The sequence below is a fragment of the Pezoporus flaviventris genome, unplaced genomic scaffold (assembly GCF_033815535.1).
Source record: "Pezoporus flaviventris isolate CSIRO_AGI_PZ_B2104156 unplaced genomic scaffold, CSIRO_AGI_Pfla_v1 ptg000001l, whole genome shotgun sequence".
NCBI lineage: Eukaryota > Metazoa > Chordata > Aves > Psittaciformes > Psittacidae > Pezoporus > Pezoporus flaviventris.
In genome coordinates this window covers 53,226-194,203 of record NW_026892549.1, presented here as the reverse complement: position 1 = coordinate 194,203, position 140,978 = coordinate 53,226, and the positions used below count along the sequence as shown (strand labels likewise).

The following is a 140,978-nucleotide window of genomic DNA, read 5'->3' as shown; positions in this document are numbered from 1 at the left end:
TGCTAATGTGAAGCTTCAGGGGATTATTGTGTGAAGGAGAGAGGCAACAGCTTACTTCAGCTCTGCGTCTGAGTCATTTCCAGTTGTCTGTGCCCTCACATGTATCAAAGGATAAATCTGGAAAAATCTGGGCAGGATACAGGACACTCAAGGAGATATTTCCAGGGTAAGATCTAATAGATATCATCTCTAAGACCAATTGTTCCAGGATACCACAGCACAGAGATTATTAAGTGAGTCCAGGAGAGTCCGAGATTGCTTTAAGTCCTGTGCACTCATAGCCAAGTTGACCATGAGACAGCACATCTTCCTCTCCCTTTTGCTTCTCCTTCCAGATTGGAGAATGAACTAAGCTCCCACAATAACCTGTGTTCCAAGAGATCCCACACGTTTTGAATAGCAACCCTCTCCTCCCTGCTGGGTAGCAGCTATCTCGAGGTTGTGAAATATGGTGGCTATTTAAACAGTCTCAAGCTTATACAGCAGATTAACCGAAGTGGTCAGAAGTACTTCCTCCAGCTGAACAAGCAGAACGTCTTTGGGAAGAGCAGCATGTAGTTATCCAGGTAGGCGAAGGCAACAGAATCCTTTCCTGCAACATTTTTCCACAATGTTCTTAGTGACTGAAAGGAGCTTGTTCCTTTGCTATGCATTGGTAGGTGCCTCTAAGGCAAAGATCCACCTCTGTTTCTCATCCACTGCATGAACAGCTGAGTCTGCACTAGGACTAGGAGCCCATATCAACCCAAACTGCAGAGCTAACAGTGCTGCAGTGAGATGCTGGGCACTCATCTGGATGAACTAGATACAGAAAAACAATAAACTAAGCTCAGAGTTCCTGGAGATACTCCCTCTTCAGTATCCAGCTGAAGACTTCACTGCTTTCCTTGCAGTCTACACTGCAAACATTTGCTCAGGCCATTTGTATTGCCATACAGATACTACACTACAAGACTTTTTGGAGACAGCATCTTCGCTTTTCCAAGCCACTGAACTAGTGATGTATGGATCGACAGGATAGTCCAGCCAGCCAGATTTAGCACTCTTGCCTCTAGTAGATTTTAGAGAAGTAATGGAAAAATGCCATCAAATATCCAGGGTCTAAATGAGCTGTGCACTGCATAGACCCCACTGAGAGGCTATCTTTGTACTGAAGATATTATAATAATGCCAAGAGGATAATGCTATGAAAAGGTGGTGATATTTCCCAAAGGAAAATATCCTGCCATAGAAACAATGGTAAAGACAAGTTCTGGAAGTGCCTGTCTCTCTCCATTAACTTGAACTTCAGATGTCCCTTCCAACATCAGCCATCCTACAATTCTATAAGGAGTCCACACTACTGGCTTAGGTTAGGTACTTAGTCCATAGATAGCAAGTCCAATGGCTAAGTTACTTTTCTAGGTTCAAATGAGGTCCCTAGCCAAATCAGGAAGTGGACCACTCTTTTCAACTCTTTCCAAGTCCATCCATTCCTCCTATCACTTGAATTTGCCAGTTTGTCAAAGCTTCTTGTAAATTAACAAAACTTCAGCATTCAAAGCCCTGTTTCTTTAAACATCACAGTGTCCTGAAGGGTGAAAGTCAGTCCCACACAAATGGGTAGTACCAGGACTTAAATGGCTTTCTGAACGTCTACTAGTTCTGTCTTCATGGCTGACTTCCACCCTCCAAAAGCTGAGCTCACATAGGTCTGTGTTTCTGTTCACAACGCCAACACTTTGCCCTTCCCCTTTTGTTCAAAACTGCTGGAAAAGGAGAACTGTTTCTTCATCAGTTATTTGAAACCTTGGTGATTGTATTTTTCATTTCACAAGAGGGTTGAGGGGGTGGAGATTAGGCATTGCCTATAGCAAACCAGCAGCATTTCACTACCTCTGCAATGACAGAGTTTCCAAAACCTTTGTAATCTGCTCATGAAAGAACACACTGACCATGAACTTATTCCTTCCAACCTCATTTGCTAGCTTGGACCCTAGACCTTCCTTCTGGTTTAGGATATTGGCTGAAATCTTTATTTTGGGATTAATCTTTCTCTCTCTAACTGACCTCTGGAAGGTAAAACAAGGTTTACCTTACAGGGAATTAAGAAGAGGTTTGCAAAGCACCCGGAAGATAATTAGTGAGCCTTTTCTTTATGCAGAGCAGTGTCACTGAAATTGAGATCACAGAGGGACTTGGACCCAAAAGGAGCAGGAAGCATGAAGCAGTTTTCCTGTCGGAATCAGTTTTTCCTTCTGTATGTTTTATTGGTTTGGCTGGGAGCCACAAGTGATGTGTCTGTAGCCATGGAGCAACTCACTTCCTGATCTGAGACTACAAATACCCCTTCCTCTCTCAGCTTCTTGTTTTACTCAGTTAAGACCACACAATGTCCTTAGGCTGCGACAGCTCCTCAGAAACTGCGTTCCAGTTTATTCCTATAGACTTTTATGGCTACATATATAATCCTAAAACAATTTAATCTCAAAGTATCATCAAGTTTATTCTCTTTGATCTAACAAATCCAGACTCTCTTTTAGTTTTTTTTCAACAGTCTTTGTGGTTTATATTTTGCCTGGTGCAATGTTGTTATTCTGCAACTGTAGCAGGTCAGGCAACTTAGCTACTGACTCTGCAACTATTGTTCTTAATCATGATTTGATGCCTTTTTATCCATAATGACAGCCAAACAAGGGAGCAGGGAACGTGTTCCATCACATGAGTTACCTGAGTTTGGAAACTTGGACTGAAAAATAAAAATGCACGCACACAAGAACCCTACAGCAAGCACCTAAGTGGCTGTAAGAGAAAGTCACTTTCTTCACAGCAGCATCCAACCAGGAACATTATGGTCAGCTGGTCAGCTGAATTCCCTTCTTTTCAATGTCCCAATTCACTGCTATCACTTGTGAATCAGAGGCATCCTTCAGGATTTGGCAAGAGGAGTGGTGCAAGATTCTTGGTCCAATCCTATCTGATGGACCCATAGTCCGTTCTTCCCTCTGCAGGCCCCAACCCAGTAAAGCCCTTAAGCACATGCAAAACCCCCCTTGACTTCAGTGGAATTTCTCACTGGCTTAACACTACGCATATGGTTGTGTTCATGCCACCGCCTCAGCGTGCTTCTCCAATGGCTATGTAACATGCCCGTGACCTGGTAAGCAGCTGACACATTCCACCCGGCAGCAGTTCTCCACTCTGCAAAGCAATTACTGCATCCAGAGAGTGGGAGATCCTTCAGCATGAGAAATGGTTAATTGCTAAATATCCTTTTATTTATTTCTTATCTTTGTGCCCAGCCATCAGCAATATATTAAACTGTCAGAAGGACAGGGAGATGGGAAAAGTCTCTGCTTAGTTTGCTTCTTATCAACCACTGAAACAGATAGCTAAGAAGAGAGGGAGCGTGAGGACCTGAATAAAGGAGACCCAAATAGGTCCATGACATGCAAGGCTCATAAGGGTATTACATGAGGGAGAGAGAGACTTAACACCTTGAGGAAAAAATTATGAGTTTAAACAGAGGTGAGAGCAGGCAGGAATCCTCTGTGAGACTTTCCTGAGAGGTGAGAAACTTCTTGCAACAGATGACAAACCCATGTCCAAAATTTTACGACCCCTTGCTTCTTTCTTTTAAGAACAACCGTGCTTTCTCCAGCTGCTTTTCTTCATCCTTTTTCCTTAGGGTCATCTTCTTGGCCCAAAAAAGGCTTGGGCAGAAATTTTCTCACCTGCAGGGCGTGTTTTTCTCTCCTCTTCCATGAGTGTGGTGGACATAGAAACACCACAGTTTGGAGGCCAGCTATAGAGATGCCTGATGAAGCATTGCATGGAAATTGCAGTTGGGATAGGACAGGTGGGGCAGGATTCAGAACTTGCTACAGAATAAAAAAATGAAAAGTTATTCTAGGAACATTTTATTTTAAAAGTTGATCCACTTACAATTTAAGCCCATGTCTGTTCTGTCACATTTCCAGCTCCATCTCACCAGTGCAAACACACTGAGGAGAATCTTTAGCAACCCAGGCTAACAAGATTTTTTCAAGTGTTTCCCATGGGAGAGAGCTGAACCTGGCCAACTTCTATTGATCTTTCACCTGTCCCTGTGCCAGATGACTTAGTAGAAGACACTGACTTTGTGTTGCATTTGTTTGTTGACCTCACTGGATTTTACTGCTACAGTTCTGCTGCCCCAGCTATGTGTGTGCTTTGGCAGAGGGTGAATAACTTCAGAAATGTTGACATCTGCCCCATGTTTCCTTAGCAGGGTTTGGAGTTCATGGGGGATCTTTACTTTTGGAAAGCTGTGAGGAGAAAGTTGTTGACTGAGACACAAGTGACTCAACAAACAAAAAGCTTGAGATAGAAATGTGAGGTATATCAGTTCTTCCCCTTGCTAGAAGTGCTACAGTAACGTTGAAGAGATAAGAAAGCAGGTAAACTTGTACAGCCCATCCCCACCTTCCTTCTATTTGCTCTGCAATACTCAAGTTTAAAGTACTTAAAGTACTTTGTGTTGCAAGAGCAGTCACTAGGCCTCAATTCTTCAAAGCCTTTCTGACTTCCCACTGATCAGTTCATCTGGAAATTATTTTGCCTTGAGAAGTGTCATGGTTTGACATCTGTCATTGGCCAGAATTGGCAAAGTAGTGACATGAATGTGGGGGGAAGACCCCATTTTGGTATGGTGCTTCTACAGACCCAGGGAGCAGAAGTCTTGAAGGAAAAGATCAAGAGTAGGATAGGAAATATTCCATTAATCTTCTTCTTCCTACAGTCTCCAAAATCTGTGGGATGCCTTTTATTATATGAAACCTCTTGACTGAGATCAAAGCTAGGACAGGTTTATAAAAAATCTGATCTTGGCCAGGACCAGATTCCAAACATGTTGTTCTGATGCTTCTTCCACCTTTTCCCCAATATCCAAACTACAAAGGATAAAGCCTGTGTTGACTCTCCAGATGTGACTCTCCCACACCCAACTCTACTAGACAAATAGAGAAAACAAAGGCATGACATCCTTAAGCACTTAGCATCCTCCTAGAATGTGGGAACTGATCCATTGATCAATCGATCGATCCATCCATTGAAAATGCCAAGCTATTTTTTTTCTCAGGTCTCTGCATAAGTAGACTGAAGATCCACTTGTCATTAAAAGGGACACTGAAGAGGACTGAGCTACTGCTTGAGTAGATAACCATGGAAAATCTGTATTTCAGAGCCTATCTGAGGGTGTGAAATTAAGACTTTCCAGCTGAAGACTTTGTTATATAATATCTGACAATACAAAGGAGGTGTTTGCCCTGTGTAGGTTACCGGCTACAGCTCACATGATGGACTGAAAGTGCTGACAGAAGGTAGGTGTGACAGTTTCTGCTTAAATGCGTGTCTGACTTGGCAAGAAAATAACTTTTTTTCTGCAGTATGAAAGGATATGAAAGAATATTTTGCCATAATCTCTGCACCAGGATGGAAATACATAGAAATAAATCCAAGTGGAAATTGCCAGCTGGTCACAGCTGACAAGGAAAATTTTGGAGAAGAAAAATGATTTTGTTGGGTTTTCAATCCCTTTTTTCTTCAAATGAAACCAAGTTGAGAGCATTCAATGGACTAGTGGAAGATTCAGAAGTGTGATGTTGCTCTTCATAAGAATCCACCTCTCTGCAAGGAATATTTTCATCTGTCCCACTTACAAAATGGATTAACCAGAAGTAGCATAGTGTGCCTCCTGTTAAAATATCTAAGACAAACATCCTTAAACTTAATGACTTGGCCTTAGATTAATCTCCCAGGAGGGAAAAACAACATTGGTCCCATTTTCTAAAACATTCCAAACTAAACTAATCATATAGCTGTGATAATTAATGATTTATCCTTTTAGTGGACAGAAAGAACAGATGAGAAGATTAATAGCTTTATTACGTCTCTACTTTGATATCTGTTATTTTATAAACACGGGACTCATGTTGAGTGCTCATCAAAGTAAATAATAATGCATTTTGAAATTGTGTAGAAAAATGGATAAATGTTCCATGACCACAGGTCTTCAGGGGATGGTAGAAAGCAGCTTGCTTTCAAGGGCTAGCTCCATATAGTAGAAGTTCAAATGATGCACAAGAGGTTTACTTGGTGACTATGGCTTTTTTTCATAGCAAATGATCACGACCAAGACTTCAATATTCTCAGAACTGTTCAGTATGGGGCATTTATTTGTGAATTTCTTAAGCAAGCAAATTCTGTTTCACAAATTATTAATATCTCCAACTGGTTTAGACTACTGATTGGTTTTGACTGTTTGGCTAGCCTGGCATTAGTGTATGGGAAGCCTTGTGTATTTTGCAAGTCTGTATTGTAAAACAAAAGGAAATAGATGGAAAGTGATTTCATTTTGCTCCCATTACCATCTAACATTCACTTTGAAGGGAGAAGCAGATCCTCTAGAGGCACCAGTCCTTCACCTCTGACTATAGCATGAGCTAGAAAATGTGAAAAAATTATATTTTTTTTTTTTTAAACCTTAGGATAAAGTATTGTGAAGCAAATTCCACCTCTAATTTCATCCTATGCAGCATTTTCTCACTCCTATCCATAAGCAGATTTCCATTAAAGGAAAGTTTTATTTTGCAGCTGTCATCATCATATGATTGCCTCTTCACTGATTAGAGATCTTTGTGCAGCACTTTTCCAAGAAAGGCTGGGCCTCCTCATCTCTCAGGGAGATCCTCAGCACCTGGACACATTGGCCTCTTTGCTAGCTGGGGTCTTCACTCCCAGCAACATTGCATTGCAGTGGTATGTCCATTTCCACATGGAGAAACACAAACACCTGGTGCACACAAAACATATTAACTATAGTGTTGTAGAATGGTTTGGGTTGGAAAGGACCTTAAAGATCGCCTAGTTCCAACCCCCCTGACATGGACAGGGACACATTCCACTAGACCAGGTTGCTTAAAGCCCCATCCAACCCAGCCTTGAACACTTCCAGGGATGGGGCAGCCACAGCTTCTCTGGGCAACCTGTGCTAGTACCTCACCACTCTCACAGGGAAGAATTTCTTTCTATTATGTAATCTAAAACTTCCATCTTCCAGTTTAAAGCCGTTAACCCTTGTCCTATCATTACAGGCCTTTGTAAAAAGTCCCTCTACAGATTACCTGTATGAAAGGTGGCAAGGGCTCACTTCTGGCCCACTTCTCAGGTCTGTCAAGGTCCCTCTGGATGGCATCCCTTCCCTGCAGCATGTCAACTGCACCACACAGCTTGGTGTCATTGGCAAACTTGCTGAGGCCACACTCAATCCCACTGTCCATGTCTCTAAATCAGCATAGAGATGCAAAACACAACACTGATTTATTATTTACTAATTATTGCAGATTCACATAATGGAGGAGACAAAATCCTCTCTATCTTTGATGACTGATTAGCCAAGACTCACGATGAATGAGAAATGTAATCCAGATACTACCACAAAAGCAAGAAGAGTGGAATTCTGTAACAGGTAGCCTGGAAAGTTTGTGAAATCTCAATCACTAAGGGATTTTAGCAGCAGTCCAGGCAAAGACTGCTTTCAGTTGGGTTGCCATTGTCTTGGGGAAGGCCAGTGTAGTGAAGTGCCTCAGCATCCTTCCCTTCTGTTTTCTTTGGCTCTAAAAATTTCCTTTGCTCTGAAATATTCAAGGTGCATTTGCATGCAAGAGCTGCCATGCACCACTGTGCTCCAGAGGTGAGAAGCACACAGAGTAAAAGCTCTCTTGACAGACTGCCTTGCCTGACTAGAAAGCTGAATAGTTTACTGGTGACTGAAACACGGACTTCATAATCAGGGGAACAGCAAAATTCACCACAGGTAAGGGTTTTGGGTTTTGGCTACTGCAGCACTCCTTGGAGTGAATACCTATGGAACAGCTGTAATGTACTACAAGAATTCTGATGCAGATGAATCCCTGGAATCCTTGTACGTGTCTCTGTACTTCCTTCTCTTGAGGAGACAAGAGCCCAGTGCCTCCAATGACACCAGTCCCAACCCCAGCCTGGGGAAGAGACAGCAGCTCTGCCAGCAGGCACACGGCAACAGGATGCATGCCAGCTCTGTGCCCAGCAGCTGGAAATGCTGAAGCACCCCAAGATGGCCTAAGTCTGGCTAAGAAACAGTCTATTTCTCCTGTAGAACAGCACACTTGGACCTCCCCAGGGTACAGCAGCGATACTATGACAGCACAACCAGAGGACATGCTTGGTCCCAAGTCTGAGCTGCCAGCTCAACGTCTCCCAGCACACCACTTCTGTCCCAGGCCAGAAGTGAGGGAACGGCAGCTCTCCTTTTGTCCGCCACTGCTGCTTACAGCTTTTCTCTTCAATGCAGATTACAACAAGCAGCCTCTTGCCCTCCCTGCCTGGCCCTCATCCACGCAGCCCCTCAAAGTTCAGCCGTCAAGCCCAGTCTCCCCCAGGAGAGGGGGATGTTTTGAAACCGCTCTTCATCGTTGACTCCTTGGTTCCAATGCAGAGTTCAGGTCGCAGCAGAATCGCTTGTTTGCTTATATTTAAAAGGAAGAGGTGGAAGGAGGAAAGAAGGCGGAGGTGGGACAGGAGATGAGCAAACTTTCTGTTTTCAGGCAGAGTAAGAGCACCCTCTACAGCTTACTGCTCAGAGTACAGACCGGCTGGGAAAAGGATGGATTGCCTCTGTCCCTGTCTGCCGCAGAGAGAAGAGGGGATAGAAAGAGGGAAAGCACCAACTGACCCTCAGGTCACAGGTGTTTCCTGGCTCCTCATGGCCTTCAGGTCCTTGCGACACTCTCAGATCTGTTAAGCAGACCAGGTTAGCCTGCCCAAGGCACATGTAGCCTTGCACGTGTCTCCACAGCGAGGACATAGAGTTCAGGGGAGGGTGAAAGTCACTTTGCTTCATTGCAGTTCTGATCTGGAAAGGCATTTGTAGCAGCTCCAAGGGCTGAGATCAGACCAAAGCTGGTCTGACACTTTGATTGTTGCAGTGTTTCCAGACATGAGGTGGGCTCTCCTCCAAGACGATCAGAAAATCCGAGGGTTGTCTTGGATGTCATGAGGAGACTTCACAGGAATGTGAGATTTCATTTGTTTATTGGAATCTGGGTGCTTTTTGTCATTACTTCAAGGTTTTCTTCCTTATTGTAGAAGTTAGAAGTTTGTTCTCTTTCTTAGAAAGTGAAACCAAAGAACCCTGTCTTATGAAGATCACATGAATCTCAAAGCTGCAGGTTCGTGGCAACAACCATGAAGAACAAGGAACATCACTATTAGTCCGCCCCCCCCCCCCCCCCCCCCATCTTCACTTATAAATACAGTTTGTTATCCTCCTTGTATTAAAGAGTAAATGATTTTGTGTTTAGAACAGAAAGAAAAGCCCTTCCTCCATCTTCTATCGAACGTTGGAGACAGGGAGGAACTTCTCTCCCTACAGGTCCACAGAGCCTCTGTTGACTGTCACAAGAAAATATTGCGAATTTCTCAGCCCAGGCCATCCTGGACACCTGCAATAGCACAAGGATGTGAAGGGACCTACTGTGTTGCAGAATCCAGATCTCTGCTATGGCAAGCCACCAAGTGGTACCCTCTCCATAAACTTATCAGCATACATCATACAAGAATATCCTAGCTGTGATGAGAGATCTAAAACTTTTTATTACTCTAGGGCAACCCCTTCTACAGCTTTTCCTGATGTCAGATGAGCACAGGGCAGTTAATAAAAGAGACTAGGGTGAAGTGTAGCCAATATGGGCTAAGGATGCTAGAACAGCATATTTATTTGAAAGTTGGGGGCAAGGGAGAGAGCTACATCATTTAATATTTTAATTAAATGGCACTGTAGATGTCTGTGATATCTACAGGAGGAAAGCTGCAGAAGACCTCCTTATTTGAATTTAAAACACTTCACAGGACTGGTCTTCAAGAAGCTGATGTTCAACCTCTTCATTCAAGTCTTGCTACTAGAGAAGGTTGAAAAGAAAAGCTCCTACAAAAATCTGGAGACCTTAAACAATGTCTTCCTGGCATCTATATTCATGGAAATGGCTTGGCTTTTCCTGTTGAATTCCAGGAATTAGAGATGGGGTGGGTGAGGAAAGAAGAATGGACAACCAGTAGCTTTTGGCTTAGAACAGAATTGGTATGGTTTTCAATTTTCCAACAACAAAAATGGCACTTTCCAAAACTCTACCTCCTCACTAGGAAAGGACCAAAGTCATTTTGCCATTGTTTTCAAGGATACTCATTCAGTCGTACAACATCTCTGTGATCATCAGTTACACTCAATCAGCAAAAAAAAGCCGTGTTCCTTGTCAGCAAACACCATCATCTTGTTGCACCTGGTTACTTGTGCAAAAGTCCCATAGAAATCAATGAGCTATTTCTTGTGAAATGCTGTACCATTTCAGGTCTATTTCTGAGGCACAGGCAGGCTAATGAAAGAATAACCAAGAAACTTATTCTGTGGCTTTCCAAAGCTAGGATTTGATCCAGTTTTTCTCTCTCATCGTAATAGACCTTTGCAGACGAACTGATTGTTACTGAACTCTTCTGCAGCAGAAATATAAGCTGAATTTTGCTGAGATCTGGGGCCCATTTGGCTTCTCTGCAGATCTGAACCATATTATAATAACTAGAAATGACACAGCTGCACCCAGGGACTCCAAAGCTTCTAAATTCTGGAATTAGACCTGACTCATGAGTTGGCTGGTTTCATGTCCAAAACTACGAACAACCCTTGCTTCCTCCCAGCTGAAAGGATAGGTTGACTTGAAAATGGACCAGATTCATTAGGTCCCATTGTTTTTCCTCCTGCATATCAGCAAGCTCAGACTGCTGGCGTCTGTCTTCTCTCCCAGCTGCAGAACCTCTGGATCTCAGCATGTGCTTAAAGGCCCATGTGACTCCTTTTGCACCTCACCTCTACACACACATTTTGCCTTGTGAGAGGTCTTAAAAAGATGGACCATGCTCCCTACATCACAGCTGGACTTAGACTACCATGGTAGCGCTGTGATACAGGGGTACATCTGCAGAACATGGCAACATCTCTACATCTTCTTGAGGACAGAAACTTCACCCACACAAGACCCGGGTCTCTTGCTCCTCTCCCACAGGAGTTCCCAGAAATGCAGAAGTCAATCCAGGAGGAACAGGGAAGATAACCTGGAAGCAGTCTTCTACTTGCTCAGGCAAAAGCACCAGGTTTTCTGAAGGGTGCTACTTGGAAAGTCAGGATGCTGCTACTGTTTGGTTGTTACAGAAAAAGCATCCTAAGATTTTTTCAGTGCTGCAGAGAGTGTGGAGCTGTTTCATTCAAAGCAGGTTCAAAAGTGCCCTGCTCATCTCTTGCATGCACAGCTAGCTGCTCACCCCTAGTCGGTTTTCTGTGCAACCTATCCCTTCAAGCAGGTGCTCTGGTCACAGCCCCAGCTAGACAAAACCTCTCATCCCAACAGGAAGCAGCCCAGGCAATCCAAGCAGGGAAAAGTGCTCCTCAAACCACAGGGATCTGACTTTTCTTTTGATTAAATTCTGTGCTCTTTTTGCATAATGCCTCATTTTGCATTTCAAAAGCCAGGCCCTAGGCTTTTCTCTTGCAGGTAATTAGGTGAATAAATGCCAATACATCCCAGTGTCTTTTTCAAGGCCCATAAGGAGTTACAATATTCCTGATCCCACTCTGTACCTCCTCATTAAAGTCAAAGGCATCCTCAGCAGTTGACCTTGAACACTTCATAGGGCAAGTTCTTCTTGATGTATGCTTTAAATTCTTAAATTGGGTCTCATGCATTGGTGATGCTCACCGACAATTAAGCTGAGGAGCACTTTCAAGAAGGCCATGGAATCCCAAAGCCATAATCCCCTGGTCAAGGTGAGACAGCAGTCCTGAATCCTCATCTACAAAACATCATCCACAAACAGCAAGCATCCTCCATATGAGTTTCAGTACATGCCTTCAAATAGGCCTGACATCAGGGTGATGCCTCTGTGGCCTCAGAGGGTGGCTGCTGGGGTCACACAGAGATGCTTAAAATCATGGGTAGCTATAGCTAAACAGTGGTCACATAAGCCTCAGTTGAAACAAGAGAGGATTGCAAATTAAAGAGGAATAAAATACTTAAAAAGGGAAAATGAGATTCCATCCATGTTTAAGCTATGCCTAATTGAAGAGGATAGTTAGATGTAATTTCCAAAAGAAGGAAGGAAAACATGGAGGTTAAGTTTTTTGCCCTAGGGCACTTCATGTTACATAGCATTTCAAAGACCATCTTTTTGAGTTTGGATGCTGCAGCACTGGTTTCGAACCCAGATTTGAAAGGGCTTCCAGGCAAGTGTCTTTGGCAAATCAAAGAACATCATAGCTCAGAAACTCAGCTCAGCCCTTCTTACTCCCAGCCAACAGTACAATGCTTTGGGCCAACCAGATCTTGTCTGAGATGTCTATTGTTGTGGAAATTGACCATCTAGCATGTTTGAGCCACTACTGCAAATGCAGTGACAAAAAAAAAGTCTCTGTTTGTTCCCCATTTATGCAATTTTGATAGCTTCACAGCAATTAGTTGAGCAATTAGACATGCACTTTGCATGCACAATTACACATCTATACTGTCTGAGAATCTGGTTCCAGGCTAATGCTTGCCAACAGTATCAGGCCATCAGTGTTTGAGAAGGATGCACTGTGGTCTATACTTAAGTGGTATGTCCCACTTCTATGTAGATGGTTTCTTTTAAACGTCCCCATTCAAACCGCAACATTATCAGCTCCCTGCAGCCCCACTGTCCTAGAGCTAATGTGTCTCTTGGTCACCCAAGGCAAGAAATCTCACTCCAAAGCCAACTTACGTGCTTCAAAATGTTGCCCTCATTTCCTCAATCAAACTGGTGATGGGTTTGGATATGATTTCTTCAGTCTGAAGAGCGTCCTGTCATGGCCACATGCTCCTCATTTTGTATGACATTTTTGCTTGCACAAACAATCCTTTGTACGTGCAAAAGCTCACATTTGTGCTTGCCAGTCAAGCAAGCCATTGTCTGCTTGGCCTGCCTTTGAGCCTGCAAAAATTCTATGGCAAATGCAAAGGCTGGACAAAAGAGCCTTTGGGACTCCGGATTTTCTTAGCAGCCAAAGTCAAACACATTTCTAAGTCTCAACAACCTCATCACAGTGAATGCAAGCACGCATGTATCCATCCCAGCACAAAGGCTGAAGTCCTGGTCCTGTCTGAGCTGACGGAAGCCCTGTCTCTGATTTCTGAGAGGTGCCCAAATTTCCCTCCTGTTGTGTTTTTTTCCCAAGTCTCCCCTCAGCAGAAATGATGCTCCTCAGCTGTGTGTGCTCTGCCACTTGCAGCAGTGGAGGCAGCCACATGACCTAAAGTAATTAAGGCCCCGAGCGCTTCGGCCGGCTTGCTCTCGCATTCTGTTTGGTCACAAAAGAGCAGTCATGGACCGTTTCGACCGAAAACAGACCTGAACACAGACACTTCATTGTCCCAAGGCCAGAAGAGATGGCTGCTGGGAAGAATTTGAAAGGCCTAGGTTTCGGTATATATGTTGCTTTTCCATGAAACTATATACACTTTTGCAAATTATAAGCCATTTCCTGTCCACGTTCCAGCACTTTGGGCTCAAATTAAAATCTCCTTAAAATCGGACCAGCAGGAGGGGGAAGGAGGAGGAGGTGTTTGCTGGAGTTCTTGAGCAAATGGGAGGAATTTAAGGTCTTGTCCTCTCTAATTCCTCCCCTATAAAGGAATGTACTTCACCAGGTTGCAGCACACTGAAATAAACTTGGCAGTGGTGAGAGAAGCAATGTTTTCCTTCACGTTTTTAACGCTTTTGGCTTGGGCTGCATTCTCCTTGCTTCTTCCTATTGCATTCTCCTGCCTTTCCATCCAGGTGCCACTTAGCACACTGGCCATTTTGCCCAGGGACACAGCAATGAAAGAAACCCTTCCACCAGGCTGTGATGTTTCCTTCCCCTTTGCCACTGGCAACCAAGTCTCCAGGCAGGAGACATTGCCCGAGGGATAGGCAATGTTTTGTACACTTCTTGCATGGGCCTTGCTTGCATACAAGTTATAGCCTGGCGTGCCTCTGTCCCCGTGAGGGCTGAGAACACCTGGAAGAATTCATAGTCCAAGCACAATCTAGACAAAGTCCAAAATTGAAGGGAAAACAAACCAGGGAGCCCAGGAAGTCAGCAGAGTGAGGTTCACTGAGGCACACCAGGGACTTGCCTCTGATATCTCTGCTCCAATCTCTGCTGTGTGATGGGAGTACTTTGGGGTGAAGATACCCACCTGTCTGCTGACCCTACACTGTACTTATTTGCCATCTCCAGGGATTCTCTCATCAGTGCAAAGGATCTATCTCACGGGCTGCTTTCCTTCTGTCCTCAAGCAGGACTCAGTGTACCAGTCTCAAACTCAATATTCACACATTTCAAGACTTGATCTTTTCCAAGCTGTTGAAACTGGTGTCCTCTTTCCCTGGATCAGGTTTTCCAGTGCACCCTGGGTGCCTTGAGAAAGCATACAGCCCCACTGAGACACAGACAGGTGCTTCAGCTCCCAGGAGAGAACTGTTCTCTCTAACACCAGTGCTCAGCCATGGTGGTGCCATCTTCAACAAGTGGAAAGAGCTCACCACCTGCCAGAGGTCAATTTGGGCCATGCATTTCACCCACTGGCTGGTAGTATGCCCTGAGGGGCCAGTCTGTCTTTGTTGACATGGTTCTGGAGGGATGGACACCATCTTCCTAAATTGACCCTGCTGTCGTGACTGAAGTGTTGCACAGACGCAGTGTTCAGTGCCAGCTGGCTGTGACAGTGCTGAACTCAGCATAAGGTAATGAGGTGGGTTATGTGGGCCATGTTCAGCTCTATGTCAGCCTGACTGGATCAATGCTGTGCTCTAGACATCTGTTTTAAAAGCTGAAACTCAAACAAGTGAGGAAATCAAAGAGAATGGTTTGGTGTAGAAGAAAGTATGGATTTCATGTTTTTTCCTGATAGTTGTGTTCAGAATGAAAGATAATGCCATACCAGAGGCAGCTATGGGCCAAATACATGCATGATTTACAACCTGAGTTCTCAGTCCAGATTTCTACCCAATATTACAGAAACCAGGAACAGTCTTTCTAGGCGTATCCTTGGTAGAGAAAGATAGTGGGGGAAAAAATGTGGAGAAAACTTTTGGATTATTTTCTTTGTTTTCTGTTCCATGCCACACAAAGACAAAGACAGGAGGTAGGCAGTTAGTATATTGGTTTGCTACTCAAATTGGAGTTTGAGTGTCCTACAAGGCAGGCAGCACAACTGTGATCTTATCCCACCTCAGCTGTCTTAAGTTCAAATGCAACAGACCATTTTTTAATTTGCAGATGGTTCAAACTACACTTCAGAGGACAGGCAGCTGAACCTATGTCCTTCCCCCTGGAGGAGGGAGAGGAAACTGATTTTGCATTGCCTGATGCCTACAGGCATTTAAATTATCTCTACCAGCTACTCTTGGGCCACCTGGTTGCTCTGCTCATCCTGTCCACAATCAGCAACTTGGGATACAGCATGCAGTTTCCCTTGTTTTGCACCTCACTGCAACCTGATGCATTACTCAATCCCAAGGAAGTTAATAGTTCTGCTGTGGTGTTGTGAGTATTTTCCCCCTAAAAGCAAAACACAAAAGCCTATGTTGAGAGGCCTGTCACAGACAGGTATATTTTGTCTCTCTTAGGGTACTTGAAAAAAGTCCTGAAGAGGCAGATTTTTGCCTAAGCAGGGGAAGAAAGAGAAGGATGCAAAAAAAACCCTGGGAATGCCCTTTTGTTATAGTTGCTTTATAATTCCTACTTGAGTGGACAAAATAAGGTAAGTTTTGGTACAGCATTTAGGGGTTTTCTAGTCAAGAAGGTTAAGTGTTGTCTGAAACCAGTGCAAACAGGGTTTCCCTTTGGTCTTTTGGCAACACTCCAATTGTCAACCTCAAATCCTAAAAGCAACAGTGGATTTTAAGTGTGCAGTTGAATTTGGCCATGCAATTCTCCCCATTTGCCAGTGTAAAGCCTGGTCTGTGAACACCCTGTACGTGCTATAGAAGGAACTTCTAGATGTTCCAGTAGAAGTTGGAGACGAGAGAGATTTAAGCTGATTAGATCTGTTCTAGGGCTCTGGAGACCTACTATCAGTCAGGGCAAAACCTGCTGCCCAAGCTCTGTTTGTAAACAGGGAAGTCAGCATCTACAGAGGTTTATGCAAGCTTTCTTCCTTCATTCCTGAAAGGTGATGAATCCTTCCAGTCTCAACAATCTATTCTCTATTCATTGACCCCAAGCTTTCCTTTACTAAACGTCAAATGTCCCTATATTCCTCTATATGCTCTTAATTTTGGGTAACAAACAAACAAGCAAAACACTAGTGGATACAAATATTGACATTACCTTACTCCTGATTCTCCAGAGTGGTGAAATTCCCTTACTACAGCTCCCTTTCCTCTTGGAAGAGGAGCACAACTTGAACATATCAAGTTCCAGCCGACAGGGAGAGTTTTATGAGCTGGCCGCAAGAGCCTGAAAAGCGACTCCAAGATGTGCCTTTGTGAGTATTGCCACTGAAAGCCCCTCAGCTGAAAACCCTTCATATAAAAACCTTCATTGGAGCAGCCAGAGGAGAATGCTGGTGTCTGAGTACAGACTGAGGAATCAGCAAATTCATTTGAAATTCAGATGCCAGTACTAAGACACACATGGAAACAGGCCTAACCCTCTCTAATCTAGATGATCATGGGGATCAGGTTCCTTGCAGGACCCAGGCCTCAGACAGACGGGGGATTTAGGCAATGGATGACCTTGAAAATGCTGCAGCATAAATCACCATGCAAACCCGGGAGGGTGGGTCTGTTTTCCCCATATAAATATTTAAAGAACACTCATTTTTTCTAAGTGATAGATGACAAGCAGGTGGCCTGAAAACTGAAAATATTCCTGCCATTTGTTCAGGGAGCTTTCTACACAGGTTTTGCATTTACTTCTTTATCTATTTATTTATTTATTGGTGGTTTGCCATGTTATTCTCCAAGGCCAAGAGTTGGTTTTGGAATCTTTCCTGGAGAACAGCACTCCTGCTCTGGGATTGCTTCCTAAGCCTGGTTTTGATTTTAAGCAAGCAAGATCTGATTTCCCTGCTTTGCTCCAAGCTACCTTGCAGACCACCTTTTGGGCCAGACCCTCAGTGCTTGCTCCATGGTCAGGACTGTGCTGATTTCATTAGTGCATGAGTACAGCCAGATACAATCAGCCCAAAAGGCCCAATATCTTTTCTTTGACATTATGGAGTAACAGGTGCCCAGTAAAGAATATAAAGGCCAGGCAACTGCATGCTAATGCTTCTTTGGAGCTCTCTCCCATGCTCTGGTGATCAAAGATAATAGCTTTGTGCTCAAAAGCCCTTTATTTACCCAGTTAGCTTTTGAACCCATGCCAACCTTTAGCATTCTGGGGCAAGGAGCACATTTGGTTAACTTTTGGGAGTTTGGTGGTTTTATATTTGTTTCCTTGCTCATTTACATCCTTCATACTTTATCTGTCTTTATAGTTATCTATTAAATCCTCCCTTGGCCACGTGGTTTCCCAGCTGAAGGGTTCTAGTCTGCTTATGAAAGTTCTTCCCTGCTTCTGACCACCCCTGTCAAAGGACCACAAGACATAAGTATGAAATCCAGCACTAAGTCCTATCACCAGATGAGTCTGAGAAGTGAGGGAAGGCTGTTCATACTTCCACTGTGGAAAACCTTGTACTGCACATACCCAACACATCTCTATCTAGCACAAATGTATCTATAAACGGGATCTTGGTGGTTTTATAATATAGATAGGAACTGGAGGGAACAAGGCAAGATACAAATCAGAAGGCAGAGGGCAAGATAGTTTCTCAGATAATCTGGTGACTTCAAGGTCCATTTGCAGGGTAGATTAATGAGACAAATACTAAAGATATATTATCTGAGCATTAATGGAGCCATCCACCAAGGCCATTTCCCAGACCTAAGCACGTTTTTAAGAGTGGGTAGGTGAACAGTACTGTAAAAGCACTCTCCATGGCATAAAGTAGTGCTGGGACAGGGCCTGGAGAGAGACTGGTGGGGAGCAAGCGGTTCATGAGCCTCAGTCTGCCCTAGTTGAACTGTTCCCCCTCCATGTTAGCATGAATAATAACAAGATAACATGGCGGGGGGGGGGGGGTGTGTGTTACTGGCAAAGCTGGTGGCAGGCTCCCTAAGGATAGTGTATGCAATTATCTGAATGAGTTAAGACTGAAGCCAGAGATAATGAGTACAACTAAATGAGCAGAGATGAGATCAGGCTGATGTCATTCACCCCAGGCAAATTTTGGATGTCTCTCCAGGCGGAAGTTTCACTAACCAGCACAGTGGAAATAGGAAATTAAAAACAAGCCTCTGAACCATGAATTTCACCACTGAGTGTTAACACAGCTCTCTCCCCAAAGCCAAGAAGGAGGCCAAGTGGGGGAGAAAAGATCGGATTCCCATTTATCTCGGATCTATCTCCGGGTCCCCAGCAGTGCTTTGACATGGTTGAGTGACTTCTGATGAGTCACTTCCCGTCAGCCACCCCTCCCAGCTTTCTTCCACCTTGTGTAGTTAGATGCTGGGCTCACAGAAGTAAGACTCTCCGGTGGTCAGACCTAACAGCCCTCACATTTGCCAGGGCTCCAGCAATTGTGCTAACAATTTTTCTGAAGTGTTAAGCACCACTTGACAGCAACAGGAGTCAGAGAGACTCAACAAGCTTTCAAAACAAAGCCAGAGGAGAAAACTGAGCTACTACTGTCTTTTTCTTTTTTGCCTTTTTCAGTGGAAGCATGTGTATTGAGAGTGGAGCTGCTGACTGGTCTCCCAGTGACTGACATGCAACCACTGTGAAGCCATTGGCCACTGGTGCACAAAGATTGTTTCCTTCTTTTATCTCACTAGCCATGTTTATAGATTTGAAAAATGCTCTCTACAGACTGCAAATGACTGCCTCATGCAGCTTTCTCAATCTGTAAGATTTTTATAATGTGAAGCCAATCCAGTGTCTAGACCAATAATGATAGTCCCCATCTCAGCCAAGCCTTTTCCTAATTGTCCACAGGGCTGGCGAGGAAATATAAACATTCATCCAAACAGCAACATTACTAAAAAGGCTTTGACCAGCTGGCATCTTTCCCTGCCAGTCCTGGGGCAGTTTCTTACTGTATATTTCCTAGAGCTCAATCCAGACTGGTCTTAAAATAGCTCAGATTATGGTGGTTCCTTGAAAAAGAGAGAGTTTCAGCAGAAAATGTAAGACTTGCCTTCTGATTCTGTCCATCCGGTTAAAGCGCTGTTACCCCCTTTACTCACCTGTAGACCTCTCAGCTTCTTTTTGACATGGTGTAGCAGGGTCAGGTTTTTGGGGTGTCTGTTGTGAAGGCATAGCCTCCCCATCCCCCATCCTCTTCCCACATTAATGAGGCCACATCGCACAGGTTGGAGCACCAAAACTATGGGGCGTCCCAGTGTCAGCTGCAAAGTGCCTCTGGTCCCATTTAGGGTCTACAGGTGTTGACATAGTGGACAAATATTGTCTCAACAGAGGGTAGTTAGTGTTGGAGGAAGCTCGGCTGTGCCACCAAGGCATGTGTCTATGTGATCTGTTTCTTACACTGTATTCTGGACCAACAGCACCTCCTGAGAAGGTTCTATCATTTGTTTACAGCACAGCTTTCTTCCACTTCTCTACCCAGAGAACTGTCCTGCAATTTGGTGGTTTTCTTTCTCATCCTTATTTCACAGTTTCCCTGGCTCACTTCCAGATTTTTTGATTGTCTGTTTTCCCAGGCACAGCTACAGGTTGGGCAAAGAAGAGATTCAAAGCAGCCCTGTGGAGAAGGACTTGGGGGTGTTGGTTGATGAGAAAATGAACATGGGCCGGCAGTGTGCGCTTGCAGCCCAGAAAGCCAACCGTATCCTGGGCTGCATCGAAAGGAGCGTGACCAGCAGGTCGAAGGAGGTGATCCTGCCCCTCTACTCTGCTCTTGTGAGACCTCACCTGGAGTATTGTGTGCAGTTCTGGTGTCCTCAACATAAAAAGGGCATGGAACTGTCGGAACAAGTCCAGAGAAGGGCCACAAGGATGATCAGGGGACTGGAGCACCTCCCATATGAAGACAGGCTGAGAAAGTTGGGGCTGTTCAGCCTGGAGAAGAGAAGGCTGCGTGGAGACCTCATAGCAGCCTTGCAGTATCTGAAGGGGGCCTATAGGGATGCTGGAGAGGGACTCTTCATTAGAGACTGTAGTGATAGGACAAGGGGTAACGGGTTAAAACTTAAACGGGAAGTTTAGGTTGGATATAAGAAGGAAATTCTTTCCTGTGAGGATGGTGAGGCACTGGAATAGGTTGCCCAGGGAGGTTGTGAATGCTCCATCCCTGGCAGTGTTCAAGACCAGGTTGGACGAGGCCTTGGGTGATATGATTTAGCGTAAGGTGTCCCTGCCCACGGCAGGGGGGTTGGAACTAGATGATCTTAAGGTCCTTTCCAACCCTAACGATTCTATGATTCTATTCTATGATTCCCACTTTGGCTACGTGCCTTTGTCAAAAGCATGCTCAAGGCCACGTGCTGTGATCCAGGTATGGCCAGTATCAGCAGCCCTCACAAATCCTTCCCTGGATGCCTCCAACACTGAGATGCTTACAAAATTTTTCAAGAAATCTTGAGACCTCACGGTCTGTGCCTTTGTGTTTATCTCTCTACATACACCTATTTTGTCTTACTTGAGACTATAAACTTGTTGGTATGGGATCATACTCTTAATTTTGTGGTTCAAATAGTACCAGGCAAAAGGAGAAAGGAGTGGCACAGGAGATGACTCAGGTTCCTCAATGTTCCCTCCAGATCAATGAAATTAAGAACCCCCAATCTGCCCATATCTTGCACTTACTGGGAGTACCCCACCTCACCAGCCTAGACCTTGTGTACCCCATCCCAGCAGGGCCTAAGCTTCATTTGAAGTCCAATTCAAGCTATACTTTGTGTCATTAAATGGGAGTTAAGTACTAAGCAGGCTTTATGCAAACTCTGGGCAAAGAGAGAGGTTTTACCACAAAGGCATTATCAGAGATTGCTGACTCAACCACTGCAGCACCTCATTTTCAATTGCGTGAAAGCTGCAGGATCCAGACTCCAGTGTCAGGGGGCCAGGGGCTTCAGGGTTTTGGTTGGGGCTTATGTCCCCTTGCAAATTACCCACTGAAGACACAAGCAAAGCTGTGGGCTGTCATGTAATATGAGGCATTTTACTGAAGCCAGGTTGGGGTTTTAAAATAACATGGTACCATGCAATGAGCAGCTGGGGAGCAGAGCTAGAGACAGTGCCACTCCAAGCCTTGCCCACTGGGAGCCAGCAGCAGAGACAGGAAATAAACCCACCCTTCCAAAGACCCAGCCTAGCGGCTGAGCCGCAGGATTGTTCCTCTCCCCCTCTTGTAATCACAACAATCGCCCCACCCAAGGGCCTGCAAGCTCCCTGGCATAGCAGGACCCTGCAGGCAGAGCAGGCTTCCAAAACACCCCTGCCAGAAAGACTGAAGTGGTGCTAGGACTTATCCCCGTGGCATAGAAAGGGCTCTTGCTGCTACTCAAGACAAAATTCTCCTGCACCTCTGTGCCGTGCTTGCTGGCAGACCTCAAAGAAGCTGCAGTTGCTTCCACCTTCCAAGTATTCAGCTTCCTTTCTCAGATACCAGAAACTCAGGGAGTCTGGGTTCCTCCACCCCGTACAAAGATTCTTTCCACACCACTAAAAAAAACCAAAATGCGACCATCCCATTTCATCTGCACATCCAGAGAAGGAATGCATCAGTCCTGCATGCCATCACATTGTCAAGGTCATGAAGAAGCACAATTGGAAGTTGAAATGAATGGTACCCTGGAGAGGAAAGAATCAAGCTGTGTGAGTCCATTGGAAAGAGCTTCTGTCAGCAGTCACCATGTGTTCTCTCTGGTTCCTGACAATCCCTTGGAAACACCCAGGTGCTGGGTCAGTGCAATGCCAATCATTCACTTTGCAGCTGAACTTAAGCGGAAGTGGGCACCAAGTATACACCAGCGAGCAATGTCCACTGTGTGCGGTTCTTTAGGGACCTCACACAAAGCAAATAAAAAAATATGCCACCATATCCAAATGAAAGAATGTTGCAGAGTAAGCCTATTTCCAGGTATTTCTGATCTCCAGACCTTGATTTTGTGAGCAGAGCACTCTCTTCTCTTCATTTTTATTTGGTGTAATATCAGCAGAATTCCTTCATGCCTCTGTTGCTCAGAGGATCGTATCAGCTCTTCTAACCACATCATTGCACTAGGAATGTGTATTCAGCTGGATAGTCACTGTAAACCCCATGTCATTTGCAGTCACCATCTTTGAGAGAACGTATTTTTTCCAATCTGCCTTTCCTTTTTGTTCATAGATAATATGTGCATAGATATATGCATGTGTCTCTGTTAAAACCCACTTCCAAGTGCAACCAACTACCACTGTTCAGCTGGTTATTAGCAGCCAATGGGATGCAAACCTGTGATAAGGACAACATTGCCCTGGCACACAAATGAAAGGGTTTCTCATCTCTGCCGCATTGTTTCCTAGAAGTTGACGTCTTTCAGATTGCAACCTGGTGCTCTAGGCTACTAGGGGCACTGGTACAATAGAAACAAAATAGATGGGTGGCTAGATGTTTGGCAGCTTGCCAAACCAACAAAATTAGCTGAGTCATGCCACAGTTTAAGCCAAGAACGGATGACTTCTAAATTCTTGAGAAACTCTTGTATTCCCAGCCAGGTCTTCAGGGACCAGGAAGATGCAACTTAACGCTGCAACTTTCCTAATAAGTCCTACCAGGCCTAACCTGGGTCTGTATTGCTCTCACAACAAACATTCCCAGGATGGTAAATCCACATGTGGACTGAATACTGGGGCCTGCATCAAGCTTTTAGGTGGACTGTCAGTCAACCTTAAGCAATCTAAAATGGAAAAGTGAACATGAGATACACCCCCCTCTCTTGTGTTGACAGTGCTCTTTATTTAGGATAAAAATGTCAAGGTTTCCCAGCTCCATAAATCCTTTCTGTTTGTAAGGACAAAAGGAAAATAATGCACATTAAGCAGACCATAAACTGTTCTAGGCATTGACTCCACACAAAAATTCTCACATTTGGAGCATGACATCAATTTGGTCCAAAGATCACATGAATTCCCATGTCTGCATTTCTCCTCTCCTTTTTGTGTTAGCAAAAACTCAAGAAGCAAACTCACATTGTCCCCATTCCCCGAAGACTGCAGAGGAAGCCCAAGCAAGGGCAGAGGTGTTTCTTCCCCAAGGCTAGAGGCAGCTCCAGAAGTGTGATGTAGTCATTCTTAGAGGGAGGTCAGGGCTGTGCGGGGGTGCAGAAGGAGGAGGAAGAAGACAACTGCTTTGGGACAAACTTGCCATAGCTATTCTTTGCTTGCAAACTGGTGCCCAGCCTGCCTGGCCTAGCCAGGACTTTCCTGCAGTGACATTTCATTATCTGTGCACAATGTGTTGCAACCCTGAATCATGGGTCACCTAGCTCTGGGGGCACAAGACTGAGGTTAAGCAGGTCCATTCTTCACGTGACCACAAACCATTCTGGAGAATGTAAATAAATCCAATTTCTAAACTGCAGGTAATATTTCTTTTCAGACCTTCTTTGCCTGTTAAATTTATAATCCCTTTATGGCCAGGACTATGTCCATAAAACACTCCACACGTGCATGCCAAATTTCACATAGAATCATTTAGGTTGCACCTTTAAGATCTGAGTCTAAACATTAACCTATCACTGCCAAGTCTACCACTTAGCCATATCCCTAAGAGCCGCATCTACACATCTTTTTAAATACCTCCAGAGATGGTGGCTCCACCATTTCCCTATGCAGCCTGTTCCAATGCTTGACAACCTTTTAAGTGAAGAAAGTTCTCCTAATATCCAATCTAAATCTCCCTGGCACAACTTGAGGTGATCTTGTCTTATTGTTACTTCAGAGTAACCACCTCCTTTCAGGTCTCCCCTGAACCTCCTTTTCTGCAGGCTATACAACCCTATTTCCATCAGCCACTTCTCACAAGACACTGGACACATGATCCCCACCACTTCTGGCCTGTCCAGTCAGAGCAACAGGGTACCTTTGTACTAAGAGTTTGGCAGGAAGCCTTTGCCATAAAGTGTGAAAGAAAATCTGAACTCACAGCCTAGAGGTGCAGCAAAATACTTGAATTGCTTTGCTATCTCATTCCAGCTGGAAATAGCAAGTTACAAAGTAGAAAGAAAAAAAAAAAAAAACACCAATATCTGTTCTAGTCTGTGTACATGCTTGGAAAAATGTAACCCATAGGTCTTCAGCAAGTACAACTCCACCTAAAGTAGCAGTGATGTAGGCTGTGGGTAGGTAGCTCTGAGTCCACCGGAGCTCTAAAAATAATGCTCTGGTGAGCAGCAAACTGGGACAGTCATCCCCAGAGCCAACTGCAGGAAGTTAAATCTGACACCTTTCTGGATATAAAATGTGAGTTTTTAATACTGTACCCTCACTTCTAGAATCATTTTATTAGGACTGCAGCAGATTTTCCATCCTTTGAAGTCTTCAGAGCAAGGCTGGGCCCATATTCAGATGACCTGCTCTTGATGCCTCATTTAGTCATTGAACATGCTATGCACTTAAAGAAAAACAAGAAATTTTGGTTATTTTCTCTCCAGAGCTCTAAGATCATTTGACTCCTATGCAGCCAGTGAAGGGACATAGTCATGACAAGGAAGTTAGCTTCCTAGAACTGTTGGCCTGCAGTTGCTTGTGGCCGCTTTCCTGCACAATAGGCTTTGGCTTCACCCCAAACTGGTGGAGTCAACAAACGAATCAGAGAAAATTCTCTGGGGTTTGGCTTATCTACCACATGCAGGATTCATCTTCATAATTATCCTTCCCAACCTCACTGCTCATGGACCACCACACAGAAAGCCTTTGGGAGGAACCAAGGAATGCCATGGAAAGCTTCAACAAGATAAACGACAATCAGATAAAACTTAGTCTGGGTAGTTTCTTCGGGGGCTACAGTTTTGAGTTTTTAGCCAGCTATGACAGGCAAAGGGACAAAATCAGATCAGTTGCTTCCCCCTTCTGTGGGATGAATGCATCCAACAGCAGCCCCCACTGGGGACCGCTCCTCTCCTCCAACACTTCATCATGCACAAACCATAAGAGATGGCCATTGGTCTCCAGTAAAGAAAGGGTTAAGCAGGGCCAAAAGCGCCTTGTAAACAGACTGGAAGTGTAACCTTTGCTTATAAATCATGCGTTCAGTCCCAGAACATGCCTTTAATCCTGTAATTACATTCAGGACTTGGAGTTTCAGTTAAGGAAATACGAACTCCTCTCCAAATGGCACAGGGGCTGACCTTAAATGATATGTTAGCTTCCCAAAATGGCCACAGAGCCCCATTGCTTCCAGCATCCCATTCCTGGGCAACCGGGCAGGGACAAGCACTCCTCAGGCTGTGTCACCCTGGGGTTTGCAAAACTCACCCACAGAGTCCCTGCCTCCAGCCAGCAGTTCCCCGAGAGAGATCTGCCTGCAGGCATCAAATAGGCTTTGCAGCTGCAGCTGACAGGAGTCCAGATCTCTGGTGGCTTGGGAGCAGGCAGGACCTCGGATGTTCGCAGCAGGGCAAGGGGACCACCGTTATTGATAGAACACAGCATCACCTCTTTTACAACTCTCCTACTTTTGTGGGCACAGACTGTCCCCACAACCGCCAGGGAATGAGCAGTGATCAAGAGAAGGGTGAGAGCACCAAGGCAGATCCCTTTCTGGTCCCAGCTCTGCTTCTGCACCAGCCTCTCCCTGGGAGCAGGATGATGTCTGCCTCCAGTCACTGCATGGCTGCAGCAGGCAATATAGCTCATGAGACCATGTACAGGATGGCCCTGCCTGCACGTCTCAACTCTTGTTCACAAATGAAAGACGAAGAACTTGGTTTTTGACCATGGCAGCAATGTGTGCAGGGCAAGGCAGCTGGCCAGCCCTGCAGAGGGCCAGAGGAAGGTTGCTAGGTGGTGGTGTCTGCAGTTGCCAGGCCCAGCTGGAGCAGATCAGAGACTGCACAGGTAACCCCACAGGTCATAGCTCCCAGCACTGACACCTACCCTGACAACATAAGCACAGACTAGTATTCCCAGGAGAAAGACTGAATATGGCCCCTCTTCTCTGTGTTTGCCTGCACAAACACATACTGAAACGTTTGGCTGCAGGGCTCAAGTCTATTCCTTAGCCCATTTTAGTATCCATACAGGCTCAAACGAGGACCTGCAAGATGTCTGCAGCAAAGCAAGAACCTGAAGCTAGACCCAATGACCCTGAATGGCAATTTCTCCTTCCAGTGTGCAGAGACATGTGCAAGAAGCTGCCCTGAATGGTGGGGTGGTCACCTGCATTTGCGAAGATGTAGACCAGTAACTGTGCAACCAAGGTTTGTATTTATTCCCAGGGCATCTATATTATAATGGTAGTATGAACCCTCAATCCCAGCTGGTCTGCCCTGGAATAATTACCTGAGCTAAAATTTGCTGAAAATTTAGCAGAGCTTTCAGTTTCCATTGGGAAGTGAAGCAGAATTGCTTTGTCCTAGACCAATTCAGTCTTCCTTAGGGTATATAACAATGTGTCATTTCCAAGGCATCTCAAATGGACAAATGAAGCACAGAGCTAGTATCCCCAAAGAGTGGCTGGCAAGATACTGCAAGAAGCAGATGTTCTGCCAGCCCCTCCTGAATTTCTAGAGCTCTTCAAGTAGTAAACAAGGTTATCACATTGCAATGAACATCCAAGATCTCTCTGGATTGGATCCATTTTCCATCCCCTTCATGGGAGCGATCCAGGAGCTGGATGATTCATTAGCGGCGGCTGGCCAGGGCTTGCAGCAGCAGCATACCTCCTAGGTTTTTATGGGAGCAGTTGCATTGTCCTCACTGCAGGAACACTGGTGTGGTTCAATTCACAGCTGCCTCACTGCTGTCCTCACCGAGTCTTCACTTGGAAGATCTGGCCTTCCCCTTGTATTTGCTTTGTCAAGCATCTAAAGGGCAGGGAATGCCAAAGGCAAAGCTGGAACAGCAGAGCATGGTCTGTTGTCGGTGACAAACAACAGTCTCGAATGTCACTTTGTAAAGTATGTACCCATGGTTCCCCTTTAAATCACATGTATATTCTTCACACTGAGCAAGAAATTCAAATATTTACACCCCTCTACCAAATACCTACCACATCTGCAGGGATGATCTAGTGGCCTGACCATCTATATGGGGTCAGATGAGCCCCCATGCAGAGGCTACCACTGTCTTATCCAGGGTCTGGTATTACGCATTTCATTGTTTTTACCTGTTGAGACACCACAACAGCCTGTTGGCCTAGATGGAAAACCAAGTTCCCAGGCTATTCTGCTTTGGAAATGTGATGAAATCAGTAAGGGCAGAGGGTAACACAAGCAGCTCAGAGCTTGTTGGTGCAGTTCTGTAGAACTGGCTGTTGAAGTGATATTTGGTTTTCAAACTTGCCATTGAAAGCACTACTTGCAATTGATCCAGTTTATATCAAATCATTGAGTCCTAACCTCAAACTAAGTAACTAGCAATTTACTCCCTTCCTCTTAGGAAGCCTGAGCACAGTAGTTCTGCAAGGATCCTGAATTTCTGAAGGCATGATAATCTTCCAGCTTTGCTTATGGTCAGGTAGTTTCTTGCTTGAAAAAGCCTCCTTCAGTTTTTACAACCCATCTCCCCAGATACTCTTTTATTTCCTCCCTCTTCCCATTGCAAAATGTTGTCATCTATACTAGCTCTGTGCCTTTTCAGCAACACATGGCTGACAGTCTTTGAGGCTTGGCTCCCTTTCTGGGCAAGGTTGCCTAGAACCAATTTGTCCCCCAGTGCAGCTACACAGCCTTATTCAGAGTTACATCCCATTATTTTTCAGGCCAGAAGTATGCAATCTTGCCCAAAGCACTGGATAAATCTTTTATTTTATGCACAGAATACATGCCACTAAGTTTTATCATGTCTCTAATTCCTTCTAAGCCCATATATCTGGTGACAGCAAGGCAGATCCATTCAATTTAGTACAGGAAAAGGAAAAAAGAACAGCCTTTTCTTTATTCTAGGATCTCCACCCTATAACTGCTGCTCCCACAGAATGCATTTGAACAGGTTAAACTGTCCACCATTAGTGCCCTGTGCTTCTGGGAAATAGCACACCACCATATCAATTTCAGATTGTCAAGCTTCAACTGCGGTGGTATGGCAGGACTATTGTAGAACTGATTTCTGTGACCAAATGGATGTGGTGTGATTGAATCTGGCTTCAGAAATCACAGCTTTCCCACAAACCTCCTCCTCTTCTCCCTGGGTCTGCTGTGAGATTTTAGCGCAGAGAGCTCCAAGACGAGAGGAAGCAAACCCCACATAATGGGATTTTTCTGCCATGCATTTTGGGAAAGGCTGAACCAAGAGAAAGAAGAGCTCGGACTCCACTCACTGACTCCTGGACAGGAGTGGAAAATTGGCTGCAGGGCAAGAACCATTGGATAATTCTCAATGGGATCCTTTCTAAGCGGGAAGGAAGTTGTTTGTGGAATACCACAAGGATTAGCACTGGGCCTGCACAGCTTTTAATTATTTATATTGTATAAATTAGAGCTGGGGAGTACTTGGAGGGGAAAAAACCCTTACCTGGCAAACCAAGTCTTCTTCCTCCAAACCCAGCTTGCCTTCTCTTTCATGTCTACTCTCTCCCTTCTCCCTTTCAGCCCTCTACTCACTATCATTACCCACCTCTTTGCTTTCATTTTTCTTTAAGATTGTATGATGTGATGCTATGGGCTGATACAGTCTATATGTATTGCACTCCACCAGTCTCAGAGAAAGCCACAGTCAAGGCTGTGCTGCCATTTTGACTGGTAACCTGCTTATTGACAGTCACTAGCAACATGTAACTCATTAGATGCTTGCTCCAGCAAGGCACCATGCCTTCCTGTAACAGGAGAGAGTTTCTACCCCAAAGAGCTAGGTCTAGGCAGGAACCTCACACTGCAGCAGGGACCTCACACTGCAGCTGATCTCTGTCCCAAGTATATCTCTAGTTATGTCCTCATGGTACCTTAACATGACACAGTCAAGACAGGAGTTTTACTGATTGCTGCCTGGCCAGCCAGAAAGGCAATGCGAGCCCAACCCTGCAGGCATTGAAGAAAGTGGGTCTGGAGGTCAGCTATATTTCAAGCCCAGTGTACCAGTGACTAACATTTTGGCTATGAGGGGTGCCTAGGCTGAGTGAGACCAGTCCTAGGGAGCAGGTCGTTCTCAGACTTGCTATGCCAAAACCTTTGGTGTGGTGACACCTGGGAGGCAACAGAGGACAAGCCCACTTCATGCCATCATCTCTCCCACACTGCTGATTCCGGGGAGCGCAGAATGAAATTTCCATCACTTTCAAGGTGTATTTTTTTTTCCAGTGCCATTGAAACAGAGATTTGGCCTTGTTCTTTAATTAAACTACGGGCTAGGAAACAGTCAATTCTTTTGCTTTGTAGGGATAGAACCTGAGCTTTTCTCTAATGCTGTCCCACTTCAATGGGTCAGATGTCTGCAGAGGTTGAGGGCTGAACGTGAGCCACCTACAGAGTCCGATTTCTAGCATTTGTTCTTTTCTTTCTTAACTGAAGCAATAAGCAGTGAGCAAGCCAAATCAATCTGGAACTTCACAGGGTGAACACACAACTGGGAGGAAAAGTCAAGAGCTACGAATTCTGCAGTGAAGAGGAGTCATCTGAGCACTCATCTGACTTATCTTGCATTTTCCCGGCAAAGCTTTTTATTTTTCAAAGAGCTGAACAAAAACACATGAGATAGAGGTACATGGCCTCAATTTAGGGGCACATGAACTGCTTTTTTCAGATAAGATTAAAGAAATAAACATTCAGCCTGGGAGTAACTCCACCAGCTCCTACACAGTCACACCAAGTCTGAATCTGATTCACAGAACAGAAAAAAAACAAACTAACCCCAAGAAGGTCAAACAGCCAAAGAAAGTGAGAAGAGTGGAATGGGAAACCCAGTCAGTGGTTTCACTTATGTCCTGAACTTCTCATAGGCCTGAACCCTGAGCCCACAACATAAGCACAGACATCACAATAGAGGTATTTCAAAGCATTGGGATCTTTGGCAGTCGAGCTTACCTCTGTCTATACAGCCTCCACCAGGAGCCAAAGGGGATCGCTTTCATAGCTAGGATGGCTAACTAGGATCAGATGAGGACTGAAGTTTGGGATTGCTTGTCCCTATGCTCTAAAGTCACTCATCCAGCAGCAAAGCAGGTAGAAAGTGACAGGGTAGAAACAGATGCTCCCCTCAGACAGACATTTCCTGGGAAAGGCAAATTCACTGAGGCAAAAGTTATTCTGGCCCCAGTATGTTCTTAGTCAATGAAATATTGGCACTTCCACTCACAGGAATAGAGATTTCTATCCCAAACCAGCGTGCTGGTATCTTTTCTCTAATGGCAGCCAAAACTTAATGCCTTGGAGGAAAGCAATATACTGCCACAATGCACCTGGCCAATTTTGTGTGGCTGAAAGGAGCAGGGGAAGGGACTAATTCCTTCCTGGCTCCCAAGATGATCCCTCCACTGATGCCTGAGATCTCATTACTTTCCTCTCTCCTTGCCTGGCTCCAAATGTTTCTGATCCAGTGTTTATCCTGCCACAATGCTGAACTTGCAGCAGGACTGTTGGGTTGAATGAAGCAAATGATCTCTTTTCCACCTTTGCTTCAGGCATGGAAGCCTCTCAGATGGAACAGATTCTGGCCCAGCTGCACCTTCCTCATCTAGACACTTAAGCTCCATTCAGAACTAATGCTAGCAGTCTCCAGATCCATGACAATGTTTCTTATCGATGCCCTTGTGATCTTGCAGTCAAGTCATGGACAGGATCCCAGCAAAGGCAGAGGAAACACATACAATCAGATGAGGCCCAAGAGCAGAGTCAGAGCATCTGAAGAGCAACGAGAGCCAGCCAGCTAGCCCTTGGCATGTGGAGTGTTTTGCAAGGGCTTGGGGAATGGCTTTCAGCTATGTCTGGAAAGGGTCCAGAAGTCCTTCTGAGAATAACTTGTTGCCCATTTCCATCTAAAATGTATGTTGATCTAAGGACACTGAGGCCATCTGGTTTGAATGCCACAGAGATGCCTGCCAGAACACCACCAGCTAACTTTATCATCACCACAAGTGAGGGAGGCCATCAATATGGTTGTGATTTCACTGTGAGAGAAGGCCAGGGGAAACTGAGGCAAGGCATGCTTTAAAAAGTATCTTTGATGAGACAGGAGAAGCAGCCAGACACCAAGAACACAACCCAGCTCTCCAGAGCCTCCCCAGTCCAGATCTGGAGCCAAAAGATTTTACATCTTCCTGTTTATACATGTATAGTCAAAACCTGTCTCAAGAACCTGTCAAGCTTGTCAGTACAAACTCCAGTCCTCCTTATGTACTGAATATTTGTTAGCTGCATCTCCCAAGCACTCTCCATCCCAGTGGTCACATAACACAGGCATCAGCTGATCCACAATCACAGATAGACTTGAGGTTACAAATACAGACGTGCTGCAGTGTGTTTGCAAGCCCCCTCAGGTGACATGATAAATATGCACATCTGCACTTGACCATGCTGCAAGCCATCACATTCCTGAAAGTTTCTGCTGTCTGCTCTCTATCCTGCATACAATGCAAGCACAGTCCCAGCCAGCATGACTAGCTGCACCAGCCAACTCAGTGTTGTAATCATTAGGGGAGGGTAACCAGAGCATCCCATGTGTCCCTGTGGACACAGAGTAAACAAATCTGATGATTTTGTTCTGTTTGAACACAGAGCACATCAACTGCAAGCCCACAGGAGCACTGTGTAAGCATCTCAGAGAATGACATTCACGTTGTGCCATGCAGCCACAAACCAACAGGACATGCCTGTTTTGTTTGTCTGCCACCTCCTGTTACCTTGACTTCCCAAGATACAAGACTGGTGTCATACATGCTTGCTCTGCCACATGTAATTTTTAATCCAGTTGGTTACTTTCAACCAGCTTCCATTAGGAAGCTCAGAATCAAAACCAGACACCAACATTTGGGAGTGTTCATTTTGAAATGAATCCTTCACTTATAAGGGAAGTGTGGCTGAGGAGAGTTCAACCCTATTTAACCAGAGCATCCACATGAGACACTACATGTCCTTTGAAGAACTTCAGCCATGAGACAAGTTTCAGCAGGAACCCATGCCTTCTGAGAAACCAAGTGAAGCTGATATGAGACAGAGCTCAGGTACCCATCGTCCTGCCCCATCCTGTCATGTCCCTTTCTGACACAGAATGGAGTGACCTCTTAGAAGGAAGCAGGATGAGACAGAGCATGGAAAGCAGCAGTAGCACCAGAGTATATCCAAAAAGGGGGAAAAAAAGCAAAACCAAACCAACCTGTATGGGAAGATACTCAACCTGCCTTCAAGTGGTTCAGCCCAAGGGCTACTTAGAGACAGGAAAAAGGCTCCTTCCCAGTCAAGTCAAGCTGCAGTGGAAAAGCTTTGGCTAGGAAAGGAAAAGGCTTTTGTGTGGAGGTTTAATTAAATGCATGATGCATCCTTTCTGACAAAGGCTGAAGGGGGCAAAGTGCTTCCATTGAAACAATAACAGAAAGGGAAAGTTTCCACGACCCTGTTCTCAGGATAAACAGAGGGGTGGGTGGCAAGGGCTCATAGTCCATTGTTTGCTGACAACTCTGCTTTGTATTTCTGAAACCAAGCAGTCAAGGACCCAGATGGCTGCCAGGCTGCCTACAAACCCCACCTTCCTGTCCGTCCTATTTTACAAAGTGCCTTTTATTTTTAACATGGTTCTCTAAATGAACAGGCTTATGCAATCTCACTGTCTGCATGTCACACTCTCCATTTGTGTGCCATCCCCATCCCCCACCTTGGCATCTCTGGATCCCATAGGCCCTTTCCACTGTGCTCGCTCAAAGGGTAGAGATCTCGAAGATAGGAAACTACAGCCAGTTTCATTAAAAGAAGCATCCAGAGAGAGGATACAGCCTGTATTAGGGATCCCACTACTCAGTAGGGTGAGAGATAAACTCAGCCATGCCAATCCACATACAGATCTGCCATCACTTATTACATTTAGGCTTTAAGGCCAGGCTGCTCAAGGTTCACAGCCTTGATCAAAGATTAGCAAGAGCTAATATGCAACACGTTAAAACTAAACCATGCTCCCCACAGCATCCAAGGTGCTGCACTCCTCTAACTGCAGACACTGTTGGTTTTGGAGGTGCCCCAGGGCCACCCATGGGAGCACAAGGCTTTGCTAGAGGAACACAGCTAGCAGAACCTTGCCAGCAGCCACAGGCAGACTTTGAACACAGTGCCAAAGCGGTCACAGCCTGCAAGACTTCACCTTGGGCATCCCAACTACCCTGCTGGGGTTGTCCCTTCCCACAGAGGGCAGGAAGAAACAGCTACACCTCCTTACAAAGAGCCTGCCAAAAGGCTTCATTTGGGTGGCCTCACTCTTTGAGGGGAGGTCATCTCCAGTAGAGCAGAATCAAAGGCATTACAAAGCTCAGGCTGAAGACGTGTGCTTTGCTCTGAGGCTTGCTTTTAATGCAAGTCCCCAGACAAGCAGAATAAGGACTAACTGCTGAAATTTCTAACCTGGCTCCTAGAAAACAGTTCACAGTAATGTCCATCACAGACTGTTTTAATGTGCTCATACCTCAGGGCTGTGTCTGGTGGTCTCAGCCTCTTTGATGGAAGACCGGTGCAATCATCGGTCTTGGGGAAAGGGGAAAACAAGCTGCCACACTTGGCTATAGCACCTGTGCTGTTAGCAACAATTCCTTGCCATCCCCTTCACTGCTCATTTTTCCAACAGAACCCTCCAAATCCTGTTGCTCCCACAGCTGCAATGCTCAAGTCCCAGCAACACTGGGATTGACACCACCAGACTCGTTACAGCCTCGCTCATTTTGCAAGACTGTTTCAGGCATTGCTGTTTGCCTTGGGGACATTACTGATGTGCCCAAACAGAATCACAAGCTGAGACCAAGTTTCTCAAGCTGCCACCCCCTCTTGCAGCAGCAAGAAGCTAGGCGAACAAGCCTTGGCTTCAGGGAAGGGGCTGAGCCCATGGGCTCTGTCTTACACCGCCATGCGAGTGCAAAGCTGAACAAGGCAGCCTTTTTCTTGGCACCACTGCAGGATTGGGTGCTATGGGCATGAAGCAGCACTCTGTGGTGCAGAGAAGCCAACTAACTTCCTGGCAAGGGGTACCCCAGTGGGATGGCATCCCACTGTTTTCCTAGTTCTGCCTCTTTGCCAACCAAGCTCCATCTCCCTAGCTGCTGCTTTCTCATGTGTCTGCCTCATTCCCAGCTGTGCTGAGGCTCCTCCATTCACTATCAGACAGCAGAGCTCACCACAAATTACTGACTCCTTGCATCTGCAGGAAGCATGCCCCATCACTGAAGGGTGGGTGAGGAGAAGAACAGGGGGTGTCAGCTCTGTGCTAAACACGCACATGCAGTGTTCCCTCCAGCTGCCATTGTTTTCCCTGCAAGGCTGCCATGGCTCGAAGGAAAACTCCCTGAACCCACAGAGCAACCACCATCTCAGACAACATGGCTTAGGGCCCTGAGCCCACCTGCGGCACTGTGCCCCAGCCCCTGCGCTCATACACACTTTCCACTTCACACAGACACTGCTTAGCTAACCAAAGACCAGGCTGCAGGAGTCAACAAACCTCCAAAGGGGAGGCCAGGAAGGAAAAGGGAGGCACTACTACTTGCTCTAAGGCAAGCAGCCCCTATGGGCTGAGCACACCTCTAAATGAGCAGTGCTGTACACCAACATGCCTCCACAGGAAGCATCTCTCCCCATTCTGCTGACAGTGTGATTCAAGAGCGAACCTCTGTCTGCAACCACTTCACCTCCCCATACTAGCTGCAGAACAATTTTCAATCACTGTCAGTATTGCCTTTTCCTTCTCTTTCCCCAGAACGGCTCTGCAACGTGGCGGAATCCCATCAGCCTTTACCTGGGACTGCAGGCATCTGTTGGCCTCCCCAGGATGGAGAAGACTATTTCCTGCTTCACCAAAATGCTGTGAGAAGATTCAGAGCATGGAGCTTTGCTTCTTTCCCATTTCCTCAAACAAGCATTGCTCGAAGAGGGACTGAGGCCAGAGGCTTCAGCTGAGAGCCTTAGACAACAACCATCAGCCATCAGGGACTGATCAGCTAGAAAAACTGTCTAGTCTATACTTCCAGAGGTTATCTGTGAAGATCTGGGGTGCTTATCCTATTTGCCAGGCTAAAACCGAGCAGCCTTGGGGACTCCAGACTCCCTTCTTACTGTGAGGGACGAGGTGAAATGTCTTGCTCGTAAGTTTGGCATGAGGCAGGATGCTAGGAGAGCTCTCCAGAGATATTTTTTTATCATGTTCATGGCCTTCTTCAAAATTGATACAATGCAAAAGCTGTTCTCCCCCCCAGAATCACTGAAGCTTTTCATATACACGTACTGCTGTCAAGCCCAGGGTACTCAAAGCTTGTGTCAGACCTTTATTAGTTGAATTCACACCCCAGCTCTTCCTACCTGGATTGCTGTATCTTCCATTGCTGTTCACACTCCACCGTGGCCATTGCTCAGAGCCAAATCAGCAAAGCCTAGGTTTCTCCGAGAAAGCAGGTAATAAAGGGCTCCATGCTGAGACTCAAGAAGTTAACACACAGTTTCTACCTGAGCCACACTTTTAGTGCGACCAAGGTCACATTTGGACTTAAACTCCTCAGTAATTAATCTCTTACAACCTCTTCTCTGCTCTTTTTGTTTTATGCCCTGCAGGATGGGCTTCTTGGTGCTTCCCAGTGCCTGCCCACAAGAGTTCTTAAATACAGAAAAAATGTTAAGCAAACAGGACTGAGCCTGCTGCAAGGGGAAGATTTATTTTGCTGGAGGTGACTTTGAGTGACCTACTTCAAATACAAGAAAGGCAGTGAATGCCCCCAAACTTCAGCATCATTCACGTGTGTACCACCCACTGGTGAGTGCCTGTGTTTGTGGCTGCTGGAAGGTTACTGAATAAAATGCAAAATACCCTGAAAGCAAATCCAAACAAAAAAACAAACAACATTTTGAAATATGATGATGTCATTTAACTAACACAGCCCTGATCTCAGTGTAAGCTCCTCCAAAGGGCAACCAAGACTCCAGGAAGGAAAGCAGAGCTTGATCTTGTCTGCAATTTCACAGAGCCTCTGACATCAACAGGAAAAATGAAATCCCCAGATGGGGCGAGAGGTGAAAGTCATGCATTGCTTTGTCCAATATTTGCTGATGTCTGTAAAAGTGAGACAAGCAGGAAAGACACCCAAAGATACTGCATGAGGACTGACTGGTTAAAAAAAAGTCTATTTTGAGTCCTCACAGCAGATTTTTTGCTCTGCCTGGCCGCAATCTGAGTTTTTACAGCAGGGCATTTTACGTTATTGGGCCAAGCAGCAGCAAAGGGAAATACACCAGGAGCAGCATTTATAATCAGTGCTTTTACTTTGTGAAGCAGAGCTGCACTCTGACCCCCAAGAAGGGAGAGAGAAGACATCTTCTCTCTCCTAGAAGGAGTTCTGTACTCAGTCTCAGTCTGGAGTAGCACGGATGAGTTCAGCAGGGGCAGCATCCATTGCTGGGAGGAACAGTCCCTTTGACACAGCCCACTTGAGGTTTGGGGTAAGGAACGGTGGTGGGAAGGAATTAAACACCATAAAAACATAGAAGGAGTGCTAAAGACATACACTGCCACTTAAATAGGTTGGCGTGATTAAAACCCGATGTGTTGCAAGATCTTATGGGCATCTCATTAAAAACCTATTACTTAAAAAATACAGCTTAGATGGGAATGTTGTTAAAGGGCAACTTAAAATAAAACTGACCATCTGGTCCTCATTAGGCAATTGTCTAAAACCACCATGTTATTATAAAATCCACTGCGTGCTCCACATCTGCTTATCTCCCGCCTGCCCTTAAAAGGGCAACATCAGCTGAGATTCAGAATCTGGACAGAGCATGGTGTGGGGGAAGATGTAGAGGGTCCATGCTGGTGTAGGATTTCTAGGTGACAGCGATCAGTTCTTCCCACATTGATCATCTGTCCATACACCCCCTTATTATTTTATTTATCCCCATGCCTTCTACCCACTCCTGCATGTTATTTCTGCTGCAGCACCCACTTTCTTTGTCTGTCTCCCAGTGTAAGCCACTCATCTTTCCACCTCATCCTCACTTTCAGGCTGACCCAGTGTCCACAGCATACTTAAAGCACACACAGTTACAACCCCAATTGGACCAGGAACTTCAGGCTCTTTCACCTTGACCCACAACAGTGTGATCCCAAGATTAATGCACTGTGATGCAGCCCCAGACCACCCACACTGTAAAAGCATGAAGAGCATCAGCATCACAGGAGGAACATGAAAGACAAGAAACCATCCTCAATAAACATTAGCCTGGCAAGTCCAATGTTTCCTAGACGTTTTGGAGTCGCATGTCTAGCTACCAAGTGCTAATTCTACCAGGGATTTCTTGTCCCAAGGCAGCCCCAGTGGAATAACACTGTCCATACCAAACATACATGCAGAGCTATCAAGATTTCTATCAAAAAAATTACAGAAAATCTCATCCAACAACAAATTTGGAGGAAATCCTCCAAATTTGCCCAGAAAACACTTCCTGTATAGTAAAAAAGAAGCACCAGAAAACAGATACATATGACTAGGCTTTGTGTCCGTTGATTGCAAAGTTTAGAACAAAGGAGCTTAGTAGGAACAGCTGAAAGGATTTCCAGCTAAGAAAGGTACACACTGAAAAGAGTTATCCCAGAGAAATTTGTCCTCTGGACTATGCCTGGGAGAAGGACCATGCACTGATTACAGAGTCTAATAACAGCCCAAGGTGAGGCTAGTAATGAATCAGTCCAGGGTTCATGCAAAGAGCCCAAGTAAGCATCAAAAAGGCAAAGGGCCAAAGACAGGACTGGAGACAAGCTACAACCCACACCAGAGGGACACACATAGGAGACAAGTTATCTGGAGCATAGGTTTAAGGTCTATCCAGGAGGCAGGATCACAAGTAAAGGTATAGCCAGGCAATGCCTACAACACAGCTTAGGAAAAGACTAAATACCCTGAGCTGAGATGGGGATCCTGGTAGAGGGTGTGGGTGGAGGTCCCACGTGGGGCTACGCAGAGCAATTAATGCATATTAGTACACAGAAGGACCCAGCAGAAGGGCTTCTGTTCTAAGGAAGGTACAGAGCACAAGGGTGTTGTGGAAGAAGAAGTGATTTCAGTGAAGTATTGAATCTGCACTGGAGTCATTTCCTTCATCTCAGTGTAGTTTCTAAGCACTCCAGCTAGATCTGCAAGAGGGCCCCTGCCTGTACCTTTCCTATTTATATGCTACAGGTCAAAACAGCACCAGGACACTCAGCTGCACAGTTCAAGCACATCAGAACATCGCAGACCATCTAGATACGGTAGAAGAAATTGCTTTCCCTCTATGAGTGGGGTTTTTTTTCCTGCAAGGAGAATAATTGAAAGTATGGCATAACATCTTCTGTTGTGTGTTGACATCAGTACTTCAGCTGCCACCTGGAATAGAGCTCATTATCTTTTGTTATTTATCTATCACATTATCTCATGTTCCTCATGACAGAAAAAGGGGACACAAAGTGTGCTATCTGTAGCCATGGATTTACCTGTGCCTGCTATATCAGTAAAGGCCATCTGCTTTAATTTGTGTAGTGGCTTCATTAACCTGCATCAGACCTCTGTCACACACATGCTCTTCAGAGGCAAATGGCCTTCCTCCAAGCTGGTTCCCACAGGAACGAATTAACTTGAATTCTTCCTTCCTGAAAGGGCATACAGTAGAGCTAACCTCCCCCTCCAAGTTTAGATGAAGAAAACCATGGGAAATTTGCGGTAGGAGATGCTCACCATGGCAAGACAAATGTATTTTAACTATGCTACTCTCTCCATAAAGAGCAGACACCTTTCCCCCTACCTTGAGCAAGAAGCAGCTTTCTGGACTTCAGAAAGTGATGTGTAATGTATGTATGTCTCCCTATAAGCTCCTGGGAATTCGGGTGGGATTGACACCACCTGTCAATCCCACCTGAACTCGTGGAGGAACAGGTTTCCAAGAGAGACCCAACACCAACTGGAGAACTGTTTTTTTGCTTGCTCACGGAGAAGGAAGGAAAAAGAGGTGAAGATAACAGGCTCTAGTCTACGAGGAAATTACCACTGTAGGAACAGCATCCTGACCCTGCTCTGTTTTGAGGGGTTGGATACACAAAATGGGGTTTGCAGGAGTTTTCCTCTTACCTTTCCAGAGAAGAAGACAGTGATTTGCAATTTGCTCCAAGTATTCACCCTGACACAAGTGCTCTGTGTTTATGCCCAACATACGCCTCCTGCCCCCAGGCTCTGCAGAGCAGGGTCAGATGCTGTCTCAGGAACAGGAGGGGGGTGTGCTTGTTTGTTTGTTTGTTTGTTTGTTTGTCATTGAGATGTTGTGAGGGCTGCTTGTTTTGTTTGTTTGTTTCTTAAATCTCCCAGGGGAAGTTTCTGGCAGAAAGCACCTCCTGAGCAAGCTTGGACCAGGGTGTACTTTGGCTGGGAACCGAGGCAGTTTGTGTATGTAGAAAGAAGAGATGAAGAGGAAAGAGTCAGGCCAGAGGGCTAAAGATTTGTCTTTGCTGTGTAATGCGGTCATCAGGCAGGGAGGGACAAAAACAATCAGAAAATCAGAAACCAGCTTTGCCCACCAGTCAAACCTCAGCAAAAGCCATTGGAAATATTTCCATTTTCATTTTTTGCCACCACTGGGCCTCCTGTGTGTTTCATGTGACAGGGGTTACTTTGGTTCCTATTGAGATCAGTGGAAAGCTGCCTACTTTAGTCTGGAGCCATGTAAACCCCCTGCTTGGAGAGAGATTGAGAGATGTTAATGCAGCCTAACATGTCCCAGAGACGTTAGAGATGTTTTGTCTTGGAGTTTCATCCAAGGCAGCTAAAACTCCCTCCGGGGGTCCCTGTAAGTCAGCCTTACCTTTGCCACTTGTTGAACTACTTCTGCAAGGACTTTTCCCACAAAGAAAACCACAGAGCTCCAAAATGTGCCTGATGGGGAAATCTCCAAACACAAGAGAGACAAAGGGCTGGCTTACTGGTGTCACAATAGTCAAAGAAACATGTCCTGTGGCTGCTGAGCTATCACAAACCCATAGGAGCTGTGGTGAGCTGCAGCAGTAAGCAGCAGTTTTCATGTAGGCTGGCTCTGCAAGCCGCTTTAGCTGACTATATCATTGGGTTTAAAGTAGCTGGACATGTGGAAAATTGAGCTACCTTTCCTGTTCACTGTTTCCTTTGGGATAAAAGAATACTGCACAGGTCACTACAAAGAAATCTTTTTAACGAGATGCCAGGTCCCATCTGCTCTGGGAGGAATCACAGTCCTGCATTCAGAAATTGCTGATCGAAGTAACAGATGATGTACTAATGATCCTTGGGGCTTTTAGACAGGTTTACTTAGGAAACCAGGCACGTGAGATCATAGTATCTTTTAGTCTGCCAATGTATTTGTCTGGGTCCTTCCTAATGGGTTTTTAACTTACATGTAAATTTTAAGAAAATATAACAGGATGATATAAATTTTAAGAAAATACAACAGGATGATATAAGTCTCAAAAATAGGAACTTTCTATGAGTTTCATGATAATTACTGGCCAAGTGGAAGAAAAAAAGTACAGGTTTAATAAAAACACCCACTGCTGCATGACCTCAGCCCTTTACAAGGCTTCAGAGAATCCACAGAGGTGCTCACCTCCACGTTGCGTAAGAAGCAAAGCTTCCTTGGTTTTGCTGCTCACGCAATGATTTAGGACAACTTTAGGCTTCAGGTTCTGAATAAATGAGTGCCCTTGTCCTTTTTATCATGCAATGCACCTGTCCGTTCAGATAAGGACAGAGATGGATCAAGCCAGCCCAGAAGATGTTGCAGGGCAGGACATATAAATTCAGAAGCAGATAAGGCTTGTGGAGCTCATGTTCAGAAAGCAGCAAGGGAAAAATACATATATTTTTAAACCCCAAAAGAATGATGCAGATATGGGCACACTCATCTCAGTTTTGTGTTTGAACTTTGTTTGCTTTTCATCCCACAAGCTCTAATGTAAAGGAATTTATTTGCCTAAAAACCAGGTACTTACACATTCAGTGCAATTTCCTGTGGAACAAAAAGCAGTGTTTAACAAAAAAAAAAAAAAAAGGCAATCTAAATAATGTTGAAAAGAGTTCTCAAAATGGGTGCTGCAGACCATCATTTGGTCTGAAGGAAACACAGAAAGGTGAGTGGAAGCTGCAGACTCCAGTGCACAGGGATCAGCATGGTGTCAATTATTGCAGGTAGTGCTAACATGGGACCACTAAAGCACAATTCATTTGGCACTACACGCCTGGGGAGGTACCAGGGCACTGATGCCAAATAGAACTCTTACCTGTTCTGAAAACAGCCACAATCCTGTCTCTCCCCTCCTTTGCCACCCTCTTTCCACCGATCATATCTCTGGTTTAGAGGACAGGTTTTCCCAGCTTTCCCTCTAGAGGCTGATGCAAGAAGAAACCCACCAGAGTTAGCATGTGGCCATATACAGCAGAAGACTTCATCTCCTCGTCCCACCTGCTGCTTCTCATCACACAACACTCCGTTCATATTAACGTCTGGAATGCCACCTCTGCTACTATATCCTGGGCTTCCTTGTCCAGCTACGTCAAGTGCAAAAAGCCCTTTCCTTCCCTGATCTCCTTCTGGACCTGGCACAAGTATGCAGAAAGAGAAGGGGGGTGGAGAGATATTTGTTTTCTGTTTCCTTTCCTTTGTTTTATATCATCTAAAGATTTCAATAATGAAAGAAACTCTGGCAATGAGTGCAGTGGGTGATGAACTGTAACGTAGGGTTAGCTGTGAACAGACAAGTTGTGGTTACTGTCCCTGGCCAGCTGGGAATTGCACATCTCCTATCATATTTATTGGTCACACAACCCTGTCACTCACCCATCCTATTTACCCCATCGTCCAGCTGCTGTCTCTCATCTTTTAGATCTCTGGGACACGGAGATTCAATTAGGATGGTGATAGCTATGTAGGAGCCTTCAGCTGCCTCCTAACATACATGTTTACATAATAATATTTACATAATATTTACATGCTCATTTCCACTCAAAGGCACTGTCAAACTTGACTTTGTATGCTGATATTCATAAGCGGAAAGTCAGAGATCTACCCAAGACTCAGCAGCCCAAGGAAAACGGAGTTAAGGAACTGTAAAGTACAAATTCATACCATCCCCAGTGTTGTACCCTGAGATATTTTGGGCATATCCAGAATGTCTGATGATGAATGGATCAGCCTGCATATGTTTTAGAAAACCCTTTGAACCTCCATTAAAATATTCTAACACTGTTATACATCAAAATCAGGCGTTATTCTTTTTCAGTAAGCAAATTCCTAGAGCAACTCAAGGAAAATACTCATTCAGCTCATTACAAGAACTATAAATAAGATAGAAAAGCATATTGCATATTGTTTCATTTACATCCAAACAATTAACAACATGAAGGGCATTTTATGATTGTCTCTATTAGAAAAACTGATGATACAAGAGCAGTATATTCTTGATGTCATCTTGCAAACATTTTTTTTCTGAAAATTTACTTTTTTAGAAGTTCAGTTTCCCTTAATAACTGTGGCATCCCATTTCATTGCTGGAAATGCCTTATGTAAGTTCCCTATGTTCCTGTGAATTTTGTTTCCAGAAAACCACACCACCTTTCTTCACATTCTTGCACATTCTGTCCTCACTGCACAGGTAGTTCAGAACTTGTCTCAATTTTAGCTTGTCTCTATTTCATTCCTAAAGAAAAGAGAAAGCTCTGGACTTGAGTTCAGAGATGCCTTGAACCAGGACAGGCTCAGCTGGCCTCAACTATTCATCAGAGCTCTCCCACTTTGAAGCAAAGATTCTGACAAAATCACGGGGGTGCTGATAGTCCTCCCCTCCATGTTTTCCCATAGTTGTTCCTCAAGGACAGACTAAATTCTTCTGAAATGAACACAAGAGATGTGGGGGGGGGGAACAACACAGCTGAGAAGCCGGTGGGAATTCATCCCTCAAGATAGTTATGAGGAAGTAGGGGTGACATAATCTGTGTATTTCACTGATTGACATACCACCAAAATTTGGAAGAATTTTCCGGAGGGAGCCAGCTTTCTGGCATCCCCAAATCTCCACATGATTAAGAGATGCAGGCTGAGCCCCTGAGGGCTGAGGTGCAAGACAGCTTCAGAGGAAGTACACGGGGGTACTCCACTCTATAGCTGGAAAAAGCTAACAGGGTGTGATGCTGGGTCCAGGGCAGTCCAGAGATCTCTGGGTTAAAATACTCACAAGCATTTCTCTCTGTCTGTCTTCAAGAGTTCACATCATCAATATAGCCCAAGGACAAGTGGTGGAGTTTCGTCTCTTCCACCACTTCAAATGTTGCTTCTTGCAATACGTGCAAGAAACAAAGCAGGTGACCTTTTATCAGCCACTGGAACACTTCAACCTGGATGTGTCTGAGCACTCAGGAATCACGTGGGCATTTGTGGGAAGGAGCGGGCAGCAGAGATCCTGATTTAGAAAAGATGAACTCAGGTGCACTGGAATCCAGAGAAAGGGTACATGGAGGAAGAGCCAAGCACTCTTCTACTCTGCTCAAGTGTAGAAGTCCATCAGCCTAGACCCAGCTTGTGCAACCTGTCCATGATGCACCAGAATGTCTTTGAGTCCACAGTAGTAGACCTTATTCTTCCAAGCTCCCTTCAGAGATTGTGTGGGCACAACTAGTACAGTCAGAAAATTAAGCAATACAGGAGCAGCCAGAAGTTATCTGTCTCTCTGACCACTTTTTGCTGTGCCTGGAGAACAGCCCAGGTGTTGCTGGTCCTATTCTTCTCCCATGCCATTCCTTTGTAGGAGCTACCAAGTTGATCTGTACGTTGCCTCCTATTTGCCCTCTTCCTGTCCTTTCCTCTCCCACTGGGAACCCCTTTCCATCTCTTATTGCCCACGCAGCACTTCATCTCTGAGGCAGGTGACCAAGCACAGGCTCAGTGGAACACAGATCTAATCCAAGTGCAAAAGAACCTTACTTTGGGGCAGCCTCAGTCCATGTTTGACTCTTTGGGCACAGCCTTCCCTTTCTGCTTCTGGACCAACAGTATCCCTACAGTTCCCTTTATCCATCCTGGAAGAAGTGGAGGAGAAAGGGGAGGTGTTTTCTTCTCCCAGTCATGCTTTGGAAGATGTATTGTGCCCATGCACAACATTCTCCTCCCCCTCCACCATCCCTTCTCCAGGGTTGCTCCCAGTGGCCACAATAAGAGGTTAGCCAGCCTATTTCAATTAGTGGCAAACCATGTGGCGTGACTCCAGGGCTTCCATATGTTCATAAGTATATGCAACCGCACTTTCCTTGACGCATTCCTCATTCCAGGGAAAGGCCACATCTCCACAGCTTGCTGGCACAAGTGACATAGGCAACTGCAGAAGAGATGGGATAATAAATACACACTCACATATACATACACACACACATACGTAGGAAAACTTGGCACCCTCCCACCCTCTCCCGTGTTGGCTGCCACATGGTCCCCATCAATTTTTGTCAGAGCCAGCAAGCCAGCCAACCACTCACAGATGCTGACAAGGCAATTTCAACAGCTGAAGGGACTTCTCCGCTTTCTTCATCCAACCCATAGAATTTTGGTTGGGTTTTGTTTTCTTTCTTTAAAGACATTTGCTCTTGGGAGAGATTTCCCAACCATGGCATTGCCAAATTCCCAGGTGCTCCTTGGCTAGGGTATCCCTCTCTGAAGCTGCAGGTCATCAGGTTCCACTGCATCCTGTGTGGGGATGAGATGGAATCTGCCATTTTCTACATATCACAAGGGTGCAAATGCCATCTACTCCTCCTGTTCTCTGAAGGCAATTGCTACCTTCACATTCCTCCATCACACCACCATCCTGCTCCTTACCTAAAACTCTTCCCCATCCTTCATTCTCCTTTCATCTATCCACAGCTTTCTTTGCACCCAACCCTCTGTCCTTCCTTTGGCACTAATCTTATCTTTCCATCATTCCTTGACTACCAGTTCTTTACATCATGCTGTGCCCTGAAAAGGTTGCTTTTACCCATGACCTTGTTACCTTCAAAAATCCATGTACATCTAGTGATCATTCCTTAATTTATAGTGTGGCTTCCAGCAATGCCTAAGAGAGTGATGAAGACATGACTTTCTTCACCGATTCAAGCACTCTAAGCTTCTTCCCCTTGCAGGCACTTCACACCACTTGATTCCAAAGAGCACCCTATGCTCCATCCTGCCTGGAGCCTGCTGTACTCAGGATAAATGGGTTGTGCTCAGCACTTGTCCTTTGAAGGACTCACACTTGGGCTTGGCCATACAAGATGAAGAGTCCAAGAAATTTCAATTGCTTTGGCATTAAAAGTTTGAATCCTCACCCCTCTAGGACCCTGAGGAGATTCATCCAACTCTTGTCTTTGCCACTATATTAATGCAAAGCCCAAAGACTTTGATGGGCTTTGAGGACACATCTCAGTGTTCAGGAGGTCGTCCTGTGAGGGAGGCATGACCCCAGAACCAGCTGTTTGCAATACAGCTGTGGAGCTGTATTTTGGAGGCAGGACTGTTCTGTTCACTCAGATGCCTGGAAACATCTGCACAGACAGTGCAACCAACAGGCACATGGTGGGATTGGAAGCAGGGGGAAAGCAGGACTAGGAGGGATTGGGAAAGGACTGAATGGAACTGTTTCAGATGAGCAAGCAAAGTTCAGCAAGTCTCCCAACCAGAGCGCACAAGTAGGTCAGGCAGGACCATCCAGGTAGCACAGGAGTACTCTTCTTCCTCCACCCCAGGCATCGTGTCCATAATGGACAGGACTATTGAAACGTCACCCATACAGATGAATGCCAGGCCATGTGAGCCTTTGCCATGCAGACAAAGAAACCACATCACCCAAACAGCCCCATTTCTCAAAGCTCAAGGCAGTTCTGTTGAGGAGATGCTTCAGGAAATAAGGATTTCGGTGAGTGGCTGAGGCCTATATGGGGTCATGTGTAGAGTCAAGGCAATTACAAAGAAGCGCCCTGACCACAAGCCCACATTGCCTGTCATTTCCACCAAGAGACACGTCTTCTGACAGAACAGAGATCTTGTTAGCAGATCAGACCCTGAAAGCCATCCAAAGCTGACAAACCTTTTCCAAACCACTAGCCTGCGCTCAAGATGTAGCATCATGGGATTTCCCTATACCTACATTATGGTGCTGCTCAATTATATGCATTATGGTATTTTTATCTCTCTCTCCGGAGCCATGGGTGTTGATCACAAGTGATGACAGGAGAGTGGGCAAGGATAACCATCAACTTGGAGCTTGAGACTACAAGCTTTGGGAAGTGGGCTAGGCAGCCTGGCCTCACAGAGCAAACTATCACCATTTCCAAGGATGTGCAAAGTGAAAGATGAAAGGCACTGGGATGAATCAAGAATCTTTGCAATACTGCGTTTTGCTTCACTGTTCTGTCTGTTGCTAAGGTGGGATGTAGAAACTTGGCCATGTCAGGGACAGGGTCTACAACTGTAAAAGGAGCTGGAGGATGAAAGCCACGAAGACTGCAATGCACAGGACTTGGGCAGCTTCCCCAAGCTCTCTGTTTAACCTCCCACTGCAACTGTAGCTGTCTCATCAAGCCAAAGCCAGGTGTGTCAGCTGTGATCTGAGAGGGATAAGTAAGGCAGATGAATGTGGCAGCTGTCTCAAAGAGTCCTGGTAATTCAGCATGGGAAGTACTTTCATCCTGCAGCTCATGATGAGATCCATACAAGAAGAAACTTGGTGCTCCTACCACAATTCAGGACTTCTTGTCATCTTCCTGAGCATGGATCTTAAGCTGAAAATGAAAGAGAGAGATCCAAGATTAACCCAAAGAGTCTTCCAAGGAAGATAAAATGATGCCATGATGTGGAACTAGTCCCCTGTATCCCACTCTCAAGATGCTCTTCTTCCTCATTCCTGCTCACACATCTAAGAAAATCAGGAATATATCAAGAGAAACCAGATAAAGTGGTAGAGAAAGCACAGTTGTTTTCAGACTCAACCCAAATGTGTAGGGAGCTCTGTCCCATGTTTCCAGATGACCAGTGACTTCAAGACATCACTGCCCTCTCTATGCCTGGGGAGAATGTTTTCTTCCCCATTGCTGCTCCACAGGTAACAGCAGAAACACATGGTCCAAGAAAGCATGGATGTTGGAATTTTACTTCCAAGTATTTAATCAGTCTTGAAACATCCACATCTTTCTGGATCACAGCTGACAGCAATAAATATTATCTGCAGGGAAAGAGGCAAAAGAGGAATGACTTAATTTGTCAATTTTGTGAAACTGAACAAAGGCTAATTGTCCCTAGGTGAGAGCTGAGCCTCATCACTGGTTTGAAATCTCAGTTACTGGCCACCCCTGGGTCGCTGGGGCTAGTCAGAGAACAGGAGCATGCAGACAGTTAGGAAAACCTCGAAGCAGAGCTCAAGGAAAGATGTAGAGTTTCTATATTGGTTTAATGAAATTAGCTGATTTTGCCAGTTGTCAGGCAGCAATCACAGCCCTAATGAATGACAATAAAAGAAGTCCTTCTACAGCCAAATTCCATTGACACCTCACACACTTGGCTTTCACCATCCATCATGGCATTTGCTGAGGTCCAGGGGAAGGAGAGAGGGTGTAGCTCTCCATCCCACCCTGGGTTATTTTTACAGCTGGGAAAGGAGGTGGTGAACCTGGACAGGAGGGTTAGAGGCTTTTCCAAGGCAACTCACAAAAGCTGTGAAACCAGAGCCAGAGCTTACAAGACCCAGACTCCCGGATCAGCAGCTCCAAATGTGTCACTGGCACTGAACCTAGAAGGGCCATGTGCCCCAGAAAGGAATTTCCCTGGTTCTGTCCAAGCAGAATTTTTCTGCACACAAATAGTATCTCCCAGCCAAGTACCTGTCTCCCAACTGGTGTAAAAACCTGAGATAGATACTCAGAACTCATAAACATCTCCAGTCCTTCTGGGGGACACAACCTGAAGGGGTAAGAGCAGAACACTGGGACAGAAAGACCATCTATGGCAGACAAACCTTTTGCCTTCCCAGATACAAGACTTTTGGAAAACAGCGAGCTAAGCAAAGACCATGGAGCTGTGCTGATTTACATCAGATGAAGATGGGTCCCCTGAAAATCAATTCCAGGTGAGCTGCATGGAGCTGCCCAGGAGTTGCTTGCCAGTTTCTCTCCCTCTCCATGTTCTTTGGTTCCAGAACACATGGAAGCTGAAGATTCACAGGCAATACAGAACAGTTCCCTCAGGAGAAGTCATTCCACGCACGCCTTCCCAGTAAGTTATTCCAGCAGAGTGGCAACATTTAGAAACCAAATTGGTCATCCCTGGCAATTGCAGAGATGGACAAAAATAGCAGGAAAAATATGCACAATTTCCTGCACATATTTTCTGAGCATTCCACAAAAAAAAAAAAAAAGGTTGAGTTATCCAAAAAAGAAGAATAGTTTAAGCAAGCAAAACAATAGTAATCACCTGCTTTGCTAAGTGTTTGCAAATACATTAATTGTTTTTCTTAGCCGAATGTCATTCCTCTCCACAACCATCACCCCCTTCTCCCAGTTACTCAGTGTGACTAATGGGAAAGGAAATAGATTGATGCCTTTTTTCCCAATGGATTTTAACTCCAAAACTTTAATTTTAGTTGGAAAGTGCTCTGTTTGCTTCCTCTTGCCCCCACGGGATGGGTGACACCATCGCATCTGTGGCACAAAATCCTTTGCCTTTGATCACTTAAATATTCAGCAGTAGAAGACATTACCTAGCTAGGTCCTCTCTGGCAAACTGGGAGTGGTGGGACAAGAGCTCTAAGTTTATAACACTTCTGCAAGACAGCCAAGGTTCCTCAGCACATCCTCCACCAAATTCTCAATTCTGCTAATTGAGCTATCAAAGCCATTGGGGAGAATTATTTGTATTTATTTCTTTCTGGGATGTAGACATTGCCAGTAGAGTCTTCAAAATAAGAGAAGAAAAACCCTCTGACTCGCTGCCCAGAAACTCAATCCCAAAAGCCTCCTCCCAACCTCTGTTTACAAAATTGTAAGCTTTCTTTGTCCTAACCATTTTCCTGTTACAATAATATTCTTCATCTTCTATCTGACATTTTTTTCTTTGGTGCATGGAAAATATGATTTCATTCTGAAAGGATTTCTTATGAATCAATACAGCAAAGGGAACACAGAGATGTTTGCAGTAAATCACCCTCAAAGCAGACGCATGTAGAAAATGAGTTACAAGAAAAAGTAGATAATCCCAAGCCATTTCCAGATGGAAGGAGGTTATATTTTCCATACACTCTATCTGGTTTTTGTGTCACAAAACACGCTGGTATTTATTTAAAGTATTTTTTTCTTGTACCGTAGAGTTATGATTACATGAAATGAGTTTCCAAAAATTACAAAAATTGGCCTGCTTTAGGTAACAAATGGAAGAACTGAGATACCGAGTTCAAACCAGCTAAGACTCAGCCCCTTCTGAAGTTAAGAGCCAAATCCAGCAACTGAAGGCTGACTTTCATCCAGCAAGGTTCCCTCTGCAGCTGGGACAGTCATGACCAGTGCAGAGATTTGATTTTCCAGCACTTTGCAGTTTCTTTCACCTAATTCTCCATAGCTGGCAGGGATGACGTTTGGAGGTAGGCTGGCTTCTCCCCTTCCGTAAAGTGAACTCTGTCATCACCATCTCCTGGAAGAAGGCTTGGCAGGACTGAACGCCTGGCGACTTGAAGCCACTGGATCGCTGAGTTCTTGGAAGCACTGGACAAGGAGCAGCCTGTCTGAGCCATGCATCAAACTGGGCGTTAGGTACCAAGCTGTTCTCCTAAAGGAGAGACATCTGAAAGCCATTTAGAGAGCATCTGGATGGAATCAGTTCTGGCTGCTGGATGTGCCTCAGTACCCAGGGGACTGAGGCACATCCTCCAAGTGATTCATAAGTGTCCACATAAGTAAAGCAGAGTGGATATGGGCTGCCTATGGCCGCATCCCATCTCCAACCAGCTTGGAAGGTGGCTGGGCCCTGGCCCAAGATGCCACTTGCACTATTGCTGGTGTTTTCTGCCTCAGTGTACTTTAATCTCTGGCTCCCACAGAGCAATGTGGATGTGTTGGACCTGTCTCAGGTGTTACTTGGGTAAAACACCACTGGAAGAGCTAGGGTCACACAAGCCACACAGACAGGAGGGTTGCAGGAAGGGTGGTTTCAGAGGAATATCTGATGTACCAAAGCTCCTGTCCTTCATTAGCCAGTTAATGCAACTTTCATAACAAACCTGTTCCCTGCTTTTCACAGTTTTGCTGAACTGAAGAAGGACTCAAAAAAATACATGAAGTTTAATTGCAACCTGCCTTCTTCAGGTACACAAGGCCAGCTTCTTCCCTTGCTCTAGAGATGGGCAAAACAGAGCAAAGGAGTAGCTGGATCTTCATTAAAACCCTTGGCTGTTCCCCTCATGAATTCCTAATCCTAATTGCCCTGACAGGGGGTGGGACCAGCGCTTGGTGGTCATAGGGGTTTCACGCTCAGCGAAAGGTCCTGAGGGCATGACCAGGTCCTGCAGGTCACTGAGCAGTGGGGGATGCAACCAGTGCTAAGACCCCTCTCCATGAGGCTGAAGGTGACACTCTTCACCTTTCCAGTGGCTGTGGCTGGCTCTGAGGCTGCCAGAGCTCTGTGTGCACTGGCTGCCTGCTGGAATCTCTCTTTTTTTTCCAGGAAAAGCTGGCACTCCAGCTATTCCAGCACTCCCCTGCCCTTAAAGACCTCCTTTTTCTTTTTTTTTTTCTCTTTTTATTTTTCTCCCAGCGTGACACATGCACCAATCTATAAGAAGAACAGTACCAAGCCTGGAAAACTGGACCGGGGCCGGGAGAAATGTCAATACGAAAGGAAGTATCTGTCATATACATACACACACACAAGGCTCGCCCAGCCAAGCTGTTTGAAGTCATCTCTGGCCTGCGGCTCCCGTCTCCTGCTCGCAGTGGTCCCATCAGTGGAGACCGGCCGACCTCTAGTGGTGCGAACCCTCAGCGCCAGCAGCAGGGCTCTCCTTAGGCGGGGAAGAAGCCTACACTCAGAGCAGAGCACCCTACCTTGTGCGTGGCTGTCTCCCCTTGACGATAAAAGGTCTCACATGACTGGAGAAAGCAAAAAGGAAGGAAACGTGTGGGAGAGCATCTTGGAGGCAGAGGGAAGCAGCCATAAGAGCTCAGATAACCAGCACTGCCTTGGAACTTGCGTTACCAAGCACATCAGCATCTCCACCAGAGATGTTCCCCAAGCACTAGGTGCTGAGAGGATGTTTGGTCAAAACGAAGTTGCAGGAGAAAAAAGAGGTGGAACAGCAGAGTGCTGACTTTGGGGGGCACTTGTGAGGCCAGGTGGACTATGGTTAGGGTCCCTGGGTTCATGCCCCATGCTCTGCAGTCATTTTTCCTTCCCTCATGCAGTGTGGTTCCTGAAGTGTTTACAGAGGGGTGACTCGCTATTTCCCAGCAGTGTAAAGAGGTGGAAAGCTGGTAATGAGCACCAGAGCCCTGAGAAAGCTCACTGCCAAGCACTTTCTCCTTTCTGGAAGGTATTTAGGTTCTCCATCTGAGTGGGGCTGAGGCTGGAGCCCTTGGGGATGAAAGGACAGCCATCACTTGCACCCTATCAAGCTGAGGCAGCAGCCTGCCTGAGCAAGGCTGGGATTTCTCTCACATGGAAGTGTGAGCTATAAAGATGTGCGAAACCCTATCTTCAGTGCTATCCATATCAAAGAGTTCAAGGGGGCTGCTTTAAAATAGGGCTTTGGCATGGGTTCCTGCTCCTCCTCACATCTTACTGAGGGGCACCCTGCCAAAATGCCAACTTGGCTGCTCCACATGTCCAAGGCATCCCAGGCATGTCCTACAAACCTTTCCGGTGCTCCCAGGGAGATCATTGCCTCCACAAACAGCCTCTCATCTCAGCTGTGGAGGGTCTTGGTGGGCCCTGAGCACCATCTCCCCAGCTGAAGAGCGAGAGTAGTATCTCTCCTGAAGTGCCAGAAAAAGGGCTGAGGACACGCATTAAAAGGTCCCTGAAGACAGTGTTGGACAAAGCGTGTGCAGTTTTCCCTTCTTCCCTCCCACCCTGAGTGAGCACAAGGGATCCATGGAGAACCGAGGAGTACAAGGCAAAGCTGGCGGGAATGAACTTGACTTTCTAGTACAAGTAGAAGAAGAGATTTCAGCTGCGGTGATCATGGCCATAAGTGCCCAAGGATCCTGAATGCTCACGAGGAGCCAGAGGCTGGCAAAGCTGTGGTGTTTTGGAAATTACTCCATGCACAAAAACCATGAAGTCATCTCCCAGAGATCATCCAAATACCACAGTAAAACCCTAGAGAAACCAGGCCCCGTCATGCTGTCCTGAGATACTGGCTCAGTCTAAGCTGTCTCAAAGGGAGAAGACTATATGCTGAGTCACCATAACCCTTTTCTCCCACCCCACCCAGGCTTTCTTCCTTGTTTTTGCCCTTCTCAGCTTAGTGCACTTGCAAAATCCCAGCCCAGAGAGGGAGCCAACATGAGCAGAACCCCTTCAAGATCACCCCGAGGCTGGTGAGTGTTTTCCCCCTGCTCTCCCAGCTGGAAGAACAGGCAAGGGTGGTTCAACAAATGTACCCAGCAGCACTGGAAAAACTGAGATCTCAGTAAAGCCAAAGGCATTTGCTAAGCATCTCCTATTAAGACAGATTATTCTCACACAAGCCACCCTGCAGGCAGCCAAGACAACGAGGTACTTTAGCAGTAAACCGCTCTTCTCTGCTCCCCAGCCCTCTTGAGTGACTGCAGTGCATCCCAGAGGAGCTCCGCTGCACCAGGGCCGAGGTCGCTGCTGCTCTCTGCTTTGATTCAACACACCCTCCCTCCCACATGCTGTTTTCATTAGAGCCTGCCTCTTCTGGCAAGGCCGCTGTGCACAGTCACGAGAAGCTGTTCAGTGGTGGCTTGTTTTATCCAGTTGCTGGAGGCTTGAAACAATGAGCTTGCAAATATTTCATTCCTGCCCTGAGAGTCTTTCTTTCTTTCATTCTTTTTCTTTTGTGAGGAGAGGGGGCAGGGAGGCAGACAGGGGTTACCCCTGGAGCTTGGGGTTAGGAAGGGTAGGAGAAAAGACACCAGGAGGGTATTTCTGTCCTGTTGTGAATGCACACGCATGTGAGCATGTGCATGCATGTCTCACACCTGCCCTCTCAGAGGACTCTCCCAGATGTCTGGCACCATTACAGACTGCACGTGTATGTTGCCCTGACTCAGGCAGGAAAGCTCAGAGCAGGACCCCTATCACCACCACCAGGATGATGCCACATGCTAAGGCCACTCAGCTGTCATAGTGTCACCAGGATAGAAACATCCCTCTGCACCTTCAGTCCGGCAGGCAGACACTTGGAGAGGAGGGAGATAGGAGTACAAAAGATGACACCCATTATGAGCCCAAACACTCTTTTCTTAGCCACCGAGGGAATTTTCTATTAGGAGCAGCTGCCATCAGGACATATTGATGCACTGAGCCCCAGGTGACATGTGAGTAAGGCTTGGTTTTGACTGGAGATGAACTGCAAGCCTGTTTCTGACAGGCACTGCTGACCCCATGTAGGCATGAGGGGTGCAGCAAATATGGAGTGGCAGCCAAGAGGTAGGAGGGTGTAAGTTACCCTGACACCATCAGGGCATCAAGAGGCAGAGGCCATTTCCACTTGGGTTGTCCCACAACAAGGACACATGGGTACAGACAGCTGAAAGCCACTGAGTTTTATAGTTTGAAGCAGACTCAAGGCAGAGCATGAAGGAGGTGAGAAATGAAGAACCAGTGAGCATGTTAGAAGAACCCCCTTTTCCTGGGCTGGGGCAGAGAAGTTGTGACCAAGGGGCTTCATATCCCTTCTCTAACTCACATTGCTTTCTTTAGCCTGGCTGCAGCATGCTGGGACAGTCTGGAGTCTTACTTGTCACTTCTTCATGCCTGCCTAAAACTCCTGGTGTAAGGGGCATCCAAGGAAGGACAGCAACATGGTGAGCACCAGCTAACCAGGGAGAAGAGACCTGTCTAATGCTGCTTGTACTCCCCTGAGCTTTTCAATTAGGCTGCCTGCCTGATTTGTATGGACTTCATGGTCCCATGGAATCCAAGGCTGCACGTTAATGCTGTGGGGTGGGAAAAGTTGCTGAAGTCCTGCACAGGGCATCCTTGGGCTGCACTCAGGCAGCCAGGGTCTGGCAAAAGCTGTGCAGAGCATGCATGTGTATGACCAGCAGTGCTCTGCACCCAGCTCAGGGTGCCCCTACTGCACCCCAGCCCCGCAGCCATCCCGCAGGTTCCCAGCCCCTTTATCTCAGGATGTACAAACCCAACTGCACCTCAGCTTGTCCGTCCACAGCAGAGCAGCGGCTCCGGGCTGTGCTGCAGGCAAGTAGACATCCCCTTCCTGCCCGTCCTGCTTCGGGTGCGCCTCAGTCCAAGGCCTCCATCACTTCGAGACACATCCCTGTAGGTGGAGCCAGAACCTCACAAGGCAGAAGGACAGCCCTGTCCTACCCATCGTCTTTCTCCGGCGGATAGACCAAACCTAGATCGCGCTGCACTGAAGAGGGACCGGTCCAGCCCCTCTCCAGAGGGATGCAGTAACTCAGCAGCAACATCCCTGCCATCCTTTCAGCCTGCAGGGAGGCACTGCCATTCCCATGTGTGCCCACATTCATCTGTGTGTGGTGTGCTGCACAGGGGTGCATGTGCAGAAGGCAAGCAGCATTCTGGAGCACCAGCCAAACTATCTAGCACTCTAGTGACTCCAACACCCAGGGACTGTTTGTCACTTGAGGTACCAATCCATCCTGCCCACAGCACTGCAGAGCCTGAACAAAAACATCTGGGAAGTGGGATGTGGGTACTCAGCAGGCAGCGATGCAGCATCAGCCAAGCTCCACGTAGACGAGTCACTCCCTTGAGCAGCAACAGGGCGAAGGCAGGCTTGGACTGGCAGGGAGGACATGTCTGGGGTGGTTTAACATGAGTGGTTGCAGCAGGGCAGGGGACAGGGACACTGTTTTGCTGAATAGGGTGCAGATGTGAGCACCAGTCACCCTAGCCCCAGGGTGGCTTTTGCCACCTCAGGTCTGCTCCACTCCTCTCACCCTGGGGAGGCTGGCTGGCTCCTGGTCTCTGCCCAATGATGCTCAGGAAAAGCCAGGTTCTGTCATGCTTTCTGTCCCTTGGGGACACTTCTGAGGGAGCCCAGCACTTTCTTCTCTTTCCTTCTCAGCCTGGGAAAGAGAAAAATTGAAGGAAGATGAAACTGCCCCATCCCCACCACCGTGACCCCACTTTCACTCCAGAGCTGCACGTTGTTTATAGCTTAGTTAAGAGAAAACGATGGGGGCAGAAAGGGGCAGACCCACCTCCAAGGTGCCCCCCTCCTTGCTGGGGTTTCCCCCTGGACTTGGGGCATGGTTTTGAAGCTACCTTTTACCTGCGCCCTGCAACCCAATAAGCTCATGGATCCCGTGGGCTTTAAAATTCATTAAATAAAGGTTGCTGAGGGTCTGACAATATTTGCAAGGGAGCCAGATACAAATAAGTGCCCTCAGCAAAGGCTTAGTGCCCCAACCTCAACCCCATCCAGGGTTTCCTGGCTGTCTGACAGCATGCCCACCCTTTTCTCCTGGAGCAGGAGGTAGAGAGAAGTGAGAAACTTTGCTGCTTTCCACAGTCCCCCAAGAAACACTCCCCGAGTAGCCCAGAGTCTGCAGAACAGGGACTGAAATCAGAACAAAATGCTGATTTGGGAACCTGGAGGTGGGGACTCAATAGGCATGGGGAGGTGTGATGGAGGCAAGGTTTCCTGGGATGAAGCCGGTGGCATGTGCCTTTCCTGATGGCCACACCAGAGCCACCAGCCTGGCCTGGAGACAGCAGCAAGCTGCAAAGAGGGAGACCCTAAAAAGCCTACTCTGTGAAAGCCAGTGAGGGGAAGTGGGTGGCAGATAAGAACATGTTGAGGAAAAACATAAACCAGAAGCTCATGAGGAATTTTGGAAAGGAAATGTGGAATTAACTCCAGAAAGGGGAGGGTGAGGGTGGGAATGCAGAACAGCTTATGGCTCACAACAAATAGTCTGTCCATGCCACCTTACCAGGCACTTACAGCCTCTCTGTCCAGCCCAGGGGACACCCAGCAGAGGCCACCCCAGTGAGGCAGGAGCACCAGGAACGTGCAGGCAGCTGGTGCCAGCTCCTATAGGGTTGATTCCAGCAGGAAACAGGGAAGAAACAAAACCAAGAGAAGCTGGCAGGAAAATACCATCCCTCTTGTGTCAGATAGGGAGAGGAGGCTATGGGTCCCATCTTGCCAGTGGGCACACAGAGGACAGCCAAGGCCAAGGCTGGCAGACGCCAGGTACCTCCCAAGGTCCTGTGGTGCAGCTGGCTCGGAGAGCACATCTCCATAGCTCCACATCTACTGGGGGGGGCAGAATCCATCCCATCTCCTCCCCCCCTTCCTTTTCACTCCTCTTGCCTTTGCCTCCCTGCACAAGCCCCACAGCATGGGGTCCCCATGCGAGCAGCCCCCTCAATCCACCCCTCATCCTGCAGCTATTTTAGAGAAAGGCAGGAGGTATTTTTAGTGCTGCCGGCTCCTGGGAGAAGCTCTGAGCCTCTGAGCCGCAGTAGTGCTGGCGCCAAGGAAACTGCCGCTGCTCTGGCTGATATTTCTTGTATAATTAAACTCAATCCATCCCAGGGGCTGGGTCTTGGCCACCAACTCAGCGAGGAGGGGAAGGAGTGGAGCCAGAGAGCCAGGGGCTAAGGGCTGCGACAGATGCTGGGAATCGTTTTGCGAACACTGGAAACACCAGGCGTTTGAGGCTTTGGGGAAAGTTTTGCCAAGCACAGGGAGCAAGATGGCTCCAAAAGGGGCAGGGAAGTGGGAATTAATGGGAGCAGAGCCCAAAGCAACACCTTGGCAAAGGACTCCATACCAGCACCATCCCATCCCACTCCCCTGTGGGAGATGGCCTCAAAGGGGATGTCCACAGCTGGAGAGATGGCACCTAAGGGCAACCTGGGAGAAAGCAACAAGATCTGAAGGCACCCAGTGCCTGCAGGGCACGCTGGAGAGATCCCTCCTGGTAAACAAAAGCCCAGGCTGGAGCTGGAGCCATGTAGGAAGTCTGGGGGCTGTCTGGTTAGCCAGCATCTGGTGAACACAAGCTGCGGCTGGAGGCTGACAAGCAGCAGCACAACCCCTCCTTCTTCCCACGCCCACCACCCGGTGTCCGTCTGGGGGCCCCAATCTGCCATCGAGGAACAGGGAACAACAGCCCAGAGAAAACACAGCACCCGCCGGGGTTCAGGGTTGGTTTGTGGCTGGGTTTGGTTTCCCCCATGCAAAGGAACAGAGCATTTATTCCTGGGTCCCTTCAATTCATGATACATTTCCAGCGACCCAGACACCAAGCTGGCTTTCCAAGCAACAGTGTATTTTATGTAACTGATTTCTTTTTTTGTTGTTTTTACTTTATAAAGCCATACAATGAACTGCAAAGAATCTGACATCTGTACAATGGGAAGACAACAGCGGAGTCACATTCACACACGGACAGGGTGCGACCGAAGTCATCCTTACACGCGCGACAACATTATGGGCACAAAGATACAAATATAACGTGGGGTTTTTTTCTTTCCATCTATAAATACACAGAAATGGGCAAGTCTAAAAGTTTGAAACTGTTCATTAACACTGATTAGCAAATAAATCTGTAACGTTCCCAAAGTAACGAAGACAACAACAAAAAAAAAAACCACAAATAACACGGCGGTACAGGAACTGCCAACAGAAACGTGGGGTTGCTTCCTTTTTTTTCTTTTTATTTTTTTTCCTTTTTAAGGAAAATAAAAAATAATAATTAAAAAAAAAAAAAAAAGAGTAACCCCAAACCAACCTCGCAATTTGCAAAACAAACGAACGAAATGAAACAAGCCCCTGCGGGCTCCTTTGCTGTCTGATCCTCCTGCCTGCTCCAACGGGAAAGGCTGCCTTTTGTTGATGCTGCTGTCTGGGGTTTTGGGGCAACTGGTTTCTTTACCTGCCTGACCTGCTGGGTGGGGATTTACTTTGCACTTCAGTTCAGGCAGTTGAACTCACTGGAAAATTGATGCCTGGAGGCTGCGTTGGGTTTTTCTCCCTACCTGGTTTGTTTTCCATGTGTGGTTTGACCAGGGGGCAGCCAGCTAACGTTGCATCCACAGCAACCCCAAACTTTGCTCAATTTATGTGCTTAAACCCATAAGCCCACAATCTCCACTGGCAATGATGACATGGATCAACCCTCAGAATATCTCCCAGAAGGGAGCCCAAGGCAGCGCCACTGAATGGGAAACCCACATGCTGAAAAGGAAGCCCACATTTTGCACGTTGTGGGCACTACAATCTGGGACAGGTAGCAAATGACACACCCCACCCCCCAAGAGCATTTCCCAACAAACAGTAACATCGACAGCAAAGGAAGGATGGATGAGAAGGGGCTTCTCCAAAGAACCAACACAAAAAGGGCACATACAACAAATTTACACACGCAAAAAAAAAAAATAAAATATATATGTGGGGAAAAGTGCGTTTTTAAGGGTATCTTTGGCAAGAATATATGCAGTTCTTTGTGCAGGAAGGAGGGATATGTTTGTGTGTGTGAGCGAGAGAGATACCATCCGGCTGCTGACAACGGCAGTGTGATTACAATGAAACATATGCTGGGCTTAACTCGCACAAGCTTGAATCTCAAATACCATGACTGCATTTAAAAACCAAAGAAAAACACAATCGTTTCTGTCCCTTTCATAAGGAAAAAAATATCAACACTAGATCCCTGCCAGCCCTGGGACCTGGGTGATCCTCAATGCCAGCTGACGGACTCTCCCTGGGACAGAAAGAGTACTTACACCTAGAACTGTAACTTAAAAAAGGATATAAAGGGGGGAAAAAAAAGTGCCTTTAAAAGGAGCTGACAAACACCCGGCTACGCCATTGGAAGGTGATTAGCTGTGTGCTAAAAAAAAAAACAATAGAAACGGACAATTTTGTTAGTGTTCGAGATTTGGATATGGTCTAAGTCTTCAACTAGTGGGTTAGTGGGGAAGCCGTGAGCGGCTCAGGGCCCGAAGCAGGCGTGATGCCATTGGCAGGTATCTGCTGGGGTCAGCTTTTACGTGACATCTCTAGGGTGCTTAGATCTGCTTTGTTTTTACGGGGAGAAAAAGAGGAATGGGAGTTTCAAGCACCGTTTTCCGAGGCAGCAGATTAAAATAAAATTACATTATTATCATCTCTTTTCTTAGCAGTGAGAAAACCGAGTCTGAAAAATAGAGGCTTCCAAAAAATATATCTTTATATATCTAAAAACACAGTGTTTTCTCTAATCGGTGAATGGCAGGGTGAGGAGATTACGGGTGAGATCATCTCTTATCTCGCTTGAATTTCACAGAAGGAGGGAAACATTGAAAATGAAAAGGCCTCCACATCCATGCGGCCAGGGAGCTGGGAAGGTGGAAAGCCTCCCCGGGACCCCCCATCCCGCCACTGTCTCGCAACCAACTCCTCACTACGCATCCTCTCAGGTTCACTCCAGTACATCTGAACAGCTTCCGTCTGGGCACCCGCGCCACTCATTCCCCCACGCACACACACACATGCACACGTACATGCACACTGGTCACACACACGTCGCCCCGATTCGGGAGGGGGGCCCCGCGCCTCTTCCCCCATCCGTATTTTGCCTTGCTCTGGACTTTCTTTAAACGTGCAAGTGTTTCCCCGGGGCAGGGGAAGGGGGCGGATATAATGGGGGACATATGATGCGCAGAAAGCAATATGGCAAAAATAAATATTTTTGGAGTGTGAATTTAACCTTTTTTTCCTCCTTAAAATTTCATTAGCTTACAGCATGGCATCAGTATAGCTCGCATATATATTATAGCTATCAAGGCAAGGGTGTTCCAAAGGAGAAAAACTCTCCAGTGGGGAGGGGCTGCAGTGCTGTTTCTAGTTTTTGGCCCCAGTAGACTACCTGGGCCACTTTGCACTGAAAACTTCTCCAAAAAAGCTCTTGGAGGAAGGGGGAGGAGAGGGGGATATTTGCAGAAGAGGCTCAGCAATGACCCCGCAGCTCCAGCCAGAACATGCCTGTGGCCCCAAATCTGCACATGCAACTGAAGCATCCTCTGCCCCCTCCCCAGCTCCACAGGCGGGGACCTCTGCCTACTGCCCCCAACCATGTTTCCCCCCTCCACAGCAGCACAGGAGCCCTTCACCCCTCTTGCTCCCTGACTGACACTCCTCACCTCCCAAAGAAAAGGGAAAAGCTGACAACACTGAAGCCGCTGCAAAACTACAGTGCACTCAGGGGCATGAGCCTCCAGCCAGACAGTTTTGAAGGTACATGCATGCCAAGCAGGGTGGCTCTCGGAGGACCTGTTACCTCCCCACTGAGCCAAAGTTACCCAGCAACCGCGGGTCCTTTCCTTTTTTTTTTTTGCAATTTTCTTCCTTCTTTTTCTTTTTTTTTAACGTGGCCTCCGAAATAAAAGGAGAAAAAAGCGCCTGAATTACTTGCAGTCATTCGCCTTTCGTGCAACTTGAACGTCCATGCAATTTAAAAACCGCTTGCATGTCTCCAAAGAGATAGGGGTAGCCACGGGTCAGCTGCTTTGCACAGGGAACCCACCTGTGCCAGCATACGCTATTATTATAATTATTATTATTATTACACTGTTTTTCTTTCCTTTCTCTTTTGTTTTGTTTGGGTTTTGTGTTAACGTGCGACAGGCCGCAGGAGAAAACCGCCAAAGAGGACTAGTGATGGGAGAGGATTAGTGTATCCTCTGTGGAGGCTCCGGGGGAGCATCTGCCTTCCCGACGCACGGGGCAGCAGGAGCCCCCACACACCCCCTCAGACGTGGCAGGCACGAGCACTCTGGGGAGGTGGGGAAGTGCCGTGACCCGCTCTCCGTGCGGGCTCACAGCAGCTCACCTGCGACCAGCGCTGGGTTCTGGGTCAGCAATGGAGGTCAGCCCATCGCTGAGCTCCCCAGAGACAGGACGGATCAGGACCAACCCCCCCACACACACCCCCAGCAACTTGCCAGGCTACCAGCAGGTTTCAGGAGAACCAAATGGATAAGTGAGGACCCTCCACTGCAGCCGGGCAAGGGAAGGTTTCCGAGAGCATCTCCTCCAGTGTCCCGCAGACCCAGCCATGTTGTTATATCCTACGGGTCATTTCAAACACAAAGCAGACGTTCGCTGATGGAGCTGCTGGGATGAAGCATGGGCTTTGCTGGTTGTCTTTTTTTTTTTTGCCCAGATGGAAAACAACCAGTCATGGTCTTGCATTTGGTCTCAAGTGGATGTCAGGACCATTATGCCGAAAGCCTTCGCTTTGGTCACCTTCCCTGCGGTGGGACATGCATCCTGTCTGGCGTGACTTTGTGGCTCTCTTACATAGGTGCGTGATTTTGGTTGCTCTGTGTGTGTGTTTGGCTTGTGTTGAGTTTTTAGGGGTTCCATTGGCTTTTAGGATTTTTGTTGTTTGCTGTTTTCCTCCAGAATTCCAACCCTTTTTTTTCCCCCAATTCACTTCCCTCTCCCACAATGCACTTCCTCACACTCCTTCTCGGATCAGCTCCAAGTCCTTCTCCAAAATTCAAGAATCACCCGCAAGCACCAGCTCATCTTTTCTGGCTGGAGCCAAGCATGACCCTGGAGACAAAGTTGACAATGGCTGCAGCTGGCTGGTCTGGGTCCAGCTCGGCAAAGAGATGGCAGATGTTGTCTGTGGTGCTCCCTTGCTTCCTGGCCACAAAGCCAAAGAGCCTGGGTGTGAAGAAGACAAGTGGCTCAGTGAGGTTTGCCAACATTGCTCACCCAATGACCACCACCACCCTCTTCCAGCATGGTCTTGTCCACCTCTTTAACACCCACCTCACACAACACAAAGGGAGACATCCCAAAGCAGACTGCATGAAGACCCATCTATTCTTCCCTTTGTTGTAGTTTCCTTGAAGGCCAGCACTGTGTTTCTATCAATTCTTGGCCAAACCCCCCTTGCTCTGCTCATCCCTGCCACCGTCCCCATAGGCCATCCCCAAGAAGGAGGATCACAGCATTGCCTTGGTTTGTGTGATGACTCCTGAAACCACAGGGGTGTGACAGGCTGTCCACTGGGGCAGACCCGGTGTGAGAGGAAGGCCATATGGGGACAAGGGGAGCTGGGTGAGACCATGTGGTTATTTCCATCTCTGTCCCCCAGTGAATAAAATGTCCCCTTTTTATTTTAATTAGAACGTGCAAACTCAAGTTATAAATACAGGGGAACAGAATGTGAAACAGGCCCAGGCCGTGGCATTTCTAATTGGAGAGGGGAAATATCCCAGCAGCTGGACCTCCTAATAAAAACCCCTTCGCTAACACAATGGCTAAAATTAGTGGGAATTTGCCCCTGGAAATGGGATCAGCCAGCAGCTCTGTACTCCTGTGGGTCAGAACAAGGAGGACAGGAGGAAAGGAGGAAAGGAAAGACCTGGCTGGTGGCTCACAGGCCATCAGCATAACCTCTGGCTCTGCTCCACAAGCTAGCTCCCGCAGGCTCCTCTGGCAGTTTCCAGTTTGCTCTGTTCAGGAGGAGCCATGCCTGCTCTAACTGGGAATTTGGGGATGAAAGATGCTTCCCGAGTCCTCATTCTTGGGTGAAACATTCCTTCAGCGAGGAGCAGAGCTCATTTGACAGATAGCCAAGAGGCTGCCCTGCATGGTGCATCACCCAGCCAATGCTCAAACACAAGTTGGAGCCACCCTGACACCCTGGGAGGAATCGGCTGGGAAACACAGCAGATACTTACTTGGCTGGGCCGCTGCCATCAGTTTTAGTCCACCTGCAAGGAGAAGAGGAGGTGTGAGGGATGGTGCATCCTGCCCCCCACAGAAACAGGGCCATTATAGGGGCCACCACACCAGTGCTGGAGGGCCAGCCTGGCTTTGCACAGGCTTGGCTCTGTCAAAAAAAAACCTGTTGCAGCTCTCTCCCAACATGAAGATGCTTAGAGACACCAAGAAGTCACCAGAAGTGGTGTTGCCCCACAGTATCCAAGGGGACCATCAATCCCTGCTCTCCACAGAAGCAAATGGGACAGAGCAAGCAAAGATCCTGCTTCAAGCAGCCAGGAGCCTGGGGGAAGGAAAGGGACAGGGGACATGTGCTTGCCGCAGGTTAGGGCACTCACTTTCGTTCCTGGGGGTCCAGGTTGCAGAATGTGACGGTGTTGAGGGGGTAGTGTCGTCGGAAGAACAACCTGAAACACAAGGCAGGGAGTGTCAGGGCCAGCGAGCCCCCACCTCTGCCCCACCACAGCCCAGCCCCATCAGAGGGACACTCCCATAGGTTTCCCTAGGATGTTTCAGGAGTCAAGGACAAAGCCCAGCCCTGCCCATGTCCAGGTTCATGCCACCCAAGGACATCCTTCATCAGCACACTCCCTGGATCACAGTCCCATTGGCTCTGGAGACCCAGGGCCGTGGCCATGGGGACTCTTACTTCCTCTGGTTGTCAGTTAAGGTGATGCCTTGTGCGGAGACTTTGAAGTGGACGATGGTAGCGGTGGGTGTGGGGTCAGCCACCAGCGTCTCAGCTACAGCCTTTGCAATAGCCTGGGGGCCTGTCAGTGACTCCATCTCCACTGAGTTGATGAAGAGGACATTGCAGGCTGGAAAGGGAGACAGCAGGCATGGGGTCAACCACTGCTCCAAGCTACATTGGCTCCCATGACATCCCCTCTCTACTCACCTGCGCCCTGTTTGAGGAGGTCTGTGGGTGAGTTGGTGGCTGATGTGGTGTCTTTCTTTTCCTCCATGGGATCTAGAAGACATGGGATAGTTACTGCTGCTCCCTGCTTGGAAACCTACCCCATCCTCATAGGCTGTGGGGGCAGACGTAATCCCTTCTGGCCTTGGCTCTTACCTCGGTCAGGAATGACCAGCTTGCAGGGCAAGGCCAAGGGCATGATGGAGTGCTGGTACACCAGAGCTGAGAGACAGCCTGGGGAGAGAGGGGAGATGATAAGCATGGGGCTGGGAACACGGGTTTCCCTGGTGTTAGGACATTGTTGCTCCAGATGGATGGGAGTAGACTTTTTTGCTGGATTTCTTCACTGTCGTCCTAACACCACACATGGCAATTCCTCTTACTGAAACCATCACGCCCACGGAGGGCTCAGGGAGGTAGCAGATATGCCAGGGCCATGTTAGGAACAGGAATGGGGCAGAGGTCCTAGGGCAGCGCCTTGGAGCACATTAGCCATGGGATAAATGAAACAAGATGAGGAGTCCCTGCCCTCCACCCTGTCCAGCAGTATCATTTTTCCCAACACATGCAGAAAGGTATGTATCCATGCATACAGGCACATTTGTGTGCACTCATTTGTATGCATGATCCCTGAGGCTCCAAATGCCCACAGGGCTTGGTTACACAGGGACAAGTAATGCAGTGGGGGCTCTCCCAGACACCTCACAGCTCTGCTTTGATAGTCCAGCAAAGGCAAGCCTCTCCCAACCCAACCCCGCATGTAGTAGCACACTAGGGGCACTCACCAAAATTGGGCTCGTTGGGGCATCCTTTTAGTTTCACACCCCGCGGGCTGGTCTCGATGAGGAAATGTCTCACCAGCTCATTGGTGATGTCTCCTGGGAAGAGACAGAATGCTCTCACACCACAGCCACTCTTTGTCAACTAATACTGTGTAGCCCCACACAGAAACCAGTGTTCCAGCTCAAGGGAGGGGTCCCTACCACTCAGCACACCCTCCTCAAATCCAGCCCTTTGCATAGCGTCAACCCCAAGCCAGGCTCCCTTATGGTGCTGGTGGGCTGGGGAGGATGAGCCCATTTCACTATAGCAAGCCCAAGATTCAGATGCCCCAAGCCCTCCACAGCTCAGGGTAGAAGGTGCCTGGTGCTTCCCTGTGCCCTGGGAGGGAAGGGCTTGGAGGAGGGATCCTGCGACATCAGCACATATTCAAGGGCACAGCTGGCTCAGCAGACACAGCTGCCCTCTCGCCCTGGCCAAACGATGGAAAGCATCTCAGCGTGGGATGGAGAAGGGAACACAATACCTTTCTTGTTCTGCTGCATGACCGTGGGAGGTGGAGAAGCTACTTTCATGGCAAGGCCGTAGGCTCCCCGGAAGGAGTGGCTGTCTCGGATGATGAAAGCCCCTGGCTCCCTGTCCTTCAGCAATGCAATGGCTGCAGGTGAGAACAGCAGACCTCAGAGCCAGCATAGTGAGAGCCAATATGACCTCCAAAACCAGTAGGCGTGGGTCAGGACAGGGCATCCTGGCCCCATGGCCTTGCAGTAAGACACTGCAATGTTATTGTCCCCTCTGCACATCTGTGGATGGGGGTCTCAAATGGGTTTGTGGCCAGGCAGGGGCTCAGGTACCCTCAGGTCCACTGCCTTTGTGTGCGCATCCATTCCCACCCAGCCCAGCTCTGAGCAACTGAGCACTAGAGAGCAGGCAGGGACCAGGGATCAAATGCTGGAACCACGTCCCTGAAGATACCTTACCTCCTCCTTGTTCTCCCCTCCTGTTTTAGCCATATCTCCAAGACCCCTCTGAGCTCACTCAGTTCAAGAGCTGAGTGCTCTGCACCCCAAACTGCATAGATCCACTGCATGCTGCAGGGACCAGTGTTCCTCCACCAAGGGGAAGGCTGGGGTGAAAGCCTGAAGCTGAGCTGGACTTCAACCCCCCTCTGCAGCAGTCTGAGCATCCACAGTACACCCTCATTCCTCATCCAACCCCTAAGGGAAATCTTTACTAATCTCTGTGATCCCAGATACACCCCAACTCCTGACCATGGCTCACTCAAACATATGCTTTGCCCTGTGCCATCTACCCACCCTGCTCCCTGGAGATCTCCGGTTTGTACCAGTACTTGGAAGTGTCCTGCACAAACTTGACATTGGCACGAGTCTCAGGGCTGATGTCTGTAAGGAAGGGAAGACGAGAAAAAAGTTAAAAGATGCTTATCTAAAACTCCACATGACTTTTTTAGCAGATCTAGCTAAAGCATTAATAGGTCTACCTCCTTTCAGCCCCAGAACATTGGTTTAACCTCAACCCAGTCCTCCACACCCAGAAAGGCTGACCATCACCTGGAACTTATGGAGACTGCTGCACATCTAAAGCTAAATCCAAGCACAAGAGCCCTTGAAGGGATGTGCATGTGATGAGTTTCTTTGCCACACAGACAGAAACAAAATAGGAATTCATCATTTTAAAGGGAGCTGGCCAGGTGAAATGAAAGCTGTTGGGGGAGACTATGTCCAACCAGAGGGTGGTGGGAAGATCTGACTTCAGAGGACCTTCACTGCTCTCTAATGTTCAAGATTCGGCTCATCCACCCTAAAAATAAATCCTTCCCTGACCTTTGCTCTGTGCAGAGGAACTGGACATGTTGACCTACCCTGGGGAAAGCAGCCCCAGCCCTACCCTGCTTCACTCAGTGCCCATCAACAGCTCAGCCCTGACGGGAGCCAGTCCTCTGGCCCTGAAGCTGTTGCTTTGCTGGGGCAACATTTCCAACCACCTGCTTGCCAAAAAGCCCAAGCAAAGAACTCAGAGGGCCAGACAGTATCTCTGCTGAAGACGTGTTATCAGCCCTCTGCAAGCTGGTCACCTTCAGAGGGAGGGGGGCTCACTCCCCTCCCCAGCCCACTCTCTAATGGTTACAGGTTTTAATTGCTCATGCTTCCCCATTGGGAAAGGTCCCCAGCCACGGGGAGTCATGGGGCTGGGGTGGGCGCCAGCGTGCTCACAAAGGGCTGCCTGCTCGGCAGTGAAAGCGGCCCGGCCACCGGAGCCACTGCTGCCCCACAGCTTTATTCCCCTGATTCTATCAGTCCGATCTTGGCGTCACCAAGGTGTCCTGTAACAGAGCCAGCAAAGGCGTTCTAGGCGCAGTGGCACCCAGGGCACAGCACACCATTTGAAATAAGGAGGCAGAGACACAGTGGGGTCTCAGCAGGGTAAAGCCTGGTGGGAACAGGTCCAAGAGGTCAACGCATCCCCACGGCAGAGAAAAGCTGCCTCTGGGTGCTTTGATCTCCCTGTACACAACTCTGGGCGCTGCTTATGGCAGCGATGTCAGGTCTGTGCTCTTCCTGTTTGGATTTGCCAGAAAGCACAGGAAATGGCCCAAGCCGGTGCCTCCGGTGTGCGGATGGGCAGGAGGGGTAAATCAGGAATCAGCTGCAACCACTTCCCCACTGGCTGGTGAGGAGGAGGAGGGAAGAGAGCCCTCGGCAGGGCAGGGGGATGCAGGAACCTCCAAAGGCATCCCTTACCTGGCATGGAGAGCTTGGAGAAGTCCGGCAGGGTGTGGAAGGTGACAGCACTCCCACTGCTGGGGCTGGACATGCCACTGGAGAGGGGTGAGGACGCCTTGCCGTTGACAGTGGCGTAGTTGGGGAGGCTGTTGGAGCGGTCCCCAGCCGACATCCGCCTCTTCTCCGGCAGCGCGGGCTGTGGTGTGGGGCTGCCCTGGTGGTACGCGGCCGAGTCCGGGGAGGAAGAGTGCGGTGTGCTCGTGCCAGGGTAGTACGCCGGTGAGACGGGGAAGGATGGCGTGGAGGGAGGCTGGTAGCCAGAGGAGCTGCTCTGCCGGGACAGTGTTGGGCGCCTCTCATCTGGGCTGGGGTAGCCATACAAGGGGCTGCCAGGGGGGACAGCTGCGGTTTGATGCCTGGCCAGGCTGGGGCTCCCCGGTGAGGCCACCAGGTTGCCATGGGCTGCCACAGCATGTCTGCCCAGCCCGGGGCTGCCAGGAGCACCGCTCATGCCAGGATTGACAGCTCTTCGCCCGAAGCCGGGACTGGGTGGCGTGTTGGTAGCCACTGTCCGGTGCAGGGAGCGAGGGCTCCCTGGCAGGACGTGAACTCCTACCACATTGACCTGTGGTTGCGGACGAGCTTGGGGGTCTGGCTGGAGGGCAGCTCGGCTATCGGGGTAGTCAGGGCTGGAGTACGACGAGCCCAGGCCCCCACCTTGGACCGTTGCAAGGGAAGACGGAGATGAGTTTTGGTAGCTGCTGTGAGCAGAAGGCATCTGCGAGCTGACAGGTGACCGGTAAACAGGCTCGATCGATGCATGAGGAGGTGTAACCGTGCCATGGGGGCTGCCATCTGAGGGGTAGCTGTGGAGGGAGGTCCTGGGGAGAGATGAGAAGGAGGATTCAGTTCCACTGGTCATTAATGCTGCTGGCTGGCACCCTCCTGTGAGTGGTGCACAAGGAAACTGAGGCACTTTGATAGTGAGCTGCTCAGCTGTTCAGAGGCAATGGTAGGATGCACCCTGTCAGCTGCACAGAAGCAGCTAGAAACAGCTTTAGTTCCACCATGCATCTCATTTCCCTCTCAAAACACAACTCTCCGGGAGACAGAGCCTTTTTCCAGCTCCTCTAAGAAAACACTCAAATAGTTTCTCCCTGCCAGCCTTGCCAGGCTAGGCTGATGCAGTACACCTCACGGGCAGGGTGGAGAAGGGACAGGGATGGTGGCTCCATCACACCAAAGGGGACTGATGCTCAGCCTAACTCAGTGCGAGGGTTAGCAAAGACCTCATCTCTTCTCCCACCCCAGGGGCCAGGTTCCCATCAAGATGCTGCTGAGATCTATTGACCAGCAAGTGATAACCAAGTGACCCAACTTTGTGTTGCCAGGGCACTGAATCAATGGCTGACCAGGACCCCTAAACCTTACATGCAGAGACAGGGGCTCTTGCAAAGGCAATTTCAGTGTGGGAGCAATCCTGTGCACCCGGCAGAGTTTGACCCCAGCCCCACAAGCCCCAAGGACCTGCTCCCAGTGCCTTACCCGTCCACACTGTGAATGGGGCTGCTGGTGGAGACAGGGCTGGGGGCAGTGAAGGAGTTGTTGAAGGTGCCGTTCCTGGTGGGCATCTCTGGGCCCACGGGCTGGGTGGTGGGCAGGCTCCCTCCCCTGCCTGTCGTGGCTGTGCGGGCCACAGACTCAACGTAGCTCCTGGGCTCTGTGGCAAAAGAGAAGAGCAAACAGATGAGCACACAGCTCTCTTTGGGAGAGGCCCATGCCCTTCCCGGTATCCCCATTTCAGCCAGTGAAGCTGCTTGAACTGAGCTGCTCCAGCTCCACATTTCCTCCATCCCTCTTCCCGCAGGGGCTATGCAGAAACACATGGTTCATCTGGGCCTTTAGGTTGCTCCAAGGGGTGCTTGAAGATCCCAGCCTGGGCACAGGGAGGGGGGTCATGCCCACCCCTTTTCCTGAGGGGACCAGAGCACATGAGACCACAGTTCCTTCCAGTGCCACAGCCCCTCCACGCTGCTCTTGAGTCAGTGCCCCTCCTTGCCTGGGATGCCACACAGCATACGTTGTGCTCCCTGCTCATCTTCAGCCCCCAAAAATAGAGCCAGTGACACTGCCCAGCCTGCGCTGAGTCACACGGGACTGATGATGATGACCTGTCATCCCTGCCCTGTGCAGCCCACCTCTGCTAGCCACCTCCAGCAGCAGACCAGAGAGCAGCTCCAGATATTTCCACTGCAGCATCCAACACAGTCACTCCCAGCCCAGCTTGAAACCGGAGCCCACAAGCATGACCAAGAACAGCAATTTTCCTTTGGAGCTGCCAAGCTGTCCCGTGCCAGGAGCAGTGGGCTATGCCGGCCGTCACCAGCCACAACAGCCGCCAGACCCAGCCTTCCCTCCTCCCTTTCCCTCTGCCTCCTGCTCCATCCAGGCTGGTCCCCATCCTTACAACAGCCCTGCAGCCCCACCAAAAGCTGTGCTGGAGGAAGGGACTGCAGCTTCAGCCCTGTCCCCTACAGCTGTGTAACACCTCAGCTGGTATGTGCCACCCACTGCCTCTGAGCTGGGGCACAATGTCCTAAGCAAGACCCACTGGCATCAAACACTATGGGCTGGGCATCCTTGCAGGTACCCTGGCTCCAGGCTGGCCATGCTTGAGGCAGTTCTGCTGTAGTAATTAGCATGACAAACATTACTGTTATTATCATTATCATTATTATTAATATTATTAGTCATAACAGCCAGGCTCTGGCTAAGTCTGCCAGCAAGCCAGCCTGCTCACAGTCAGCAATGCCAATGCACAGCTCCATGTTCAATGCCAGACTGGGGGGCTGCAAGGAAAAAGACAGTCACAGGTCTCCCTCCTTCCCCCGCAGCATCTCTGTGCCGTATCCACCTGCAGAAAGAGGAGGATGAGTCCATCCTTTGGGCTGATCTCCCTGCCCAGCCCTGCTCAACCACCCCAGAAAAGATTGGAGCCAAAAACCAGACCAAGGACCTCAACATGGGCTGGGTACCAGCATCAAAGGCAGCATGTGTAGCTCTGAGTGACAGGGATGAAGCACTGCCCAGGAGGATGCCCAGGGCAGCTGCGAGAAACTCATTGCTGCTTGGGTAATTAAACTAATTTCACAGCTACTCACTTTTCTCCCCTAGCTGCCCACCCCAGACTAAAATTAGCCAGAGAGCACGTATGAGTCAGCCTGCAAGAGGTTAAGACGAAAGGACTGCAAAAATACCAGCCCCTCCTGCAAAGGTGGGGGCTGAAGCAAGGCAGGAGATGAGGGCTGAGGGAGGGGGGACAGCATACGTGTGCCACAGTGAGGCATGTAACCATGAGCATGGGTTGAAGTCGATTGGTTCAATATGGAGAAAAAAAAACGAGGAAGTTTCAAGGCAGGATTTTTTTAGGCTGAAGAATGTGATCTTGCCTCCTGGTGGTTTCTTGGAAGAGCCTCCGGAGACGGGAAGACGGTGGGAAAATAGAGAGGCTGTGAGTCACCAGGGAGGTGGGTAGTGGTTTGAGAATGCTGAATCCAAGCTGGGCTGCCACTCGGGCCAGGAATCACCAGTGCTGCAACTGCGCAGGGCAGTTGTAAAGCCTCCTCGGAGGTGGCAGCCAGACCCCAAGCTTCTGCACTGCCAGAGCATCCTCCAGCCCCAAGCACAGCCCAGCAATGCAGGCTGGGATCTGCTGAGCAGGGCCTGGCAGGGCAGGGATCCTCTGGGCTCTGTGCCTGGGTGCAGAGGGTGCTAAGTCAAAGCTTTGTTAAGACAAAACGCAGGTCCCCCCTCAGGACTGCAGATTTAACGCCCCCAAAGCGATCATATTATTAGAGGATGAAGCAAAGCAAGAGGCTGGTAGTGGCCACTCAGCTTTGGCAGTGTGGGGTCACTGGACATTTTTGCTCTGGATCCACCACCATGCAAGCAGCTGAGTGCCACAGGAGCAGCAAAGCAATGCAGCCTGAGCTCCTAAGGGTTTGGTGAGTAGGAGAGGCGATATTTGGGTGTTTGGAGGCTTAAAGCTGGATAAAAATGGTAAATCTGGGGGGGACCTAGGAGGGAAATGCCTGGTTTTATCACAGCTTTTCATCCTTCAATGCACCCAAAAAGCCATCGCTGAAAAATCAGCTCTGGAAGCAGAACATTTTCTTCAAATAAACACTTCCTTAAATATTATACAACATAAAGGTTTGGGTTATGTGCACCGAGGAACTCCCAAGCAGAAATGCTGACAGCTCCCTGAGCCACGAGAAGCATCACAAACTTGCCAAAAAGAGACATCCCCTCCCCAAAGCCCATATTAAACATACAGTTCCCCATTCTGGCCTCAAGGGCCCGAAGTTTCATTAAAAAAGAAATCAAAACCCAACTGTTAGATTGCACGTGGCACTCCAGGGAATCACACCCGCTCCCAAAGCCTCTGTCCCCTCCAGGAGACCTAGAGCCACCCCAGAGCACATGTTGTCTCCTCCATCAGCACAGCCACTCCTGAGCTGACATCCCACATCAGCTTCATCCTTGGCATCCAGAGGGAGGCGCAGCCCCGGGACAGGCGAGGTGGGGGGGATCTGGACAGCTTCCCGGCTGAAGGAGTATATGCACCGACTGCCGGCGCTGTGTCGCTGCCCGGCTACTGAGCCGGCAGCACGCTGGTGGCCTCTGAGCCTGCTGACCTTTTGTGCTGCACTTGGGTTTATTTTCGCTCCGAACAGCAGCAGCAAAGCCAGAAGGGGAGAGCAGGAGCCCAAAACCGGGGTTGGTGCTCCCAGCCCCTGCCAGGCTCATCCGAGACTGGCCACAACATGCCAGCATCCCCAGCATGCCACCAAGGATGCCCTACACCGACAAAGAGCTCTCAGCCCACATGGATGATTGCCACCCAACATGACAGACCGCCAGGTCCAATTTGGACATCAGAGAATCCAACCACGACACAAGACATGATGTTCCCCTTTTCAAAAGGAAGCAGATGGACAAGACTCAAGCTCCCACATCCCCAAGGAACAGTGCAGGGAAGGCTGCTGGCACAGATAGCCAGAGCCTGCTCTGAGCAACAGTCCCAACAGTGAGGTAAGAGAAGAAAAGAGAAAGAAAAGCCTTTCTTACCTTCTCCAGAGTCACCGCCCACCTCCCCTTCTACCTCTGGGAGATGGAGGGGCAGGGGAGCAATGGGAGTGGGAAGAGGAGGATGAAGGAAGGTATGAGACAGAAAGAGAAATCAGAGTTAAACAGCTTTGCCTTGCTCAGGCAGGGGCACACAGAACACAAAGGAGAGTTCCACACCTCCCCAGTACTGCACCTCAAACTGGACCCCTGGTCTCAGACACCCCCAGGGTCCACCTGGGAATTCCAAAGACAATGTCCATAATCTAGAAGGCTGGTTTTGGGTGGGGAAGAGGAACAGCCAAGCAGGGCACCACCATGAAGGGCTGCTGCGACAAGTCCAGCAAGCACCAAGAAAGCATCGGCTTGACCTTGGGGGGAGACCAAAAAGGGTCTGGAATGGGTTGCCCATGGAGGTTGTGAATGCTCCATCCCTGGTGGTGTTCAAGGCCAGGCTGGACGAAGCCTTGGGTGGCATGGTTTAGTGGGAGGTGTCCCTGCCCATGGCAGGGGGGTGGAACTTGGTGATCTTAAGGTCCTTTCCAACCCTAACTATTCTATAATTCTTGCTGGGCGGGCTCAGCCAGGACTCATGCTCCCCAGGCTCAGCCAGGGTTTGGGGATGTTACACTCAGCCTTGAGATGGTGCAGGAAGGGGCCCCTGTGCTGGGGAGCAGTGAGGTCTGGCTTGACAGGCTGCTCTGGGATGTATCCACAGGACAGCAGGGCCTTTGCACCCAGGGACCCCTCTTCGGAATGGAGAGGGCTCTGGACACTGTTCCAGCTGACAGGCCTGGCTCCTGGAGAGCAAACCTTCTCCAGCTGTGCTGGGGAGGAGGAGGATGGAGGGGGTGAGGGAGGGAAGAATATGAGGCTGGGCAGGAGGCAAGACCTGAGGGTTATCCACCCTCCACCAATGAAGACCCTGCTGGGATGAGACCCCAGGGCAACACTGACATCCCCCCACCCTCACACCAGAGTCCCCAGAGGTGACAAAGACTCCAGGGCCCTCTGGCCCCAAAAGGGGGTGCAGAAGTGCCTTCTATAGCCAGGGGACCTTTCCATGGGTATCTTCACAGATACCCCACACCCCCAAACCACACGCAGCCCCCCTGCCCACACTCACCTCCCACCGGATGCAGCAGGATCTCAGCCGGGTTGTGGGGTTTCAGCCCCAGTGCTGAGAGCGGGGTCTTCGCCAGGCCGGGGGGAGAGCGCACTGTCAGCATGGGGAACACAAGAGCATTAGTAGGGGGAAGGGAGGTAAGGCTTCAGAAAGGCTGGAGCTGCCCAAGGGTTCAGACCCACCGACCAGCTGCAATGGGGGATTGCTGGGATTGCTGTCCTTGCATAAAGCAATGCCCCAGAGAAGGACATGGATCTCCCTCTCTACTTAGGAGAGGGCACAGGGCAGGAGGTGCCTGAGAACAAGCAGCCTGCCATTACCGCAGGGCTGGCAGGAGAGAAAGGGGGCAATTCCCACCAGGGCAGGCTCAGACCCCATCTCCCAGCACCGTCCCCCTAAGGAATGGTCCCACCATGTATAAAGGCACAAAGCCTCTTTCATTGCCCCGATGCAAGCAGCCATCCCCCTACCCCTTAAACCCACGCCCACTTATCCCCACATCTGGCTGAGCTGGGACCAGGCTGTCCCAGAGCAGCTCACTACCCCCATAAAAGGGACAGCAGGACTGCTGCTCCCCCCCACCCCCACATTCAGAACAGCTCAACGGGCGGGTGAGGATGTTCACACAGAGCATGTTCCCTGAGCGGTGGCAATGAACACATGAGGTCTATACCCCTGTGCCCATACATACATACCAGGAGGAGCTGCATATGTACATATGGCTATGGTATGGATGCACTGTCAGTGTGGGGCAGCAGGGATTCACAGGGCAGGGACAACCTCCCCCACCAAATGTGACTCTTCTCCCTTCCTTGTCCCATCTCCCCAGTGCTGCATGTCCCCACACCAGTGGAGACACCAGGTCTCATCTCCAGCTAGAGGGCACATCCCTCCTCCAGCATTTGAACATCGCTGACTGACAGCACAGGCACAGTGCCTGCAGCGAGGCCAGGAGGCAATGGGTGGTGGGAGCTCCAGAGGAAAGCCAGACCCGAGCCCGGGTCCCCTTAGCAGCCTGGGACCGGAGCAGCAGAGCAGCCAAGTCCCTGGGAAACCAGACAGCAGCACCTTCCCCAGTGGGTGTCCCACTTCCCCACATCTGGTCAGCCACAAGCCGCGATGTCAGCTCACACCTCGGTTGGCTGAAGAGTAGCAGGGTCCTCCCAAGGACAGGAATTGTCCTGGGACCATCATCTCCCCATGGATGGGAATCACTTCTGTATCCCACCAGTGGCACTTTGGCAAAGCCTGCAAGCTGCAGCTTCAAACTTCCCAGGCCTCCCCAGCTGGCGTTGGACAAGAAGCACTGCCTCTGGGCCACGTCCCCAGCCAGGCTGTTCCTCTCACTTCTGCTAGTGAATCATCCCCCAGAACAAGCCACTGTCCCACTGCCAAGGAGCTGCTGCCCCAGGGCCAAGCTCTCTGTCCCCTGGAACAACAGGGCCATTTCCGAGCTGCCAAGCGCCTCAGGGATGCTCCCACACTCCTGTCACTGCATCCCATGAGACCAGGCTCAAACGTCAGGGGGTTGCACAGAAGGAAGGAACAGCAGCAGCACAGGACAAAACAGCCTTGAGCTCCACAGGCTGAGCTATGGGAGGCACAATGGCCCCATCACGACCTTATGACCAGTACGTGGCATCAGAGGGGGCTGCACCCAGCCCCAGCCTTAGAGCATCCCTCAGCTTTTGGCCCACAGAAATGGGGGGCTGGGGGGACTGCTGCCTTTTTGATGAGTTTCCCAGTTGCCCGTCTGCTCTGTTGCACTGGTCTAGCCCAAGTTCTGCTGTGCTGACTTGAGGCTGCTCATCAGGGTTCATCACTTGAGCCGGTCACACAAACCCGGTCCACACAAACCCACCACAGCTGTGCAGTCAGGGTTAGTCAGAAAGCAAGTATGCCATGCCAGAGGCAGAGACAAGCTGCATGCAGAGGGCTGGCATCTCCCACACATTTACCCCTCCTGCCCTTGGAACAGCGAGGAAGAAGTAGCACGGCATGTGAGGGTCTGCTTGAGCTCCCTCCTGGTCTCCAGTCCTGCCTGCCTCCCTCCCAGTCGCCTGCTACTGGAGCCTCCCTGCCTCTCTCACCATGCCAGTAGGAAAGATGGGGAGGTTCAGGATCAGGATGGGGTGAAAGGATGCTCTCTCCTTATCCCACCTTGGGATCCCATCCAAGAAATGCCCCAGCGAGTGGAGGGTAGGAAAAAGCTGAAAGGAGGGTACCAAGCATGGGATGCTGATGGCAGCGGGATGCGGATGGCAGTGTGGAGTGGTGGGATGCAGAGGAGAGAAGAGGAGTGATTAACGTGGTGGTGGGTGTCTGGAGCCCGGAGCTGTCTGACCCTTGGTGAATTTCCGGCTTGCCAAGAGCCACCCACCGAGCCCCAATGCCTCCCGGAGCCGCAGAACTTACAGGGATCAGAGCAAGGGGTTTGTGGTGAGACAGGGAAGGCTGGGGTGGGGGGAGAAGTCTCACCGCCGCTGGAGGGTGGGCTGGTGGGGGAGGCACCCTCCATCTCTTCAAAGGCTTCTTTGTAGCTGTGGAGGTGAGGCTGGAGAGAGCAGGAGAGAAGGGTCAGTCCTGTAGCTATGGTGGGCACAAACCTCCAGGAAACTCCAGGGAGGGAGCAGAGGAGGCAAAGGGAAGGTTTCCACTTCCTCCCTGCTAGCCACCACCCCAAAAAGCAACACTGACCCCCAACCCTCCAGGATGCTGCAGATGCTAACCAAGCTTTCTACCTCCCTGGAGGCTTCTGCCCTCCTCATCAGCCACCCCACCACTGCAGCATGCCCCCCCCACACCCCAGCACACCTCTTTGGGCCTCCCTCCGGGGTTGGCCGCGATGGTGCTGACCACCTCAGGCGAGAGGACGGTGGGGCTGCGGGGTGAGCTGGGCTCTGGGGAACTCTTCTCATAGTGGCTGTTGCTGGGGGTCTGCTTGCGGGCAGGGACCACACTCTCCTCCGGGGGTTTCTCCTGGGACTGTACCCCTGCAGGGCAAGCACAGAGTGGGAGACTGGTGAGGAGCTGCTGGCTGAGATGGGGACCAGCAGGAGATGCTCCGGGGCTGCTCTGAGAGGTTTCCCCTGGGCTGTGTGCCCTTACCCAGCAGAGATGGCAGCTTCAGCACTCACCTGCATCTAACCCCTGGACCAGCACAGCCAGTTGTGAGCTGAGGCAGATATACCCTACAGTGGTGGCTCAGCACCAAACAATAAGGCAAGGCAGGGTTATGGCTTGTGGCTGAATCACTACACTAGCCCTCCCAAGCATCATAAAACTTGGGCTCAGAGACAACCCCCAGCAGTGGGTGTAAAGGGCATGAGCATCCTGTGAGCAGCCCAGGCACACAGAGCTGGGGAGGACCAGGACCCCTCAATAGCATCACAGTGGCAGAGGAACAAATCCTCCAGCACCAGGGCAGCCACGTTCAGCTGCTCTACACCCACATATAGCTTCCACCACAGCAGAGAAAACACCTGATTTTGTGAGTCCTCAAGGCAGAGGGAGCACTGGGTCAGCACAAAAGACCCCAACATAGGGATGGTGCAGGGAAACCCAACAAATCACTGCTGATCTACTACCAGCACAAAGTCTTCTTAAAAAGGGAGACTAAAATCTCCTCTCCATCTCCCCCTAGATCTCCTTCCCAGACCCCAGTGCCAAGAGCCACCAGTGCCCATAGCCTGGCAGGGGGGGAAAGAAAGGAATTAATAAGTCACTGCAGGAAAATGGATTTCTTCAGGCTGTCAGGGTCTAATACATCCAACTGGTGATCCCCATGGGCTGGGACAAAGCCCAGGAATGGGGACAAAAGTGGCACAGGGCAGGGGGGCATGGGGAGTTGGGATAAGGGGTGCAACCCCAACTTTCCCAGCACCCAGCAGGCAGTGAAACACACTCTCCACCCCATCTTGCCTAATGAAGAGGTTAATTAGGGCTCACAGACGGTGGTGCTGGCTTCGATGCAGGGGAACTGTGCAGAACATCACAGGCACAGCAGGAGCCCACTTCTCCCTGGGACCCGCCTAGCAGCGGGGTGACCCCTGGTGTCAGCCCCATCAGCAGAAAGACAGCACTGTTCGCCCCACCTTTCCCACGGAGCCAGGGAGCGCTCACACTCCCCTTGGCCAGCACATTGGGGAAAAAAAAAAAAAAAAAGAGAAAAAGGGATTAAAAAAAAAAAAAGAGAGGCCAGCATCACGCTCCAGGAAATGCACTTTTCAAACACCAACTCCTTTCCCACGGGCTGGTGGAGGAAAACCAGCCATCAGCTGCTTCCCCTTGCTCCCTGGTGGGACCCACGCCTCACGCCCACTGACCTCCCCTCTTCATCGCCCTGCTCCGGCACCCTGCACTGGGGCTCTGCCGGCCCCAGGGAAAAGGCTCAGAGCGGGTGAAGGGCTGGGAGCAGGACAGGGAAGGAGGTGTCCTGGGTGCATTTCTAAATAGTCAGCCCAGTGAACGGCGGCAACAATAAACCCGTGGCTCTGGGGGGAGAGGCGGCCAGACTGCGAGGCAGGGGACCTGAGCCAACGGGGCCGGCTCCAGCCGCGGAGGCGGCCTGGAAAATTCCACTAAGAGCAGCTTTGAAACACAACTCCCGATCCCTTCTGCAGGTGTTGGCCGGCGCAGGGGATGGACAATAAAGAAGCCCGTGGAGGGGACAGGGGGATGGAGAGGGTCCCTGGGAAGCCACCCTGCAGGCATGGCCAGCATCGCACAGGGCCACCCTATATCTTTTGCCCTGATCATTCCCTAAGGCAATGAAGCCCAGAGTTGCGAGCACAGGGAAGAATAAAATGTTTGGGAAAATAAACACTTATTTTCTTTTTGTCCTACCACACTGTGCACTATGGGGTATCCTGCACGCTGCAGGAGCATCTGCAGGAGCATCACCAGAAGCATCCCTTGGCCCATCCCAAAGTGAGCTGCAGGGACCAAGCACTGCAGAGAGGCAGGGTCTGACTCCTCAACCCATGCATGCCTGCCTTGTTTTGCATTTTCCATTTGGGAAGCACAAACAGCAGCTTGTCAGAGCCCAGCTTTCAGTGCACATCACACATCTGCAGTGTGAGATCCCCTGCTCCATCCCTGGGGCTGCACATCACCCAGCTGCAGTGGCCTGCATGTGGCCCACTGGGACACCCAGGAGCTCACCAGGTTTTGGCTGCTCCACTCCCCAGATATGGAAAGCAACCAGGGCTGAAGGGAGGGGAGGGAGGAGAGGGGGAAAAAAGGGACTCATTGTTCAGAAGCAGAGAGTGGGAAATTTCATGGGCCGCCCAGAGCAAAGCCTGGAGGAAACCCAGGCTCTAAGCACAGTTCCCCCAGCCCCCCGGGTAATTTATGGGCTGGAAACTACGCTTGGAAAACAAACTCTCCTTTCTCCCGCTCAGTGTGCCCCCTCAGCAGAGGTACAGCCTCTCTTAGCCATGGTACCACCACCACCCAAGGATGCCCTCCCTGGCTGTGGAGGAAGGGTTGTTTGCCATCACAAAGGGGGAATAGCAGCCTTCACCCCCTCCTTACCCTCACCCCTCTGGCACTTCCACTCCTTCTGCTGCCCATTTAGCTCTGTAACCTGGCAGCAACCCTCACCCAGCAAGGCCCTGCCCTTGGACTCAGCACAGCTCTAGGGCTGGGGAAGGGCAGGAGCACAACAGCAGGGGAGGAGGAAACAGGAGGGTAGTTTTGTGGCTGGGGAGCCAGATTTCTAAGCAAAATCAGGAGGCAGCTGCTTTTTGGATATGAGATGCTGGAGCTACTGCCATGCAAGAGCTAGGTGATACTCCCACAGTGCAGAAGAGAGGGCAAACCAGCATCCCATGGCCCCTGGGATGTGGCACCCAGCACTTTTCCCTGGGACATGTGATGCCCAGGGAAAAGAGAGGTAACAATTTGCTCCCTGCCTGCACGAGGAACAGCAGCAGACATTGCCCTGTACCTCTCTCCATTGCCTTGTACCACTCCACACGAGAGCCCAACTCAACCAGTCCCACTGGGCACAGACACTTCTACTGCCCTACACTTCCCAAACTGACCACCAGAAACAGGCATGACAAAATACCTTACCCTGTCCTGAGGGCTGGGAGGGCTCAAACCTCTTTGGTCCTCCTGGGGAGAAACCAAGCTGCTAGTGGGAAGAGAAAGGTCACCCAGAAAGCTGGTGACTCCCCAGCCCACTCTTTGCCAACAGCCCCTCTCTATCCCCCCTCCTTCTGCTCACCTTGGGACAAGTGGGTGCAAACCAAGCACCCAGCAGGGACCCAGCACCCACCACTCAGGGCAGACTCATCTCCAAGGAGCAAAAGCCCTGGGGCCTGTGGAGCTGTACCCCAGCCCTTGCCTCACTGAGGGGTGAGCTACAGCCAGGGCAAAGCTTGGCAGGGATGGAGCAAGGGTCTGCATCTGGCCCAGGAGTAGAACCACACCAGAGAGCAATGCCAGGTTTGGACGAGATGCAAAACCAAGCGTGCTGGGCAGAGGAGGCTGTACCCAGGGCCAGGGGCTTCCCCATCACTGGGAAGGCTGAGGGGAAGCCTGAGCATCACTCTGCTGAGAAAGGGAATCAGTCCTGGAGATTGATATAATCCTAACCCTAACTAACCCTAACCCTAGTTAGATCTGGGGAATGGTCTCCCAAACCTCCCTCCATCACACATCCATGCAACACACGGAGCACTCAGCATGCAGGGGTGCGGAGGAAGGAGAAAGGAGAAAGAAGGGAAAAGGAAGGATGAGAAGGAAGAATGGAGGACAGGGAAAAAGAAGGGTGGATAGGGAAGGTTCAAGGACAAAGAAGGAGGGAAGTGGAATGAACAAACCAGAGAAGGACCGTTGCTTGTTCAGAGGAGGACGGGGGACTTTGGTGCTCTTGTTGAGGTTCCTGAGCCTGGCGTTGTACTCTGCCAGTGTACCAGGACAGGGAGTGCAAGGAGGTGGGAGGTCACAGGGGGCAGACACAGTCACCCATGGGGAGAAGGAGGGGGTATACAGGACAAATGTCACGAGATACAACAGGGACACAGAGAGAGAGAAAACAAGAGAAAATATTAGTTGGGCTCCAACACATGAGCGTGGGGCTGCCTGGTGTCCAAGGGAGCTCAGACCCTGCTTGGAGCTGCTTTCCCATCACCTAAATCACATGGCTCCAGGCACCACCACTCAAACCCACATGGGAAATCAATGGTGGCTCCCAACCACACACAGCCTTGTGTTGTGCAATGCCACAAATGCCATCACCATCTCCTTGGGGATGGCACCATATCCAAGCCCCTCCATCATGGGACAAGAAGGGATGACCCCAAATGCCCCTCTTGGAGATGAGGGGACCTGAAGGACAGCAGGGCCAGCTCGTCTCTGTGGGAAGGCATCAGGGACACGAGCACTGAGCTGTCCCATCTCTTCCTCTCCATCACCAGAGGAGATGGGAATGGGAGCGCTGCCCCACCAGGCACAGAGGAGGTGCGAGGTGCTCCTCGCTGCTGCACCAGGACACACAGGCAATTTATAGCAGCAGAGAATGTAAACAAACCCATCCATGCCCCACCATCCCATGGTCCGTCCTCTCCCGACCTGGCCTCAGGACACGTTGTTCCTGCTGGAGGTCAGCCTGCCCTTGCTGTCCCAGCTCCAGAGCGGACAGGTGGCTGCAGGCTGGGGACAGTCCCCAGGATGCCTCTCCTCCCAGGGAACACAGCGACTGCAGGGGTTGAGTGACCCCAGCCCAGCCCTGAGGACCTGACCCCAGAGCTGGGAGGGGACTTTTTGACAGACATCATCCAACCCCCATTTCCCACCCATTTCAGATGTGTTCCTCCTCTCCTGAGGATCCTCTTCTTTTCCACCCATTTTTTCCCCTCCATATTTGGGGGAGGAATCTGCTCCTTGTAATATTCAGTCCAGACATAGAGCGTGATTTTGGCATCTGTGTGTCCTCGGGTTTATTTAAACCCTCCACACAGGCCCTGGGACCCTCTGTGGATATGGCCTGAATTGCTGAGGTCAGGTTCAGATAGATGCAAACTTCCCCCAGCACCTCTGCAACTCTTCCCTGCTCCCCTCCCCATGGCTGGCACTCCTCCTGCCCCCTGCCTCAGTGCCGCAGTGACTCAGCCCCACGCCTGGGAGGTTGGCGCTGTTGGATTTTTTCCAGCCAAGGCTCTTCCCCCTCCTTCTAATGCCAGACGAGTTTCTGGACTGAGCACAGAGCTGAAAGGGTCTGAGCTGCCAAGCCCCAGCATCACGAGCTGGCCCCTAGCCCCAGACCTTCCCAAATGTCACTCCAGAATTCAACAACTGCAGTCGAAACAGCAGGGAAAAAGGGCACGGAGCTGCCACAAGGTCCTCTGCGTCCCAAAGCCCCTGAGCCAGAGCTGAAGGAGGAAATCGAAGGACGTGGTTTCCCCTCCGCAGCACGGAGCAAATGCCTTCATCCAGCCACCGCGCTGACGCTGCACTCAGCCAAGCACTGCACCAAACCCTGCTGGCAGGATTCGGAAATGCCTTCCCAGCCCCAAGGCCAAGCCCAGCTTCAAACCATCCAGGACCAAGCTGGCTGGGCCGCTGGGGCATAAACGCTGCTGCCAGCCCACAGGCTGGCCCTCACTCCAGCAGCACCCTGGCTGCTCAGGGTGGAGGGCCATGCACCCAACCCAGCAATCCACAGGGAAAGCCGGGGCTGAAATTGGGTAGGAACCCAGCTATGTTAAACACAAGGCAAGTGCTCTGCTGGGAACCTCACACCAGAGCACGCTGCAGGCAGGGTGTCCATCCTGTCCAAAGCAGGGTCCAGGCAGGGCACCCTCATCCAGAACTGAAAACATCTCCCCAAACTTGGCCATATTCTCCCTAAAAGAAAAAATTCCCCCCAAGACCCAGCAAGTGGCCAAGAAGCAGGGGACAGACCAGCCTGCACCCCAAGGGTGAGGATGGGGAGCCCGACCACCATGGCCACCCCCTCTTCCCACCCCGGAGGGTGATGCTTCTGCAGATGGGGAGTTGCAAGTGGGGGGGTCTTGGCAAAGGAGAGCAGCATAGGCTGGCCCCCTGCCCAGTGTGCCTCTGCAATGGATCACTCAGTCCCAAGCCCAGATCCGGAATGAATGAGGAGTCGCCACATCTCCCATCCCAGCTCCACCGTGCATGCCACCCCCATGGGTTCCAGCTTCTCAGGACACGCGGTCACCCCTGTCCCCCCAAGGAATCAAAGCATCCTACCTGCCACCCTGTGGGCCACCAGGCCCTCCAGATTCAAGGGTTCTTCTCCCAACCTCGACAGGTCTTCATAGCTCTCTGGTCCCTTGAGGGGCATCTGGGTTTGTGCTGGGACGGTGGGGGAAGGCGGGGAGGAGACGAGGAGCTGCTGAGACCCCACGGGGCTGTAGGAAGTGCTGAGCGGGAGGATGCCCATGGGTGGTCCAGCTGGAGCATGACTGTAGCTCCTCAGCTCCGGCACCGGTGCCGGCTGGTAGTTGTACGGCGAATAGGTCTCCCGGTACTCATGCACCCCATAGTCCAATTCCCCTGGAGAATAGGCTTTAACCCCAGGCTCGGACACCACAGGGCTCACAGAGGTGCCGAAGGACCTCAGCTGGGCCACCTGTGGGGCTGGCCGGGCATAGAGACCGGCACCGGGCTGTGCCAGAGGGGAGGAGCACAGGGGTCCCGCCGGTTTGTCCTGGTGGGAGGCAGCAGGCACACTCTGAGACTTGTGGATGGCAGGCGCGAGGTCCAGCATGAGGACATCAAGGGCTTCGATGGACTGCTCAATCTCCCGGCGGGAGGGCGCCCGGGGGAACTCAGGCATGCTGTGGCTGTGTGGGGGCACCAGCTGCAGTGGGCTGGGCTGGGGGCTGCAGCTGGACATGCTGGGGCTGTGGCTCTCCACGCCACCCTCCTGCAGCCGGGAAGGTGGCCGGCTCCCTCCTTGCTGCTGCCAGGAATTCAAGCCCCTCTGCACGGCTTCCCGGCTGCTGGTGCTACGAGCTGGGGCCTGGGGCAGCGCTGGGGTCGTGTTGTACTTGACCGCGTCCACCGCCGGGAAGGACCGGGAGCGATAGGTGCCGGGGGGATCGTAGCTGTACAGGTAGTGCTGGGATCCAGGCAGTGCATGGGGTTGGTGCCAGCCTGGGGCATGGGAGCCCTGTGGGCGCTGTGGGTAGCCAGCCAGGTGCTCCTGAGCAGATGCTGAGGACCGCAAGGGGGGCAGTGGGTCACGGACGTGGTGGCCCATGAGGGCATTCTGGTTGTTGTAGGAGTAACCACCATTGGAGAGCGGCTCGCCATCGTACAGCCCATCCTTCAGCAGCTTCTCAGCCCCATTGCAGCTTGTGGGGCCATTGGGTAGGGAGGAGAGGCTGCCCACCCGGGGTGCCTCTTGGTAGCCAGCCTCACTGGCGGTGGTGGTGCCATCCAAGGAGGAAAGAGTGCCCAGGCTGCCCACACTGTGCCCATCCTGGTTGGGTAGCTCATCATCCAAGATATCTGTTTCCCGCTCAGCCACCAGCACCGCAGCATTCCCGTTGACATGCACCTGAGCCGGCACCACATGGCGGCCTGGCATGGTGGGCAGGCGCACCGGTACGGGGCCAGGCACGTGGTTGTGCATGGGAGGAGCGCTCTCCAAGCCGAAGCCGACAAGGAGACGATCCAGCTCCCGCTTCTCCTCGGGGCTCAGCACCGCCTGGCCACCGGGCACCGCAGGCACCCCCGGCTCATCGGTCCGGTCGGTCTTGTTGGAGGCGGTGGAGTTGCCTGAATCGCTGCTCACCGAGAGGGTGTGCTCGACGTGGTTGGGCGCTGCCGAGAGTAGGAGGCGGGCGGCGTTGACGGCACCAGTGCTGCCGTGCAGGGAATCTTTCTTCTTCACTTTAGCGTAGAGGCTCCCGTCCAGGGGCCCTTGTGTGTGCCCAACCTCTGCAAGGGGAGAAATGAACACGAGACCCCAGATCAATTCCTGGCTCTCTGCACGGAGCTAATGGGTCCCATTAGCCGGTCGTTTCGATCTCTTCCGTGCCGCCGAACGCTTAACGACGAGCATCACTGTCTCCTCGGCACCCTCCGCAATCCCACAGGCGCCATCATGCAGAGACACCGGAGCCAGACCCCCCCTATCTCCGTGCCCCCACTCCACATGCTGTCCTGCCCTGCCCTGCAAGCACCGCCTGCCCTGCTGGGATTCACCAAATATGCCCCCCTGGTTCCAGGCATTCCTCGCAAATCCTCTCCATGGCTGGAGAGGGCCAGGGCTGCCCACACAGTCTGCCATCACTGTTCCACAGGGCTCAGCTGGCTCCAAAGGGCCACACGGCACTGGGGAGGTGAACAGGGAGGGTGTGTGAGATGCATCTCGGGCCATAGGAGGACGGGTGGAGGAGGTCAGGATCTGGCCTCACAGCTCCGTGTGTCTCCAGCTGGATGATGTACTCAGCCCACGGGTGAAGGACACACGAACCGCAGACCCATGTTCCCCCTCCCTGCCCGCTCTCCTCCCAGATGATGCACAGATCCAGCCAGCTGCCCATCCTTGACATTTTCTTCCTTGGCTATAGACAGGCTCCCACCCTTTCTGTCTTTCCCTTTCCCTCTCTCAGGATGGGTGGATCTGCCCCAGACCTTCCCTCAAGCTGGAGGCTGCCCCAAAGCTCCTACACAGGCAGTGCCTTTGCCCAACCCTGAACAGGAAGCATCTGTTCTCTGGGGAGGCACTGAGCACCTCAGCACTGTGATTTAAGACCAGTGCAAGCAGCCGGCTTCACTCTGCAGCCCCAAATGGCTGGGGGGCAGCCAGGGCACAGGAGCATCACCAGCAGCAATGCTGCACCCCAAGTGTGTGATCCCCAACTCCCACCACCCACAGCAGCCCCCAACATCACAACCAGCTGTGCCCTTTAAACCTTTCCGGATGGGGCAGCCAGATTCTGGGGGCACAGAGGGACCCCAGCCACTCAGATAGCAATGGGGGCAGCCCCAAGCTGCGTCCCCCCCAGTCAGAGCGTGCACGGCACCAGCCAGGCTGCAGACTCCTGTTTTTCCAGCTCCCTGCCGAGGTTTCCTGGAAGGTCCCACGAGCAGTGTTAAACACTTTCTTTTGGAGGAAAAAATGACTCTTCCCTGGCGGGGGGCCAGGCAGCTAACTCAGGAACAGAAGATGGCCCTAGCACGATAGTGTGAAATCAGAGCACTCCTATCTGCGAGCAAAACACTTCCGAAAGCCAGCCCGGAGCTGGGATGGCTTAACCAGTCCCACACCACTGCACCCGCACCCCAGCAGCTCCTGCACCACCAACTGGAAAGCAGAGCGGGGCAAAAACACCCAGCGTGAGTCCTCCCAAGTCAGGGCCCCTCCTCGCTGCTGATTTCCACTTCCAAACCCCTGCCAACAGCATCCCAAGGAGGCAGCCAAGCCCCAGAGCTGCCCCTCTTGGCTTGAAGATGCCCCAGGACCATGCTGCAAGGTCCTTTCTGGGCACTTGGTGTGGGAAAAGATGAGGTTTCCACAGGTGAGGCTCCACAGTTTCTCCCAGATACTCAGAGCTCCTTCATGCAGTCAGTCTAGCCAGGAACCAGCAGCATTTGACTCTGCAACATCTATCATACTGGGGAAAAAGGGAAGAGAGGGAGAAAATCCCTTCCCATGGAGAGAGAAAGGAAAAAGCAGCATGTTCAGAGGCAGCGACAATGCTGGAGAGGCTGAGACATCACAGGGAGCCAGGGAAAAGGCCTAGCCTTCCTGTGTGATGGCAGCAATGGGTGCTGGCCAGTCCAAGGAAACAGGGCAGGAGCCAGGCTGGGGGCTGGGATAAATAGGGCAGGGGAATAGAAAGGAAAAGGGAATAAATACATATAAATGAAAGCACATGGCACCAAGGGAGAAAATAGATGGGAAAGGCTTCAATTAAGACTGTGGGCTGGGCACCACCCATGACTGGGAGAAATGTCTCAAAGTGGGGTCAGGATGGGGCGCACAGCAGTTCACAGCAGCACCAAAAAGCAATGAGCGCCCTGTCCCACCTTCCCTGGACCTTCCAGCACCACAGGGACATGGGGGTCTGGTGGCACCAAGAGCGGTGCTAGAGTAGCAAGAAGATGAAGGGGCCATCACACCCCTACCATCAGCCAAGCCTTTGTCCCACAGCTGCTCTGCTCCACACCTGATTGCCCACTCTGCCCTCAGCCCCACGCACACCATGGTCTCTATTCCCTGCCATTCCCCACCACTCCCAAGTCCCCTCCACCAACCCTGGGCCACGCTATCACTCGTATGACCATCTATTGCTTGCCACCTGAGAAGCTCAATAAAATTCCCCAAAAATGACCAAGGGAAAGGGGAACAGGCTGCCTTAGCCAAAGCAGCCATCCCCAAAGCAGCAGCTCCCAGATCCCTGTTTGTTTGCAGCCCCCAGCAAGGTCAGATTCCATCCCTGAAGGTCAGAGCGGCTCCAGCCTGGGAGTCTGTGCCATCCCAGCATGGGCTGTGTTTGCCCAGGCAGGTCTCAGCCCTGGACACACATCTCTGCTCCGGCTGTATGGATATGGCTGGGGGAAGTGCTGAGCCCAGTCTGGTCCTACCCCTGCTGCCAGGCTTGCTGCCCTGTCAGGCCAATGCTCTGCCCCCCCCCTCCCCAGCACCCTGCAACCACGATCAGGAGAAAAACTGGTCCAGGGCACACATGACAACAGAAAGGGAGAGTTCAGCTCGCATCCCGAAAATCCCAGCCACCTGCCGCATGCCTAGTGGGGTGCACCATACAGCATCATGCATCAGTACAAATGCTCTGCACAGTGCAGAGATAAGGCTGAGGCACTATTGCATCTCCCCTGGTCCCCAACAGCATCCCACCTGCTGCCTCCACTGCCCATCACACAGAGCCTGGCCTCGGGGCATCCCTGGAGCATCAGCTGGCAGGGAAGATCCTGGGGTCCCAGGATCCTTTGTAGAATGAAGGACGCAAGCAGAGTACTATGGGGAAGAGCTGAACCCCCTCAGCTCTGGTTTTATCCTGTGCCCAGTTACGATGGCAAGAAGTAACCCCAGCCTCTGAGCTGTGTGTCATCAGGACCATGAATCACCCACCCATCCCCAGACCCTTCTCCCATCCCATCCAGCTCAAAGAAAAGCAAAGTCAGGACTTACCAAAGGGGATGGGGAAGAAAAGATCCCAGGCGAAGAGAAGGAGCAGGCAGCAAAATCGCTTTCCTTTGCTCCCTCCAGCACCAGAGCCTTCCAGGGGCACCTGGCACAGTGGCAGCTCCAATGGTGTCTGCAGCCGGCCCCGTGTGTCCGTCCAGGACAGGAGCCGACACCCCAGAGCTGGCTTTGGCTGTCGTTTGTCCCTTTGGCTTTGCTTTCCCTCTCACAGAGGGAGCTACTCCCTTCCCAGCGCCGTGCCCCGCGGGGCCAGCAAGAGGGGCACCCTGACGGCAGCAGAGTGCCCAAGGGGCTCAGATACGGGGTACCCCGAGGACACGGGGCACCCCCAGGACACGGGGTGCCAGAGGGGAGGATGGAGGAGAGGAAGGCGGCAGAGGCAGGAGATGGGCTGGAGGCGAGGAGGTGCAGTTGTGCTCCCCTCTGCCCAGACCACACAGGGACGAGCGGGAGGGGAAGGGGAGAGGCGCTGGGGAAGGCGATGGGGCCGCCCAAGCCTTAGCCCCAGCCCGGGTTAACCCCAGCGAGGTGCGGGGAGGGCGAGAGCCATGGAGGGAGGACAGCCAGACAGACAGCTCCTGGTTATGAATATTAACTACTTCCTCCACAGGCAGGGCTGTGCCACGTTAACTGTTTCCTAGGCAGAACGGAGAGACAGCTGGACAGCCTAACCACCCCGCACTGGGTGTGGGACATCACCCCGATGGACAGCCCCCCCCCCCCCCCCCCCCCCAGTTTGAGACCCCAGCCCTGGCTGGCTCTTGTGTGCACACATCACACTTGTCCCCAGAATGCAGCGATACATTCACATAGTAGGGATGTCCTTTCAGGCCACAAGTGATGCTGTAACCCAGCCAGGTCTGCAGATCCAGATGTGTTGCTGGAGTCTTAAGTTTCTCTATCTTAAATAAATTCCACAGGAATGGAAACCTTCTGTGTCCGAGCCACTGACCCCACCAGTGCCAGACCCAACCCACCTTCATAACTCCCTTTCCCTGCCCCACCAGTGGCACAGCACAAGGTGGACATGCCATCACTGGTTTTAGGATGGCATGTGCCACCTTGTCCCACGGCAGGAAGCACAGCACAGATCCCATCCACCCAGGAGCCACCTGCAACCACACTGCTCCATCCCAGGCAAAATCCATGCTGGAATGGTGCTGACCATTTGCTGGTCCAGGTGACAGTCAGCCTACCCCGTGTTCGGGCCCCTGTTTGAATCCATACTCACGCTTTCACTCCTCAATTGATCCAACACACTCAGCAAAACACGAGGCTCCCTCCACTCTAATCCCCCAAATCATGTTTCCCACACCCCCATGGATGACAGCAGTGGATGAGAGCACTGTTTCCACCCGGCCCCTGAGTCACAGCCCCATTTGTTCCCAGAGAGCAGCACACACCAAGTTAGCGTCCTCCCAAAACCTCAGAGGTTTGCTTGCTTCTCTGCCTTTTTAGGTTCTGCCCTGGTTGTGCAGTGGGACGGCAGTTCAAGAGCTCCCCACTGTCCCCACAGGGACAATACCAGCGCCATGCACACACTCTCCTGCACATACTGACTTCAAGAATGGTTTAAAGGGGAAGGAGAAGGGGCTGAGCTTCCACCAGCCCGTCCCTCTCTCCCTGCATCCCAGCCCTGCCTGATTCCCAGTCCCAGCGGGACCAAACCCCATTACATCTCCGCCCCACATCACCACCCCAAATACCAGGTCAGAGGACAGCCCTTCTGCTGCCACAGTGGGAGCAGCCACGCTCCAGCCGAAATGTCCAGCCGAGCCCGTGGAGGCTCCAGCTTTTCTCCCATGGGGAATAACCAGAAGCAAGGGGGAGACACTCCCTATGGATCCCCATCCAGCCCAGCTGGTCCCTGCTGTCCCCCTGAATGCCTTCCCCGCCAAGCCCTTACCTTGCCGCGGCCAGAGCAGAGAGCAGTGAAGAGGGGCGGGATGGGGAGGGGGAGACGGATTCCTTCAGCTTTAGTCAGCTGGCGAAGGAGAGAGCAGAGCCAGGGCTCCCCTCCCCACCGAGCCCGGCCAGGGGACGGATCCAGCCGCGGGGGGAGAACGGCAGCCCGCCGGCAGCTCCAGCAATGGATTTAACAGCTCCAGCCTGGCCCGTTTGGCTCCTGCCTCTGCACAACCTGGCTCGCCCTCCTGCGCAGCCTCAGCTCCAGAGAAGTGGGGCAGGATTTGACTCCACTGTGGAAATGTACCCTAAGGGGTGCCCACCCTACTGGGGGACCGGTGGAGGACAGCGACCCCACCTCGGGACTTGCTGCCACAAGGAACGGTGCAGGATCGGCATCCAGCTCAGTACTGGGGTCTCTGGGACCCCTGGCCTTTGCACTTGGGGTTCAGGCTCTGCTGACCTCCCATCCCCTGAGGGGTGGGACGCTCATCCCACTCCCCACCCCGCCAGCCCAGCCCTGAGCTGCAGGGGAGCCCCGCCAGAAACATGACTCAGGTGGGGATTTAGCAAGTCTCCTGCAGATGTTGGATTTGGCCAGGCCATGGCCACCCCCCTTCCAGCCCCAGTAAAAAGGGGGGCAGGCAGGGATAGACTGTAGTGGGGATCGGGATGGTACAGAGGTGAAGGGGGGATGCTGGGTGCAGCAGGAGCAGCCAGGGCGGGTCCAAGGGCCAGTCGTTACAGGGAGCTGCTGGGCTGGGGACACACAGCCCTTTCGCATTGTCTCAACCACCCCAGTATGATGGCCTGGTGTCCCCCCACCACAGTCACACATACAGACCCTGGGGACAACCTCTCCACCAGCTCTGTGCCAGCTCCAATATCCTGCTCTCCATTAGCATAGGTTTTCCCAGCAAATTCAAACCACGCCATAGATGATCCCCATCCAGACTTGCACACTTGCCACTGCAGGACCCCAGAAATTTCTCTGCGGTGATCCTCCAACCAGTCACAAACCCAGCAGTGCTGCATCCAGCCACAGGTCTCCTCCTGCCTTCCTGGAGCCAGCCTGTCCCCAGGGAGAGCTACCTTGGTGCTGGCAAAGCATCTAGCACCATCCACCCGCAATAAAGGATGCCTGTACCCCAAAGACAGCCAAAAGAAGAAATGTCCCATGCGCACCCTTCAGCGTACAAACGCACTCTCAGCCAACCAATGCCCATGGTTCGGCAGCAGGAACCCAGCACCAACCCCAAAGCCCCTTCAAGGAGGAGGTGGAGAAGAATAAGGAGGAGGAGGAAGAAGAGGGAAGGTTGGCAGAGCCGCCTGCCTCCCCTGTGCTGCACGGAGATGGATGATGGGCAGTGGGACAGTGCGGTGGGGATATCCCAGCTCACGCCACTGTCACTAAGGACCACAAGGCAGCCTAAGCACAGCCAGCAGCAGGGACCCTGCCTGGGTCACACAGGAGGGTGAGCTCGCCGAGGAGGGCAGCTTGTGCCATGGGGGGGGGGGGTTTGCAGAGCAGCCCCTGCCTGCTGAACCTAGCTGGGTCCCCTCAGCCAGAGGGTGAGATGTGGGGGTTCAGATCCTGCTCTCATGCCCCCTGCCCTGGGCAAGCTTGGTCAGCCAGCAACCCTGCTACAATTCAGCTTCCCCTTCTCCAAGCCCCAATAGATAAGCACAGTGGAGGCAAGGGGAACACCAGGATAGGCACCACCCGAAACATCTCTCCAGCTTCAGGGTTCCTTCGTGTCATCCCACTCTGCCAGGCACCCCCCAGCCCATATGGGTGCCCTACATTAAGAACAAGCTGCCAGAGCAAGGGCATCCACCTCCTCTGAGAGCGGCTGTGTCCGGCGGAGACGCAGCACTGGGAGGACCCACCGTTTGGCAGGCGATGACGATCCCGATCCCGTCGGCCCGGGGTGCGGCACCGGTCTGCGGGGAGCCTTCACCGAGCACCGGGGACAGGCAGTGGCGGGGACGAGAAGCAGCGGCTGATTTCACCCCGGCGCGGGTCCCGGTGCCAGCCTCACCCCCCCTCTGCTCCCGGCCGCTGCTCGCTCGCGCCTGGTGGTGCCAAAAATGTGGCGTGCAATTCCCTGACCAAATAAGGTGAGAACAACCATAAACAGGGACCCCCCTCGCGCAGCCGGGCACCGCGTCCCCATGCCAGCCCGGAGAAGAGGAAAGGTGCTGAAACAGAGGGAGGAAGATGGCACACCCCTGCGAGCCCATGGTGGCTCTCTTCACCACTGCTCGAGGTGCCCCATAGGGCGGCTGGGGTGACCCCCTATAGATGCGCTGTCTCACTGCTGCCTGTGCTGGCACAGGTCAGAGGGCAGCCTCCTGCCTGCAGCTTCACCCTCCAGCAGTCCTGGCTCATTCCCAAACAGGGGCAGCATTTGCAACTCCAAGATGCCCTCATTCCCCATTGCCACCCTCCCCGTGGGTATCGGCACATGGAGGGACCTCTGCAGCTCAAACACTTACTGAGGTCCCAGAGAGGGAATGGAGAGGAGCCCTGGGGTTCCTCTGCAGCCCTGTGAAGGGCTGGAAGTGCAGCAGCTCTGCCCTGGGGATGAGAAGGGAACCACATGCACCAAGGCTGAGGGCAGGGGCAGAGCCGCAGTGGGAGCTCATGGTGGGGACTCACATCCCTCCCGCTCGGGCCCAGACCCACAGCTCTGCAGCTCCCCGCCACATAGCTGAGCCCGTGCATCACGAGTTGCCTGTTTACTGCCCTGTGCCAAGGCACCGCCCGTGCCAGCTCCACACAGCCAGCCCCATGTCCCCACCATGGGCAGAGGCACCCTTGCCAGCCCCACTGTCCCCAGCAAGCCCAGCCGCCTACAGCTCCCACTCGGAGCAGCTGGTGACCTTCAGGGATAACGGGGGCCTGCAGCTGTCCCTGCTCCAGGGGCGCCTATCCGGACCAGGCCAGGAAACCTCAGGCATCTGCTTGGCCACAGGTGGCCTCGCCTCCAGGGCAGGGGCCCACCACCCACCACATGCAAGTACTGCCTGCTCCTGAATGCAGGCAAGGGTGGCCTCGCTGCATCCCAGTGGGTGCTCAAGGAGCTTTAACCAGCTCCAAGCAATGGTGCAGACCCTCCAGGGCCACTGAGGCCTCCTCATCTAACCCAGAGAAAACTGAGGTATAGCTACATCCCGCCATGCTTGCACCATGAGGAAGGTGCTTGGAGACCTAATGGGCCCCCCATTAGATCCCACTCCTGACAGACTTAGGGCTTGGGTTTCTAAAGCTCCGGGGCATCAACTGGGGCTGAAGCCCGCTCTGTGCAAACAGGGCTTTGAGAGCAAAAGTGCTGAAACAAACAAGCTTGAGCTCCCTGGCATCACGGCAGGGGGGAAAGTCCAAGAGATCCTCCTGTCCTATCTCACGGCCATGCTACTCCCAGCAGTGGCCGCCTGCCCCAGCTCTGCTGCCCACCAGCATCCCCTGCCCTGGGGTAGGGGGATTCCCATGGGGACACTTTGGCCACCAACCGCCCGTGAGCCCTGACCTTTCTCCAGGTGCTTGCCAGGCAGGGGTGGCTCAGCCCAGGTGCCCTCCATGCTCTCCTCGCGCTGGACGTTGAAGTTCTCGTAGGAGTCCCACCGGATGAGTGGGTCGGACGTGTTGTAGTCCACGGAAACGCTGGGCCCGTTCTCCAGGTGCTCCATGCCTGGGAAGAGGCAGGATGGTCAGCCGAGGTGATGATGGAACCATCACAGGTGGGACAAGGACAGAAGGTGCAACAAGGAAAAAAGCGCAGAAGCCATAGGGCAAGGCAGGAGAGTCATACAGAGAGATGGACGAGGATGGGATTTACATGAAGACCCACACACAAGGTGTACAAGGCTGGCTGGGGCTTTTGAGATTGCCTAGGGACGGGCATACAGACTGGCAGCAAGTGTGCCTTTTTCGGTAGAGGCCCTCTGTTCCCACATCCTCCTTCTCTCCTGGGCCACCAAATGCTGCAGAGACCAATCTCCTGCAATAGGGCACCAATGGGTGCTTTTAGATCAGCATCACTGCCTGCACCTCTCATCCCACTCTGGTGACAAACAGACTGCAAATGGGGCAGGGGTTGGTTGCAAGGAAGGCAGCAGGGGATAGAGCTGGTGAGTGGGAAAGGAGCCAGCATCCAGCTCCAAACCCCTCTGATGGCGAGCTGGCCATACCTTGGATCTTCTCAGGGCCATAGGAGAACACGAACTCCACCTTTCCATATTCAGGAAAACGGTCATCTGGGAAGGAAAGAGCAGAGCAAAGGGGCCACCTCTATCTATCCCTCCAATGGCACCCAGATAGCCACCCCAAATATGCCTCAGGGCCAGTAGCAGGTAGTGTGGATTTAGGGTGGATGCCCACATGTCCCCACAATGGGAGCAATGTCAGAGGGGTGGGAGGAGGGAGTGGGGAGGTATTGGGGTGGTTACCTCTGAAGGCCTCGTCCAGGTCCTCCTTGCCAAAAACGACATCGAGGTCATGCACAGCGCATGTGTGGAACTGCACGCGGAAAATCACGTCCCGGGTCGGGCTGCGGAACTTCTTGTGGTAACACTTCAGCTGCGGAAGGCAGTGGGGATGAGCCATCATGAGGAGCCCCAGGGCTGGGCAAGGAGGGACCGGGGGAGCCCAAGAAACAAGGGCCACCCGTCCTCCAGCTGCTCCCCACATGGGGGGCTGACCCAAGGCTCCTTACCAAGATATCACCCTTGAGGAGCAAGCCAGGCTCAATGGTGATGCAGATGCCCGTCTGGCTGTCTCCTTGCACGTTGCTGCAGTGAGGGACAGCCCAAGGATGTGAGCTGTGGTGCAGAGCCCCCCCAGGGCTCCCAGCACCACCTCAACCAGCCCCTTCCACCCAAACCCATCCAGGAAAGGTGCAAAACACAGAGCTGGCTGTCTCAGTGATAGAGGAGGGTCCTATCCTCCACCCCAAAGGGTCACCCATTCCCAGAGGGAGGAAGATGGGAAGAGGAACCTGAGGCACAGCCCAATGAGGGTGTTAAGGATGCTGGGTGTGAGGGTTTGACCAGGGTCCGAGTGCTGAGGCTGGGACACCAGCCATCCACACGGCTTCCACGGGTCAAGCAGGGCACAGGACATGGAGGGAGGGCTCTTGTGGAAGGCTCTCCTCCCTCCCTCAGTTTCCCTGCCAGAAGCCTTCCCATTCCAGGGGCACCAAGGGACTGCCTCTGGGCGGTGGCATCAGCAGCAGGGGATGAGGGAAGAAAGGAGTTGGATTTCACAGGCAAGATAAACCTGGAGTTTATTACCAGCATCCCATAAACATTCTATTAAAAGCTGAATGGCAAGGCTGGGATGGCAGTAAATCTCAGCTAACGGGGATGCCGGGCTGCAAGGAAGGGAGATCCTGGTTCAGGGAGAGGAGATGGGAACACCCCCAAGGTTAGGGGGGCCAGGAGCCGGGTATCCCAGGCTGGGATGTGACCCCAGCAGAGCATCTGGGTGGCTGGAGAAACTGGCTCCTGCTTTGCCTTCTCCCTGAAAAATGGTGTCAGGGTAAACCTTGGGGAGGTTAAAGCAGGGGGAAACTCTTTTCTGGGGAAAAGAAAGAGGTGCTCTAGGGCTAATCCAGGCAGGAGGAGTGGCTATTTGACACATAGCAGAAAAACGCTTCTACCTCCCATGGAGGTGTCCCCATCCCTGTCCCCGCTCCCTCGGGGACACCCAGCTCCAGGCTCTGCGCAGCCCCAGGCTCCCTCTGCTGATACGCAGAGTCACTACAGCCCTCCCGACAGAAGGGTTCAGTATGGCCCGGTGTAGCCAGCTACCACCTCCAAGGAAAAGGAAGACCCTTTTGTTTTTTTCAGTTCCCTAGACCCCATATAGACTTAAACAGGGCACCAGACTGCTGGGCACTTGGCCTTGACCCTCTCCATCTTCCCCTGCTTGCCAAGCCCCCATGCTGGGGAGGGGGGAAAAGCCCCATGGTGAGGAGATAGTTACTAGATCCCCGAGGTGTAGACAGGCTGCATGGCCTGGTAGATTTTCAGGAAGGGCCGACAACCTGGAAGACATCAAGGTGGGGAGAGAAGGCAGGCTGCTGTTAGCTGGCAGGGTGGAGGGGCCCGGCCAGGGATTAGTCACAGGGGAGAAATCCAAACAGGGAGGGAGCCAAGGCAAACAGCCACTCCCCAGCCCGGCTGACCCGCACCAGCCATGGGCAACATCTGGGATGGGCAGAAAGGGATGCTTCAGATAGGGGCCTTCCCCATTTCCCACCCTATACCCTGGTTTGAGTATTGTAGGACCGAGGGGAAGTGCTGGTACTCAGAAGAGGTCCCACACTCAAGAGACCATCATCCCACTTCCATTCTTAGGCCCAATCTGGTGCCATCCTCCCAAAAAACATTTTAAAAGCTTTTTGACCCCACAGCACAGGTTAGTGACGAGCATAGGCTGGGCACCCCCTGTGGGCACTTCAGTGGGAAAAAGGTAGCACCCTGCTAATAGGAGCAAACAGGCCCTAAGAGGGAATGGAAAATTAAAATTGCCAAGGAGATTGTAGAAAATAACCCCCATGGAGAGCCAGGCAGTGTGGGGTGATGGTATGTGCATGGGATCTGGGCTGGGGGGGGGGGGGGGGGGGGGGGGGGGGGCATGGGGACACCTACCGCCTTTGGACTCGAAGTTGGGGATGCCGTGCATGATGACATGATGGAGGAAGAGGGGCTTGTTGTTCATCTTGATGCTGCCAGAGAGGAGCCCGCTGAAATAATGGATGTACCTGGAGGATAGACAGGCAGCTCAGGACCCACAGCAGAGCACCCACCTTGGTCCCCCTGCGTCCAACCAGCCCAGCTATGGGAGCAAAACCCCAGCCCAGCTATGGGAGCAAAACCCAGCCTGCCTGCAAATGCACACCAGGACCCACCTCTTCTGGGATGGCTGTCCCACAGGCACTATCTTGTCCTCATAGAAGCGCTTCATGGCAAATCTGTCCAGAGCCTGGTTGGCGCTGTGGGAGAGAAAGAGCAGATGAGGTTGAAGGAGAACATCAGCACCAGCACCCAGCACCACAGGGATGGAGGCTGGTAGAGGGCCCCAGGGCCACCCTGGGACTGTGTATCCCTCTCACCTGGCTGAGATGTTGCTGTAGTGCATGTAGGCAGCCACCACCACTCCCAGCCGGCCACGGTTCCCCTGTGGGCACACAGCAGAAGGGGTGTCACAGGGGCAGCGGTGCCTGCAAGCACCCCTATACACATGCATCAGCCTGCACAAATACCCTAAACCTTACAGACACACACCAATGCACACAAATATGCTGACACCCGCCCACACCCCAAGCCACAGACCACCACATCCCCTGCATCCCTCAGCCTCTGAGGCTGTTCAACCCTGTCCCTGCAGCCTCTCATTACTGTGCATCCCAAGGACAGGGTCCAGCCCACCTTGTTGTGCAGCACCACCACGTTGTGTGGCACCGCATTGAGCCATGTGTCCATGGCTTTGCAAATGCTGCAGATTTTCTCCAGCGCTGGGGTGTGCAGGTCAGGCCACCCAAAATCCAGCACCTGGGCAAGGGAACAGACAGGGGTCACATCCACACCGGACTCTGGTCCCCTCCATAGCTCCAAGCCTGACTGTGTACAAAGCCCAGAAGCCCAGAGCAGATACCCAGGATGGGCACCACAGCGCTGTCCTGATGTACCCCTCCCAGCCTCTCCCCCAACCCTACACCCCCCTGCCCAAAGCCCTGCCCTGGGGGGCCCAGCGGTGTCCCAGATCTCAGCTCACCCCCCCCATCCTGGGTCACTCAGCTCCTCCATGGTGACAGGGATAGGGATGCCTTAGAGAGAACTTCAAGAGGCCCCAACAGCCAGGTTTGGGCTGAGCATGGGGTCGGCTAAGTTGAGATCCCAGAAACTCATTGGGAAGGCCCACTGCTTTCCTCTGAGCTTCCCCTCTCTGCTCCTCCAGTAGCTGGGTGGGATAGAAAGGGTGGTTGTTCCCCAGACAGCATGCAGCAGGGTGCTGGTCCCACACACGGCCCTGCTCTGAGCAACTCTGCTTCCCACAGCTCTGACCCACCTTGGGGTGAAGTTTGCTGACATCATTTCTTCGCTCAGAGAGGTTGAAGAGCTTTGGGGAAGAAGAAAGAGTGAGGGGACACACTTCCTCTCTCACTGCCACCTCGCTCCTCTTCCTTACCCCAGCGCCTCCCCAAATCCACCCATGAAAGGCTTCCCCAGACATATTAACCCAAGTAATGCCTCACCACAGGACAACTCAATGGCCAAAAACCCACATGGGGGCCAAAAGGGACTGGAAAGCTTCAAGGAAGGGAAAAAAAAAACCATGTGCCTTAGTGCAAAGATCCCCCTCACCACTGTCAAGCTCAGGTGGAGACAAGGATGCAGCACCCATATCCTGCAGCCCCTTATCCCCAGGACCTGAGCACCCCAGCCCTTTCCCCAGCCTGGCAGGGTTCCAGCCATGCCCCTCACCACATAGTTGTCCCCGTGCTTGGACTTCAGCATGTGGGCCACCTCACGGAGGTTGCTGCAGAAGTTCTGCTCCTCGGCCGTGCTGGGGAAGGAGACGGCGATGATCCGCTCCGTGATGTACACCAGGTCCAGCTCACAGCTGCTCTCCATGGCCGCTGTCAGGCTCATGCTCCTGGGTAGGGGAGGGGGCTGCTGTCAGGACATGGCATAGGGAGGGGACACACTGATCCTTCCCCACCCTGCACCACCCCGGGGGTTAGGCAAGACAGGCTGGGACACGTGGGAATGCAGCGGCAGGTCTGCCCACAGCCTTTCCCCCACTCTCGGCCCCCTTAGGGTGTCCCAGGGACCCAAAGTTGGTGATGGCAGGTCATAACCCCTGTGTCTTCTCCAAAGAGAGCATCTCCATCTGTAGCACATTTGGAGAAGCAAAGTGTTGGTGGGGGAAGGAGAGGAGGTTCAGGTCACAAGAAGGGGAAACTGAGGCACCTACCTGGATGCTTTGCGGCGTGACTGCCCACTCCTGGGGGATTTCGTGGCATCCTAAAATCCAGAGAGGTAAGTTGATCCACTACCCTGACCCAACCAGCAGCCAGCACAGGGGTCCAGCTAGAGCCGGGTGTGATGATGCTGCTGGAGCATCCCACTCCAGTGACATTGCACTGCACACTGTAATACCCCTAAAACATCGCTGCCTCCAAACACTACTCACTAAGCATCCCAGTGGCACCGAACACCTTGACAGTGACATCATGCTCCCACCGTGGCCATGAGCAAAACCCAGCTCTCACAACCCCAGCGCAGCTGGGACCAGCCACCACAGGCACTGCAGGGCGAGTGCCTTGCTACAGCGTCCCAGAAGACCTTTGAAAAGGATGCTGGGGGCAAGGGGGACAATCTCAGGCATGTCACAAGTCACTCCAGTCTCGCCAGGCTCCAAGCACACACCTGGAAGGACGGAGCAGCTCTGGCCCTGCCCAGAGCAGTGGCAGGTCCCGCTGCCCAAGCGGTGGCGAGGAGCCAGCCAGTTTTGACCATGGTTTGCTTTGGCCTCGGCTCTGCAGAGCCAAGCGCCAGGAGGAAACGTTTGAGCTCTCAGAGCAGGAAACTTCTATTTATGCATGTTCTCTGGCCTCAAGAACTTCATCTGTAGCCGGTTTGCTCAGTGACTTCGTGACCTCAGCCGAAAAACAAAGCAGGGCTTCCAAAAGAAACCGCTAAGGAAAAACACACTCACACCTCATTAGTTTTAGTATCTCCAGCTAATAAGCAGGAGTCATTTAAAGACTCATCTCTGCAGGCAGCACATTCCGAGTCCCTGAAGGATCCAGAAACAAGAGGTGCACCCTGCAGCCACTTCCCGATATGTCACTTTTGCTCTGGAGCTGCAGGACCTGCTGGTAACCTCCTCAGGGCTGCAGCATTCGGCAACCAGCATGCTGGAAGCAATGGGATGAGGTGGGAGAGGCTTCCCCATCAGCCTTCACCCACCAGAACAGTCCCAGAGGTGTTCCCATGGGCAGCTCCGTCACCCTCCATCAGCCTCACGTCCCCCATCAAGGTCAGGCTGCCCAGTGGAGCGGAGCTGTACTCAGGCTCTGCTGGGGACAACCACCTCCCCTCTCAGCCGAAGCCGCTGCAGGAGGCAGCAGCCCTGCCCAAGTGCCCGGGGGGGCTAAGGCAGCAGTGGCAACAACCCCCAGGTTCTCCTCAGGGTGCCCCAAACCTGCTCATCCCAGAACCCACACCCACCCCCACCTCCACACTCCTGGAGTTAAAAACAGCGAAAAGAAAGAACATATCGCATAAAAAAAAAAAAAAAAAAAAAAAGCAGGTCAAAAAGGAGTTAAAACACAGCAAAGAGAGGTAAATTTTTTCTAGGCAGATCAGGGTGCACGGAGCAAGCTTGAAGCCAAGCATGGGCTCATCCCTGTGTCACCCACTGGTGACCAGGATGGGACCCCCACCGGGGGCTCTGCTCTGCCCCAAACCCTCACAGCAAGAGACATCTGGGGTCCCCCACCTGCGCTTGCCAGGGGAGCCCCATCAGCCCCTGTCACCCCACCCAGCTGCAGCACCCTCCCAGCTGCAGCCTTGCCTTATGGAAGAGCTGACACAGGGCAGCTGGGACTCACCCCCTCTCCTGCATGGGAAAACTGAGGCACGGAAGGGTAAGCAAGGCAGGAGCCCCCCTCCCTCTCCATACCTTAATGGCAGTGAGACCCTTGCTAATCCATTTCCATGGCATGGTGGCTCTGCTCCTGGCACCCTCACAGCCCGCGGGAGCGGGTGCCTGTGGCCAGGGCCCTCCAGCGCACCCTGTCCTGGCAGGAGGCCCCCAGACTCTGCCCCGCTCCCCTCAGTCTAATGGCAGCCGCCTCTGCCGCCAGCCGCTGCCCAAGGAGAGTGAGTCCGCTATCAGCTGATAGGAGCCAGCACCCGCGTTGTTGAACACTCCTGCCTGCCACCGGGCTGGGACATCATGGAAAGGTCTCCTCTGGAGTGAGACACCAGCCAAGCCAGTATGTCCCAGTACAGCCCAGCACACAACAGGCTGGTCTCAGCCACACTGGGTTGAAGACCCCACTGCCAGCCCCATCAAACATCTGCCGCCCAGCCCCAGGCTGGCTCAGCATGTCCCCAGGCTCTGTGCAGCACCCAAAACCCACAGGTGCCTTCTGTGATGAGAGGCACGAGAAAGGCTGCAGAAATAGCAGGAAGCTTCCCCAAAAGAGTGCGAAGCCAGCAGAGGGGAATCCTGACTGTCCCACTAGGTTATTCTAGCTGTGGATATTCTTTCTCCAGTTCAGAGAGGTGCTGGAAGCATATCATGGACAAACAAACAGATGGCGCAAAGCTGGCTCCCAGGTGAGGAATGCTTTCACTCGATTCTTCATGGGAACTGCTCTGCCTCCATCTCTCAGGTCCCAGCCCCAGCACGCAGGGAGGCCAGCAAGCTGGCTGCAGGCAGGGGGAAGCTGCCCACGTTGACTTTGGCACTGTGTTTGTCTACACTGTCTTAGCAATTTCATGTCCACAGATTAAGTAACATATCCCCAGCTCCAAGACAGGAAAGCCGGCTTTGCAGCAAAAGCCCCAGGCCCCCCTTTGCTGGGCTCTGCCACCGACCCTGGGCACCTTGCTAGGCCTTTGGCATGGCCATCGCCACTGTGGCTGGCAGCGAGAGAGGGCTGGGGCATCCCAGGGATGCTAGGGGACTATGGGGGCATCCCAGGTTGAGGGGTTTTGGCTGCGGTGGGTGCTTGTGTCAATGGGACAGGCACAAAGGAACTCCCCAGGAGGTCTCAAGACAGTCCAGTGTCCATGGCTGGCAGCACTTACCAGGGTGTCTACCTGCTTCCTGATGCTCTCTCCCACAGATGGCTGCAGGCAGGCAGGAGAAGGGGAGGGGGAGAAAAAGGCAAGCGAGAGAGAAGGAGAGAGATTGAGAGACATGCACACACAGAGCATGGGGCAGGGTCAAAAGTTCCTCCTGAGCTATTTCTGGCCCTTCCTAGGAAATGCATCGCAGTCCCATTTCCTTCCCTGCCTTCCAACATGCCCGCTCTTCCTAAAGATCGTGAATCCCTCGAAACCCAGGCGTGGAGATGGAGCAATGCTCAGGTACAAGGACGCTGAAATCCTGCCTCCTGGCAGCTGTCCCCCATGCTGGACTGCTGCTGCAGATGGATAACACTCAACCAAACCCTGTGCTCACTCCATGACAGGCACCTGATGACCCCCACACCTCCGGGTTCCCATCTGGATCCCCCATGGTCAGACCCCGCAGCCAGGAGGTAAACAACAGGTGAGCCTGGCACGGCCCCACACCCAGCCTGGCCCCTAGCCACCAGCAGGCCCAGCTCCCCAAGATAAACCTCACCCCACAGGACTGAAGAACTCCAGCAGGAGCGGAGCAGGGACCTGAGATGGTCAAAAAGGGGCAAATCTGGTGACACACTACCACAGAGAGCTTTGAAATGGGGCTGGAGACAGGAATTAACTTCTCAGGGTTAGGGAAGAGTGTCCAGACCCCAAATATAGAGAGCAGGGGACAGATACTTCTGCCTGGGGACAGCTGGCTGGGGCTCCTGAGGGTGGTGCAGCAAAGGGACCTTATTGGGTGGCTTATAGGGGTCCTGGGACCAGGGGGATGGAGGAAAGCCCTGAGACCAGGCTGCTCTGGTCCTGGCAGCGGGGCCAGGGATACCATTTCCAGCCATGGGACAAGGCAAACCCCTTTTAATTTCCTCCCAAAGCCACAATTAACGGTCCCAGCTCAGAGCCAACATGTTTTTGCTGGTGATAAGTGCCCGAGGAGGCTGGCAGGGGCGGGGGGTGCAGGCAGAGATTAAACTCAGGACAGATAACCACTGCGGGGCTGGGGGGGGGAAGCATCACGCTCTGCTCCCACCCTATCCCCTTGCTCACTTGGACTGATGCACTGCTCCCATGAGCTCTCGGGAAGGAGTCCCCAAAACCCACTTTTCAGGTGAGACCCCTGCCAGCTATGGGGTGCCCAGCCCAGGGCTCCGCAGGGGCCACGGCCACCCCAGCACTGGTAAGCTGCCAATCCCAGAGCCAAAACCCTGCCAGGGCCTCCTCTCCCCGGCACCTGCCCCAGCAAGCCTTGGCACACGTCCGAAGCGAGAAGGAAGGGCGGCCACGCGGGCCCCGGGCAACACCAGCCTCCCTGCTGCCACGTGCCCGCTCTGCCAGCCGCCACAGCACGGGCAAGATGGGGATGGGAGGGCTGCTCAGCCTTCCCAAACCTCTGCCCCAGGGTGGTCCTGCTCCCACTGCCATCCCAGTGCCCTGCCCAGAGAAGGATGCATGGCAAAGCATGGCAAAGGAGCACAGCCCTGCCTGCCCAACACCCCATTGCCTGTCCTCCCAGGATCGGATGAATGGAGATTGGGCACACAGCTGTTTTCCCAGTGCCCATAGAGGACAGGGTGGGAAGTGCTGTTCGTCACCCTGGCTCTGGCTGCTCTGTAAAGGTCCCCAGGAGGGATAAAATAAGAGGGTGACAATAACAAGGGCTGCAAACGTGCAACCTTGGGCGCCCTGATTCAAAGGGACATCTGGTAGAGCCATCTCTGTGTGTGCAAGGAACAGCCCCAGCTCAGGCCAGGGAGAGGAGGCCCTCAGTGATCAGGGAGCCCCTCTTCCCTGAGGTACGACTCAGCTCCAGAAGTCCTGTGATGGCTGGGCTGCCCCAACTGATGCTGCTCAGATGTGGGATGCCCTGAAGCCAGCAAAGCTGGTAGGAACGGCACCAAACAGGGGGGTGCCATTACCCCCAGCACAGGACCCCTGTGGTTTTGGGGCAGGAGACTCACACCCTGAAGCCCCTAGGCAGAGGAAGCCCCACCCCCAGTGCAGAATAGAGAGCCTTGTCTCACCCTGCATCCTCAGAACCCTACCTGCCACCCACAGCTCATGGCGGAGGGGTCACTTACCAGCTCATAGTTGATAGCAGAGGAGCAGGGGGTCACAGCCTGCAAGCAAACAGAAGAGGGCCAGGGTTAGTCCCTGCAACCAGCACGGGGTGTGGGAAGGGACCAGGCTGCAGCATCCCCCCATTCCCTGAGAAAACTCAGTGCATGCCTGCCCAAGGGGGGTGACAGCGGCGCCAGTGGCCCACGGCAGGAGCACAGGCAGCATCCCCAGGTCAAGGCTGGGCTCCCTGGCAATAGGAGTGGGCTCGGGTCCGTGGGAGTGGCAGCCCCAGCCCCGGGTGGGCACGGCACGGCACAGCATGGCTGCCTGATGCCAAGAGCAGTTCCTGGAACAAACCCCAGCCCAGCCTCGTGAGTGCTTCTGCAGCCGCCAGCTGAACAGCCCGGCTATTGTTACCTTAATTACCAGCGGCAATTACTGACAATTAACCTTGGGTTTTGCGTGCACCCCGGCCGGCCGGGAAGCTGCGGCACGCCAGGGTGGGAGCGGCAGCGCCAGCGCCAGCGCCAGCGCCTTGCCTATCGGTACCGGGGGCAGCGGGAACAGCCGCTCCAGCACGGCGCTGGTCCGGGGATGCCGGCGGTAGTAGCAGGGTGTGACTGGGGACACTTCCTCCCCTCTGAGCATCTCCATGCGTTCCCCGTAGCAGTGACCCTCAGCCAGCCATCCCCTGCCCCATCCCAGGATGCAGCCAATCTGCCAAACACCACCATGGCAGCACGGGGACCCCCCACACCTCCTTCAGCCATAAAAAGCAGGATTTGCCCCAGGGACCCCAGTTAGAACACTCCGATCCCACCCCATCCCAACCCCCACTGGGTGATGCCTAGTGCCTGCCCCATCCGCGGCCGCCAGCCTGTTCCCATCCCGCCTCCCTGTTTTCGTCAGGGATTGTTGTTCCTCCTCCTGCCGCTCCCTTCCCCTGCACATTATTATTATGATTTTATTCTAATGCAGAAACGCTTCCATAAAAGGCCCCTTTCCCTGCCCCGCGGCGCTGGCCCCACGCCAGCCTCCCTGGAATGTTCTCCGGCAGTGAGCCGCTGCGGACGGGGCCGGAGAGGACTGTGCTGTATCCCGTATCCCATATCATGTCCTGTGTACCGCGTGGTCTTTCCCCGGGGATGCACAACCAAGGGCCCCCGGCCGCCACTCAGGCCCAACTCTGGTTGATCTGGTGACGGAGGGAGACACGCTGGTCCCAGTAGGGTCCATGCCCATCCCTCCTACGCTGTTGGCATCAGGAGGTTTGCAGGCTACAAATGCTCCTTTGGGTGGAGAAGGGAGAAAACTGGGGTGCACATGGTTGTATTTCCCTGCCCTAAGGGGATCCTCAGATGTCTAACATGGGCTTGTACTCACCCTACACTGCTCCTCCCAACCATAGGAGACACCAATCCAGCTCTATGTCATTGCTCTCATCCCAGAAAGGCAGCTTAACAAGGACTGCAGGAATGTAATGCTGTTTTCAGCTTCCGTCCCTCTCTCATGTTTGGCTCAAACATGCCCCACTTTCAAGGAGAAGAGGGAAAACCCAGCCCCATGCAACAGACCCCTTCCTGGGGAACCCAAGCTCCTGAGCCAGAGGTGCAGGAGCATCCCTCCTGCTTCACAGGACTTGTAAGAGCACCACCGCACACAGGATCGGAGTGAGCTGCAGGACCACTGCCACCTCCATCCCCAGGCACCCCGGTGCCCCGCAGGGCAGTGAGGGGCAGGAAAGGCTGAGAGACCTGCACACCCCTGGCACAGGCTTCGCCTTGCCATGGCAGACACAGCGGCCTTTCTTCTCCCCCCACCGGTGTTTGCATTCCTGCCTCCTGGCCCCCGCTGCCGCGACCCCGCCACCCAGCAGCCCTGCCCAGGAATGTGAGGAACGAGGCGCAGCACAGCTGCCGCCCACCCCACGGCCCCCCACGGCCCCCCAGGTCGCAGCCCCATCCCTTGCAGCAGCCACATCCCACCAGCCGCTGCCTTGAGACCTGCGTTTTGCCAAGCGGCAGAATCAGTTTCCCAGTGAAAGAGGCCCCAAAGCCTCTAGTGGTGGGGATTCTCTGATGTCTCATAGAGGGTTGGGAACACCCTACAGCCTTCCCCTGGAGGGAAGCAACAGGCTCACTGCATTCATAACCAGCTGTCACTGTATACCATACCTAGAAAAACTCAGTGCCCTCAAGATGTCCAAACCCAGAAGCAAACACCAGGCTAGCTGATACCTGACAGCTCCTGGACACATGGCCCCAGGGCAGAGCAGCCCACGGGAGCCCTCCTTCATCAAACTATCTGCTGCAGCTCAGGGACCCACCTCTGCACCCCAGATCCCTGCCGGGCCTTCAGCACCAGCTCACAAGCACTGAGTGAAGCTGGAGGAATACAGACATCCACCACGTACCTGGCTATGAGACACCCCAGAGCCTTCTCCATGCTGCAACCAACGCTTGCATCTCCCTCCAAAATCCTTCCTCTCCCTCCTCCTCCTCCCTTAGCAAAACAACCCCTGCAGCCGTGGAGGAGCCCAGGGGCATTGTCAGGTCCTGCTCCAGCCAGAGCCTCCCCATGGGTTATAGGCCCAGCTCACACAACGCCAGCAGGGCTGGTGGGAGACAAACCTTCACGGAGGGCCCCTGTGCTTCGGGAGCAGGCTGGGTCAGTGGAGCACTGGGCACAGGATGGGCTGGGGGAGCACACTGGTCCCCCTAGCCCAGCTGCCTGAGCCGGTCACAAGCTGGCCCAGAGCCCACAGCCTGGCCCGCCCTGGTGGCGGTGTGCGATGCAGGCCCATCTCTGACGCATATCCCTTCCTTTGGGTGGCGGTTTTTGTTTTTCCCTTCCCCAGGAGCTCCAATAAACATTCCCGAGCTGTTTGATATCCTGGCCAGTGCTGACCCTTGTGATGCCGGGAGCAGAGACAGCAACACCCACCCCAGCCCTCGAGCAGACCCCAGCATGCCACAGCCGCTTCCCATGGCCAGGCATTAAGACACCAGCAAGCCAGCCTGGATGGTGTGGTTGGGGCAGGAGACTTGCTTTCAAAAGGGGTTTCCCTTGACATCCTGGTCTACTCCACAGCTAGCCAGCATCAGGCAGGCACAGCCCTCCTGGCCCCACTGTGCAGAAGTGATCTGGACCCCAAAAGAGGGAGAAAAGGCATCTTACTCCCTCCACCCCCCAGGAAGGGCATCCCCTGTCCAAACCACCCTGTGGGATGGAAACACTTTTGCCAAAGAGGATAGTGACTCAGTGGCCAAACTGGCATCCCATGGGACCACACTAGAGTAGCAGCAATGCCAGCTCAGCACACGTCACCCCATGGTGGACTGCTTCCCTAGGAAGGCCACCTAAGCTCTGCGCCACCTACAACCCAGCTGGGCTGTGCATGTCCTCCCCATGCATCCCAGGGCTCTCTGCTCACCCTCAGACCCTGCCTCAAGCAAGGTTGGGGTGGGGCGCCCAGGGCCACCCCCAGGGCCACAGCAACCCCTCAGCCAGCCCAGAGCCCTTCCCTGCTCACCAGTCCCACAGCAGCCCCCAAGCACTGCCAAACCCCCTCTTAGCCATAGTGTGGGGCAGAGCAGGACGCTTGCTCTGACACCTCATGCAGAAGGCATTTCAAGGGGATGGGCTGAAGCCACCAAGTTGAGGTGTCAGGGAAGGTTTTCTCCTCTCCAGCACCCCTGTTTCCCCATTCCTGCTGGGATCAGCTACAGCATCCTTCCCCCTGCCAGCCGTAAGGATCTATAGGGTCTAGGCTCAGAGTGCCCCTGCAGCCACCCACTGCCTTGCCTGGGGGTGAGGTCCCCCGGCCCACACCACGTGCTGCCTGCTCCTGCCCTCACATTTCTTGGAGCTCTGGCAAATCTCCTGTTTATGCAACAAGTCCCCAGCGGGAGGACGGCATGTTTCCATCCGCACCCGCTCCCCCCTCGCCTCAGCTCCACCCTGCCAAGCACAGCCCGGCACATGAGGCACAGGGTGGTCATATGGAGCCTTAGCTCCCTGATACAAGGGTCCCGGGGAGGAGGCAACACCCCAGCACCACACAACCCCTCTCTGCCCCCACCAGCACTCAGGGCTCTGCTGCTTTGGGGGGTTCCCCCCTTCGGGAGGGGGGGACAGCTGTGCCGAAAGGCAGGGGAGCGGCTTGGCCAGAGGCTCCGGGTGAGTCAGGCTGCGCTGATGCCGGGGCATGGAGGTCTCACTGCTCCCAGGCTTCCCTCCGAGCATCCCTGTCCTGCCCCACAGCTGGACCAGGACTGTCACCATGCTATCCCCACTATGCTAGGATGCCTGGCAGTGCCCTTGCCAGGGCACAGGCCACAGAGCTGCCCTGCCCCTGCATCGCCCAGGAGATGCTGGTGGTACCCAGGGAGGTTACCGCAGAGCAAAGAACCAACACCGTGCTGGAGATATCCCCCAAGCTGGGATGGACTCTATCCCCTCTGTGTCCTCTCTCTGGTATGTCCTCAGGGAGCCACCTCATGGCCCATCCCCGCCAGGAAGGCGGCAGCAGGGCCACGAGAGAGGTCACCCAGTGCACCCAGCCCTGCAGATTGGAATTGAGATACCTGTGGGGACACGAGCTCTTCCACCCTGCATTGGCCCTAGGGCCACCACTGGCACCCCAATGCACCCACAGCATGTCCAGGAGAGCAATGACCCTCCCTGCAGCCTGCAGCCAGCCAGGTCTGCAGGCCTGGCATGGGGAGAACAGGACAGGGAAGACAATGCACAGGGAAGCTCTGAGGGGTTGTGATGGAGGCAACACCACCAAAATAGCCCTGGTCTGAACCCAAATAAGGGCAGGTCCCGGCTCCAGGCTGGTTTGAGCAATCGGCCCCAGGGCTGCCAAGTGCCAGCTAGGGGAAGGAGGAGAAAGTAGCACCCCAAGGCCTGTTTTGTGGGGATGAAGAAGGTTTTGGGGGTCAGCAGGGGGACAGAAGTGCCTCCACATGCCCAGGACAGGGCCTGACCCTGCTCTGCCAGCAGGCACTGCCTCAGCATAGGGCTGGCCACAGGCAGGGATGTCCTGAGCTCCAGTGCCTAAAAAGGCAACATCTGCAAGCAGCAGGTCTGGATCCGGCCCTTTGGGCCAGCACATGCCCGCCTGACAACAGCCCCACAGCCCCAGCCATGCTCTGCTGCCAGCACCCACCCATGGGTGCTGCTACCCTGCTGCGGGGACACCCCACTGCAGGGACAGCCCTCACCTTCATCCAGCCAGCCTGCCCCAAGGCAGAGTGTGGGATCACTATCCCCCTGCACCAAGCCTGCCCTAAGAGAGAGCATGGGGGTGCTTTGTGTCCCCTATCAACACCTCCCTTCCAGATACCAAGCCAGCCACCAGGATTGGCCAGGGAGCAGTTCCCACACTACGGATTGGCCAAGGAGTTACACTGGGATTAGCTGAGACACTGCGCTGCAGGGGGCTTCACCAGGATTGGGCCATACACAGGTTCTTACATGGGATTGGTCCATGCATGGATTCTTAAATGGGATTGGGCAGCAACTGGATTCTCACCTGAGATTGGTCAGTGCATGGATTCTCATGCAGGATTGGCTAGCACATGGATTCTTGGATAGGATTAGTCAACACATATTCTCACAGAACTGGTCAATATGTGGGTTCTGAGACAGGATTGGTCAGAGCAATGATCCCTGCGCAAGGCTGGTCAGTGCATGGATTCTCACATGGGACTGGTAAACAAATGGATCCTGACGAGAATTGGCTGGGGTATAGGTACTTACATGAAACTGGCCAGCACACTGGCCTCTAAGCAGATGGCCTGACTGCTTGTGCCCTATGCTGAGCACAGTGGGGGGCCCTGCCCTACAGATTCCCTCTGCGATGCTGGTGGAGCACCAGCAAGCCCAATTCCTAGGCATAAAGACCATACTGAAGGCTCTGGGCTGCCCCATGGCACGATGGGCACCTGCCAGTACCTGTGGGGCTGCGACCCACCTCTAATGGTGGTCATGGTGCCAAAATAAGCCCTGATTGCCCCAGGTGCTCTGTGCCTCCCAGCACCAAGCCCCTGGGCTTCCCTCATGGGGCAAAGCCCCAAGCAGATGGAGACCAAGGTCAGTGCTGTGTCTCCACCCCATGGGACAGAGCCAAATAGGCTGCAGTGAAACTGAACCAGGGAGCAGCACCCCCATAACTGGGGTCCCCCATCTATGGTGTCAGGAGGTAGAAGAAGACATGGAGCTGCTCCCACTCAGCCAGGGGCCAAACCAAGGGGCTGCCCTTCTCTCGGCACCCCAACACCCAGCATGGCAGCTCCAGTGCTGATCCAGGGCTGCCAGCACTATGACAGGATGCCTGACAGATGGGATACACAAGGCCAGGCACAGAACACCAGCAAAGCAAGCAGGAGTGTGGCCCAGGGCAGGCAGAGCTCTCTCATCCCCTAAGTAAGTCAGAGTGCAAATGGGCCCCTTGGCTCAAGACCTCAAAAAGGGAGGGAGAGGGGAGCACAGCCCCAAGCACAGCACGTACCCTGGAGGGGGACAGCAGCCCCGCAGAGCAACAGGAGCCCTGCCCTTCCTGGAACAGGGGCCAGCAGGATCTCTGACAGAGGCTTCATTAGAGATGGCGCAGCTTGGGCTCGTTTTCCCATGACCCACTTTCCCGAGGGGTGCCACCCCTAGGGATGGGTTCAGACTCTCGGCAGGACACACGCAGCCCTCCCAGTGCCACCACGCTGTAGTGGGTGCCTGCTCGTGCTCCCCCCCCAGCACTGGTCATGCAGCAGATGCCCCCCCAGCACCCTCCATGAGGACCAAGGGGGTTATGCAGTCACTGTCAACCCCCTGTCCCTGCCAGCTGCTCCACAACACCCCACGGGGTCAGCGGACCCGCTCCAGGAGCTGCTTCTGACCCCGAGTGGGACCAGGCTCCCCGGGAACGGAGCACTTCTCTGTTTTCCCTTGTTTTCCGCTTAAAACTAGGAGGGCTGATGCCTCGCTCAGCCGTTTCCTCTCCCAGGAGCACAGCCCAAAAACATCTGCGCCGCGACATGCCCGGCCGGATTTAACCCTCTGCGGGCCCGGCGGCGTCGAGGGGCCGGGGGTCCCTGCTCGGGACGGTAGGGGGTGCACCCGCCGGGGCTGCCGGGCTCCTCGCCACTCATTAACCCGGGTTTAACCATTGACGGTCCCTCGGCGGGTCCGGGCGGAGGGGTTAACCCATGGGCTGCCATGGGTGTCCCGGCCCCGGGCTGCCCCTCCCGTGTCGCCCACCGCGGGGTGACAGGCACCCGCCCGGCATCGGCCGGCCGGCCGCGGGGCGGGAGCGGGGAGCCGGGGGAGTTCCCCGCTTTCCCGCGCAGCCCTGGCTCCCCGGGGACAGGTCCTTGCGCACTCGGGAGGGGACGCGAACCCCAGCGCCGGTGTCCCCACCTGCGGGACACCCCGCGGCTCACCGGCTGAGAGGGGGGCACGGGGAGCACGCCCCCCCCCCCCCCCCCCCGCCCCGAGCTGCTCACAGCTCCCAACCGGCAGCAAACCGAGCCCCCTCCCCAGATCCTCCTTCCTGCGAGCACCGCATTGCCCGCTCCAAGCCCCCCCGCACGCCGAGACCCCCTCTGGGGAGCGACAACTGGGACCCCCCACCACGCGGGGGGCGCAGCACCCCCCAACACGCACCACCCCATCACCGCTTGGATGTCATGCGTATCCCCCGCCCCCTGAAGAGATGCCACCCCGCGCAGCACACACACGCCCCCGGGGGCGGTGGGGACCCCCCTGCTTTCGCTGCCCACCCGTACCTGGTTCATGACGCTCCCGAAATCCATCCGGGGTCTCGCCTGCCTACATCCGAAAGGGACGGCAGCGCTGCCTCACCTGGCCCGGGGGGCGCGGGGGGCGGCCGGGAGGGCCGCGGGGGGGGACAGGCGGGAGCCCGGCGTCGCCCGGGCGGGCGGGCAGGCGTGAAGGCAGACTGCAGGCAGAGCCCCCCTCCCTCCCCGGGCCAAGCCTGGAGAAGGAAGGAAGGAAGGACGGAGGGAGGAGGGAGGGGAGAGAAGGAGGGGGAGAGCCGAAAGGTTTCGCTCCCCTCAAGCAGGACCCCGGCGATGGTGGAGCCCAGGGGGTCCCGCCGGCCCCCCGCTGCCCTCCGCACCCTTGGAACAGCCGGGGACTGGGGAGTTCGGGGCGCCGGCCCCGGCTCTGGGGAGGAAGGGGGTCCCGGGCGGCTTTTTCCACCACTCCCCTTTCTCCTCTCGCTCCTTCTCTCTTTCTTCTCCTTTTCCCTCTCTTCCCAGCTGCACAGCGCGCTCCAAGTCCAGCCCCGCTCCGCTCCCCTCGCCTCCCCTAAAAACGCCCTTAAAGGCAACCAGGAGCCCTTATCGGGCAGCTGGCCCTGGGTGAGGGGTACCAGAAAGCAGGCAGACAGCCCCCCCCCCCAAAGGAAAAACAATACCCCCCAACACCCCCACTGCGTCCCCTTGCAGAGCGCCTCCCACTCCGTGCTCAGGGGCCACAGCGAGCGATGGGGCGCAGCGGGGTCGGGGCCTTATCGCCCCGTGTGACGCCACCAGTGTCCCAGTGCCCTTCACTGGAGGGTAGCAGGGACAGGGCTATGGGGCCCTTCTTGGGGCTTTTATCTGCCTGGCACCCCCTGGCACAACTTGGTCCCCCCTTCCACATGCAGGACGAGGTGCCGAATTAATGGTCCTTGGGTGCCCGGCACCCCCGACCTTGCAGGATGTTTTACCATCCCACCCCCCAAATAAAAAGCAAGGCCAAAATGCTGTAAAAGCCATGGCTGTCCCTCGGCACGGGGAGCCACATCAGTCCCCACCTGCCTGTCCCAAACCCAGGGTGTGCCCATCATCCTCCTTGCCTTCCTCCCATCTCCCTTCCTTCTCTGGGGCTCTGTGTGGCCGTGGCCAGAGCTCTGCTCTCCCCGGCCACCCCTGGAGCAGCCCAGCCCCGCCGCTGCTTCGCGGGGAAGTGCTCAGTGCTGGGAGACCCGGGAGCGAAGCGGGAAGCCCCCTGCAGTGCGGGGCAGGGGGGGCCACCGGCAGCGGCCCATGGAGCAGCAAGCCGGCCAGGGAGGCGGCGAGCCAGACACCCGGCCCAGCGCTGTTGACATTTTCTCGCCCAACGCCTCCCCGTTCCTGTTTGCGTTTCCGTCCTCGCAGTGTGGGCTCAGCCAAAGGGCTGGGGCTGGCTCTGTCCACACGGAGCAGCACCTCGGGGACCCCTCCTGCCTCACCAACCCCCAGGATTCACCGGGGAGGGGATAGGGGGGTGCTCTCCCTCTGCCCTCCTTCAAGACTCCTGTAAAGTGCAATCTCACTCCAGCCAATCCTGCCCAACCCCTCCATGCCTCCCCAAGCAGCCGGATAGTGCCATGGGACAGGAGCACCAAGAGGCACCAGTGGACCTTTCCTGCTGCCGAGGATGAGGCACCAGAGCCCTGACATCCCTGGGTGGCACCTCCTCATCCCCTCCCAACGAAGCACCTGCCACACTGTCCTCCCTGGCACCCAAGGGCATGGAGCTGAACCCCCCCAGCCAGCATCCACTAGCACCCTCAAACAAGCTCTGCCAGCAGCACAGCCCCCCAGAACCAGGCATCCCAAAAAGAGGGGAATACTGCAACTGGGATGAAGGGGAAATGAACATCCTACGCATGGGGAACTGGGCACAGATCCCAGCTCAGCTCTAGCACAGACCCCCATATGGACCCCCATAGCCCCAGTTCCTTGGGAGGCAGCTGCAGGCCAGCTCCCAGACCCTGGGAAACACCAGCAGCGGAAGAGCCAGGGCCAAATGGGAAAATAGCTGAGTGGGATGGAAATGAGTGGATGAGCAAAGGGCACTGACAGCAAGTCCCTGTCCCCAGGAAGGTGAGAGGAGCTGTCCCCTGGAGAGCTGACATGTCCCCTTCGCAGGACACAGCCAGAGTCCTGTCAACACCCCTGAACTCCAGCCACCTCCTGGAGCGATCAACTCAATGTACCAGTGAGAGCAGGTCCAGCAGTCAACCAAGTGACTCCAGTGGCCTCTGCACCCTGTGGGCTCCCTTAAGCACCCACTGAGAAACCACCCTCCACCTGAACCAGCTCCTCCACAACCCTAAACAAGCCCCTTTGAGCATCACTACTCCAGATGTCAGCAGCAGAAGGGGAACCTGGGGACCAGCTGCTGGGGGGGTCATCTCCAGAGGTGAAAGCACAGGAGGTGAAGCCCCAGTGCAGGGTCTGTAGAAGCCCTCTTGAGCCAGAGCTTTCACCTGGTTTGGGGTCAGTGCCACCCCTCGGTGGTCCCGGAAGACCCCCAGCACCCTTCCCAGCACAGGTCCCAGGAGGGGTGGCCACAATGGTCTGGGAAGGGAGCAAATTGGTGGGAAACAAGGCAGAAGCCTTCTGTGGGAGCCCCTGTTCAGAGCAGATCCCGCTTCCCACCACCGCAGAGCCCTGGAGGGCTGGATCTGGTCCTGGTTTCCCGCGAAGAGAGAGGGAGGCTGGTAGTCCCCACTGCCCCAGCTGACACATCCCAGGCCAGCCCTGGCCCCTGCTAACCCATGCAGAGGCTGGGCAGTCTCAGCAACCCTGCTCCCTGCCCACCCTCCCTGTGCGCAGCAGCACCCGGAGGGTGCAGAGGAGAGCCCCAGCTCCTCCGAGCAGCCAAGACGACACCTCCCCCGGCCCCCCCGCCCCGGAGCTCAGAGGCTGAATATTTGGGCAGTGACGTAAAGAAGGGGGAAAAGGAAAGGGGGGGGGGGGGGGGGGAAATCCCCACAGAACCCCCTCCAGGACACGCTGCACAAACATGACCTGGCACAGCACCATGGCAGCGCTGACCCCCGCAGCCCCCCCATCCTGCCACCCCGGCTGGGCCTGTGCCAGGACCAAGGATACATTCCTGCGGCATTCTTCCCCCCCGCGGCCTGCTCTGTGTGGAGACTAGGGGTGTTTCTAATTACCTGTCCCGAAGCACTGGGGGGTGGCTTCTGATGGAACATCGGGGACAGGGACAGGAAGCGGTGAGGCTGCAGAGGGTGCATAGAGAGCAGAGTGGCTGGGATAGTGAGCAGGGACAGGACATGGTCCCTAGCACAAGCTGGGTCATGAATGTCCCCTCCCTACAGCCCCTGTTCCTGGCACTGCCATGCCCCCCCACTTGGACTTGCCTCCGGCACTGCCCGGGCCTCTGGCCATGGCACAAGCTGGAGGGTACCCATCACCATGAGTCAAGCCTGCCCAGAAGGGTCCAACCACCCCCTGCCTCGGTTTCCCCTTCTGGCTCTGACTCGCTTTACTGGTGGGGGTTCCCCACTGAGGGCAGGAGACACACATCCCTTTCATCACCACCCTGTGCCCACCCACTGCAATCCCCTACCACCAAGGAAGGGCCCATTGGCTCTGCAGGCACTGCGCCTGGCTGCCCAGCCCTGGCCCCGCTCCAGCCCCTGGTTTAATGATGGACAAACAACCCCTCTGGAGTCCCATCGCAGGGGGGCACTTGAAAAACAAGCTGGGCCTGGCACAGGGCCAGTGGGGATGGATGGTTCGGACCTGGGAGCACACACATGTGACCACACAACCATGTGCAAGCACACTTGTGCACACACATGGATGTGCTTGCACGCACGTGCATACCCTGCAGGCTCACATACATGTGCGCATCTGCAAGCATACTTGATCTGCACACACGTGTACATGCACACATGCGTACATGCATGGTCGTGCAAACACATTCATGTTCAGGCACACGCATGCACTCTCACACACTTGCAGGAGCACACACATACTCACACACATAGCCCAGCATCCCAGTATGGCTCCAGTGCTACTGTCAGCTTCCCAGGAGAGACACTGGGGGACAAGGCAGCCCGCAGACGCCCCAGCCCCACTCTATGTGCTGTGCCTCAGTTTCCCCGTTGGCATACCCTGACATCCCTGCTTCCCCAGAAGCTATGGGCCCCAGTGTGGTATGGGGCAAGTGGGGCAGGCTGGAGCCCTGCCAGGCCCAGGGGCTGGCACAGCCGCCACTTCCCAGAACCACCCACCGGCAGTGGCCAGCCAGTTCGGCAGCCAAACACCGCAGCTCTCCCTGTCCCCAGCCAAACCAGCCATCAGCAGGCGAGCTCCTGCCACAGGGAGAAGCATCATCCCCAGTCTGTTCTCAGCTTCTCCAAGTAGCATCATGGCAAAATCCAGCCACAGTGAGTGAGTGAATCCCAGGGGATGGGGACACCCCCAGCACTTCCTTTGCTCCACAATTTGGAGCATCCTCGGGCTCCTCCCAACATCTTGGCTGGGAGGGCAGTGCCACCACATGCCCACACACAGGCTCACCCACACTTGACCACTGCCACAGAAAGCACTGCACCCAACACCACGTCCCCATCTCTGCCTGTCCCCAGACAAGGCCCCGTGACTCAGTTTCCCCACTTTTGAAAGGAAGCTGCACCCCTCCCCGTTTTGGGCAGGCAGTTTCAGTGCAGGGAGGGAAGAAGGGGGCAGGCTCAGCGGATCAGATACACACCAGTGTCCATCCATCCGTCCTCCTCAGAGGGTGGGAAGTTTGCTAAGCAAAGAAAAATCCCTGAGCAGAGGCACCGAGCATGAGAAGGGCCTTACATGGGCATGGGAACAGCGTCGTGCTTCCCAGCTGATGTGTATGCGGCTGCCCTGCCCCCCCCCCAGAGCCCGGCATCCTGCCAGCACCACTGCCACTGCAGGGCATGGGTCCCAGTGCTGGCCCTGCCACTGTTCCTTAAGCAGGGAGGACCTCGAGATGTGCAGATCACTGCCAGGGCACAGGTCCTGCCTCCCCTGTCACAGCTCTGCCCAGTGACTGCCTCCTTGGGGACACAGCATGCCCCAGCACCCCAAAACCTCCCTGGTGTCTCCACACACACCCCAGTGCTACCCCAGATATCCCCATCACACCCCAGATACCCCATGGCACCCCGCACCATCATCCCCTGTACAGCCCCTCACACCTCACCAGCCCCCCACACCTCGCCAGCCCCCATTACAGACACCCCTATCTCTCCCCTCTCCCCTCTCCCACCATACCCCATCCATATGGGATAAGTGGGGTCTTCCCCCCACCCAAGCCAGGAGCCAGCTTTGCTGGGGGACAGCCAGGAGGGACAGAACAAGGGGTCAGGGCAGGTCCCAATGGGGTAAAGATGGGGACCAAAAGGAAGATGCTGCCAACAGCATTGTAGGACAAGCTCCAGGGTCAGCAGCCACTAGACGGGGGAACACCAGGACCTCGGCAGCATGTTCACGGCAGAAAGAGGATGCCCTTTGGGGTGCAGCTGCCAGCAGTTTGGAGGTGAGCCCACCTTCCCGCTTCAAAGTATCCTGGGGGTGCAGGGGTTAAACGTGAGGGGCTCCAGGTATACAAGAGGCCATTTCTGCTCAGTGCCAAGCCCCCTCCCCACACTCACCCTCCCCAGAGACCCTGTAATAACAAGCCAGTGTGTGAGTCAGCTGGATGCTTGCCCAGCCGGAGGAGCCCCTCCCTGGGCGCTGGCCCAAAGGAGCTCTGCGGAAGGCCCCTGGCCCTGGCCCCATGCATGTACCCCCCCCCCCAGCAGCACACCGCTCAGCTAGCCAGCCCCACAGAGGGGGCTGCAGCTTCCAGCAAGCGTGGGAAGGGTGATGGAGGCTAATTAATTGCAGCCGGCTGCTGGAGTGAACCACAGGCTGCCCCTGCACGCAGGCTACCTATATGCTGGGACCCCTGTGTGAGCAACCTCATGGTTCACAACCCCATATCAGACATCAGAGAATCCCCACCGGGAACACACCCAGATGCATGCGCTTCCCGACACTCCCTCCTGCCTGGAAATCACTGGCAGAAGCTCCCGGCCACTGCCTGCCGTAATGTGGGCATCCCCTCATCCTATACCCCCTCACCTCTCCCCACAGCGCAAAGCAAACTTCCTCCTCTGGCCTCAGCCCCCAGGCATCTTTGGCACAGGGTCACTATGGTGCCACAGGGTGCCAAGGCTGGCACAGGGTCCTAGGATGGCAAAGGGTCCCCAAGATGACATGGGGTTCCCTGGGGTGGCGCAAGGTCCCTAGGGTTGGCACACATGGTCCCCAGGGCTGGCACAGCCCCACCGAGTCTCCCAGCCACCTCTGCCCTGCCTGCTCAGGGCCCAGGGCGCCAGGCATGTGCCCACTGTGTCCCCACCTCCTCCTCCAGCCCAGCCACGGCTCAGTGCTCCCCCACACTGCAGCACCCTGCAAAGCCTAACACATGCCTGTCCCCCAGGACACCTCCCTGAACCCCCCCAGACCTTTCCTCTCCCTCCTTGCCCAGCCAGGTACAGGCATGGGCACGGGCACGGGCATGTCCCAGCCCACACAGCCTGCCCGGGGCACACCAGCCTCTTCCCACCCGAGATGCCAGCCCCAAGCCGGCTGGCACACATGCCTCCCTGTGGATTTGGGAATGTGCAGCCTCCCCTGCCCCAGCAGCACAGCAGCAGGTGCTGTCCCACCTCCAGCTCCCCGGAGAACCTGGGTTGCCGTAGGGTTCCTCTCCGCTGGCCCAGCAGCCGGACAGGCAGACACCACCACTGGGCATCCTCAGCTCCGCTCCTGTCTGCCAGAGAGATCCGCCTGCGGCGGCGCTGGGTATCCCAAGATGTGCTCAGCCTGCGTGCATGCAGCGGCAGCGCTCAGCCACAGCGCATGGCACCCACATGCAGCAGCACCCACCCTGACAAAGGGCACCAGCTCCAGATGCTGGGGCATAGATCCCTGCCAGCCCCCTCTGAGCAGGGCTGCACCCCAAAACCCAGCCTTGTTCCTGAATGGGCACATGCCATCACGTGCCAGGCAGCAGGATGGCACTGTCAGCCTCACCCACTGGTGACACCAGCCCATCTGGGTGCCCATCCAGTGGACTCAGCTAGCATATGGACCATGGCATCCCCCCTTCAAGTCCCTTATGTCCCGGGCACGGATGGGAATGCCTCATGGTGCCAGCCTTACCTTGGCTTGGCACTTGGTGTGGCAGGAGAGCTTGCAGCCTGCAGGAGGAAGAGGGGAGAGAAGGTTAGAGGAGGCAGGAGAGGAAGCGTTGCTGGAGGCAGCCCCAGGGCACCCCACGTGCAGGGCAGGACGGGTGGTGTCACCCTATGCTGCAGGGCATGCAGCACCTTGGCACTGGGCACAGGCTGCTGGGACATGTACGTGGATGCCCATGTCTCGCGCAAGTGCATGCACATGCTGGGTGGCACTGGCACAGCATCACATGCACATGCATACGGCACTTGGGCACACACCAGCATGGACAAACCATCCCCCCCTCAGTGCGCAGCGTGCCAGGGAGCACGCGGGTGCAACCCCCAGTGACTAGGAGCGAACGGCATGAAGGGAGAGCCGTGCATGCACACGTCACACAAGGCCTTGCATGTGCACTGGTATGCACAAGAGTGCTGCGGGGGTGCTGCCAGTGCCCATGCCACCTCCTGCCCGCCTGCCTCTGTTGCACGCTTGTGCCCGTACCCCTGCAGAGAACAGCACATGCACATGGTCACTGCAGGCCAGAGACACACACAAACACAGGGCACTGCCACACCATCCAGGCAGCCCTGCAAAGCCACATGTCCTATCCCCAGGGGACACAAGGGTCCCCATGCAGCACAGCTGTGGCCACAGCTGCCCCGCAGGCCCTGTCGCCCCTTGGGGCTGTTTCCTGCGGTCCAGGAAGCCGCATTGTTCCCGCAGCCTGTGATGTTTCCGCCCGTCGTCCCTCACACGGGGCTCAGCAGCACGGTACACGTGCGAGGGGCCGCAGCACCGCCTGTGTCCCACCGGGCACCACGAGCAGCGCGCCTGGCACAGGGTGTGAGCACCCATCTGTGCACACAGACCTGCATGTGTGTGCACACTCATGCAGCAACTGTTGCACACTCACTGCACACACATGCACTGACACACAGCTACATGCACACATGCCTCCATGGGCCACCGTTGCCTCCCAGCCACCCTCCCACCTGCAAAGGCACCACATATGCTCTTGCACATTCACGTGCTTCCCTCTAACACTTGCAGGCACATGTAAATGCGCGCAGGTTGGCACAAGTACATGTTCCCACCTTCACATCCTCGTGCATGCAGCTGTACATGCAGGCACACAAGCGTATCCCCTGATGTCCTGCAACCCCCCCAGTACACCCCCTTTGCCACACGTGTGTCCAAGCCTCCAGCTCACCTCGGCAGGTGCTGCCCTGGCGCGTGATGGCCTGCCGGCAGATCCCGCATGCCTTCACCTTCTTGAAGCTCGTCATCTCAAAAGTGTGCTCTGGGGGAGCCTCCAGGTCCTGGGGCTGGGAGAAGTGACACGAGACTTTGTCAGTGAGATAAAGGTGGCATGGACCCAGGTCCTCGGCCCTGCCTCAGTTTCCCTCTGCCGGGGGGGGGGTCATTCTCCATCCCCCCCCATGGGAAGAAACATGTTTGCCCCTGCACCCCATGGCCCGGGGCCCTGAGGCGATGGTCACGGCAGGGTGGGATGGGGCGATCCTAGGCTTGTCCCCGGCTGGCCAGGGGGCAGCGAACCCCCGGCCCCGACTTCCGCGGCCCCTTTAAATAGTCTCTGCCGCCCCCTGGCGGGCAGCGCGCACGCCAGCAGGCCGGGAGGGCGCGTGCGCACGGACGGGTGCGCGTGCTCGTGCGCGCGCGGGAACGCACGTGCGAAAAGGCGTCCCTGCACGTGCAGGGGTGTGCCGCTGCGAGCGTGCGCAGACAGGAGCGCGTGCGCGCAGGTGCCCGCGCGGGGAGCCGTGTCCCAGCGCCACCGCGTGTCCTGGCGCGGGCTCCGCGTGCGCGGTGTGTGACCGCGGTGCGGTGCCCCCTGAGCGCGGGCGGCCCGGCAGAGCCCAGGGCACGGCGAGGCCGATGCTGCGGGAGCGAGCACCGCGCGGGTCCGAGCGTGCGCAGGTGCAGGGGTGTGCGTGTGCTCGCGCAGGGAGGCTGCGGGCAGCCAGTCCCCATCCCGACCCTGGCCGGCTGTTGAGGGGGAAGAGCGTGCTCCCTGGCAGCCTGCCCGCCCGCCCGCTGCCAGATGAAGATGTGAGCCCTCGTAAATCCGCCTTTTCATGCCAAGACTAATGAGATTAAGCAGAGGCCCAGCGCCCCCCCCTCGCCCAGGCGCTCTGCTCTATTCCAGCCTCTGCAGCACACCAGAGCCAAGGCGGATGGTGTCAAAGTGTGAAGGTGCTCGGTGCCCCCCCCCCAAAAAAAAACACCTTCCTGCCTCAGTTTCCCCAGTGCGTGCAAGGAGAGGCAGAAGGGCCGCACATGTGCACCACATGCCTTCACGTGTGCAAACACCCTCAGGGCTGTGATGGCGCTGTGTGTGCTACACGCGGTGCATGTGTCAAGGTGTATGTGCACACCTATGTGTAAGTATGTGTGAGCGTGCACATCCCTGCCAGCCACAGCAGCAGCAGACACGTGGAAATATTTCTGTGTTCCCACATGCAGGTGCACGTGCAACTGTGTGCACGCTCACACGGGTTTGTACACACGTGTGCAAGCCCCTCTTGCCCAGGGAACCTGCTCCCACTGGTCCCTCGGCAGCCCCCAGCACTTGTACCACACTCTGGGGGACAGAGGTGCACACAGCTGGGTGCATACACACCATGCACATGTGTGTGCACAGGCGGGTCGTCACCCATCCGGCAGCCGTGGGAAAAGCTCCCTGGGCCGGGGGCTCCCACGCTGCAGTTGCTGGGTGACAGCAAGGCCTAACGATGCCATGAGCTCGTTTACATATGTAAAGCAGCATCTTTGCTGCAGGGTGCCCCGGGAACAAGCCTTGCCCCCTGCTCCCAGGGACCCCCGGACAGGATGCCCTGGGATGCCAACATGTCCCCCATGCACGTACACCCCACTCTTCTCTGTTAGCATGCCACACATTAGCATGGGCCTGCTTCATTAACAGCAATTATCCTCACTAGGGAAAGAGCTACCCCCTCCGTTCCCACCCCACAGAGCCCCCTCTGCTTGTCCCATTGCCAACACCATCCCCATGCCGGAGGCCTGCTGACTGAGCACCCAGCTTTACAGCCCCAACTTTCTGCTGCTCAACCCTGCCCAGCCAGTGCCACCCCACCAGCCAGGAAACCAGCCCATCCCATGAAACACCCTTGTCCCAGTGCCATACTGGCAGAACCCCAGTTAGCCTCATTCCCCCAGGACTGGGAACTGCTGGGAGGATACATGGGGGAAATGGGCGGCCTCTTGGGAATGCCACCTGGGTACTCATGGATAGGTATCCATCTCCAGAGATCGGCTCCCATGAGGTGCAGGAGGAGTGAGGATGGGCATGGACATCCCTGGCCACAGGCCCCCCAGCACTCAGACCCAAGGAGGCTGGAAGGGGACCCAGGTGTCCTGGGCTGGAAGAGGCACTGGGGAGGGAAGCCAAATTCATCAGGAGCCAAGAGGCCTGGGTTCATTGCCCAGCACTGCAGAGAGGTGCAGCAGGGGGGGTAACTGGGACACCCAGTTCCCATGAGGCTGCAAAGCCACGGTGGGTGTGGGGGCACTGGGACACCTGGGTTCAGCCCTATGGGCTCAGGCTCACCCATCACTCTGCACCACTCTGCAGCCTGGCTCACCTTCTCGCCCTGGTGATGAGGGGGAGCAAAGGTAAAGACAGAGCCCCAAAGCGCCAGTACTAACTAGATCCCCCCGTTTGCCAATTTCCCTCCGCTCCAGTGGAGAAGCAGAGCCTCAACACCAGGGAATGGCGGGGAACCCTGGCCGGTGCCACGGCCTGGGCGTCGTGGGGGTTCTGCCCCCACTCTCTCCATCTCCAGCCCCACACCTCCTCCACAGACACCCCCTAGTCCAGTATCTCTGTCCCGCATCCCATCCCGGCCTCTCTTTCGTTCACTCCCTGGTGCCCACTGCCGCCGCTCTCCCGGGCTGGGTCTCGCTCGGCTCTGCTCTCCCCAGTTCCCGGGACTCCTGCCGGCCCTGCTCCCCGTCGGGTCCCCCCAGCCGCGCTCCAGTGACCGGCCGTCCCTACCAGTCTCCGCTCGGCCCCGGTTCCCCCAGAGCCTGTCCCGGTCCAGGTACCGGTGCAGCACCACCGTTTTCCCCCGCTTCAGCCCGCCCGTGCCGGCGCAAACTGCCCCGCTCCGTCCTGGTCCCCGCCGCTCCGTCCGCCCCGTCCACCAACCCCGCTCCAGGACAACGTTGCCGGGCCCCACTGTTCTGCTGCCCGGCCCACCCCCGGTGCCCCCCGGTGCGGGCGCGGCGGGCCGTACCCAGAGCAGGCAAGAGAGGCAGAGCCCGGTCATGCTGCCCGCAGCGCGGCCCCGCGGCCGGCCGAACCCCCCCGGCCCCTCGCTCCGCCCGCCAGCTCCGCCCCCCAGGCCCCACACCGCCCTCCAGCCAGGGGAGAAGGGGGGTGCCTTTGCAACTCCCCCCCCCCACCTTGACCCCCACAGCGCCCATCGGGACTCCAGCAGAGGTGTCCCCGGCGGGCGGCCAGGACCTCCCACCCCAGCAAGAAGGATGCGGAACTGGCGGGGCCGAAGAGGGGCTTTGCCTGTCCCGTTCCTCCTCTCCCTCGCACACACATTTGGGATCCATTTCCTCCGCTGACCCAGGGAGCACCCGCCACCCACCTCATCCCCATCCCTCCTCCGGTCTCCAGCGGATCTTGCGGAAAGGGGCGTTCTCCCCCCCCATCCCCAGCTGTGTCCCCTGGGTGGTCCCGGAATGGGAGACGGGGAGGGATCGGTGGACATCCATGCGCCGAGCTGGGGGGCCCCAGTGAGGGGGGACAGCCTCCAGGCGGGATGCAGCGCGGCTTGGCAGCCCGCGGCCCTGACAGGGATGGATTTGGCAGCAGGATACCCCAGCACCTCTTGGGGGGCTTGGCAGCGCGGCACAGGGTCCTCCCCCCCGCCTCCAGCGCTGACTCCAGCTCCAGCCTGGAAACTTGTGCTCAGCCGGTCGTGACCATGAGGGTGTGAGTCAGGCTGAGGGACGCGCTGGGGGGGAAGGACACGCTAGCAGGACGAGCATGGCTGGCATAGGGACGGCAGGGACGCGGGTACTGTAATCCCCATCTTCCCCATGCCTCAGTTTCCCATCTGTACTCTGCATCCCACTGCCAGCCCAGAGACGAAGGGCAGGGTGGGCTGGGGGGAGCTGCCCATCTCAAACACTGCCCTTTCCATATCTGAACACCCCCCCCCCCCCCAAAATGCAGCAGCCCCTCTCTAAAATATCCCTTTCTCACCACCCTCCACCCCACCACTCTGCTGTGCCCATCCGGCCTATGGCAGAGGTACCCCTGTGGGGATGTTCCAGCTGAGACAGGGGACAGATGGGAACAGCACTCCTGCCTCCCATGACAGCCAGTTTAGGGGATGGGGAAGGCTGGGGGACCTGATCCTGCTCACAGCACCAAATAGGCAGGGAAAGCCTGTCCATGCACACCCTACAACCCTATTCCCCCCCCCCATAATTACAACCCTCATTAATCAGGCTCATTACTGCCCACAATGAAAGCCCCAGTAGAGATGATTGTCCCCACCCCCCCATAAATCACCCCCTCCCATTCACTGCCGTGACAAGCCTGGGCCCCTCAGAAGGGCAGAGACAAGGGTCATGCAAGAGGGATACTGCCCGTGGGCATCTTTTAGGGCTCGTTTTCTCAGCAGAGGTGCACCAACAGGGCACGTAGCCCAGTCCCCCCCATGGGTACCAGTGATGTGGGCACATACCCCAAGTGAAGGCCAGCTTTCTTAGGAATCCTATGTGTCCCCCCGTCCCAGCATCTCCACGTCCCCAAGGCCCCCACACCAGCTTCCATCAGGACTATCCCCATACTGCCCTTGCATGCACAGGGGACATGCACACCTCACACACACGCAACCCCACGTACACACCAGGGCACATTCATCTGCATCACACATACAGCCCATGTCAGGCATGTGCAGGTACCCATGTCTGTGCATGGGTAGGGCTGGGGGACACCCCTCTAACAGGGTTCTGCACAGCTACTGCACCCAGCACACAGGCACCCATGCCGGGACATGCACCCCATGGCACCTCCCCGGGGACCTGCTGTGCACTCACGCTTGTGCAAGCTGCTACACAGTCTCACCCCAGCCACATCTGCGTGCTCATGAACACATGCACGGGCACACGTGTGTTACACACCCCCGTGAGTCCCTGTTCTCACTCCCGCATCAGGGACACATGGACGCAGGGATGGACCTGGCACCACACAACAGCCAGCCCACACCTCACCAGTGCCCCTCACCTCCCCTGTGCCCCCAGCAGCTCACCGTCCTGTGTTCCTGGCACCCGCTGGGGTCCCTGAGCAGCCAGGGGCTTCTCTGTCCTCCAGTCTCCAAGCTGGGTCCCTGGCCTGTCACCACCCTGCAGTGACACTCCCCCGGCACTGCCCAGCGGTGGCTTTGGCACCCACTTTGCTGGCACAGTGCAGCCGGAGCGGCCCATGCCACCCTGCCAGGCACAGGGCAGCTTCCCAAAGGTTAAGGAACCAAGTGAGGGTGGCGCAGAGGGAGCCCAGCACCCTCCACCAGCTTCTCCCCTCCTTGCCTCAGTTTCCCTGGCACAGGTGGCAGGGCAGGATGGGTCCCCATGGTGGGCACTGCAGGAGCACAGGGATCTGTCCCACTGTGGGGCAGTCCCCTGCCACAGGCATCCCACATACAAGAGGTGCTGATGGGCACAGAGATGCCCCTCATTGGGTGCTTACGGGCATGGGGATCCCATATGCCGGGCACATTTTTTGGCACAGGGATCTCACACAGACTGAGCACTTCACAGGCATAGAGGTCCCCGGTGCCTGGTGCTTATGGACGGAGGGATCCCCCAGGCTGGGCTCTTTATGGACACAGGGATCTCTCATGCCAGGTGCTTTATTAGTACACAAATCCCCTCAGACTGGGCACACGGGTGCCCCATTGTGGGTGCTACAGCACGGGGACACCCCCACCTCTCCGCTTACTCTGTAAGGGCACAGATATCCCAGCAGATCCCTTTGCATGAAGCACTGTACAGCGATCCCAGTGGATCCCCTCCAGCCAGGCACTGCAGGGGCCCGCAGGTGCAGGTTTGCGGGGAGTGGGGGTCCCAGTGACACACTGAGGGGAACACAAGGAGGGACAAAGAACATGCCCGGCACCCTGGCATGCACAGGCACGGTTTAACCCCCCCACTGCCCGCAGCAGGCAGGGCCAGCTCCAGCCTCTACCCCAACCCCCCGCACACCCGGAGCTCACCCCATCTCCGTGCCCCCCATGCAGACCCTAACCGTAACGCCGTGTCCGGCGGTGCCCGCTTACCTCCCGGTGGCGGCAGGCGCGGAGGGGCAGGAGGCAGGACACCAAGGACTTCCCCCAGCTGACCAAGGTGGCAAAGCACCAGCTCAGCCGGGTCATGGTGCCCCTGCCAGGGGTCACCCCGCGGGAGGGTGGGGGGGAGTGTGTGTGCAGCGGCCGACCCCCCCGGGCCACGCTCGGGGTGGCGGCCAAACCCAGCCGTGTCCCCCCTCCGGCCCGACTGCAACAAGCTCCGGTGCCCGGGCAGTGCCCAGAAGGTGCCCGGCGGTGGGCACGGGGCCGTGCGGCGATGGGCTGGGGGTCTGCGGTCCCACCGGGCCCTGTCCCCCCCTCCGGTCCCCCAGCGTCGCCTGCGCGCTGGCAGCCAGGCAGGGAGCACCGTGCCCGCCCATGTCCTGCAGTGCTTGGGTGGGAGCCAGCTCCGCCACGCTCCCCCTCCTCCTCCTCCCCCTCCTCCTCCTTCTCCTCCTGCTCCCCCCCCCCTCCCCCCCCCCCCCCTCGCCTCGCACACGGGGCTCGGGGCTCGGCACCCTCCGGACTCACCAGCCTGCACTCCGGGGCACAGCATCCCCTGGGGTGGATGCCGGACAGTGCCCCCCTCTCCAGCCCCCTCTGTTTTGGGGCGGAGAAACCCAGACGCCTGTGCATTCTCCATTGCAGTTCAACCCTCAACCCCTATCCCGACCCTGCCTCAATTTCCCTCCGGCAGCTCATGCCTACCCCAAACTCTAAATGGCAGTGCCTACACATGGACGGGGGGTGGGGGGAGAGCTTCCCTGCCCCTCTGCCAGCCCCCTGGCATCCTACCAAGCCTCTCCCCTTCCCAAGAGCTTGAGGACACATTCAGGGACCCCCCTGACCTAGCCTGCCCCTCAGCGGGTGTCTGGCTGATGCACCATGCTGTGGGCACAGTGTTACCCAGGGGAACCCCTTACTGCAGGACACCCCTACATGGCCCTGGGCACCCCTACCCCACCATGGAGTTCACACAGGGCAGGGCGACGGGGTGCACTGGGGACCCCCCTACACACACTCCACACATCCATTGGGGTTTTGCCAAAGGTGGTCTGGCAGCAGCCCCTCCATGTGCCCCTGTGATGCCACCATGATGCCGGGCAAGGATCCATCCCCATGGGGCAGCTGCCGGTGCCAAGCGTGGGCAGCGGCAGTGCCAGGCCTGGACACTAATTACATTTGCCTCGGGATGGCTCCTAACGAACGGCAGCACCAAAGAGGGGGGCAGGGAGTTTGGGGGTCCCACACACCTCATGGCTGTCCCCCAATCCTGCTTGGCACCCAGGGGCTGGCAGAGGACTTGGTGGGCAGGGGGTGCTCAGGTACAGCTCCCCCAGCCGAAGCACCAGGGAGGTGACATCACTGCTGGCTCCATGGTCCCTCACCCCCATTTAATTAGCAGATGGCCCCCGCCCCCCCCGGCTGGGCATCACCAGGCCTGTGCAGGGCCATTAGCTTTATTTGCTGCACTGAACCAGGGCCAGGCCTCATTAATTGAATTGCACCCGCGCCAAGGACAGGCAGGCATCTTATCCCCCCAGCAGCCCCCACCACCACCCCAGCCCTTGGATGGAGCAGGGACAGGGGACCCCACTGCCAGGCTGTTGTGTCACGGTCCTGCTGGTGGGGTGCCTGGTGTGGGGCAGACAGAGCTGGCAGGTGGGTGCACCCACGGGCAGACACGTGTGTGTGCGTACACACACAGGTGCCCTGTTTAGCCTCATGCCCACTACATGTATATGGCTTGCATGTACACATGCACCCCTATAGCCTGCACATACATGCAGTCGCACACGTGCACGCACACACATATGCATCCCCCCCTGCCCCCAGCACAGTGTTGTGATGCTCTGCTCCCCCCCGAACACCCTGTCCAACCGCCCCGATCCAATGTGGGGTGCTGAGCTCATGGAGCTCACAGCACCATGCATTGAAGGATGGCATGGGCAAAAGAGGGCGCTGAGGAGACTGGGGTCACCCCAAGCACTGCCACCAGCTCCCTCCATGCCCTTGGCTATTCAGGGGCACCCCACAGCCCAACACCCCCCTCTCCAGGCACCAGGAGGATGCGGGGAGGCGCAGGCTCCCACTCAGCATCACTTCCTACTTTCACTTTGGTGCCGAGCATCGGCCTTGCCTGGGGGAGTCGAGTGTCCCCCAGGCCCTCATTACACAGGTAGGTGCTGCAAGGTGGGGTATGGTGGGGGGCAAGATGTGGGGGCAGCTGGGCATCACTGGAGGCATCCACCAAACAGGATGGTGGCGGGGAGCAGAATGGTAGTGAGTCCCCATGCCCGGCACTAGTGGGGTGAGCTGGCATCACCCCTGTCCACCTCGTCCCCGGGGGTTTAGTCCCCAGCCCAGAAGGAGCCCATAGGACAGGGCTGGCAGAGCAAAGTGGGACAGGCACAGTAGTGGAGGGGTACTGCGGTGCTGAGGACCCGCAGGCACAGATAGCAAGGGGAGGCAGGGAGTCTTGCCCAGGGTACCTCAGGAAAAGTTTGCAGCTGAGCTCTGGGCACAGCTCCCATGTCGGGGCAGATGGCTGGGGGTCTGTGGGCCTTGCTGGGGTGGGCTGCAGCTCGTCATGGTGATCGTCCTCTGTGCCAGGATCTGCTGCCACCCCAGGGCTGCTGTTGGTTGCTGTTAGCTGGGTATGGGGCCTGGACCCCCCTCCCCAAAACTGCAGGGTGTCCCTCAAAGCATTCCCAAGCCCCATTCCCAGGGGAGGGCATCAGGGTCCCCCCAAGCCTTGCACTGCATCCCAGAAGGGATATAAGCAACGGCTGCACAGGGGGACCAGCCTCACTGACCCCCTTCCCAAAGCTGGCACCCACTAATGAGGGAGCTGGGTGCCATGGGCCAAGCTGCAGTGCCTGATGTGATGTGAGGCAGAAGGGGGGTGGCTCCTGCAGCCCCCTCTCCTCCCCCGACCTTCCACACTTCCTCTTGGCCAAGGTACAAAAGGAGAAGCAGGCGGGCGCAGGGACACACCAGGGTCACCCCAGCACCCAGCGAGCACCTCGGGGCACCCCACAGCTCCTGGGCACAGGTAAGGGGCTCTTCCTCACAGGGACACTGAGGCAGGGGCAGGGGGGCAGGTTGGAAGATTGCTTGTCCAAGGTCACCCAAGGGCACCGGGATGGGAACCCAGGCAACTGGAATCTCCTGCTATGCCGTGGCAGGGACAAAGGACACTCGCACACTCTTGAGCATGCTTGGGCACGCTTCTGCACACACACTCCTGTGAGGGCACACACCCCCTGCAGCACAAACCCCCATGCACACACATGTATGCTCCCCCAGCCCTGTGCCCAGCCACCACCTGCAGTGTCAAGCCCCAGACCTGCCACCTCCATGGGCACTGTCTCTAGCCCTGTCTCCGGGGTGCCACCCCTCAAAACCACCCCACTGCACTGTGCCCCCCACAGCACTCCAAACCCTGTGCCAGCCCCGCAGGCAGCATGCTGTGCCAAGGGGCTCTGCCCTGGGGGAAGCTCAGTTTGGGAGGCTGCATGATGGGGGCTGTGTGCCCCCCTTTCCCACCCCACCCCCCAGGAGCCCCCATCGCTGGTTGCGGTGTGAGTGAGGGAATTGAGAGCAGAAACAAAGGCAGTGCTTCCCTAGCGCCAACCCATATCCTGAATCCTGGGAGGCCCCCCCCAAGGAATGGGAACAGAGGCTGGGCACAGTGTGGGACAGAGCCTGGAGGCATTTTGGGACAGGGCACATGGACAACTAAAGGGATACAGGATAGGGCACCTTTGCACACCCCATACCCCCTGCCCCATGTAAATGGAGGAGACAGGCAGGGAAAGGGGGTGCCTGAGCCCCCCCCCCCTTACCTGAACAGTAAGGCAGCTCTGGGATGGAGCTGGAGGGACAGACCCTGTCCTTGGGGAAGAGTTTGGGGTGCCGGGTGACTGTCAGCCTGGAGCCTTTTGTTGCTGCCCCTGCCTTTGCAGACCCCCAGGGACAGCCATGGCAGCGGATGGGGAACTCAACCGCATCATCAAGGACCTGCAAAGTAAGTGTGCCAGTCTGTCCCCTGCCAGCGTGTCCCCTGCCAGCCTGTCCCCTGCATGGCACATCTCACACTGACCATGCCAGGTCCCTCCTCACACCCAGACCATGGGCAGCACATGCCACTGCTGCCAGCCCTGGTGGGTGCCATTCCCTCCCCTGCTCCCCCATTTTACCCCATGGCAGGTTCCTCTTTCACCCGCTGTCAGAAATCCCCGGGCCGGGAGCCAGGATGTGGTGGGAGGTGTGGGATGGAGCAGGGTGCCCGCTGCCTGGGCAAGGCACTGCCAGCTCAGCCCTGCCATCCCACAGGGACTGTGGCTGAACTGAACCACTGCTACAGGGAGCAGAACCTGCCAGTGACAGATGGGAGCCGGGAGCTGCACAGCCTCTGTGCCCAGCTGGAGTTCCTCCTCCAGGTACCTCCGCTCCCCTGTGCCCACTGCTCCCTGCCCTCAGTTTCCCCTGTGTCACAGCTGAGGGCAGAGGGGACCCTATGCTGGCTGTTCCATGGATTGGAATGATCCCAGCTGGCATTATCCAGCCCTGGGCACCCCCAGCCAGGCAAGCAATCAGACCAGGATCACCCACGTCCACATGTGTCCTCCTTGAAACAAGTCCAGAGGAGGGCCACGAGGATGATCAGGGGACTGGCGCACCTCCCATATGAAGATAGGCTGAGAAAGTTGGGGCTGTTCAGCCTGGAGAAGAGAAGGCTGCGTGGAGACCTCATAGCAGCCTTCCAATATCTGAAGGGGGCCTGTAAGGATGCTGCGGATGGACTATTCATTAAGGACTGTAGTGATAGGACAAGGGGTAACAGGTTAAAACTTAAACAGAGGAAGTTTAGATTGGATCTAAGGAAGAAGTTCTTTACTGTAAGTGTGGTGAGGCACTGGAATGGGTTGCCCAAGGAGGTTGTGAATGCTCCATCCCTGGCGGTGTTCAAGGCCAGGTTGGACAGAGCCTTGGGTGACATGGTTTAGTGTGAGGTGTCCCAGTCCATGGCAGAGGGACTGGAACTTGATAATCTTAAGGTCCTTTCCAACACAAACCATTCTATGATTCTATGTGTAATTGCACATGCTGCAAAAGGGGAACTGAGGCACAGAGCCAGCCCAGAAGGGACAGCCAGAGGACACTGTCCTGGCTGGGGTAGCTGGCTGGATCCCAGCCCCACAGGTACAGACTGGGGGGATGGGGAACACCCCCAAACAAGCAAGCCCAAGCTTGTATCTCTGCCAGTTTGACCTCAAGGAAAAGAAGAGCTTCTTTGGGCAGCGCAAGGACTATTGGGACTTCTTGTGCCAGGGCCTGGCACAGCGCCGGCAGGAGCATGAGGGCATTCGCTTCGTCACCTCCCTGGACAAGGTGGGCACACACAAATGCGGCTGCCTCTTCTTGTTTGGGGGTGTACACACACTTGGGCACTGAGGATATAAGGAAGAAGTTCTTTACTGTGAGGGTGGTGAGGCACTGGAACAGGCTGCCCAAGGAAGCTGTGGCTGTTCCATCCCTGCCAGTGTTCAAGGCCAGGTTGGACAGGGCTTAGAGCAACCTGCTCTAGTGGAAGGTATCCCTGCCAATGACAGAGGGGTTGGAACTGGATGATCCAAGGAAGGTCCTTTCCAACCCAAACCATTCAGTGATTCTATGATTCACATAGCAGTGCTACAAAGGGTTTTCTCCCCCCTGGGGTTCCCACTGCCCCCAGTGGGTGTCCTGGCCCTGGAGACCCTCTTCCTCCCTTCATGGACTGTTGGGGGGGAGGCGTGTGGGGAGCAGACTGGCATGGCAGGGCTGGATGACCTCTTCTCTCCCCAGCTGAAGACCCCAGTGGGCAGGGGCCGAGCCTTCCTGCGGTACTGTCTGGTGCACCAGCAGCTGGCAGAGTCCCTGCAGCTCTGCCTTCTTGACCCCGAGAGCCTTTGGTGAGAGCAGGGGCATGGGGATGGGATGCTCATCGTGGCATCAGTCGCAGCACCCAATTGTCAAGGGTGCTGCAGGCATGTGTGCCCCCTCAGGGTTACAAAGGGCTGCATGATCCTGTTTGTGGTTGCAGTGAGTGGTACTACGCCCGCAGCCCCTTTCTGAGCCCCCAGCACCGGGCAGAGATCCTGGGCAGCCTGTACGAGCTGGACTGTGTCACCTTCCACCTGGCCCTGTGCAGAGATGACCTGGACACTGCCTGGCCCATGTTCTCTGAGTGAGCCTGGGGATGTGGAAGGCACCAGGGGCATTGGGGGTGACAGGGTCATGAGGGGTACCGGGACTCAGCATAGAAGAGCAGCACACAGGCCCATGTGGCACTGCAGCTGTACCAGCCCTCCATATGTGGCCATGGGTAGGAACAGACACCTGTGCCAGCATGCACACACCGTGCCTGTGCCTTCAAAGATGCCATGTGTGCATGCACAAACACACAGCAACCCTGGTCCCCTGTCACCAGGAGCCACCCGGTATAACCAGCCCTTCTGCCCTCTCCATCCCCAAAGGCTGGCTGTGCCCAGGGAGCCCTGAGGGAGGGGGTCAGTGCCCTGCTCACCCTGAGGGTGACCTGGTGGACCTGAAACCCATGTCCCCTCTAGGACACTGGTACGACCCAGCTTGGTGACTGGGAGCAGCCTGGCAAAGACAGCCCCACAGGCAGATGATACTGACACCAGGATGCATGGATGGCCTGATGGCATCGCCCATTTCACCACGGCACCCTGTAAGGTGCCAGCCTACCCGTGTTCACCCACCTTGGCTGCCCTGGGGGCAGGCAGTGTAGAGGTGGAGGATATGGAAGGGAATGTGGAGGGAATGGAAGGGAAGAAGGATGTGGAAGAGGAAGATGAGGTGGAGAAGGATGAAGATGAGGAGGTGGAATGGGATTTGGATGTGACATTAGAGCAGGATGTGGAAGAGGAGGATGGAAAGGAATTTGAGGAGGATGAGAAGGAGGTGGAGGATGAGAAGGAGGTGGTGGATGAGGAGGACGTGGAGGACGTGGAGGTAAATGTGAAGAAGGATGTGGAAGTAGAGGAGGATGTGGAAGAAGATGATGAAGCGGAGTTGGACAAGGATGAGGAGGAGATGGAAAACGTGGATGCAGAGGAGCTGGAGGACACAAACAGCGCGGGCAAAGCACCCCAGTCTGATGGCAACAGGGATTCCAGCGCATCACCACCACCCAGCACAGGGTGCGCGCTGGGCTCCCTGCCACCAGAGCCCAGGCAGCCGGGTGGGACAGAGGAGTCCCTGTGGGCACTGGTGTCCCAGCTGCGGGCTGAGCTGGAGCAGTGGAAGGCATCGTCCCAGGCACTGGCAATGCGGCTGGCACGGGAGGAGAGGCGGCACAGGCGGCAGGAGGAGGGCAGCGCACGGCGGGCCCGGCTGCTGGCACGTGAGGCCGAGGCTCTGCGGGACACCAACACCTTCCTGGGACAGGCACTGGCGGCGGCGGTGGGAGCGGGGGGATCGGGGGCGCTGGCGCAAGCACAGGAGGAGGCACGGGTCTGGCGGGAGGTGGCAGAGGAGCAGGGTGCCCAGCTGGCCACGGCACAGGCAGAGGTTGCAGCGGTGTCCTCGCACCTGCGGGAATGCCAGGCGGCACTGGCAGCAGTGGGACAAATGGACATGCCAAAGGATGCCGGTGCCCCAGATGAGGTGGCTGCCATGGAAGAGGTGCTGCAGCGGGCACTAGAGATCGCCTGTGGTCCCCAGGAGTCCCTGCCAGAACAACAGGCAGAGGGGGAGCCCAGCACAGCCATCAGCATGGCCATGGTATGGACAAGCCTGAGGGGACCCTACAGGGACGAGGGGTGGGGGAGCCATGGCTGAGCCTCTCCTCTCCCACAGCGCTTGGCCACCCTGGCCGCAGCAGTGCGGGAGGAGGCCTGGCAGAGCCAGCAGCAGCTCCAGGCCAAGAGGCAAGAGGTGGCCCAGCTGCAGGAGCAGCTCAGCAGGTTGGGCATGGAACCCCTGCACCCACCACCCCATCTCCACCCATCATAGGCTTTCCCCTGCTACCCTCCATGATGCCACACTTGAACCCAGGGGAGCAGCCCCTGGGGATGGGCAGGGGAAGGAGGGAAGGATATGGGGAAGGAGGGCTGGAGGGAGGAGTCAATCTGGGGACTCATCGGTGGAAGGATGGAGTAATTCATCTGGGGCAAATAGATGGGCAAAGGGATGGAAGGGTGGATGGAGGGATGAATTCGGAGTGAATAAATTGATGTGTGGGTACACAGAGGGATGGAGGGATGAATGCGGGACAAGTGGATGGAGAAATGGAGGCGTGGATGGGCAGAAGTCCAGAGGGCAGATGAACAACTGGTAGATGTATGGATGGATGTCCCAGCAGATGGTAAGGTGGCTGTGGGGGTAGGGAGCCAGTTTGGGGATGGATGGTCAGCAGATAAAGGGAGAGAGAGAGGTATGAACGGATGGATGGAGAGACAGCCAGCTGAGGGACAGGGGCACCGTCTCCCCCCTGCTCTGCACCAGGGCCCGGCAGGATGGCGAGCGCTGGGCATCGGCTCTGCAGCGGGCGCAGCGAGAGGCTCTGGAGCGGGAGGCCACACGTGGTGCGGAGCAGGCACGGCAGCAGGAACTCATCCGGGACATGAAGGGGCGGCTGCTGGAGCTGCTGCGGTGAGAGTCCCGGGTACCCCACACGTGTGGAACCATGCACGGGCAGGAGGCCCGAACAAACCCTTTTGCCCAGAGGAGGGCACCAGAGCTCAGGCGAATCCTGCTCACCACCTTGGGTCTGGGGTGTCAGGGCATGTTTATGAACCCCCACCAGGCATGCTCCTGCCAGAGCTGACCTGTGCTCTCTCACAGGGAGAAGGATGCCCTGTGGCAGAAGACAGAGGGCATCAACACTGCAATGCCCAGCACAGCACCCCGCGATGCAGGGCTGTGCGCCCGCTGCCACAAGGATTTCCACCTCCTCTCCCGGCGGTACAACTGCAGGTGGGCAATGGGGGGGCACTGGGGGTGACACTGGCATGGCACGGCTCTCACTGCCTGCTCTCTCGGCAGGTTATGCCAGGGTAAGGTATGCCACGCATGTTCTGTGGACGTGGGCAAGCAGGGACGCTGCTGCCTGCTTTGCTACCAGCAAAGGCACTCACAGGCTGTATGAGTCAGGACTGCAACCCTCACACTGGGCCTGGGATACCCCCTGCCCTGACTGTCTCCTCTCCGACTTGCTGGGGACCAAAGTGCCCAGGGCCTGCAGGCAGGTCCGGCTGCCTGACTTCCCAGGTTGAGATGTGTCTTTCTTGTGGCTGGTCTGCACAGAAGAGAACACACTCCTGCTACCCCTGTGACTCCTGTGTTATCTATTGGTCGTCGACAGATGAATGAACAGCATGGAGGTGTCCAAGCCCTCCCGAGGGAGGACTATCCCCATAAGGGGCATTCCAGCTGCAGCCAGGCTAAGTTGGCATCTGCCCCATCCCACACGGGGAAGCAGCAGTGGGCAGCGGACACAACTCTTGGCCAATAACCCTGGCTTCCTGCCATGCTGCAAGGAACCACTTGGGCAAGCGTTTTCCAGGTGCAAAGGTGATGGGCTGTCCCTGCCCTGCCCTGAATCCCCAGGGCTCCCCACGTGGGTGCTGGGGGGAACCCCATACCCACCCATGAGCCAGCATACAGCTGGCACCCACTGATGCTTCCACAGTTAAGGACCCCCAGGAGCCTGAATCAGGCACTATGGAGGAGCAGGACAGGACTCCTGTGCAGAGATGCTTGGGCAGGCTGGTACAGGCACCCTAATGCCTGGTATACAGGGTGGCAGGGGTGACCCCAGTAGGGTCTCAGCCCTCTCTTCAGCCACTCTACCCTACTCTGGTGCCAGCCCCAGTTGCCCAAGCCAGAGTAGAAACATCACGGTTGTGTAAGGTAGAAGTTCCCAGCCTTTTGCACAATGATGTCCTGTCACTGCAGCATCGGGGGGGTGGAGGGGAGCAGGGAGTGTTCCGGGTGCTGGCCCTCTTCAGGCAGGGGTCACAGAGCTGTCTTGGTCTCAGCAAGGGGCTGCCCAGGAACCTTGCAGTGATTTGCTTCACTGGGGCTCAGATCGGGATCAGTAAGGCGGAGGTTTTGTCCCCAGGTGGGACAAATGCTGCACAGAGACCCCTGCACCAGAGATGTGCCAGGACATGGCTGGGTGGCTGCAGGGATAGAGACCTCTGGGATCATGTAGGATGCTGAACCTACTGCAATAGCTTCTTGTGCGACAGCCCTTCCCCTGGCCTGGAAGTGGGGTTACCCACACCCCACCACGCTCAGCTGGCACCACTGCTTTGGCACTGAGGTGGGCAGCCCAGGACCCACCGTTCCCAGAGATGTGCTCTGGCCCCATTGCAGCACTTCCCTCCCTTTGGCAAAAGGGAGCCCGGTCTGGGTGACCAACCCACCAACTCCTTTATTGCTGGATGGCCATTGGCCGCAAACACCATCCCCACAGCAAGGGCGCAGAATCCCAGAAGTCACAGGCTCCGCCCCTGAGCGGGCACAGTGGGCAGCGCTTGGCATCACTCCCCTGGCAGAGGGGTTGTACTGCCTCATTGCACAAGCCCCTTTCCAGCCAGGTTCCAGCATCCAGTGGTGGCCCTGCCCATCCCCATGGCATTGCCACCTGCATCTTGAGGGCTGTCTGCGAATGCTGGTGGATGTGAGGTGCTGGGAACTGCTGGGAGCCACGAGGGTTGGGCCCCAGCAGGGCTCAGAGGGTGGTGGAGGTGTTGCCAGAGGTGGAGGCGTAGGAGGCGCGGCCATAGCGGGTCACAGCATCCTTGCTGATGAGCCCACGCTGTGCCAAGATCTTGAGGAAGCTGTTGCGAAACTTCTGCCCGATAAAGGCGTAGATAATGGGGTTAATGCAGCTGTGGGAGAAGCCCAGGACCTGTGTGACGGAGAGGGCTGTGTCAATGCGATTCCTTCGCTCACAGGTCTCAGCGATGGCTTGTGTCCTCATGAGAGTGTCGCTCACCAGCGTGATGTTGTAAGGCAGCCAGCAGATGAGGAAGACCAGCACCACGGCAAAGATGACCCTCATGGCCCGCTGCTTCTGTGCATTCTTGGTCTGCAGGAGGGTGTGGATGGTGACACCATAGCAGAAGAGCATCACCAGGAGGGGCAGGGCAAAGCCGAAGGTCTGCGGCAGGACCCGCAGCACCACGCGCCACTTGGTTGTGTCCTCGTTGCCGATGCTCTCGTAGCACACGGTGCCATTGTTGGGAGAAGTGAAAGCTTCACGGAAGAGCAGCACAGGCAGGGAAAGCAGCACAGAGAAGACCCAGATGCCCAAGCAAACAAACTTCACCCAGTGCCTCTTCTCGGTGGCGGGCCGGGTGGCATAGACAATGGCCAGGTAGCGGTCCACACTAATGCAGGCCAGCAGCAGGATGCCACTGTAGAAGTTGGCCTCCTGCAGCACGGAGATGGCTTTGCACATCACGGTGCCAAAGACCCACTCGTGGGCTCGATAGGCAGCCCAGAGGGGCAGGCTGAAGGCAAAGAGCAGGTCTGCCACAGCGAGGTTGAGCAGGTAGACGTCGGTGACAGAGCGGCTGGTGTGGCTGGAGTTCACCACCAGCACCACCAGCCCGTTCCCCACCACGCTGAGGATGAAGACGAGGCAGTAGATCACCACCACCAGGTACTTGTTGAGAACGGAGGTGTCAGGCCGGCACGGGGCAGAGAAGATAGCAGTGTCGGGCATGGCTGTGCTGTAGTCATAGGTGTAGTTGTAGAAGGAGAGGAACTTGGATAAATCCCCACTGAAGGAGTACGATTCCATTTTGTCTGTGGAGCACAAAGCAGCACAAAGGGGAGGGGGAGCTGGTGTGGGCCAGTGGTGACAGTGTCTCCGGGTGCTCTTGGCATCCCTGTTGCCTGCCAGGTCCCCTCCCAGCCAGTGAGAAACCCCCCTCCATCATTCCACTATAACAATGATGTGCCAGGTAATGACACTGCAGATGGACACTGTCCCTCATATGCCCACTTGTACAACACCCCCAGCACTCCCCAGACACCTCAACCCTGTCCTTTCCTTGTCTCCCATGGAAGAAGAGGTTCCCCCACAGACTGGCCACCTCTCCTTGGGTTTGGGGGGGTTCCATGCAGCCATCATGTCCTTCCAGGAATCACCTGGTCCCTCCAGCATCCCTGGATCCCCTGATTTGTGTAGGTCCTTCAAGACCCTCTGAGGTTTTTGGGCATCTCAAAAGTCCTTCAAGCACCTCTGGATCCCTCCAGCCTCTCCATCCCCTTGATCATCGCCGCTGCAGCTGCCCCTCCTGCCATCCCAGCTAGCAGCAAGACTGCGGTCGCGGTGGCCAGAGCAGGCAGCACTTGAGAAGGTCTGAAGGTCGTTTCACACCCTTCTTCCACTTCCCCTGAATCCTGCCACAGCATGAGTAGTTTCACGACCCAGACGGAAGGCCGTGTCACCCTTTGCAGGCAGCTTTGGAAATACTTCATGTCTCTGGTTTTCCTGTTCTCAGCTGGGTGGTGCTGTACGTGCCAGTGTCTCCTGCACTAAGCCGTGATGGGGAAATCACAGGTGAGAGTAGCTCTTCTTGTCTTCTCACGTAGGACATCCTGCTCTGTCCCTGCCTCCTCAAAGACCATTGAGTTTCAGCCTTCTCCCAGTATGGATCTGGGCTCACATTTCACTCTAGTTTCACTCATCTGCCCCATTTCTGAGCCCCCAAGCCCCTGCAGAGCTTGGCAATGCCAGTGCTGCTTGGGGGTGCTGAGTCTCCACAGTACTGGAGGGTCTCTGGTCCCAAGCTGGCCCTGTCTGAGCCCAAACCCTTCCTGGGACCACGTTTCTCCTTCTGCCCAGCAGAAATTCCCTGCTGCAGCTGGGCAGGTGCCCCTGCCCAGAAAAATCCCTGGTTCTGCCAGCCCCATTCCAGTGGCGGTCCCAGGATGGTGATCCTGGGATGGTGATACCCCAACATCCCAGAGGACCACATCTGGGAACACTGCCAGTGACGATGGGGGAAGGTCCTCCCAAGCAGGACTGCTGCAGACGTGGGGTAGAACCGGACACCAGAGCTTCCCCTAAAGTTATTTTTGGCTGCTTCTTTCTGCCTCCCCACTCCAAAATCCCAGCGGTTCCTCTGGGACCAGGCACTCCCCACCCACAGATGCCCTGCAGATGGCCTGGCTGGGGAAACAAGCAGCACCCCATTTCCCTTCCTGACTCCAGAAGAGTTGGTGGGATGCTGGGGTGGCCTTGGGGGTCCCCAAAGGATTCGAGGAAGGAGGGATATGGCATAGGAAGGAGGGATATGGCATGGGGATGTGTTCTCCATGCGAGGAAATGGGAGCAGGCACTTTACCCTGGGGCACGCATGGTTGATGTCCATGGGGACCATAGGGGTTCTGCAACCCAGATGAGCCCCAAGCACAGCCCTGGTGGCTCCCACCCACCACCTCCCGCTGCCCCACAGCAGGCAGCCCCTCAGGTAGCCAGAGCAGCCCACCCTGGCCCCCAGACCAGCCCACTCCACGTGTGAGGGATCTCAGCTGAGTGCTGGGTAGCCAACAAAGCCTGAGGACAGCCCCGGTCTCCAGTGGAGCACCCTAGGGACTCACCGCTTGCTGCCCTTGCTGTCCCCAAATCTGGGGTCTTCTCCTGGTCCCAAGCTAGTTCTCACTAGGAAACTCTGGGGCACGGGATGAATCCAAGCGTCACCCCCAGAGGGCTCCGGCACCGAGGGTCACCAGGCCAGCCAGAGGGGCTCTCACCTGAGGCTGCTGCCGTGCAACCTCCTGGCACCCCTTCCTTCCACAGCCCGCTTTATGCTGCTCGGGGAGGAAGCGAGGTTGCAAAAGCTTCACCCAGAGTGAAGGGGAAGTGGCAGACAGAAGGGACCCTTCTGCACCCCCTCAGGACACCCTCCCCAGCACCAGGGCTGGGGGGAGCCCGCAGCCCCCCTGCCACCCTCCTGTCCCAGGGTGTCCCAGGACCCCTGGCAGCGGGTGACACCAGGTTGCACCCAGAGGTGCATCACCCTCCTGCAGTGACGTACCCCGGGGGTCTCCAGCTGAGGGTCTCTACTTTGTCCCCTTGCCCGCAGTGACTGCAGGGCTCCTTTTCGAGCCTCCCCCAGGTGCTATAGCCCTCTCCCCCCCCCCCCCCCCCCCCGGCCCCCTGGAGAGCAGGGCCCCCCTGGGGCCGTGGGGCAGGCCAGCGGACAACGGCAGGGCAGGGCTCCGTGCCGTGGGTTCCTGGTACAGCGGAGGCTGGCGCCGGCGTTTTGGGGGCACGGTGGAGCTGGCTTGCCCCTGTTGGAGAATGCTGCGGGAGATCCGCCAGGAGCGGAGCCCCATGCTCCTCCCGCCCTGTGCCGAGCCTAGCCCAGCCGAGCCGTACCGTCAGACGCAGCCGTGCCCCGGCACCAGCCCCGCGGACCCGATAAGACGCCCACCCCGGCGC

The 140,978-nt window shown here is 54.0% G+C and overlaps 3 protein-coding genes across 18 annotated transcripts; 1 reads left to right on the top strand and 2 right to left on the bottom strand.

Annotated features, from left to right (window-relative positions):
- Nucleotides 1–57,977: 57,977 nt before the first annotated feature.
- On the bottom strand, nt 57,978–126,603 carry TNS1 (tensin 1). Of its 15 annotated transcripts, none has more exons than XM_061456958.1 (33): nt 126,491–126,603; nt 120,361–120,475; nt 119,136–119,173; nt 104,163–104,201; nt 102,043–102,084; nt 99,194–99,243; nt 98,701–98,872; nt 98,285–98,335; nt 97,645–97,767; nt 97,329–97,393; nt 97,125–97,208; nt 96,865–96,977; nt 96,197–96,257; nt 94,926–95,001; nt 94,660–94,789; nt 94,402–94,467; nt 93,741–93,902; nt 83,370–85,067; nt 80,975–81,055; nt 76,959–77,137; nt 76,560–76,698; nt 74,145–74,237; nt 69,437–69,611; nt 67,910–68,772; nt 66,464–66,550; nt 65,674–65,805; nt 65,153–65,245; nt 64,524–64,601; nt 64,350–64,421; nt 64,101–64,269; nt 63,790–63,858; nt 63,409–63,441; nt 57,978–62,383 (listed from the first exon to the last, which is right to left on the bottom strand). In XM_061456958.1, the coding sequence occupies exons 1-33, from the start codon at nt 126,584–126,586 to the stop codon at nt 62,239–62,241; spliced, it is 5,589 nt and encodes a 1,862-aa protein (XP_061312942.1). In that variant the 5' UTR covers nt 126,587–126,603; the 3' UTR covers nt 57,978–62,238. The 15 variants fall into 15 exon arrangements, with proteins under 15 accessions (XP_061312942.1, XP_061313187.1, XP_061313106.1 ...); XM_061457203.1 differs by having other exon boundaries at nt 76,623–76,698; nt 126,491–126,602; XM_061457122.1 differs by lacking the exon at nt 126,491–126,603 and adding an exon at nt 123,428–123,475.
- A 2,862-nt stretch (nt 126,604–129,465) lies between these two features.
- RUFY4 (RUN and FYVE domain containing 4) lies at nt 129,466–136,137 on the top strand. 2 transcript variants are annotated; one of them, XM_061456612.1, is made up of 11 exons: nt 129,466–129,554; nt 130,468–130,529; nt 130,838–130,944; nt 131,771–131,896; nt 132,350–132,456; nt 132,588–132,731; nt 133,114–134,293; nt 134,369–134,475; nt 135,017–135,163; nt 135,318–135,487; nt 135,557–136,137. In XM_061456612.1, the coding sequence occupies exons 2-11, from the start codon at nt 130,484–130,486 to the stop codon at nt 135,784–135,786; spliced, it is 2,364 nt and encodes a 787-aa protein (XP_061312596.1). In that variant the 5' UTR covers nt 129,466–129,554; nt 130,468–130,483; the 3' UTR covers nt 135,787–136,137. The 2 variants fall into 2 exon arrangements, with proteins under 2 accessions (XP_061312596.1, XP_061312682.1); XM_061456698.1 differs by having other exon boundaries at nt 135,356–135,487; nt 135,557–135,795.
- A 794-nt stretch (nt 136,138–136,931) lies between these two features.
- LOC133271044 (C-X-C chemokine receptor type 2-like) lies at nt 136,932–140,355 on the bottom strand. Its single transcript, XM_061456827.1, has 2 exons — nt 140,135–140,355; nt 136,932–138,331 (listed from the first exon to the last, which is right to left on the bottom strand). Exon 2 carries the CDS (start codon nt 138,324–138,326, stop codon nt 137,250–137,252), a length of 1,077 nt encoding a protein of 358 aa, XP_061312811.1. The 5' UTR covers nt 138,327–138,331; nt 140,135–140,355; the 3' UTR covers nt 136,932–137,249.
- Nucleotides 140,356–140,978: the final 623 nt, after the last annotated feature.

Excerpts from the sequence above, each read along its gene's own strand:
- TNS1 (XM_061456958.1), bottom strand. The coding sequence starts at position 126,586 with ATGACCCGGCTGAGCTGGTGCTTTGCCACCTTGGTCAGCTGGGGGAAG. Across the intron at positions 99,244-102,042 it reads GGAAGCAGGTAGACACCCTG|GATGCCACGAAATCCCCCAG; the intron begins GTAAGTGCTGCC and ends TCTGGATTTTAG. Across the intron at positions 94,468-94,659 it reads CCTGGACGAGGCCTTCAGAG|ATGACCGTTTTCCTGAATAT; the intron begins GTAACCACCCCA and ends TTTCCTTCCCAG.
- RUFY4 (XM_061456612.1), top strand. The coding sequence starts at position 130,484 with ATGGCAGCGGATGGGGAACTCAACCGCATCATCAAGGACCTGCAAA. Across the intron at positions 134,476-135,016 it reads CTGCAGGAGCAGCTCAGCAG|GGCCCGGCAGGATGGCGAGC; the intron begins GTTGGGCATGGA and ends GCTCTGCACCAG. Across the intron at positions 135,164-135,317 it reads CGGCTGCTGGAGCTGCTGCG|GCATGCTCCTGCCAGAGCTG; the intron begins GTGAGAGTCCCG and ends AACCCCCACCAG.
- LOC133271044 (XM_061456827.1), bottom strand. The coding sequence starts at position 138,326 with ATGGAATCGTACTCCTTCAGTGGGGATTTATCCAAGTTCCTCTCCTTC.